At 36.7% G+C, this 120,724-nt stretch overlaps 3 protein-coding genes across 9 annotated transcripts; 1 reads left to right on the top strand and 2 right to left on the bottom strand.

Annotated features, from left to right (window-relative positions):
- Window positions 1–2,397: 2,397 nt before the first annotated feature.
- Window positions 2,398–9,454, bottom strand: zpax2 (zona pellucida protein AX 2). 3 transcript variants are annotated; one of them, XM_043219362.1, is made up of 21 exons: window positions 9,305–9,454; window positions 9,172–9,224; window positions 9,003–9,092; window positions 8,796–8,920; window positions 8,485–8,625; window positions 8,321–8,374; window positions 7,199–7,366; window positions 7,026–7,122; window positions 6,732–6,949; window positions 6,514–6,664; window positions 6,219–6,427; window positions 6,018–6,135; window positions 5,541–5,743; window positions 5,116–5,230; window positions 4,866–5,035; window positions 4,694–4,785; window positions 3,612–3,742; window positions 3,258–3,447; window positions 3,028–3,190; window positions 2,807–2,909; window positions 2,398–2,747 (listed from the first exon to the last, which is right to left on the bottom strand). In XM_043219362.1, the coding sequence occupies exons 1-21, from the start codon at window positions 9,322–9,324 to the stop codon at window positions 2,677–2,679; spliced, it is 2,682 nt and encodes an 893-aa protein (XP_043075297.1). In that variant the 5' UTR covers window positions 9,325–9,454; the 3' UTR covers window positions 2,398–2,676. The 3 variants fall into 3 exon arrangements, 2 of the variants coding, with proteins under 2 accessions (XP_043075297.1, XP_043075296.1); XM_043219361.1 differs by having other exon boundaries at window positions 9,003–9,095; XR_006247217.1 differs by lacking the exons at window positions 2,398–2,747; window positions 3,258–3,447 and having other exon boundaries at window positions 9,003–9,095.
- A 14-nt stretch (window positions 9,455–9,468) lies between these two features.
- Window positions 9,469–13,925, top strand: kcns3b (potassium voltage-gated channel, delayed-rectifier, subfamily S, member 3b). 3 transcript variants are annotated; one of them, XM_043219365.1, is made up of 2 exons: window positions 9,469–9,604; window positions 11,266–13,925. In XM_043219365.1, exon 2 carries the CDS (start codon window positions 11,323–11,325, stop codon window positions 12,601–12,603), a length of 1,281 nt encoding a protein of 426 aa, XP_043075300.1. In that variant the 5' UTR covers window positions 9,469–9,604; window positions 11,266–11,322; the 3' UTR covers window positions 12,604–13,925. The 3 variants fall into 3 exon arrangements, with proteins under 3 accessions (XP_043075300.1, XP_043075299.1, XP_043075298.1); XM_043219364.1 differs by having other exon boundaries at window positions 9,473–9,632; window positions 11,269–13,925; XM_043219363.1 differs by having other exon boundaries at window positions 9,474–9,632.
- LOC122324731 (disks large-associated protein 2-like) lies at window positions 12,829–109,340 on the bottom strand. 3 transcript variants are annotated; one of them, XM_043219357.1, is made up of 13 exons: window positions 106,974–109,340; window positions 68,451–69,604; window positions 58,378–58,592; window positions 52,669–52,825; window positions 50,662–50,881; window positions 38,003–38,038; window positions 31,696–31,755; window positions 26,504–26,862; window positions 24,462–24,547; window positions 23,927–24,330; window positions 23,471–23,562; window positions 21,647–21,799; window positions 12,829–21,035 (listed from the first exon to the last, which is right to left on the bottom strand). In XM_043219357.1, exons 2-13 carry the CDS (start codon window positions 69,531–69,533, stop codon window positions 20,820–20,822), a joined length of 3,081 nt encoding a protein of 1,026 aa, XP_043075292.1. In that variant the 5' UTR covers window positions 69,534–69,604; window positions 106,974–109,340; the 3' UTR covers window positions 12,829–20,819. The 3 variants fall into 3 exon arrangements, with proteins under 3 accessions (XP_043075292.1, XP_043075295.1, XP_043075294.1); XM_043219360.1 differs by lacking the exons at window positions 38,003–38,038; window positions 50,662–50,881 and adding an exon at window positions 50,882–50,954; XM_043219359.1 differs by lacking the exon at window positions 38,003–38,038 and having other exon boundaries at window positions 106,974–109,339.
- Between the last annotated feature and the right edge of the window lie 11,384 nt (window positions 109,341–120,724).

The following is a 120,724-nucleotide window of genomic DNA, read 5'->3' on the forward strand; positions in this document are numbered from 1 at the left end:
TATATATATATATATATATATATATATAGTATATAAAATATGGCGCCGTATTTAAAAGGTAAAAAATGAAATAAGTATAAAATATAAAATATAAAGTGGCTGTGTGAATGTCCAATGTAAAGTGACTAGTGCAATTTTGTCGAGTGTAAATGTCCAATTGTAAGTTGGTATCTGGGGAACATGGGAATCCCGGTGATTAGGTACTGGGTGTTTTCTGGTTCAGACTCCAAATGCCCTGCGGGAAGAAGCTCCTCCTCATTCTCTCTGTGTTTGCCTTCAGGGAACGAAAGCGCTTTCCCGAACGCAACAGAGAAAAGAGTCCATTGTTGGGATGGCTGAGGTCTTTCACGATCTTCCTGGCCCTGGTACAGCACCGCTTGTTGTAGATGTGCTGCAGCACAGGGAGCTCAGTGCGGATGGTGCGCTCAGCTGACCGCACCACCTTCTGAAGAGCTCGCCTGTCCTGCATGGTGCTGTTCCCGAACCAGGAGGTGATGTTTCCTGTCAGGACACTCTCGATGGTGCAGGTGTAAAAGTTCATGAGTACCTGAGATGGGAGTCTGAAGTCCCTTAAGCGCCTCAGATGGTATAGACGCTGCCGGGCCTTCTTCACCAGGGTGTTGATGTGACAGGACCAAGACAGGTCCACTCTCTCCACTGGGGTCCCATTGATCATGATGGGATGGTAAGAGCGCACCTGCTTCGTGCTGAAGTCCACTATTAACTCCTTTGTTTTGCTGACGTTCAGGAGCAGATTGTTCTCCTGACACCATCTCTCCAGGTTGTTGATCTCCTGAAGGTAGGCCATCTCATCGTTGTTGGAGATCAGGCCCACCACGACAGTGTCGTCAGCAAATTTAATGATGGTGGTGGAGTTTGTAGTGGCCACACAGTCATGTGTGTACAGCGAGTACAGCAGGGGTCTCAGAACACAACCCTGAGGGGCTCCAGTGCTGAGAGTGAGGGAGGATGAGGTGTGTTTTCCCATCCGTACGGCTTGTGGGCTTGTGCACTGGCTCATTCAGTGAGGTAAACATCTGCACTAAACATCTCAGTAATCACTTTTAGTGCCGTGAACTCTCTTAAACCATCTGAACAGTTGCCGTGATTTTTGCCAAGTAAATCATGACCCAGGATCAACATTACTGTCCAAAAATTTTGACTTATCTCAATCCCATCCCCTAAAACTAAGCCTACCCTAAATGTATTCCTAAAATAAGTGGGAAATGATAGCTGATTAAGAAGGGTGTAGAAACACCTAACCCTGATTAGAAACCTAAAACAAGAATGTTTACCCAGGAACATCTTGTACTTGGTGAAAACACGCTGACCGTTATGATCACATGACGTATTGTGTTTAATAGGATTCTGTATAAAAAAGCTAACTAATGAAAGATCTAATTTTGCCATAACTATGAGTTTAAACACCATTAATTGTCTGACTGATTTTGATCTCTTCCAAGAGCATCAAGGTCTGGCTGGTTCAAATAGTGCAGTTTGTGAGGGTGATTAGCAACATTAAATAGAATTAAATAATTATAAAACATATACTTTATATTACTTACACAAGACTATTTTTTTTCTTTTACTGCAATTATTGATTTCCACCATCCCGGTCTAGTAAATAATCAGAAAGCACGTTTTGTTCAGCTGGTACTTTGCTAAGCAACACTTCATAAACCAAACATTTTATTTTTTATTTTTTAAGGAAACCAAATATTCAATACAAAACATGCATTTATATATTTACATACAAATTTTGTAAAGAACCAGTTTGGCCAAAGCTTGTTAACATGGTAATAATCTTTCTATTGAGTAGGATATGTTCGCTATTATAACATTTCACAAGAGTCATCTATTGTCTTCATGCAGAAAGATCATACGCAGGCCCCACATACGTACAGTATACAGGGTTCATATCTATACTGTCCAGTTTGGTTCTAAAGTATTTATGGCAGTTTCCTCTTCCACAGTATCAGTTTGGAATTTCCTGAACCTTACATTACAAATGACTTAATACATTATTTTGTATTACACACACTCACACAAATAATACATTGAAAAAATAATTTAAGGCAACCAGCTTCAGAATTTTTCTTGTTTTAAGTTTATATAACAAAAGTGGAGAAAACTCTTGCCTTAATTTTAAGTTGGCTTAACATTTTTGTGTTTTTCCATTTCCAAATTTTTATTGAGAAAGCTTAATCTGAATTCATCCAAAGATATGGGGAATTAAACTGATGTGTTTTTTTTTACCATTTCTTTTACGCCATCTGTTCTGAAATAAATGTTTCAGGAAAAAAAAAGGTGTATACACATAATTCCCATAGCTGCATTCTTTTGTGTTATGTGGCACTGTATGTTCTTCAACATAAAATTTCACTCAGTTTATTTGGGTTGAAAAGCTTTATTGCACTTGAGATGCCACCTTGTGAACAAATCACAACATGTACATTAAGTATTTATAATGGGAGAGTGTCTGATACAGACATCTATTTGTGGTAATTCCACAAGACTGGTGTTTTTCGATACAGAACGTCCACCTTCACATTATCTGCATCAGATATGGCATCATTCAAGATCCATGTTGCACCAAGTGGTGTACAAAACCAGACGTCTCCTTGTGTTGATGCCTTCAGAATTACTCAAGTACATTTCCTGAGAAATCTTAGAGGTTCATATCAACAGAATGGGGCCTATAGACACACGCTGCAGGGCTTCCTCTGAAAAGCCTGAACTTCTGTGAACTGTAGAACAGTCAGAAATGATAAAATGCACTTTCACCCGACTGAATAGCAATAGTTACCTCTTTTTGAACTTCTTCCATCCGGATTCTGAACTGTCGGACACTCTTTGTAGCAATGTCTATCCTCAACATGACAAATAATGACTTCACAATGGACAAAAACCTACATTTGCGAAGTAAATGAACTGTTAAACGATTATCAGTTCAATCCACAATACATGAAAATAGCAATTTTATGAAGAATTTGTATCACTATAAATTCTGGAAACTTTTTAACTTACCCTACTGGCCAAGGTGTCAGCTTCACTTTTAGAACTCTCATCAGTCTCTTTGAAAGCAAATGTTTTAACTTCAAATCTTTTGAAGTGATCTGGGATTTCCACTCTGTCATCTGTGTTTACAGGATGGAACATGGTCTGTTCAGGGTCTTTAGGATTGGCACATCTGGTTAGAAAGAGAGATTTAGAACCTGTGTCAAGTTCCACAAATGCAAACAATGTTTCAAACATACCCATCAACTATTAAATTCCATCTAGGTTTAGAATCTTTGTCCTTGGATAGTGTTGCCCAGCAATTTTCCAGGACTACTGCTATCTTGGAGTCCCTGGAGTGATCCATTCCAACCTCAAAATATAGAGGTTGTTTCAGAAACTTCAAAACAGGGTAGTCACCATCAAGATAGAAGAGCTGGTAAACCATATCTAGAGAGGGAGTAATAGCATGCATTGCTCAGACTGACAGGCATTTATTTTAATCTAGTTTGCATCTAGTGGCAAAAAGCTGCTGCACTCTGACTTATCAATTAAAAGAAGTGATTACATGTTATTCCAAAAAACAAAGAATGGGACAAAAGTAGTTTGCATACCCTTAGAAAGCCTCATGCTGACTTTGTGATCACCCTTCTCGACATCTGCGTACGGCTGTTTAAAGTGCGAAACAGCATGAAAGATCATGCTTTGGGTGGCGTTTGCGATATAAACGCAGGATACCGTAAACCTGTTTGAGAGGAGCAGACATTTTAGTCATTGTACTATATTATACAATTGCTTAATGTTAACTTGAAGTACTGTGGTAACAATATAAGTCATTACTGATACAACAATAAAGGAAATTCTTTAAAAAAAACATTTATGCCCATTGAATGTTATAAAGGGTTAGTTCACCCCAAAATGAAAATAATTCTGTCATTAATTGCTCACCCTCATGTCATTCCAAACCTGTAGCACCTTCGTTCATCTTCATAAAAAAAAAATACTAATGTGTTTTCTGACATCGGAGAGCAATCTGACCCTCCATAGGCAGCAATTCAACTGAAATGATTCAGCCCAGAAACAGTAAATTTTGTGAATTACTGAATGCTAACCTACCAGGCTTTGGGCATCAGACATTTTGTTGTGCACATTTATTAAAACTAGACTTAATCTTTTATTTATTTATTTTTCTAAGTAGATTTATTTGGTTTTGGCTGCGTTCAAAATGGCATACTTGCTTACTGCCCAGTACACAGTGCATACTGCCTATTATTTAAGAAGAGTATGTGAAACAGTATACAATAAGAGTATTATGCTTAATTCTCACATGACACAAACATTAATTCAGCACAGCTTTTTACAAAAGCTTCAAAAGTAGTGAACAATGCAATATTGCCCAACTGAACAAATTTCATATTTGATAACTTGGACAGAACTGAATCAACACGGAGCTGTCTTTAACGGAACAATTATATTTTGGGCAGTTACACTAATTGGAAATGATCATTTCTGTTTACACTAATATGTCAGATTTTTCTTTAGCAACAATTTATAAATATAGTAGTTCATTCTTGGTATTCCAAGCACACAGACAATTTGGATAGTGCAGAAATAGTAAGAATAGTACGATACTACATCCTTGTTTTGATTAAGCTTTGTGAGGCATTGTTTAAAAAATAAAATACGAAACCCTAACCTGTAATCCTGCTCCGTGAGTGCAGTCTCTGGCAAAAGTACATCTCTCTTCCATGTGACTTCATTCTCGTATATCATGGTATCTTTAACAAACTAAACAAGCTAAAGAGAGTTAATTGAATCACTTTATTACATAAATGTTGAGTAAATATTTGATGCAAGCACCATTGTACCTTTCGCGTGGTTCCACAAGTGGTAACACCAAAGTTAAAATAAGCATAGTAGTCTTGACTATAGGTGGGTTTGCAGGACGGGTCTCTCAGAGTGAGTTCACCAGGAATAAGATTTGGCATCAAATCCAGTTTGGGAAACACCACAGTCATTGTTCCATTAGGAAAACACTCTGGCACAACGACAAAAACTCACAATCATAAAAACAGCAAAAAGACATCATCATGACAGTGAGGTAAAAGACAAACCAACCTGACAATATTACAAAAAAGGGGCAGGCAAGAGAGAAGTTTCTTATAGCCCAGTTATTCAAAGAATCGTAAATTTCCACATCAATTCTTCCCATGATTCCAGCCATCTGAACGGACTTAAAAAAATTAAAATACAAGTCAGGGGAATTAAAAAGGTGGTAGTAAATGGTCTACAGAGATTAGAAAACCTCTACACTGTAAAAAAAGAAATTGTTGAGAAAATGTTTCTGTTGCTTGTAAAGGAACATTTTTATCATGTAATCAAAATTTGCTTATGAATGACAATTTATGGACAAGTTAGTTTGTAAGTAGACAAGATTGTCTTGGACTCTCTCTTTGTGTAAGTGTGGGCATCACTTATGACTGGTGAACTGCTGTTGTAAGCATCAGAAATCACTATTGCAACCCAGGACATATCAAGTATACCTCAAAAACCACAACTGGATCTAGTAATGGCACAACGATTTCAAAATGGGTTTCGTTTGAGTGATGTTCATAGTGCTGCAACATCATATTATTCAGCTCCAAATGTCCCAGATGGATCTTTATGTTGGAACTCTGGGTGCTCCCATATTTGACATAAATGCTAAAGCTGTCCTCATTGCAACTTCCCTCTACTTGTGGAATGACTGCATAAAAAAAGGACACAAAAAAAGGTAAATATCAGCACAGCCCAGTTATGCACAATTTTGCTCCTAGAGATCTCCGAAGTTCAGTTCAATAGTTAAAAATTAACCACCAGAAAACGCTAATTGGAACCATAATAAGGCACTATTGTCACAATGATGCATTTATACCTAGATCACACAAGCAAACCTAAACTTGCCCCCTTGGCACAAAGGGAGATCTCCAGGAGCAGGAACTCTTTTCTTAAAAAGTCTTTTTTCAGTCTAAAGGTCTTACCAACTTCAGCGGAAGATGCTTCTACTACAACAGAGTGTGAAAATGCTGTATGTTCAGGCAAGATGACGAAACCAAAGACCAAATCAAGTACGTAGGTTCTTACATCAGGGCGAAGTGTCTGCATTACAGATGAAGCCATTTTAGGACAAGGCAAATCACACAAGCTGGAATAACAGCTGCATAGACAAGTGAAATTTGTACCTTTATTTGGACATAAGGTTCAGAGAAGGGAACCCGGAGAGCAAAGGCTTTGGTGTCATTCAGAAAGCTATGCTCTTGCAGGTAAATGCCTTTAATAATTATATCTGAGACCACAAGCAATTCAGAGCCAAAGGTGATATTCAGCAGCTCCACATCAGGTAGGAAGTAACCCAACATTACATCAAACACCTTCTGCTCCAGTTGTGTGGCTGATCACATAAAAACAGTTCTCTTGGAATCTCTCTCTCTACAGCATCTCTCAAATTTACCTTTCTGCCCTAATTTTAACACTCACAGTGTGTAACTTGGGGTGGCCATGGTGTCAGAGGGGTGGTGATGGGGAACAAGACCTTATACGTGGTCTTATCCTGGCCCTCCTTCCACAGCAGCTCAAGCATGGGTTCTATGGTGTAACTGATATGGTACTGGTTCTCAAGAATGTGACTCTGCAATTAACAAAAAAGGTCTTAGTCATTACCTTAAAGTTAAAGGGAAAACAGTTGACAACTCAACCTTGTAGTATCCATCCGCAGCCCCAATAGGAATCGTAACAACTACATGGGACTCTTTGAAGGTCACGGCATAGTTACGGCTCTCCATCTCTTCAGGTGTGAGCCTTCGTCCATTGACACCCATGTGCACCTCCAAGATTTCAACTTGCAAAGACACCACAGGAGTTATGAGCAGAGGAACTTTCCAATAAATCATTTGACCGATAACTGAAGCTCCATCTGTAGTCAAATCAGAGCACAATGAGCTACAGAGCACAAAATTGGAAAACAAAAAACGTTGTGAAGGAAATCTCACTGATTGGACAGGCGGCTGCCGACTCGACTATAGTCATCATCCAGCGGTCACGAAACAAGACCATTGATTTAAACACCACCATATCAACACCGTCAACCTAACAAGGAAAAATAATTTAGGCACTACAGAGAAATTAATGTGTAGTATATTGAAGCAGACAGATGAGTTTGTACCTTTTGGACAAAGGTTTTGACCATGTTGTATGGTGTTCGCATGACTAGTCGTGTTGGAGAATTCTGAATATTGTAGCCCATCGCATGTAGGGTCTCTTTATCAAAAGACTTCTCTTCAGGCGTGTACAGTAGGATTTTCCAGAGTTGCAAGTTAGGTATAACTGTGGGCTGTAAAAAGAAGAAATTCTGTATCATGACATTATCTATGAAGAATGTGAAAATGTAGAACCACCTACCGTATCTAATGATGATCATAATAATAGTAAATAATAATAATAATAATAATAATAATAATAATAATAAACAAAATAAAATGGTACTTGCACATTCAATGCTAGGGTAGTTGCAAGGATATCTATCTAGATGGTTGAGAATTTTAATTATAGACCTATTTATTGAGGAATATATCTAAATGTTTTAAATAATTTTTAGTTTGGTTAATTTTTCATTTTGTTTCACTAGGCTACACAATCATCGGGAAGACTCCAGAAGACAATCACTGACACCCTCCACAAACATTCATTGGCAAAGAAGCTGTATCCAAGCATGTTAACAGGAATCTGAAAACGAGGAAAAACGTGTGGAAGAAAAAGATGCACAACCAACCGAAAGAACCGCAGCCTTATGAGGATTGTCAAGCAAAATTGATTCAAGAATTTGAGTGAACTTCACAAGCAATGGACTGAGGCTGGAGTCAAGGCATCAAAAGATACCACACACAGACCTGTCAAAGAATTTGGCTGTAGTTGTTATATTCCTCAACTATATATTAAAAAAAAACCAAAAAAAAAAAAACAAGCAAGCCTGGGCCAGTTGAGAAAAAGGAATGCAAAAGTATTACTCCCCATAAAACTAAGTGATGCAATTATTTAATGTTTTAGAGAGTAACAATGTTTGTAAACACTGTATTCTGTATTGTTGGTAAGGATACAGTTTTAGATTCAACTAGCCTATGAGACTGACCCTTATTAAAACTTATTTTATTTTCTAGGCACAAATCTTCCAGTGTGGTTACTTACCATCGTAACAGCACACACTCCATAAAATTTTAGACATCATTCATGTACTATAAACGCTGTGGGACACCAGCAGCTTCACCACCAAAAAGATTGTTATACATACCAGCTGTTGTACCGGTGCTGTCTGGATTTCTGGTATCGCATTTCTTACGGATACCTGACAGAACATAAGCATGAACAGGCAGGTAGCAATAACACAAGTACTGCATTTCCATTTTAGTCCAAGTAGACAAACCCCTCAAAATTTAGTAGCCATCTGTCACTTGCCTCCATGAAGTTTGTCTCGCACAAAATCTCACGTGAAGTCATGGTGTGACGACAGAACTTGAAGACTTCATGGACTTTCTTAGATTCTGTGGCCAATTCATACGGTTTAAACTGCATGGCTACTCTAAATTCCTTGTCATCCTATTAAAAAAGTAGTTGTAAGGTCATTGAAAAAAAAAAGTGGGTAATTTCCATCTTAAACATCCATTCCCACACTTCAACTTTCATATTTTCTTAATTATTTACACGACAAACTATATGTCCAGAACCAGAGCTGCTTAAAGAAATGCTTTATTTATTAAGACACAAACCTTGGTCTCTGTATAACAACTCTGTAGGGAAGCTGATACTATCGTATTCCCCCAAGGATCAGATTTCTGTGTATAGCCGCATTGAGCCGCCAGGTGAGGTGTGAGAAGGACTGTCTGTGTGTCATCTGAAACGCCCAGAGAAGGTCTGAATTGATTCCTGGGTGTATTAAACTCACTGGCACACGAACAAAGAGATAATTAACTTACTGACTGCATAAAGCTCTAAAGGACTTCCTGCACTCAAAGAACCAGGGAGGATAAACTGTACCCTATTTCCAAGACATTCAGCTTGGATTCCTTCTGCAATCAAGAAACGTGTCCATTAAGTAATGAATTACATGACTTGACACAAAATAGTGAGCAAAGCACGGCTTACCTGCAGAGGCGTCTGCATGAATGCTTATTATAGTGACCATAAGCCATAAAGCCCTGCAATATTCATAAACAGGCTAAATACACACATGTCGTGATGGAATCAAACACGCACACTCCAATATCCCAAAACATACCATATTCCAAAGTATGCCATTATTTGAAATCTTTGATATCGCGCGCTCGACCTCAGCAGTCTCGTGCGCGTCGCGTCTGATTGCACAGTATTGCGCGCACGTGAGGAACTCAAACAGCTTTACAGGACGGGACTCTCCGCCCAGCTAGGTGTGGACCTTTAAAGATTTAAAGATAATTTAAAGATTAACGGGAAACCGCCGGCTGTTCGTGCCTATAGCGATCGTGTATTATTGATAAAGTGACTGTGTAGAATTTTGAGCCAGTGCGGGCGGAAAGGCGCGTGAGTTAAAGCCGCGTGGGTATGTGATCTTCAGTTTTATATTCTGGGTAAGATTTGTGTCTTTTAGCGTTTTATTTATTATTAGTATTATTATTTTTTTGATGTCTGACTGTACTTGTGACTCATGGGAGACTCTGGGTTCAGATGTCACATTGTCGATATCAAAGTAACTTTAAGGTTTAAAATGAGTCTTTCTTAATAACATAATGTTTAGAGCTTGGTTTCTCTAGCAGTAAGTTTGAATGTTTCAAACGTCTAAGAGTATTAGGACAATTCATAATCATCGTCATAATTCATCAATCATAATTTAATGAAAAATAATCAAATGAGAGAACAGTAATTCCATAATATAAAATATTCAGGCAAGACTCAATATGTATGTATGTATGTATGTATGTATGTATGTATACACCTACTTCTAATTAACTAGGATTGACTACTTTATTAATTTTACAAATCTTAATAGAAAAACATATGATACTCTAAGCAATTGTGGGCTTCTAATTTTGTACCGACAGATAAGAAAGGACCCTTTTCTATTATAATATGACAATCCATCAGTGAATAAGACAAGGTTCTGTTCTAAAGAAGGGGCTACTTTCTGTACTTTTTGTCCTTATAGTTTAGCCCATGTACAAACGTTGGCGTTTGATTGTGTATTTGGCTCAAATTCTGCATTTAAAGTCACACCAGAAGTGTTCGGCTGGGATTGGGACTTATTTGACTTTCTGTAGACCAGTTCTTCCACACTGCCCAAACTAATGGAACCTTGCTTTATATACAGATGTCTAAAGTGTCCTGTTCAAACTGCTGCTTAAAAAATAGAATCACACAATTCCAAAACACACACACATATAATAATAGAAAAACACAATAGAATATCATTAGACTACTGTTGGAATTTACTGCTCAAACCTGATTATTAGACAGGGGTGTGCGTGTATGTGTGCGCCTAATCATTAAAGGTTTCTTTATTTATTTAGCATTTATTTCATATTTACCTCAAATCAGTGTTAGTAAAACCCAGAATATTTATTATAAGCAGTGCATGTTTTGTCATGTATATCTGTCAAATGCAGTGTTGTGTTCTTTTTGAGTAATACAACTCTTTATTTATTCTATAACTAGTTAACATAAGGTCACATTTTTAATCTGTAATTGTAGTAGGGTCAGACGATATATACACTCTGATGCTGTTAAGTTTCAGTCTAAGTTGTCTGGGAGGATCCGTTTACAGCTGTTTACAACAGTGACAGTATAGTTTAAGCTAAAGAAGCCATCAATCTGAACACTGTTGTATAATTCAAATAATTCTGATATATCATCCCCTATAATAATTTATTTCATTTGAAAAGATTACTGTTGAATTTACAAGAATCCATCAATCACAGAAAGTCAATCCGAAGTTGAACCTGTCAGTCATTACACAACTTTTTATTAATGTTAATGAGTATATGTAAAAATATGTATTATTTTATTTGTGTGGTTTTTAATATTTCACATTTTGATGAATTGGTGGCTAATTTGTATCTCATTGTATTTGGTGATATGATGTGCTTTGTCTCACTGGTCCTGTTACGTGACATATAGTCTAAATTACCATGAATTCAATTTATTTAATTTAATTAGTAGTTTTCTGTGTTGTTGATGTAGCTAACATTCAAATTTCTGTTGTTTTAGTAGAAAATGCAAGTATATCACTGGCAAGACTACCAGATTCGATGAATCAGTACCAACATGATGTATGGGCAAGTTCTCCACCATCAAGGCAGGGAGGAAGACCTTGTTAATCTCAACGTTGGAGGCACCCAGCACAAGGTGGAGCGTCGCGTTCTCCTCCGGTTCCCCAACACTCGTGTGGGTCAGTTAATGCAGTGCTGCAGCGATGCCGCAATCCTGGAACTCTGTGACGACTACAGTCCCGCTGAGCAAGAATACTACTTTGACAGGAGTCCGCAAGTCTTTCACTGCGTTCTGAACTTCTACCGTACCGGACACTTTCATGCTCTGGAGGAGCTTTGTGTGTTTTACTTCTGTCAGGAGATCGAATACTGGGGTATTGGCGAGCTGGATCTGGAAGCCTGCTGTCTCGAATGGTTCCTTGAGCGCAAAGATGAGCGGGAGCAGAATGCGTCCGGCCGGTCTAGTAATGCATCATCGTCTGGAGATATCTCAGTTGTGGGCAGTGACCAATGGAGGTTTGAGGGCTTGTGGTGTTCAGATGTGCGCAAGTTCATGTGGCAAACTCTTGAAGATCCCAATCACTCCAAGTGTTCCAAAAGCATAGCTGCGGTTTCCGTCCTGATCATTTTGACCTCGATTGTGGCCATGTGTATTCACAGTATGCCCGAATTCAGGTATGCAGCTGATAGTGAACATTCCGTCCTGGACTTTCTGGAGCTCATCTGTATCATTTTCTTCTCGGTGGAGTTTGTCCTGCGGGTCGTAGCAGCTCCTCAGCCATGGAGGTTTTTGGGAAACCCTCTGAACATGATTGACATGGCTTCTATCTTGCCTTTCTATGTGACGCTGGCCTTTGAAAGTTTGGATGAAGAGGACGGGGAGGAAAACCAACATCTGGTCAACATGGGGAAGGTGGTTCAGGTTCTCCGGTTAATGAGGGCCTTCAGGGTGCTAAAGCTTGCTCGACATTCAGAAGGAGTGAGAGCTTTTGGAGAAACTCTAAAGAACTGCCAAAGCGAGGTGGGTCTGCTTGTTCTTTTCCTTACTGTTGGAGTATCGTTCTTCTCTACGTTTATCTACTACACTGAAAAGGAAGATGCTTCATCCAAACTCTCGTCTATTCCTGTTTGTTGGTGGTGGGCCATTATTTCGATGACTACGGTGGGCTATGGGGATGTATATCCACAGACAGTTGCTGGGAGAATTGTAGCTACACTTTGCATTCTCTGTGGATTGCTCGTGGTTTCTTTACCCATCACCATAATCATGAACACCTTTTCTAAGTACTTTGATAAAAATACACCCAAGAGGCGCCTTTCAGAAACTAGAACATAGAAAAATGGCAATGGTTTCTCTGTGGATTAAAATGTTGGCTTGCTTTTGCCTTCCGAAACATTTTTGTGGATCTTTCAAAAACAAAAAGTATTTTGACATTTAATAAAAAAAATAATGCCACCTTACATCTTAGTGTTAAATACATTGCCTGATGTTTGGAAAAAATGAAAGACCTAGCACTTCAAAGTCAAGTCAGAACAAATAAAAACGAGCAGCACAACATTCTTTCTTTTCTTCAAAAAAGTTTAATAGTAGTTCTATGTACAACAAATGATCATACTTAATATTCAGTTATTCAAAGAGGCAGATTGATCAAATCTGAAATTAGGCAAAATACCGAAGCAAAACTAAAGCAGAGAAGGACCAAACCCTTCATAAAATCCTCATCTGCAAAAAACCCAACATTTCATATTTAGATATGTGAATATGACTCAATAAATTAGAAATAAAAAAGCAAATTATTCTTACAAATACCAAACTATTTGTAAAATGCCAAAACAACTAACAGCAATGAAACATCAAATCATACATTCAGTTTTTTTTTCTTTTACGATCCTGCATGCTGTCATAGCTCTATAAAATAATCTTGACAAAGTTCAAATAAACATGGGTTAGAGCAAAAAAAAAAAAAAAAAGAATTAAATTAAGCATATATTTATTTAACAATATATGTATTTTTCTTTAAATAAATAATGTATATTTGGCATTAGATTCATCCTTATTATTGATATATTTAATGATTCAAAACGTGTTTGAAGCCAAACCATTCTCAAAAACTCACTGTTAATAGCCCATTTATGAGAGGTCTCAAACCACATTACATCAGATGTGCTGGAAAACAAAACAAAAACAAGAAAATCCCTCCCCCTTGACGAATTAGTCATGAGAAACTAAGACCAAAATATTTTCATACTGGGGTTATGGTTAACCTTTGAGACCAAAAACTGCCCTGAATCCCACTTCGCGCTCTGAAAAGTCAACGGAGCATCACAGACAGACCTCAACATCCTAAAGAATCATTATTTTTTTCCACCAACGAAAGGATGTGAAATTTTGTCTGTGCCATGATCAATAAAACCCTTCAGGTTATTGCTGAACAGGCAGCGAAACATCTGTACTAAATTCTACAGCTGAAGACTGATTCAACTGCCTATAATACTGTGGTTTCTTTGCAGAGAAGCCTTGAATAGGTGGACAACTGACAAATGAAAGGGAGCATGGAGTACAACAACTGATAGGGTATATGAAGGGTATAATCTTAAATTTTTTTTTATAATTATATATATATATATATATATATATATATATATATATATATATCTCTTAAAAAGATAATCGCGGGCAGACAGTGATGCCTATACACTACTGAACATATTGTTTCTGTATGAGTGTGAGTATATGCATGTTGATTGTCCTGGTAAAACCAATCTGTGCCTATATGAATCCAACACACCTCTTCGACAAAAGCACCAGTTTTAACCTCTCAAATGTCTCCGTGTGTTTTTAAACAGTTGTTTACATTGTTTCACATTTTCAGTAAAAGAAATAACAGCATTGTTCATAGAACAATAGCCGTCTTTGCATTATGGAGGAGCTGACCCTCAAAGAGGAGAATCGGAAACTAACAAAACCGATTAAAGGGCTTCCCTGCAGTACGTCAGTAAACTGAAAGTGGCAGCGCAGTTTGTTTGTTTTTGTTTTTTCGTAATGCAATGCAATGCGTTCGTGATGTGGCTTTACTGTATATCTGTGCACACACTGGCCACAACTTTATAACATGTTTTTATAGGCAAGAAATATATTCAGGGAAAGTAGTGAATAAATAAACTGCAACCATGTTAAAAAAATAAAATAAAGCGTTGCTGGTCACCAGCATGTTATAAGTGTCCTTTATAACTAGCTTAACCATTAGAATTGACATATAGCTGTAAATATAGTAACTACAGCAACTGATAGAAATTTACTTTAAATAATATATTTTTTTGAGTCTGAGGATACCTGAGCCAAATTGTATAAACGTCCAGATTTACAGTCTAAATAGTTTTTTTTTTAGGAAATAAAAAGGTTGTTCATGCGTTTTGCCTTTGTTGGCCAACCTACATCAACCAGCTTCACTAGACAGATCACACTAGTATTTATTTATTTATTTTTCCTGGTGAACAGCAAAGCTATGCTGGTCCACCAGCTAGACCAGCATCATACCAGCTCGAAATCGTCTTTTCAGCAGGGTTGCAAGGCATTCTTTGCTATTCCTCAATAAAATCTATTCACAAAAAATGGGTAAAACATGTAGTTTCCGTGAATATGCGTCTCTTCTGAAACTCAGAAAGTCAGACTAGAGTTGCTGCATAGTAGAAAGGCATGACAAATCGCTCTGTTTGCCTTGAACTGATTGCAGAGAGACTCAGCACTAGTAGAGAGACTTTGCTAGCACTAGTGTAGTGTCCTGCCATTAATACCACACACTAAGAGGTAATGACACCATGTGCCTGCCATGTATTTATACACTATTGCACATTCTGGCAAGTCTGGTAGAGTGTGTAAGCATGTGAGAGGTGGACACTGGCATTTAGTCTGATACTGTGTATTGATTTGTAGAGATGAACAATGCGAAGCCCTCATGTGTCCGTCATAACAGAGGACAGATATAGATCAAAACTGAAGTTACCTGCATTTAACACTTTCCTCAGTCTCAAGGTGCGGCCACACTACGGTGCAATGAATATGAGCAACGGGATATAATGTCACATAGCAATAAATAAATAATTTATCATAAATAACATGTCATCAAGCCGGGCTTATTGGAAAACTGTTCCTGAAAATGTCTATTAAGTGGCACAAAATGGTTAGTTCTCTGTCACAGTAAGACATTACTACAACCAATGCAAAAGCGAACATGAGATACATTTTTTATAGAATATTTTTTGTTCAATTATCCACTTTTGGCTTGTCTTTTACAGAACTTGTCTTAAGAAATCCGTATTCATAACATGAAATGCTATACCGGGTACGCTACCGAGGACATTTACTACCTAAGAAAAGCCGTAAAAAGCTGGTTATGCGATGGAATCATCAAAATGTGTACCGATAATCATAATTTTTGTGAAAAGGGGGAAAACGTTGTTAATTTTGATTAGAAACTATACTGCAATACTGAGGCCTCCATTGATAGAAATCTGAAATATTTAATCAGGGCCCTTGAAATAGTCATAACCGTTTCCCCATTACTGCGCCCCAATATTTTTAGAGTTTAGCAAAAATGTAAATAGGCACATTTTTCCAAAAAGCATAATCTTCTTAAAATGTTAAACGAGGTATTCTATATATTCAGTCTACTCCACCTTCATAGCACTAGAAACCATGTAGCTTTGAGGTCTATATTCTATTTGAATTTGCAGGTCCAAGTTTACCATCTTTACAACTTCACATGTGAATAGTTGTTGAATTTGAATGTGACCGCACCTTTAGACTTCCATATTGATAAAACACTATAAATATTGGGTATTAATATACTAAACACAACACTATCACACAGTCCTGATGAAGTACAGAACCCAACTTTGCGCACGATAATCCAAGATAATGTTCTAAGCAAAAAATCTTCATCAAAATATCAATGATCCCACCAATCATGCATCTGTTTTAACATTTTCGAGCCCCTACGTGATCAGATGACCAGAAATGCATGACAAAAAATAATATTCTGCAGGGTTTCGCCAGTCTTTGACCATAAGCGACATTTCCTCTGCATAAGTCGTATCTCATGCAAATCATTTTAAGTCTCCAACACTGATTATAAGGCACCTATGGATGTTTCCACCTTTTATAATCACCAATATCTAGATCTCTACTTTAAAAAAAAAAAAAAAAAGACAGACACATGGCATGTGTCAGCTGATGGCACTCTACAACTATTTACATTTACACAAGCAGCGATACATCTAGCCACAACTTGTCAGCACTGCCTGAACACATTATTTTATGACAATATCTTTTTAAACAGGGCTGGAAGATTCTCTGAAAAAGGGACCTAGTTGTAAAGTACTCTTAAGTTGGACTCAAATATGCAAATCATTGAGAAAGACACCGTCCTGTGGGCTGTTATATTTTCATATAAAATGTGCAAGATGATAACTGTACCTCGGTGTACATATTTAGCAGCAGTTGGTAGCATGTCAATATCTTCCCACTGACTTACAGTTGCCGTGAAAAGAAACACAACAGCCGTGAAGAAGAACCTCAAGCAAATATATATATATATTTTTTTTAAAATCTGTATTAACCGGTTATATATGTTTAGATAACTTCCTCTTAAACTATTTGGACTAATTGTAAAGCGCTGATTATTTGTTTCTGTATGTAGTGCTTTCAGTACACTGAGACAAGAACTGAGACAGCAATACTGAGCCATTACTGCATGTAAAAACACAGCATTACACACTCAACGTATCTTACTTCTTCAAGGGATAGCTCACCCTAAAATGCAATAATTTACTACATAATACGATGTTTTACAGACTTCTTTTGACCTTGCATTGAGTTATCATGACCCAGCCTTAAGTCCTACCATCTGTTTTTTTATGCATTGATTTTAAAGGAACAGTTCCCCCAAAAATGCAAATTACCCCATATTTTACTTGCCCCAAAGCCATCGAAAGTTATATATGACTTTCTTATTTAGACGAACACAGTCAGAGTTTTTTTTTTTAAATGTATCCTGGCTCTTCCAAGCTTGGTAATAGCGGCCATGATTTTGAAGCTAAGTAAATCAGATATATCCGCCAAATACTGTGATGTTAAATTAACCTTTATGCCTAAATTAACCTTTAACCTCACATGTCCTCTGAAGCACATCGATGGGTTTTGGTAGCTAAAAAATATTTCTTGTTTTAAAATTATAACATTAATAACTGACTGAGTGCCGATTTCCGGCTTCTTGGCTGACTTCTGACTTGACGTACGACAGACATATTTTTGTTACAAAAACCCATCGATCTGCTTCAAAGGATAATCCCCCCCAAGGCCTATAGGTTATATCCGATTAACAGAGCTTCAAAACAATGGCCGCTATCCACCAGCATTGAACAATCTGACTGTGTTCGTCTGAAAGAAGAAAGTCATATATATATATATATATATATATATATATATATATATATATATATATATATATATATATATCTTGGATGGATTCGGGTGAGTAAAATATGGAGTAATTTTCACTTTTGGTGAACTATTCCATTAAATCTTGCCAGTAATTGGCACCATTTTCCACTTTGTAAAAATAAGCTGCCTGGATATTCGCTAAAGAGCTCCTTTTGTGCTCAATATGAGAATTAACCAATGGAGATCAAGATAAGGAGACGATGGTAAATAATTTTAGGTTGAACTATCCCTTTCTTGTATTAAAACTAATCATTACGCAATTGACTTTTTCCTGTATGAGATGGATTTTACTTTTAAAACGAGCTGATACATTTATTGACAATTCCTTCTATTCTTCTGTTTCTTCTTTCATTTTTTTCCCTTTTATTTTATTTTTTAAACATTTTTCTTTCTTTTTTTTGCAAGAGCAGGGCAGTACATTCACAATGCTTTTTGCTTAAGATGCTGTAAGGCTGCCAGGTAAAGGAAATAGCTAAAAAGCCAAGGACTTATATGCCGCTATCTAACGCCTTATGAATATAAGCAGCGGTTATGCTAAAAGGACAGACAGTACTGCCATCTCTGGATAGTTATGCCTGGAACCAGGGGGAAAAAATCCCGGAATCACAGTTGTAAAATTCATCATTGTGCCAGTAAAAATAAACAGTAACTGCTGTTTAATAGCTGTTGTTGTATTTACAAATATAAGGTACTGAATCTAATGCTGCTGTTGGTTATTATTTAGTCCACAATTAAGGTAATAAAGAACCTAAAGCCAAATGAAAAGTAAAAAGCAGAGTTGTTGCCACCCAACTTAAAATATGGTATTTGAATTCAACAATACATTATAGTGACCCCTATTGCACACCCGGGTTTGTGTGACAAAGTGACAAGGCAGATGGGCACATTGTTGTGCAAATGCTGGACTGTGATATTGTGATATATATAAAAGCATAACTGTCTAACCTAAAATACATGAATTTCTTTTCAACAAACCAGTGACCATAAATGTGATAATCCGAGATGCATTTAGACACCGTGTTAAACCTCCCTTTAAAAAGTCCACAGGTGGTTTATAGTGCTGTGCAGAAAGGAGAGGAGGGGCTTCTACATTTTAGAGTATAAAGCAGCACCATTTACAGTAATATTATTAAAGTTTCTTTTGCACCTTTATATGTCACAGACTACCTTGAGTGGTGAACATTGAGGAAGATTGGTGTTATAAATACTTCTCTGTAAATGTTTTTGTGTAAAACCGGCGGTCAGTCAATGAAAGTCAAGCTGTGACTGAATGATATCAAGGCCTTTTTGGGCTGAATGAACTTTAAACCCTAGCAGTTGAATAAAAGTATTGTATTTTTTTAAGTCCAGAACTAGATTTAATCTCTGTCAACCCTGAAGCTAAAACTAAATTGAAGTCTAGAAGCAAAACCTTCATGCAAATCCCCAACTGCGACAACATAACGAGGATCGAGATCAACATTTCCGTTGGAAATACAAATGTGGATCATTTAAGAAGTACAACTGCTTCGTCCAACCTTTTAAGCAGCAAAGACTTTGCAATCCTAAAGAGATTGCGATCTTAAATTCGCTTATTTAAATCTAAACTCCATACTAAGTCAAGTGTAGAGTCATTTTATTTTTGTGTGTGTGGGAATGATGCCGTGGATGACCATGTTGTGACATTAGTTTTGTGCCAGTGCTATAGAATACATTTTCTGAAAGGAGTGTTAACTGTGCCTATGCTGAGGGCTAGACTTTGGCTTTGTTCAGACAGGCAGTAAAATTCCGATTTATTTTTATTTATTTATTTTTGGAATCCAGTGTTTCCATTTGAAAATCTATTATAATTCGTCTGAAGACACGGATTCAATTACAGAAAGATGTTTTTGGTCATTCGAGAAGTCACATTCTTTGTCTTTTTTCTTTTATTTTTACTTTTATATTCAATTATATGACATTCGCCAGACATGGAAATAAAAATTATATTTCTTGGCAAAAAATAAAACATTGCCTTCCCCTCAGAAAAGCATTTAAATATAGTCACCTGAATAAAAAAAATTTATCAGGGGAACACCAAATTTTTGTGCAAGAACGCAAACATATAGTGAGAAAAAAAGCAACATTACTAGGAGTGCAAACTTTTTTTCTTTTTTTTTGATAAAATGCAACGTTTTTCAGGGCAATGCCAAAGTTTTGTGAGAGAATGCGGTGAAAAAAAGCAACATTTCTTAGGTGAAAACAAAAGTTTTGTGGGAAGTACAAATGTTTTGCACAAAAAAAAAACTAAACTTTTTTTCGAGAGATGCAATGTTTCTCAGGGGAGCGCAAAAGTTCTTTGAGTAAATAAATGCAACGCTCCTCGGGGGAATGCAAAAGTTTAACGCAGATTTTCTCAGGGGAACGCAAACATTTTCTGAGAACAGTTTTGTGAGAAAATGCAAAGTCCCTAAGGAAGCTAATTTTTTTGCAAGGGAAGTTTTGGAGAAAGAACATAAAAGCACTGAAATATAATTTTTCCTTCACCATGTCCCTATGGCTCCATAACATTCATGTCATTGATAGTAAGTGATTTCAGGCACAGCATATGCATGAATGTTAATATAAGAATTGCTAATACGAGCTAATCACTCGCACGCTTCTTATGAGTTCAGCACCGTGGCAAGATGTCATGATAACTGTCCTCTTTGCATCAAGCTGATGCTTATATCACTACTATTGCAACTGCCTCCTAACTGTGTGCTAAACCTGGGATGTAAAAACCAAATTGGATTCGTGTGCAGTGTGAACAAAGCCTTAGTTTTGGCCTCTGAATGTACTAAAACTGATATACAAACTGGTTTGCAGTAGCTGCAGGTCTTGGAGCGCGCAGACTGCCATGACCTTTTTGCATTGAGCTCTGTTTGAGGCATATATAAACTCACCACTATTCTCAGCTCGGAGTAGATGATGAGCAGAGGAAGAGTACTTGTAACAGATGGGAGAATGTGAACGGGTGCAGCGGCGACATGGAGCAGAATGGATGTACCCTGTTGGTGAAGCGCACTGGTGAGGCATAGTATATGTGTGTTTCATAAACGGGTTTGGGCTTCAGGGATGTAGATCTCTATGCTGTCGGCCCGCTCTGTAACGGAGCTCTGGCGGAAAGAAGCAGCCCGTTTTGCAGCCAGGAGCCTGCGGCGGGCCTCTTGCCTCTGTCGGTCCTGCAGATCCAGGGATCGCTCACGCATCATAGCTCCACGACCTTTAGGAGGCCTCTTTGTAATGGGAGGCGGCCATTTTCTTTCCTGAGGTAAAGAAGAGTTCATTATCATTTGCTTGGTGTATTAGCAATACAACACGTGAATGACCATTTAATCCATTTGACAGGCATCAGTATCAGTATTAGTAATTATATATATGTATATATATATATATATATATATATATATATATATATATATGTGTGTGTGTGTGTGTGTGTGTGTGTGTGTGTATAAACATTATTTTATAAAAGTTCTGTTTTTGAAAAAAGTGAACTGAATAAGCCTCAGGCTGAAGGAAATATGAAAAAGCTCAAACTAATCTTTCAAATGTGCTGTCATTCTGGATTCCAAATGAAGAATGGGACAATTTTTCTTCTCAATCACAAAAAAAAGGTTCAATAAATATGGATTAAATAGGTAATAGTCTGTTTTTATTTATTCATATCAGCTGAAATGAGCTGCTATTCTAAAGTGACTCATGTAAAGCCACTTCAAAACAAGATTTCGATCTACTTCAAATGTTGACTAGTGTATACATACACGTATACACATATACATATACATCTGCATATTTTATATATAATATATACACATGCATATATGTATATGTATGTATACACACACACACACACAGCCTGTGATGCTCAGTGTACCTTCTTCTCTGGACTCTCCACTATCCTCCACTCATTACTCTTGATTTGCTGCAGCTCATCAAACTTGGCAGTGACATCATCGATGGAGAGCTGCAGGAGATCCCAGAAGCCAGCCAGGTCCTGAGCCGTGGGGCGGGGCATAGCGCTGGGGTCCTGCACACAAACATCACACACTTCACACACTTCTCAAAGAACAAGAAGTTACAAAGTCGCAGCTGTACTCATAAGTTTACACACCCCTTGGAGCATCTCAAAGATCTTTTTTTAAAAGTATCTGTATAATCAATTCAAAAAAAATTTTTATTTAGTTCTGCGTTAATGACGGTATTTGACGTACTTGCATATATTTGCACCTGTGTACAGTCCCTTGGTTTTAGTATCATATGTTGCCTATGTGTTGCCTGTCGTATGGTGATAGTTGTGTGTGAGTCCTCTGGTTTTGTCCTGAGCAGTGAAGCTGCCCGCTGTTCTTGACAAAAATCCTCTGGGTACAGAAATTGCTTTGGATTCTCAACACGTGCTGGACGTTTGCGCTCTTTTCTCAGTGGTGCAGTGAAATCGAGATCCAGCTTTGCCGCTCAGGACCACTGATCCGCTATCGATTATCACAAAAGCCAGTGAGAAACAGAAAGCAATGCAGAGATGTTATTTTTTTTAAAGTGAATCATTTGTTTACTTTTGTCTTGGGTCACGGAGCTTTTTCAGGGCCTTACAAAATAGCATTCTAATAATAATAATAATAAAAAAAGTATGAGAAAGAAGTACATACTTATGACCTTTAAAATAAGGATCCTGATCACTATTTAAGCACCACTGCGCCAAGTGCCACGATTGAATAAATTATCCTGAAAAATCACTAGAGGTCACTGTGGTCCAGCTTCACTTTCATCATCTAGTATCCAAACAATGACCATGTCATGTCCACTGATCACATTAATATCAAAATAGCACAATAAAATATGAATATATTTTAAAAAGACATATGTGTGATGAGCTGTTAACTGACAACGTTCTGTATGTACTGATCATAATGGGAGTACAGAGAATAGTTCGTTTTCTGTAAAAAGAAAAACAAATATTGAACCATTTTTTTCCCGTTACAAGTGTAGTAGCTGTTCTTAATTCAGGTTATATCTTCTCTTCTTTTTTCCCAATGCTAAGCTAAACTGTTCAGTCTCGTGGAAGCTCACACTGGAGAGGACAAGCTGGTGTCTGCCTGTCCGTGCGAATGTATTACAACATCCATCATTTCACAATCTCTAGAGAGAGAGACAGACAGAAGCAATCACTGACCACTAAACAAACCCTTTAAAGTGTCATTCAACCCACAAAGTACCAATTAATGTCAGGATCTTTTACTTTCACACAGCCTGAAACCGGTTAAAGCTCCTTTCAGCCTGAAATTATATTTAGATGAGATGACATTGCAGCTAATCAATGTGTAATTCAGTCAACTGAACAGAGTAAACATACTTGTTAAATTAATATATATACGTTACATTTAGTTGATAGGTAAAACTGCACAATATATGTAGACCTATTATAAATATATATATATATATATATATATATATATATATATATATATATATATATAAATTTATTTATTTATTTTATACAACCATATAAGATGCTGAAAAGCTGATATTAAATGCTAAATATTTTTGACGAAACACACTTCTTGCTGAAATACATCATGATGAACTGCCTGTCAAAGAGGCAAACTGAATCATTTATGACAGAACTGGTGCATGGTTGATGTATTTTACGATGAAAAAGGAGCATTAATGTATATCTCATGGGGATCGTAGAAATGCCACATACCAGATTTTGCTGACACAACCAGTAAAATTGCTGGAATTTCTGGGACATGAGGAGGTGAGCACTGCCCACAGCACTCCGGATCTTCCCAAGAACTGTAAGACATTATTAGATAGAAATGTATGCATTATTAAATAGAAATATTTACATATACATCATTTTCTTTGGAATTGCTTTAACAAAAGTGTGTGTATATGTATATATATGTATGTGTATATGTGTATATATATATATATATATACACACACACACACACACACTCACAGCCTGAAACTGGTGCATACTTTTAAATATTACATTCAGAATTTAGTAAGAACTGATTATATGTTAAAACATCATATATCATATAATATTAAATTGTATTCATATGAATAAGTCACCAATATATAAAATAGTTACAAACTGAGACTGTGGTGGTTCAAAGTCAGCATCTGTTTCTTTGGTGTCCCGAATACTCACTCTCCTCCGACAGGTCGTGCTCCTCCGCCTCACGCTCCATGTCTTTGCACCATCCCTCCAACCGTTTAGTCTCGCTGTGGAGAAGCTGCATGAACCAGCTTCCGTCGCGGCGGAGAGGCGACACGCGGCCGGACTCGGCTGCTTCGTGAACGGGCTCCACCAGCCAGGGCTCGGGCTGCGGACTGGGCGGACCGCTGGAGGGCCTGTAATCCTCACGGTAGCTAAAAAGGCCCTGTGTGCGCACGGTCCGAACCACGTTGTACTGTGTGGGAGTACTGGGCTCAGAATGCCTCTGAAATCCTCCAAACTGCAGACTTTTGTCTTCGGTCGAAGGAAACCCCTCCAGCTCCAAATCGGCCTGAACTGCCGTCGTCACACTGTTGGACCGTTTAAAGCGGCCAAGTCTGAAAATGAACATAAGTGTGACAATATTAAAGAGAGCAGTTTATGTGCTTACACTCAGAAAAGATTCGGGATACTCTATAGTTCTACAGATAAATCTATAATCTACAGACAAAATGTCCTGTAAATTTACCTCTTCTCATCCTCCACCTGGATACCCACAGACTGATACTGTGGGAGACCTTTACTATCTGTCTCAGAATCTGTGGCCGCTTCCACCTGAAGAATAAGAAAAATTTGCACAGAATGAAGCAATGGTATCTGTATCCGAGGAGAAGTAAGAACATATTGCTGCAAGCTGCAATTATAGGGACAAGGGCATCGCAGAGATTATGTACACTGCATTAAGCATGATCCAAAGAAAAAAAGCACAACGACTTTTATGTCAATTACCGCAAAGTTTGCAGTTTTAACCATTATACGTTTTGACAAGTAATTCTGCCCCCAAGCTTCTATGGTATCTCCAAGCGTGCGTTTTCATGTTAAAGGGACAGCTCACCCAAAAATGTAAATTCTGTTTTTGATGAAATCCAAGGGCTCTCTGACCGCATAGACAGCAACACAACTGAAATGTTGCCAGACCCAGAAACAGTTAATAAATAGTTGATAAAATAATCCATGTGACATCAGTGGTTCAACCTTAATTTTAATGTTAACCTTAATGTTTAAAGAAAACAAAAATACCTTTATTCAACGGTTCTTTTCCAAATGACATATTTCGCCATGAATCAGCACCAAAAGGTACAAATGCTGTCACTGGGGCGGTACCTTTTCAAAAGGTGCACTTTTGTACCTATTAGGTTCCTTTAAGTTCCAATTTCAACACGCCAGGAACTGAATTCGATACCCCTGCGTTAAATTGTCTGAGACTCCAAATTTGCCATGATGTAAGTTGAGATACGAACAGATACAAAAAGTGTGTTTCGCACATTCGGCGAGTAATAACGTAAGTGTCAAAGCAATACTTACAGTACAACATAATATAATATTTCTACAGTAATACAATGTCCTGTGGGTGGAATGAAGACATTAGCACCGGCCCAGAAGAGAAAACAACAGCTTCGAGGCACACATATGAGACTTCACTTAAAGAGCGGTCGTTTCACAGACACTTTGTTATCTAAGGCAGTTTATAGCACAGTTGCATTAAGGACAGTCCTCTAAAGCAGTCTGACCAAGAGCCCAATTGTAATCAGATTACTTTTTTTCAAGTAACTTACGTAACATATTCCTTTTTCACTTACAAGAAAATATCAGAGTTGATTTTTTAAATGAAAGAAACACCAGTCACTTTGTTTCCCATTTTATGAACCGGTTTACAATTAAACATAATATTGTAATGACGCTGGCAACATCAAGGTATTGGATACGAATACCAGGGAATGTAAAAACTGATAGCAAAATATGTCAAATTTGATTTCAATACAGGTGGTAACACTTTAGAATAGGAAATATACTTATTCGCTGTTACCTTTTTTCTCAATCATTTCCTAATTTGCTGCTTATTAATAGTTAATAAGGTAAGTTAAGGTATTGGATAGGATTAGGGATGTAGAATAAAGTAAAGGCATTCATATGTGGCTAATAAATGGCTAATATTCTAGTAATCTTCATGCGACTAAGTTTATTTTAGACCCTAAAATAAAGTGTTACCAAAGCATCTAGTTGTGCTTTTGGACGGTATTGGAATAAAAAAAAAGCGGCTCAACAGAACAAGAATCAAATGTAGAGCCTTGTTCGTATTTGTTAGTTCCCGCAGCGGCAGGTTTAACGGTCGGCCGATCTGAGTTCCGGATTTAGCTAAAGAAGTCATTCCAGACTTGGTGGATTTGGTTGTTAATGATCCATAGCTTTATAGGTGTAATATTTTCTTCATCTCAACAGCTGCGTGCTGCGGTGGACTGTTGGTCCTGTGTAGGAACAAGCCCACAGAGAGAAGAAGCATCATTAATCTTTGTTGTTCAGGGTCAATCTGCGATCGCATCTTCTCCTCCACAGAATCTGGCTATATGAGGAGTCTTTGTGTGCACTTTCTGGGTGGGTGAGTCACTGTCTGAATGCTGCCAGCTATTTTTGGATTTGAGGCGAGACACAAAGCCATTGGGTTTACAAAGAGGCAGTGACCAACTGAGTCGATTATAATGACACAGACCCAAAGCCTTGAGGGAGGTTTACCTGTATCCCGATGGAAGAGCGGGGAGTCTTGAGGTATTCCTCTGCTTTGGACACCAGGATGGCCTTATCGCAGGTCTGAACGGAGCTGTAGCTCCCGGCAGAAGCCAGGCGCTTGGATGCGGTTTCCATCGCCAGGGTCACCGCTTTTGCGCTATCCAGACTGTCGGTGGAGTTATAGATAACCCGGCCGAGGCTATCCGGCGCCCCGAGCCCTCCCCGCGACGGCCGACCCTCGTGGTACGCGTCCTGCGTCGACTCCGTGCTGCTCTGGGCCGTTACAGAAATCAGCGGCTTAGTGGTGGAACGAGGAGGAACAGGTGGAGGGGTCTTCTTGTAGTCAGGTGTATATGTCACTACCGCTACAACGAAACAGAGGAACAAAAGGTTAGATTAAAGAGGAAAAAGCTTTTTTAGGAGTTGGATGTTGGTAGTTTTTAACCAAAAAGTTGCATACTTTAAGTTTATTTAAGTTTACTTCAATACCTAAGTAAGGTTCAAGTATACTTTATGTAAATATACAAAGATTTGAGTATGTGTAATGTTGGACTAAATTGGCCAACTTTCTAGTATACATAGGAGTACACTTTTAAGAACACAACTACATCAATGTTTTTAGCTTGCACTATAGATCTACTAAAAGTAAACTACTAAATACTTATAATACAGTATACTGCAAGTATACTCTTAGGTTTTCTTTAAGTGAACTTTACTTTATAATTTAAGTATACTACTATGTCCCTATTTAGGTATTAAACTGTGTATATTTTATTTAATGTATGTAATGTATCTGAACATGCAAAACATCAAAAGAAAAAGGTAAACAAACACATTTTATTCTAGCTTCATGCATTTTCTTAAACACTAGAATGTGGATAAGTTTCATGAATAAAACGGAAAAAAATTTAAATAAGAAATAAACTACATTTTGAATAAAAAGATGAAAAAAAAGAGTATGAATTGGATTCAGAATGATATAATAAAACATGGACAGAGTCCATCAATGATTAGTAATGTGCATTTCCTAAGAACTTCATTTGAACAACATTAAAGATGATTTTTTTGCACAATCAGATTCCAGATGATCAAATATTTTAGCCAAGTATTATCAACAAACCATAACATCAATGAAAGCTTATTTATTCAGGTTTCTGATGATGTGTAAGTCTCAATTTTATTTTATTTATGGATGTGATCTAAACACAAATCAGAAAAGTGTTTCGCATGAAATTCATCTTGACAACTATAAAATACTCTGTGTACAATAATGTGTAAAGTGAGTAAATTGGACACTCCAGAGCTTGAAGTGAGCTGGTACTCTGCAATTCTGTGCTCTTGTGTTCACAGTATCTGTATTATTCATGCATCCCAGCAGCTCTTATGAACTGCAGATATTCTCTTTTGTTCCTGTTTGACAATGCAGACTCACTAGACAAAGACAGTTTGTCTTGAAAGCCAATGTTTTGACTATCCACATTAAATCTGATGCATGCTGTATCTTAATCTGGCAAAGAGTAGTTCATTCTGATTTAATTTTAAGGGATGTTCAGAGTGGGGCAAAACACAGTGCATTAAAGGTATTAGTTTGGCAAACGGTTCTCATTTGCTTGCAACTACCGTTATCTTCCATGAACTAAATTCCTGAATATGTTTAAAATATTTAACGTCACTAAAAGACAACTGTTTCTCCTCAACTAGCAAACAGGTTACACATTAAACACTGTACTAACTTTGCAGCTACATGTCAACTGACTCTCATTAGAACATTAGTAGACTGTCAGGTCATGATTAGTAGAATAATTTACTCATACATAGTTGCTAAAGTGGACTGTGTTTTGCCACAGTTTCAAACACAGGTTCAATATGTGAACCCTGGCACGTTCTTTTATTACATTGATGTATGTATGTATTGCGGTGGTTCAGAATTGAAATATACTGCTGCTAAAAGTTAAGGCTCTATCATGTTGGAAATATGCCCTACAACAGATCCAAATCAGATAGTGTTAGCAAGTGCAAAACTGATATAAAAAACTCAACCTCATAGATATGAAGCTGGATATGTATTATAAGAATATAAATGTATATGCATGTAAACATTTCCAAAATATATGCTGTATGTGTACATTATAAATATACATAGTACACACACATATGTTATGTACAGAAAAAAGTTTATTTTGGATGTGTCTTTTATTATTTGGATGTCATTGTTTGACAGCACTAATATATATATCATATACTGCAACATACTATAGTAATAGTCCACTTAGTACAATGTTTAAAGTGGCCTATGGAAATGATTAGATCCAGATTATTTTCCTGAATATATTTACTTTGATCACACTGCATAATCAGATTTCTCTGAGACTGACAAGCCTTAGCCAATCAGTAGATCGTAAGGTGCTTTCTGCCTGTCAATCATCTCACACATTCACCGAGCAGTCACAGCGTGCGAACCATTCAAGTTTAATGGCATATAAAATTTGATAACAGTTTGTCTGTTTTGCTACAGCTGACAGCAGATGACGTGCTGCTGCTCTCCCGCTCGTGAATGGTGCTAATCCATCTCGATTCTTTGAATGCAATGAAGCCTTGGAAAAAAATCAAGCTGCCCTGACCTAACAGGATAAATGCTTAATAAAAAAACCAAAAGAAGGAAATTCAGACCTACTTTGCTGCACCTGCAGGGTGCTTGTATTTGCCAACATGACAAAATACCTCAGTGTGGTTAAATGAAGCAGTCTACATATGATGTGCCAATCAAAACCACGGGCTGCAAATAGCACACTATTATAAAACTGCTGAATGAGTCACAGACTGAAGGGAAAAATGTGGGAGAGAGAGAGACGTGTGATTCATACAGAGGAGTAAAACACTTCCAAAAATAGAATGTAGGGTTGTATAAGAAAGGAACACAATAATCCATTCATGACCTGTTGTGTTGATGCTCTGTGTCATAATTCATTCTGTCATCAGTATGTCGAACTCTTCATCAGCTGTGATTAAATATAAAAACTCCCAGAGCAACAGAATATGACTCATCTCTGCAACCACTCTCTGGAAGAGTGGAAGATTTGGGATGTTAAAGTTATTTATTCAATCGCGTCTATATGCAGAGACGACCACACTAACATGCAAAGTAACACAAAAAAGTAAAAAAAAAAAAAAAAAAATATATATATATATATATATATATATATATATATATATATATATATATATATATATATATATATATATATATATATTTTTTTTTTTTTTTTTTTTTCATTTGGAAAGTACAGCACTTCAGTTTAGCAAAATAATCCAGAATAATATTAAAATAACAATATATGATTAGAACATTATCAACATAAATCATGCCATATGTATTTGTTACATGTAAAAAAAAATCCATTTAGATTTTCTTTAAAATAAAGGAGTGTAAGTATGACCCTCTTTAAGAAAATAAACGTTTTGTGAAAAATAAAACAACACCCCGGGCTCTTCACATTATTTAAACACAAAATAGTTTTAACTGACATTTACTTGTAGATATTTGACGTCTACTAAGGTGAGGTTATCACATAGCTAAATTTTGCAAGCCAAAAAAAAGTAGCGATGTATAAATCACATTTACGTGTAACCGAAAAGATTTTATGAAATGCAATTTCCCGCTGAAATTTGGATATCGTCTTTGAACATGGTACTTGTGGCCACGTCAATAAATGGCTGTAAAAATATGGGCTTGCATGTATAGCTTACGAATGCGCTTTTACGCATACGTGTTATTTTTTCTTAGATCTCCGAGAAAGCAGTGTCTTGTTAGCTTGTAAAAACACATCTAGAATGGCCCAGTTTTTTCTCCCCGAAAGGGCTTGCTGAATGATTTGGTGTCTTGGCAACGGTTATCAGGAGAGTATCAAACGCCACACAGGTGCTAAACACAGAAACAAAGATAGCAGGCGTGATCGAAACCATGAATCAGTGAAGATTAGAGTTTGTGCTCTAAACACAGATATGTCTTGATACATTTAATGCACACTGTATGCATACAATATGCGGTATTCTATTTATTAACCGATCTGCTATTTTTTTTACAGGCCCACATGATCTAAAGAAACACGAATGCAGTTTTGTAAAACAATCATTCGCTTACATTAGGTCAGGTGCATGTGTATTCTTCATTACAAACCTGCACGCTGGGAAAACACACTTCTGTTGCTTAAAGCCTCGGGCTGCATCCTGAGATTTCAGCCTACTTTGACTTCCCTGAACTAATTACAACACTAATTACTTATTAACATATTTGATGCTATGGCAGTGTTAAGTTGTTGCGTGTTTTACCTACACGTGTGCATAAGCACATTAGGTTGTGAACTAAATCTTGAACTGTTTATCGGTGCATGTGTTAAGCGCCGCGTTCTGCATTTTAATGCCGGCTTGAATGAGTTATAAAACTTTCAGTGTGACTGTTTAATCAACAACAGATGTTCGGTCTCCGCTAAAATCAGCTATTCAGCGCATGCGGTGCACGATAACAGACAGTAAAACAGCAGCCCGGTGATATAAGAGGAGATATTCTAATAATGTGCGCACAGAGCCTTATCAGCATTAGTGACAAAATTTCCCTAGAAACAAGCTGAAATATGCTGTTGTTGGTTGTTTGTTTTGATGTTTTTACCTTGGTTTGCTTTTGCTATGTTTTGTTGCTCATTTTTTTGTTTTGCTTTTTTACTGTTTTTTTTGGTTCACCTTGCCTTGTTTTGTTAGTTGTTTTGTCTTGTCTTGCTTTCGCCTTTTTGATTTGCCTTTCCTTGCATCGTTATGATTTGTTGCCTTGTTTTTTGTTTTTGGTCTTGCTTTTTTGTTGCGTTTTGTCATGCCTTTGATTTACTTCCATTGTTTTTTCTTCTTTTTTTTGTCTTACTTTTAGTTTTTTCTTTGGCCTGCTTTGATTTGCTGTTTGTTCGTTGTCTTATTTTGACTTACGTTGTTCTATTTTGTTTCACTATTTTGCCTGACCGCTTGTTTTGGTCTTATTTTAATGTTTTGCTTTTGTTTGCCTTGTTTCGTTTTCCCAGTCCAGACTTTAAATCAGCATGCATCTTCACTGCGTGGCATAGACTAGCTTTGAGGTCTTATGAGTTTGGCACAACATGAAAATCTGAGAGGGTCTGGATACGGTATGGCTTCATTGGGATGTGTGGCTTTACCTGGCGTGGGGGTTTCTGTTCGATCCACACTACAGGCAGTAGGGAGACGAAACTGGATCCCTGTAAAGAACAAAAGTCATTAGTAGAGCTAATGACACAAATGTATTGTGTTCAGACAAAGTCACCGTACCCTGTCCCTCAACATTTCATATTCATTCAAATCCGTAAGACATTTTAAACAGTCAGCAATATTATTCAATCTGACACCAGGTCTTTGAATCTCCAGATGTATTTTAGTAATTAATAAGTAATTAATTTTAAAGTTAAATGTTTACAAATTGTAAATTAAGCTATAATTGGTGGTGTCAGATTGTTGGAAATGAACAAAGATACATACATTTGCAAAAAATCACATCTATTTCACAAACAGGCCAGAACATTTATTTATTGGCTTGGTGCTTGGTAGAATGTTTGTCCAAAAGATGTTCTGGCACGTTACTAAGCATTTATTCTTTATGATTTTCTCACCATAATCTTTAATTAAGCTTATAGTGCAAGTATTAGTTCAATTTTACCCTTGTGAAAAAGATGTGTACTTTATGGAAATTATATATTATATATAAAAAAAATTAAACATGCTGAATTTTATTAACCTGTTTAGTGGTTTAGTATGTTCAGTAACTGGAATTAATGACATTGTATTATAGTGTACATTTATATCAAATGCAATATACTTACGTGTTTTTGACTCACTTAAGTAGAACTTACATAATTACTCATTATTGTCTCTGAAGCTATAATCAACTATGGCTAATATGCTCTTCCACATGTACTGACAAACATTTAATGTCAGACCAAAATAAGCTTGAATGTTAGGAAAATTATAACAAAGCATTTTACGTGTGCTTTAGAATGTTAGTCAACACATCAGAACTGATGCACTTCTTTAGCGCATGACAAATAATGAAAAAATATGATTTAAAATGTCCAAAGGGCACTTTTTGGTAACATTTTATTTTGATGGTTTATTTTTATAATAATTAATAATGTACCTATACGTCTGTTATACCTATTAGTCTGTTTGCTTAAAGGGATAGTTCACCCAAAAATGAAAATTCTGTTACTCACCCTGAAACTGTAAGACCTGTAAGACCTTCGATCATCTTCGGTACACAAATTAAGATATTTTTGATGAAATCCGAGAGCTCTCTGACCCTCCATAGACAGCAACGCAAGTACCACATTCAAGGTCCAGAAAGGTACCATGAGTATCGACAAAATAGTCCACGTGACATTAGTGGTTCAAATGAAGAGTATGAGGTGTGTGCTTCGATCTGCACGTATCAAAAAAACCCAAAACAGAAAATTGCCATCCAATACATGGATGAAAATCCAATACATGGATGTACTGTACCTTGTTTACGTTCAGAGGAAAGCACAACCATAACTCGTGATATTTGATAAAATGGCACTAGAGTGAGCAATTAATTTGAATTTTTTCTGGTGAACTATCCCTTTAATAACTCTTTACTGTTATGCTCCCCAATTAATAGTCTACTGACTATAAGTAAAACAAATGTCAACTTAATAGGACCATTAAAAAAAGCGAACCCACTTTTTAAATGCAAAACATAATCATGATAATTACCTCTGAAAGTATACTTAAATGGCATTTTATTTATTTGACATTACATTACTTTATTATTTTAGAGGTACTACTACAATTAAGCACACTTCTTTTTCACAAGGGTATTGTCTCCTGTATGCCAATTAAAATGGTGCTTAAAATCAGTTCATATAAACATTATCATATATAATCCAGCAATTGTAGTTGTGTCTAAAAGGAAAAAGCTGCAGTGTATGGCGCTTGGTCATTTGCCAGCTTGGTAAGAAAACCATTGAAAGCCAAACTATTATAACATACACTTTTATACACAATTTCATTTGATTACACATTTTAGATTTTAAATGGTATTTAAAACCAATGCAAGTTCAGAAAGTAAAATTGTAAAAAGTAAAAAAGTAAAATGAACAATGCAGGCAAAAAGCAAAAAAAAAAAAAAAATGTAAAAACCAAAAACTATTCAAACATTCAAAAGTAAAGATGAAACGCATAAACAAAAAAAGTGAATCACTAGCGAACTAAATGATATTCTTCTTATCTGTATGATTTTTGCCTATAGTCTATAAATTAAAATGTAAAAAATCTAAAAAGTATATGACTCATATATGACTACATTTAGACAAAAACAACAGTCTAAATGAATTACACAATCATTCAGGGGTATTGGATCAGTATCAGATTTCAGTTCCAGTGCTTCCATAACTGGAAAAGGGGTTAAAATTCACCATTGTTCCAGGTCAATGACTGAAGTTTCCAGTAAGAGCGTTGCTTGATCCTGAGCGTTTCGTCTGGGTCGTCCTTATCATGTGTGCATGGACTCTGACAGTGTGGAAGGTGATATGCTTAATAACTATGATGACATGGATGAAGGATGATATGAGACACAAGAACAAAGGTAGGCCTACATCAAGACATTCGCACCAGAATATTACAGCCTGGTTCGGCAATTATAAACATACATTTACTTACTGGAGTATCACGTGACCAAAATTAAATATTGGTATTTTATATTTAATATCTGGTTTCTTCTAGTTATTTTTAGTTTGTCCAATCAAGTAACAAGTCACCCAATGGTTGATAAACTTCCCAGTCAATGCACACTGCATTATGGGATACAGTCCCACCCATGATGTGCTCTGTTCAAAGCTACATACATCAATGAATGGACAGTAGTAGGTCATCTAGATATTCCATGCATATAGAAATTCTGCATACTGTGCAAAGTACATGCTATAGTACGAGCAGTAGACAGTGAACAGAGGGCATCACAGGTTCAGCCATGATTCCATTTCAAAGGGCTAAAGGACTGTAAATGAACTGTTCTACATTGAATACATTAGATTACTAAAAGATAATTCTTGTTCTTAAATGTAATTGGATGAGTAATTTTAGTATACTTTTTATAGTAACATTTTTTCTGTATAGTAACACTGCAAAAAATGCTTTTCTAGCCTCATTTTCCAGCCAAAATATCTTAAATCAAGAAGGATTTTTATAGACAAGAAAAGATTTCTTGCTAATTCCAATAGACTTGTTTGGTGAATTAGACATGGTGAATGAATTAATGATTGATTAGATGTAGGTGAATGGAGAGAGGGATGTCATTTGTCCATCAGAACTGTAGAGGTGGAGGACAAGTTCAAACACCTCACCTCTGGGTGGAGATCTGAGGTTAGAGCCTGATGACCTTTTTTCTCAACATACATACATACATACAGTGGCAATGCCCCCATGAATGCAGAGTGGATGTCATCATAGTATAACACTCCAGTTACTAATGCAATCTTGGTTAACTGAAATAATGGGAACAATCATTGCATTTATGCTTGTTTGAAACTCTGTTTTCCTCCAAATACTGACGCCTGATTTGTGCATTTACACAAGCCTATGCCGTTTCAGCACACCGAAATATGGGGCAGAGTCAACTATGTAAGTTGACACTGAATGACACTGCATCACATGAGGGCCCTTTAGAAAAATAGGCTAATTAGTGAGATTCAGGCCACCAGTTGGAGCACTCATTCAAGACTAAACCACTTACTTGGGGTTCAAAATATTAAGAGGACAAGATCCATGCCTGTAGTGGAGGGATTTTCATGTTAGAAAACTTGGCAACAACTGGACAAAGCCCATGAGGAGTCCATACTCCTAGTGAAGTGGGCCCTCACTCTAAGAGGGCAGTCATATCCATTAAGCCAGGCCAACTGAAAGGTATTCAGTGGAATAATCTCTGCTTCATAACTGCCAGCTCTTTAGAGGGGTCTTTACAGCACACAAAGAGCTGACTGCCAAAACTGGTTAAAGAGCTACAAATAATGCCCATACTGGGCAAATTAATTTTACAGACGCTAAAGTTAGCTAGTTGCAGGGGCTGTACGTTGGCCATTTGGAATGGTTTAAAAAGGTCCTTAAATGTCTCTGAGGACTGTAGATGAAGGTTTCTGGCAAGCTTTCTGGTTCCCAATTTGACAACCAAGCAATTTGTTCTTACTGACTGGCTAGCCAAGGCATGGTTTTGTTGGGATAGCCACCATATAAACCTCTGACCTCCACTATAGTGTTGGCTACATTCACAAGGAGCTGCAAAGGTTCTTGTATAGGGTCCACAAATTTAGAGTCTACATCTTTGGTTGGGGATGCCACAATTAACCCCTCGCTTACGAGAGGAGGGTTTTGCTCAACAGAATCAAACAGAGAGCTGTCGATGACAGGTGAATTAGATCGGGAAACCACGGCTAGTTTTACCAGAGTGGAGACATCAGTAGAACTGAGCATCTGGTCCATCTGATGACCTAAGAGAGCAGAGTGACTGAGGGACTAGACCAAGGCCAATCCTTCCATACTGCCTGTGACATTATGTCTGACCCCTGGTTCTGTCTACCTGGATTGTGCACCACCCTCAATGAGCCCAGGTTGCACTGAGCCCAAAGAAGCTCTCAATTATTAAGAGCCCAGAAAACCTGAATAATTTCAAGACAAATGTGTAGCCTTTTCTCTAGCCTAGACCAGGAGCTGAATGCTGGGTTGTCCTCGCACAGCCTCAATTTGAGTTGAAGGTATCTGAAGTAACAACATTCCTTCTTGAGGTCAGTCCCAATCGGACACCTGTCTGATACAGATGAAAGACCTTTTAAGAGGCCACAGATGAGACACATCAATGGTCCACTTTGAGGCAAAAGTATCCTAGATGGACCACAGGCTTTTAGGGTGGAGCAGGCCAAGCAGTATCACAAGGGATGTGAGCCATGACTACATTTAGGTTGAGTCAATAATGGCCCCCAAAAATGCCTGTTTAGGAGACAGACATTCTTGATTCTGAGCCCAAAAACTTAGGCTTAAACTAACCAGTCATCCAGTTAATACTTAACATGGATTTCAGTTTGCCTCAGATGAAAAAAAATTGTGCCAAGTGCATGGAGCAAAGAACAATGTTTTCAACAGCTTCTCATATCCCTTTTGCTCAGCACCATCGGTGGAGGTCAGTTGAGCAAATATGGGAGACGCCACAACTTGGTTAGCTCGTTATGAACTTTAGCAAATAATGGTCCTGGTCTCTGACAGAAGCCTTGCTGCCAGCACCCTGGTAGATACCATTCATGCAGACACCTGCAGATGTGCTCTTCTGGGGCCGATCAATACAAGCTGAGCTCTTCAAAGGCCTTTGTGCGGATGAGCTAACCAAACTTGGCCGTACAATGTAGCACATTTGTGGAGTGGCATTTTAAAACAAATGCCACAGTAATTAGCTTGTTTAGAAGAGAAAATTTGCTCTGAGGTGTTACTAGATGGAAACAGGTGACGAGTGACAGTGTTACACATCTGCAAGGGCTCTTCTACAGCGAGTTGCAGGTTTGTTCATTCTTTGTCTTCAGAGCTCAGCGAGGAGATGAACTTCATGTAGAAGGAGAACATTTCTAATGAAATGGCAATTAGTACCAACTTATACATGCAGTTGGTTCTGGCCATTTTGGTGGGCTGAAATGCTATAGCTTAGTGTGGCCGCACAAATGTTAACAAATCAGGCTTCAGCATGAGTTTCCCCCAAAAGACATAAACACAATGTGAGAGACCATTTTAACAGGGAACTACAATCAGCTAAAATCATTCCACACAACATTCTAGTGAAAATTCAGTAAATCATTTTTTTTTTTAGTTTATATAATTTATATTTATAAATTTAAAGCAGTACATTCCCAAATACAACTAACCTGTCCTACTGTAATTAGTGACTGTAGCTGGTGTCACTTGGATTTTGAAGTAACATACGATTTTAAATTATTACAGTATTACATATCCCACTTTATTTTAACATTTTTATTTAAATATTGTATTGTTTCAATTAAACATTAAATTATATACATCTAAAAAAGTCTTTTTAAATAACGTTCTCATTGGCTCAGTGTGCTTATTAAATATGTTAAGACTTTTTCTTAGGACTACAGTTATATCACATGCTTATTAAACGTAATCATGCACGATCCCCTGTGAATTCAAATAACAAATCAAACACTTTACACAAAAAATCAAGAGTAATAATAATAGCAATAAAAATGTGTTTAAAAACAAACAAAGAAATCCTTCTAAGATTAAAAAAAAGCTGAAATTATATATTATATATTATTATATATAAGTACTTTTTTTTGGATAAAGATAATGTGTCTCTAGATATTATGAAAATAGACAAAACAATGATGTGAAATGAAGTACAACAGGAATATTACAAAAGAGCCCTGTCAGACCTACCGTACATTCTACGCCCCCCAGCTAAGCTACGGGCCCCTAAAATGAAAAACAAAAAGGGATATCTTAGTAAGTAAAAATAAATAAAATAATAAAAAACAAAACAAAACATTGGGCCAAATAATTCAACACTATATAACATGAACACCTAAGCACTATCCCTGACTCATGCATTGTGTCATGCGCTCTCTGCAGTGATGATATGTACGTGTCTTTAATTGTAATTAACAAAGAAACAACAAACAAACACAATTAGGCGAATTCACAAAGAATTTCGTGCAGGTGCTTTTAGTATACTAAACTACAAGAAGCTAGAATACAGTATTTGGCAGAAAAATAAATGAAATAAAAATGTTACATAACAACCTTACAGTAATTAATTTATAAACAATGACATAAGTGATATGTTATATATAAATGAAAAGTTTTTTTAACATAAAGTAAATAAAATTGCATGTTAATTTACTCACCATTAATTACTATGAGTAATATTTATATGCTTTTTATTTTTTGAGAATTGCATGCTAACAATAGAAAATGATTCGACTGTTTTAATCATATTTGAATAATTTTGGCAAATCGAGTGTTGGATCTGTCATCATGCATCTAGCAAGTTACTTTTATTCTGTGAAATTCTGCCTAAACATGTATAAAACGCACAAATTTAACAAGAAAAAAAACAATTCTAACAAAAAGTGAACACTGAAATTGATAAATTCTTCATTTTGGGTGCACTTTTTTAAAGGGACAGCATTTAATTGATGTACTGGAGTGGTGTGGATTACTGTGATGTTTTTATAAGCTGTTTGGACTCATTCCGACGGCACCCATTCACCACAATTGAACCATTGGCGAGCAAGTGATGCAATGCTGCATTTATTGGTATCTGCTCTGGTTTAAAAAAACAACAACTACTACTATTCTTGGATGACCTGAGGGTAAGTACATTTTCAAGTAAAATTTTTAGTCAGTATATTTGAAGTAAGTCTGCAATTTATACTTTGTTTTATAGCAAAATCCTGCTTTCTGCCACAAATTTATTAATTCATTCATTTTTTGAGAATTTCACAGGATTTCACAGAAGTATGCATAAAAATGATAGCATATCGTCATTGCTTTTATTAATTCTAAAATGCCGAGCTAACGCTGATGTCCATGTTTGCAAGCGACTTAAATAATTGTCAATTAAAGGGTCCGAGAGGTGTATGCATTTGTAATCTCCTTTTTTATTTGTTTTTTTCCTCCTATTACGTTAATACGTTCGCTTATAGAAGAAACATACTTTCAAAATGGTTGACTTTTCTAATTTCAGACACTTCTTTGAGCACAGCAGTGTAGCTATGATCCCACATGAAATTCTGATGTCAAATGATTGAAAACACCTGCACAATCCACGTCATATCTGATAATCGTTTCATCGTTTTATATTTATCTCTGAAAAGAAAAAAAAAAAAGTACATAAGGCATGTATACACTGAGAAAAAAATAAATAAATCACAGTTAATCTGGAAAGAGAAGCACGTGTAACAAGTTTTGAAACATTAAAGGACTTAAAAGAACGAAGAAAAAAAAAGTCATCGTTGACTCACTCTCGAATTCATTCAAAACCCTTGAGGGGAACGCCAAAGTCAAACGGGTTTGGAGCGAGACGAGAGTGAATAAATGATGACGAAATCTTTACTTTGGGGTGAAAATTAAATGTAATCATCCTTGATATCCATATTGGTACAACTCCACTCATATAAATAACATAGCATCTGTTAATAGAGGGGAAGTGTGAATTCATAATAGAGTATTTTTGCATTAAATTATAAGCAAGCTACATTTTTAAAATGTATTTTTGGTTTTTGGTGATCCCGTTAAATTCCATTACCCCAATAAATCGTCTACATTTCCCAGCTACAGAGGACACGTTGCCTTATTACTTTATAATCGTACTTTACATAATTTTCTTTACTTACTGCATTGACGATGGTTAAAAATGTAGCTGCTACTTAGAAACGGTATGAATTAGCATAACAAACAAATGCAAATACTTATAACAACGGTATAGTAACAGCAACAAAAGAGGCAAAGGGTTACAATAAATGCCTGAGATTCATGCAAGGTTTGTCCAAAAAAAAAAAGAAAGAAAGGGCTTCATTGTCGTGGCCCTTTAAGTGCTGTTTAAAATGAAATCGACACATGCCAGTGACAGGTACAGATAAACACAGGACTTGCATAGAATGAATGAAGATCGTGAGAACATCTGCGATATCTTCAGCACCTTTAAAAAACATCTTTCTTTTCCCTGAACATGTCTCTTAGCGATTCAAAAACAAACGAAAACTGTCTATTGCACCTCTGAGGGAATACAACATTATTTTGCTTAGTATGGATCAATTGGTTTATAGTATGAGCTCTTGACGATGCAATATACAGAAAACATATAAAAATATAATGCATCGGATCACTTCTTTAACATCAGGTGGTTACCTATTAGCTGTTTTCTTATGCCTGAACCACTTCCTTAGATGAAGCTCATCGTAATATAGCATACCACAGATTTCCGAAACAAGGACATTTTGAATATAATAACACAATATCACTTCATACATTTAAAATCCATACATTTTTCCCCGGACATCGTGTCACTTCTGTTTTCAACGTGAATCTCTTATTTCGGACAGAATAAAAAGATGAGGCAAAATATTCTATAAACACGAAGCAAGTTGAGAGGCCCAAACAATATCATTTACGGGATAGCTTACCCAAACGTGAAAATTCTGTCATTGTTTGTTCAGCATGTACGTGTTTCTTTCATTCCAAAAAGCTGTTCGGATCTGACTTTCGCCATAGCGTCTATTTAAAAAATAGATAAATACAATAAAAAAGAAAGTAATGAAGGTATGAGATAACAGAATCTTCAGGTGTGGGCGCTATCCCTCCAATGTCGTTATGCACTGATAAAACAGTATTACTATTTGAAGGCTAGCAATCACGTCTTTGTCAGATCAGTTCAACTCTATAAATAAATATCTCCCACGTGCAACAGGACACACATCAGCAAGAGATTGATGAGTTCGGGATGACATCACTAGTGATGACGGTGTCGGTACATTCAAAGCGTGCCAGGAGCGAGGGCAGTCGACGATCACTGGCTAGTCTTAGAGTTCGTGGATTTAAGATGCTTTCAGTGGATAGCCGTTTTAACGGATGCTTGACGTTGGTTTTTTTATTTGGTATTTTTAAAGTAAACTAAAAAATAGAAAATATATCGCTCAAGGGAAATGAAGATATTCCTTACTGCTTGACTATTCGTGAAATGAGAGTTAATGAAAATATATGTCTAATATGCCTAAATTTTATTGTAATGTTGCATATTAAACCGAGGTAATACCGATATATTTGTACTGACGTAATGGTTTATCACGCTCTAAATTGGTGTATGGTTTTATAAAAAGACCATTTTTTTAAAAAGCTGTCCTGCAACAAAAAAAATAATAATTTTTTTTAAGAATCCTTTGACCAGCTTTTCTTAAAATCGCACTAGTGAATTTTATTCCTCTTCTCTTCAGTGGCTTAAAATGAACTTATAGACAAATATTGCCTTAAACTTTGGCATGATGATATTTATTTTCAGTAAACAAAATAGTTTCATATAGCCTCTTTTCTAAATAAACTACTTAAACCTAGTACATAAAAATATATTGTGTTAAGGAATGTTATATCTTTTAACATAATATCTATTTTTTTTTCTAAATGTAATTTGTAAGTGTCACAGTGTCTCATTTATTTTTTTTTATAATGGTGGCACATGAAGATTGAATGTCCTGAAAGAAAACCACAAATAAAAAAATAAACAAACAAATAGATAGATAGATAGATAGACAGACAGATAAATAGATAGATAGATAGATAGATAGATAGATAGATAGATAGATAGATAGATAGATAGATAGATAGATAGATAGATTTAATTACATGAATTCATTAAAATACTTGAATAATTTTTTTTGTTTATGCACATTTTGTACATATAGGTTCCACATGCTGTGTGTGTCCTGTGGAGACAAATTCAGATGGTCCCTTAAATATAGAACAAGTGACTTGAAATGGAAAACGTTGAAAGCAGAATTAATATCCAGATCGTTGGACATGATGATTTACGACAAATCCCCAAAAAATCAAACATAATGAAAAGGGAGATTCAGCATCCGTTTTGCATTTTAGATCCTTGATTTAAATAAATAAATCAATACATTTGTGTGGGAGTCAGTGTCACAGATATAAAACATTTAGGAGAAAAACTGCGCGGGAATTACAGGAGCAGTCATTTTCTGAAGCTACTTAGAAAATGCAAAACTACAGTAGTGCTGAGCGATGGAATTCAGTTTGCAATTGTTGAATAAATGCCTAAGTAGCAAAAACTGTATGCGTTGGGAAATTTATCTTTATAAACAAATATTGTCTTTAATACATAACATATACATTTTATATTTAATTAATAGTGCAGAGGAGCAGCGGAAAGATAGTATCAAATGCAGTGAATTATTGAAATAAAATGATTGTATTTCCAGTATGCAATAATGCTTTTTATGCAATCACGAAACATAAGTTGTAGTGCACTAATTAAAATAAAATAATATAAATCCGACATAATCTAAAACTAAATTCATAGATTCAGTAAAGCACCTAACAACGCTATTTTTTGTCATTACCTGATTTGATATTTAATAGTAAATAACAGTCAGTCAAATCATATAAAATTGGTCAATAATTTTAGTTAAGTATTGTAATTGAGAATTGTACGGTTATTTATTATTATTATTTTTTCATAAAAGCAAGTTTTAGATATTTTAAGGATACAAAATGCGTTTTTACTGAGCAGAGGAGAGTTGTGTTAATCAAGTCATATTCTGGAAATTATAAAATTATTTGTGTGTTATGTGGGTCTTTAAACATTATTTTTCCCCACAATCGCATTTACGTAAGGGACATTATATTTATAGACTGTGAATTAATTACAATCTTAATCAGATGTACTTTTAAAGAGATATGTTACTGGTTATGATTTATGATACAAGGCACAACAAATGTTTACTCAGTCATCTACTATAATGTGTTCAAATAATAATGTTTTAGCTTCTGTAATGATTAACTACTGATACTTTGCACAGCTTTAATTATGGTTATATTTATATATATATATATATATATATATATATATATATATATATATATATATAGGTTTTTTTAATTGAGTGGGGCACCCATTTTTGTATTGTTCAGTGAAATAAATGGCTTCCTTTTCTATCCTTGATTAAAGTATTTCAATAATAAAAAGATGTACCACTCAGCACTACTTTGTAAATAGTCCACAGATGCTTTCTGTATATGCTAGCTAGTGATTACACCGCGGATGTGGAGTTACAGTAAATATGGTGTGTCCTTATTCTTGAGTTAAAATACCATTTGAATTTCTTTACATTTCTTGACTTCTTTAAATACATTTGTAAGCGACTCTCCTGGGAAACTGAGAACTTAAATCTCCTCATGATTGCTGTGCTTGATCCATCATATACATTTGGCATGAAAAGCAAAAAGCGTTGCGTGACAGCTATAGAGCTGTTCGGTTTGCTGTTCAGATCAATGCAAAAGGGTTCCTCTAAAAGGCTTTGGAATGTATGATTTTTTTGTCAAAGAAGGTCAAATATGTTGTTCTGCAACCTAAATTGCAGGGTCATGATTCAAATGTGAATTTTTAAACTTTGAAAAGTTGCTACCTAACAACATAAATGGTGGTCCATTACGCACTGTCAGGAAAAATGCACAAAAACAGCTTGTCACCGAGGCAGTAGAATTAAAGGGACACCTTTCCACCTTCTTCGCTTTCTAAATGGTGCATATTAGTACCTCAGAGTAACAAAATGTACCCCTGAGGTAATAATATGTACTTTTATGGTACTAAGGTAAAGAAACGGTAAAGAGGGCTCCTTTTTAAGTTACTGGCCCAGTGACAAGCTCTTTTTTTTACACAAATGCACTATTTGTGTTTACGTTGTGTTGCAAAACTATTTAGATGCTATTATGTAACTGTAGCAGTTACAGTGTTACAACTGTGTAATTACAGATGTAATTACATGCAGGTATTTTCAATGTAATTGAAAATGCATTGTATAAAATTATAAATTCAGTAAATGTTACTGCATATCATGTACACAGACCTTTGATATAGTTCTCAAGTAGCAACTTGATAGCAAGTACACAATGGTTTCAAAGTTCACATTAGATTTGACCATTTATGCGGTAGCACAATCGTTAATAGTAACCATAGAAGTTATTATACTCAAATAAAACTCGATAAGAAATGTATAAAAATTCAAATTAGCCTTTCATGTTGGCCTACAAACTGAAATCATGCCAGCAGACTGCAAGTCAATGGTATTCTGTTTTTTTACCCGTCACAAAAAAAAGTTAAAACAACTAACTTAAAAACAATACAAAGAAGTATATTGAAAGAATTTGCCGAATTTAAACTATTTAGATTTATTTGATAAACATTAAAGGTATAAGCCAAAAAATGTGCATCTTTCAACTATATTCATAACCTCTTTTGGTCAGACTGAGCGGTAAGATAATTCACCACTGTCACAAAAACTGCTTTAGCCATGGACAAAACATTGACGTGACAGTCAGACAAATTGCGACATTCCTTACAATGCGAATGACATTCATGATTCATTTCTGTGGTGATGTAAACAGATTTTATGATCCGGCACAGCAAATGGTTCCATCTAGAATAGCTACACTATCCCCGTCGTGCCGAAAAACAGCACCTTCTCCTTTCGGCATTTGAGCCAAGCTCTTCTCTGGATGCAGGTGTAATGTGTTGATTCAGAAACAAAGTCAATGTCTGTTCCAGTGATGAGAATGATCAGAAGGACAGAGATAAGTAGGACATTGGTCCACTAGTGTACTTTCTGCACCAGAGTTCAAGGCTGGCGCTTCTTTGACCGTCCGCTCGACTGCAGTTCTTCTTCTTCTTGCCAGTGTCCAGTTTGGACCGTCCCAAAGGCTTGGACATTGGATGGCCGGTTGTGGGTCTGTCTGGACTGGCAGGACTGGTTGGGCTGTTGGTGGCCGTGGTTCCTTCAGGGGTTCCCTCTGTGATCTCGATGCGAGGAGGCTCCATCAGGTCAAAAATGTTGAAGGCAGCCGGTTCTGGCTGGCACATTACTGAGGCGTCTGCAGTATTTTGTCTCACCAGACCATTAGCGCCGGTCTGGACGCCAACGGACACCCTCTCGCTGGTGCCGGAACTGGTGCCGGAACTGGTGCCAGTGGCAGCTTCCCGGCACATGGTCCACATGTTATAGCACTGGGTGAAATTAAAGAAGTTGCTGTTGAAAGTCTTGAGCTCTCCACAGACATCCCTACGCAGCTCCGCTAGCTCGTAGCGCATCGCCGAAATCTCCTCCTTCCACTGCATGTTGAAGGCGGCCACCATGTTTGCGGACTCCTTAAAAGCCTGAATAGCCTGCTGGGACGGGAGGGTCCGGTGGGGGCTGAGACGGGGGTGGACAAGGGACTCGGTAGGCATGCGTGGAGGTAGGAGGAACGGAGATAGCTGTGACCGTGGAACTGGTGCTGTGTTGACTACGTGCAGCGTTTTCTCTCTCAAACCGCTCGATTTCCTGATAAGCCGAGGAGCTGGCACCATCGTCGTCCTCAATCATATCCTCATTTAGCAATGAGGTGCCCTCCATTGCATCATACCCTTCTGGAAGACAAATTTGAATATGGAGATAGGAAGATTCAAAGGGATGAACAGCTGTGGAATGTGGCGAAGCCTCTCACGTATGTCAACACATGAGTCTCTTATTAGCAGTATGTGAGTAAATGCCTTACACACCCAATTTTCAATTGTGCAATACATTTGTTTCTGGGAGTAAATTCAGGAACTTTCATATCATGTCAAGTATACTCCCTGAAAAAATAGCATTGCCAAAATTGTACCTTTAGGGGTACAGCAGCTTGTCACTAGAGCAGTACACTTAAAGAGACACCCTTGTACCTTCTTTAACCCTGAACAGTTCATAATAGTACCATAAGAGTACATCTTTCTAAGGGTACAGATTATTACTCTAAGGTACTACTATGCACCCTTTAGGGGTAAAGAAAGTAAAATGTGTCATTTGAGGGTCCCTGTTGTACCCCTAAAGGTATACATTTTCAATATTTTTTTCTGCCAGTGAGACTGAAGAACTGAGCTTATACATTAGATTGGTGAGGAAGCAATTCCAATTAATACTTAATTGCCAGCTAGTGAATTTTTCTGTTTGATTTTCGAAGGAAGCAAGCAAATATTCCAACCGGTTTAACGCAGGGGCGTCGCTAGACTTTTTTTATACAAGGCATGAGACCAAGTTAAAAATACCACTATGCCCAAATAAAACATTACTGATTAATTTTAATGTGTTAATGGGATTGATGTATATCAACTTCATTTTCACTAATAATATTTCAGAAATCAATGTGTTTCAAGTCAGCTGTTTAAATTTAGATATGCTAATGTGTTTTGAACCAACTTGTCAAACGCATTTGCAAAAAAGTCTAAAATTGTAAACGATTAACCCAGGCACACTGAAAATACATGTACCTACCTAAGTCTATACGCATGAATCTCTGCACTTTCCAGTTTTTTCTCTTACAATTTTTATTGCTTTTCAGATTAAGTATGATTTACAGGGCCAGAGTTTCAATAAAGAAAGCATCATTTTCGTATAGTTCCTTGCGCAATATTATGTTTTGACTTTAACCATTTTAACATGCTATCTAGTAGGTTTAGGGTTGGGTTTGGTGTAGGGTGTATATTAAATAGCGCATTAACTTTACTAGAGTAATAAATATGCTGTAATAAAAACATTGTCATGATGTCATAAACATGCCTTTTAGCTCAACTCCATTGAACATTTCACTTTTAAAACTACTGCAAAACATGCAATGAGTTATGTACTGTAATGGTGCTGCGAACATGTATTTTCAATAAGCCTGGGTTGGTTGGTCACACCAAAATAATAGCGGAATCAGTGGCGAAACTACGAATTCTGGCCCCTTGCACAAATTTTCAGTTTCGAGTCCAATAATATTCATGTTATTTATTTATTTTTTTTTCCGGTGCCTGAGAGAACATTGTTCTGGGCCCTTTTCAATCTCTGGGCCCTATGCACTAGATGTTGATATTTATCTCCACCTTAAGAACCTAAATTTAAAAAAAGAATAATTTTTTGACAACAAAGCGGATCTTTACTGCATCTGAAACTTGTGAATGACATTGTGCTGCAGGGAAAGACCATTTTTATCCATTTATATCCAAAAAAGATAAAAGACTAGAAGCGCCCCTGGTTTAATGAAAGTGTTCGTGTTAAAAATGGACTAAATGAAACACATTGCAGATTGTGTTGTCAGGGTCTTTCACTTTCTTTTACTCACATACATTTAGCTTTCAGATATGTGTTTACACTGCCTTCTCACTCACGTCAAAAACATCTCATCTGTTCAGCCTTTCCATCTCTTCACAGCATAACCAATAAAAAACAATATTTCAATGCTACAAAAGCGAACCACCTTTTATTATTTTATCAAATAACAGAGCATTGTGGCAAATGTGGAGGCTAATATTTAAGGATTGTCTTGTTTTTGTGCAACAGAAAAGATGAAAAGGCAATAAAATGTCACGCAATCATTCAGGCAAGGAGATATGAACCCTATTGAATATGTTAAAAAGCCCATCTATCAAGCTGATTGGACCATGTGGAGATTATAGGGGCGGCATTAAGAAGAAACACGATCCAATAAAGTCCTTTGTGAGGGCTGCACCAGGCAGAGGCTGCAATCCCACTGTCCATCACAGCTGAAATCTTCCACACCAGCTCTTACTTCCAACCGCATTTTGCTGGCCACGTTTGTCCTCCAAGGATGCCAAGGTTGGTATAAAAATTAAGACAAATGTTAAGAGACCCAACCATTTTAACATACTTACAAAAAAAGAGAAATAAAAATTCATAAGAACTGTCTGTGACATGATGTCAATTACCACAGCATTTAAACTAAAAATAAACAAACAATGCATTTACAGCTACATTATTTACACTTACAATGAATTTCTATGGGGCAAGGCATTGCAGCAGTTTCAATAAAAAGTATTGCAAAAATATCATCACAACATTTAACATTCCACGTCAACAGGACACTGGTGTTATACTAGCATTGAAAATTTTAGTCTTCACAATTTTAAACTCTACAGAATGCCTTGCCGCATAGACTGTCACTGTAAGTATTTTTTTAAGTTTTTAAAAAAAAAATTCTGTGGTAATCAACAACATTTAATTTTGAAAATAAAATAAAATAGTTTTGAAATGCCTTTTATAGAAAAGCATTGCTACTTTGGCAACTGAACACTGGATCTGACCTTTAGTGATGTGTCTTTCAAAGGTCAAATCCTGATTTAGTTGAGAAGGCAGTGCAAAAACACACATATCCATTGAAAGATGTATGCGTGTTGACATTATAATACCTGTGACAGGCATCTCTCCAGCTGCTTTTTTCCCCTGGATCTCCTTCCTGTGATGGCCAACGATGGGCCATGATGCCCACCCTCCCCCTCCACCATCACAGAACACCCAACACCTTACTCAATGATTTTAGTGGCAACTAAATTTAGCTTCAACTACTCATGAATTTTTGGGATATGCTTGATAACATTATTCAGATTGGTCGGAGCATCTGTACCAGAGCTCAAGCAATTATCTGAACTTTCTTAAAAGTCTTTAAAGGAAGAAAGCATCTAATTTAGGATCTACACATACACAAATTATGGTTCTCTTTGGAAATCCAAAGTAGTACAGGACTGCTGAAACAAGAAGTCCTCCAGGGTGAAACAGAGTGGGTGAAATCCTTTTGAGAAAATGGTTTTGTCCTACAGCCGGTTGACTTGAGCTGACAGGGATTGCATACAGAGCCATATGTGGTGAAAGCACTTCAGCAGAGTGAGACGGTGGGATTGAAGAGCTCTCCTTTCTCCTTAAGAGTCCTCGGTGTGTTGTCAGTATGAGTTTTTGACAGTATGAAGGTCCAATCAAATCAAACTCCAGTTTGAATAACAAACACAAAGAAGCCCACATTAAATGAAAGAAACAAAGTTTGACTGGAGCGACCAAACAAATCATACAAAACAAATTAGCATTTTGGTTTTCAAATGTAAACAGCTGAAGAAAATAAGTCTTTTTAGTGTCATTTGACATCAATTTGTGGCATTTCAATAGGGTTCATAGCTTTACTCCATGTGTACACCAAACACAGCAGGGGTGTTGGGGACAGGGTGCGGAGGTGGCATTCTGCTTGCACAAAGAAACTGTGACACGTAATGCACACTTTCTCATAAGTATGTGCTGCACAAAACCTCCACACTTGCTCTGTCAGGTCTTCCTAAACCCATTTAGGATGTGAAAATTACTCATTAGTTAGGATTAATGTTAAAACTGGATTAGGATAATAGGATTTGTTTTACCTCCAAATTTTGAATTCATATAGAGATTATTAAATCATAATTCAATTAGCGCATTAACAAAACCAAACAAAATCTTACCCCAGTTACAGCAAAATTCCTTACATGCAATATTACGGTAAAACTTTTTATACTTTTTTTTCTGTGTGCAAATATTCTACTAAAACAGACGTTTATATAATTCAATATAATTAAAACAATAAACCAATCCCTTATGTGGTTAACAGACATTTCTTTATTCTAAAATAAACTACAAAATATAGCTTAACCATGTGGAGAGGTCGGTTCAGCATACAGAAGTAACTATATATAAACTCATCTAAAATAAAGCAATCTAATACTCACTAAATATTATGCCTTGAATGCATAATAAAAATTAATAATAAAAAGTTAGCATTTAGTTTTTAAAATTTAATTCTGACAGAACTCATTGCTGTAATTCGTTTTGGTGGAAAACTTTAATTTCACTACTGTTTAAAGTAAATATCTTGACGTCTAAAGCATTGCGACGTTTTATGCAACACATAATATCAAATAAACCTGATTGTGTAGTTCACAGTCATTGCTTTGTGCATTCAGGACTGAAACAGCATTTATATTTTACCAAACCAAACCAAAATCTGCTTTTTTTAACTTTTTTAAAGGATTGTGAACGCGTCTAAAGCCGGCCTTCCTGCCCAACCTTAACCTGACTTTCTGTGCTGTGTGACAACACTTGCCCGTGGCGTGTGGCATGCTCTGAACAGCTGTGCTAGTTAAAAGCATGCTGAGTTGTGTCTGTACCTAAGTCCCTCTGACCCCTAGTCTTGCCTGTCGTTATGGCCGGACCCAATCGATCAGAAGCCCAGAAAAGGACGCATGACTCGTGCAAAGGGAATTGCAGGCAACTGTCTCTCAACACTCGGGGAGCACAGACGCAGATAAGCAAACACACACAACAGACAGGAGCCGACGGAAACGACATTCAAGTCAGTCATCTCTCAAGCACAAGGGATCCCACTGTACATATGTAGGTATGCCAGAGTATGTAGTCCAGCATGTGCTGAATGTATGGCGGGTATGTGCTCTAAGCCTTTTCTCTCTCTCTCAGGTGGCATTTGAGGCATACGGTTACCTGTTGTGGATCTGAGAGTTGAAGTGACAGTAGAAGATGTCATTGAAGGCAAGCAGTCGTCATCTTGGGAATACCCAGCCTGAATTGCACGCAGGTAACTGTGGCTTCGAGTGCGGAAAGAGCCGGGCAGGTCCAAGGCCTCCACGGCCTGGGATTCTACTTCGCTAAAAACGGACTCGCAAACTGACTCAAACTGGCCATTGACCTCAGTCTCACTCACCTGAGAGACAAAAACAGGAATAGCAGTCCTTAATTTTTCCTCTTCCTTTCTCTTTCTCACTTTGATTCTTCCCCTTTGCACAGTAAATATGAAGGAGTGTTAGCAGGAGGAATATACCACTGGCAATTTCCAACCTTGAGCGTCTCAGTAGAGTTATGTCAAAAAGCAACAAGATAAGAGAAAACATTTCAGACTGGAATATAATCTCATAATGGGTAAATGAAGAAAAGCAGATAGTTTGAAGAACTTTCGAAGGGAAAATTACACAAACAGACAACAGCAGCAGACAGCAAGAAAACAGTCATTTTCATGAACCGAGCATAAGAAGACGACGGCTAACTTTTCTAAAGAAACCTCAAAATTAAGATCAAAGATATATCATCTATGTAACTGTTAAATTACAGATTCTAAGTCTTTCTAGAACTGCAACACAAATTTAAACACATTCCCTACCTTAATCAAAACATTTTTCAATGTACTTTAACCTTTTGCATGTACTGTGAAACATCAAGTATAACCTACTTCATCAATAAAATCCTGGAAAAAGCCACCTACCTAAAGCCCACATAAACTAACATACCACAGCTCAATAGACCTTATCTTTAACTTTCTGTCAACCAGTTTTAACAATTGCTTGTATGAACAAAAATTTGTCAGCTGGTATTTCTTTTGGGCAATCACCTAAATCAAGCTCAAAATGTTTCCCACTAGCTTAACCAAGATGGTCTACCATCTTTTAAATGGCAAGTACTAGATCTCACTGGCCCTTTCAGTTGGTTGTATGGGGGACCAACCGCCTAAACTACCTAAATCAAGCTGTGTTTTTGAAAATAATTAATGAACTTAACATAAGTGTCCCCCACTTGCTTAGCCAAGCAGGTCTACCAATTGCAATCCAGTTGACTAAGATGACCTCCCAAGTTGTCCTTGGTCCAGTCCACCCTGCTGGTAGTTCTGCTGGTTATCTATCCAAACCAAGTTGAAAGTAGTTTATCAGCTTAATATCTCTAAATGTCTAGCAACTCGTAAAGTCTTTCTCTGCCAGACCAGCTGGTGGTTGGTCAACCACTGAAGCCAACTAAATCAAACCAGGCTTTGGAACATAGTTAATCAGCCCAACCTATTCTGCACCAGTTTAGCCTAGGTCATCCATCAATTCTAAACAGGCTGGCCAAGACAAACTAGCAGATTGTACAAGACCAAAGAAGAAGTATTCTGAAGTAACTGTTCCACCTAAACCAGCTTGGACAAACTTGAATCCTCTGTAACACTTTATTTCGATGGTCCCTTCTGAATATTCTGTTGACTATAAGTAACTCTGCACCTACATGTCAACTAACTAAATGGAGCATTAGTAGACTGTTTAATATCTGTTAACTTTTATTGTGATGATCTCCCAAAAGACATTCTACTGACTATAAGTAACTTTGCACGTCACCTTATTCTAACCCTAACCCTACCAGTCTACTAATACTCTACTAACACTATAGTTAGAGTTAAGAGATGTGTATCTGCAATGTTACTTATAGTCAACAGAATGTGTTAAAGGGACCAATAAAATAAAGTCAAATCGAATCCTCTAATGATCAGTCAACACCCCTTAATGACTCAAGGTAGCACAAAGTCAAAAGTCTATTCTCCAAATCAGCTCAAGACGCAATCTAAGAAAACAGCAGAGCATCTCTGACATCTACAGTCCTCTGTTTGAAACCACTTACTGTACGTAGATAGTCCTCGCTTGTACCTGTGTGTCAGTGCCATGTGGTGTTGCGAGTGGTTGGACTCACCTGGCTGACACAGCTTGCCTGACTGAAGGTACTGACTGCACGCATGTAGCTCTGGTTTCTGGAGCGAAACTGTGGAGGGTTGAAGTTGGTTGCTGGGTCCAGAGACACGCTGGGGTGAGGGCGCATATCTCTTGTTGTTTGCAAGTGGTAGCCAGAGCTAAATGGAGGGAACAACCAAAAACTAATGTAGCCAAAAGGTAACCTATTCAGAATTAGATTGAAGGGTCACTCTGCAAGAACCACTACTTTTGGCAAACTCGAGGATATGATTTAAGATAAAGTCACTTGGTTAATAGCTTTGCCGTCATGAACCCAAATGTAAGACATTTTCAGTTTGTAAGCTTATAAGCCACATATGAATACAGCTATACACCACAATAAAGATGCAGCAAGCAAACCAATATCATACATTATAGTTGTTTTTGGACACTACTGAGCATCAACCATCTTATTTTTACTATTTTTCCAAACTCAGAATTTGTTATGGTATTATAGCCCAACAAAGAGCAACCATCATGGGAAAAATCATGAGGCCTAAGAACACACATTATCAGTGCTTCTAGTCTAAATCCAAAACCATAGACAGCAACTATCTGTCTGCAGGAAATACCAGGCAACCATATGGATAAGAGAGAAAGTGTGTAGAGAGCGAAAGAGAAATCGGATGACATTTCTGAAGCCTCTAACACTTCCTCACTGCCAAGACATCTCAAACATTGACAGCGTTCCCTTCATCCTCAGATAATGTGTGAATTCTCAACTACTTTCACATAAACATGACAATAAAAATAATAACCTTGGTTTTTTATCCTTTAAAGTTAAGTGTGATTTCTGAGACATAATTATAAAAAATAACCACTGTTTTCAAACTGTCATTGCCATTAATTAGCAAACAGATAAAATACCATTGATACCCAAACTAACACCACTGATTGAGCCAGTGTTGCTGTGTCTGAGATGTCAACTTTTAAATGGTTAACAAAAGGCCACTGCAAATCAAGGCATTCAGAACATTATACACTTCACCAACATAATCTCAATCTATGTCTCACTATGTTTTATCAGCACACACAGCATCCAAGACTTGTACCTCTCATTTACATTTTTATGAAATATCCTGTGAATTTATGCCTGTGAGCTACTATCCTTAAATCAATGAATGAAAAAAGGAAGGGATTTGATTAACTTGATGGTGTTTCCTGTTTAATGCAAACTCATCTCAGCCATCATAATATAACCCAATTTAACTACATTAACCTAGAGTCACTCAGTCCACTCATTGCGTAAGTTATTCTAAGATATCAGAATTATGAAGGAAAGAAAACTGGACATGTAGGTTAGAAAATGGGTAATGTTCGAAATCAGCTGTTTTTGTTATCTTTCTGAATGTAAGCAAAGGTCTTGAAAATAATATTAAAAAATGCAGTGAATGAAATCGTGTGGGTGCATGCCCTAGTATAATAATGTGTACTGAAGGGAGATCATGGTACTTTAAGTCTGTAATTATCTGTAATAATAGACATTAATTCCCTAGTTGTTAGCTGATTAATTAGACTGAAATTACTGAAAAAGAGAAGGTAACATGATGTTGGTGCTTTACTTTCATGCACCTAAATGACAAAATGAGGAAATAAAAAAGTCAATGGTTAATCCTAGGGTTAGTGTGGCCTGTGAACTGGAAAGGTACTAAGACCCCTTTTTCCTGCTGCCCTTGAGGAAGACCAGGCTTTTCTAAGATGTCCATTCACCAACATAGGTACTATAGATGTAAAACCTCTGCTAAATGACACATAACTAAATTAATATATCTGATGATTTCAATTATCTTCCCTAATGAATATTAAGTATATCAAATTTGGACATTTTATCATTTCCTACTTACTCACAAGACCAATCATTACTTACTAAAGTGCCCCTATTATGGGTTATGAGTCCCAAACAACCGGTTGACATGAACTCAAGGTCAAAAAACATGTTCAATTTTATTTTAATGTGCATTTATTTTTACCTTATTTCTTCAAGGCCTCCTAAACAATTAGTATTGCATTTTCATTCTGACCAACACCAAAAGATCAACACAAAAGCACCAACAAGTGGGCGGGCAATATGCCAATGTTCAATTTTGACATAAAAAATAAACAGCTTGGGATTCAATTTTAAAATGACTCGTTTCAGATGATTCAGATTTGACTCTTTCTTTTGAAAGACCATAACTTCATACACATTTAAAACCTTGCAGGATGATTTCTTTCACTTAGAGCTGTGTTACACACTGCATGAAAGCTCATTTTCAAAACTCCACAATAGGGGCTCTATAGGAGCACTTTAAAACTATTGTAATACAGAACAAAAAAGTTCATTAAAAGTCAAATATGTTTGGAACCACATGACAGAGAGAAACTATTAACTATTTGTTTAAAAGATTGTTTAAATTACCTGCTGTACATAAAAGACTAGGTTTATACAATCAGCATAATTTTTAGTTCAAAAAAACACAGCATAGAATTGTGGGTAAGTCAGAATGGGTAATTGACAACTGATATCTTCTATTGCCAAGAAAGCGCTCGCTCAGAACACAAATGAATGTATTTTACTGTGTCATCAGCTGCTATATGAACCCGGCTCAGGGGTTTCTGAGTGTGCAGGATTTGTAGGCACCAAAGTCACACACAGAGCAACTATTTTGGGAAATACAGAGTTTGATGGTGTCTCTGGAGCAACCTAGACACCTTGTGCCTCATGTTGTTTTCCATTTTCAGCAATGTCGCCTCGCACCCAAACAGATGCCCTTCTTATCATCAGTTTGACAGCAAATAAAAATGACTGTCTGGACAATATCTCAACAAAATCCAAACTTTGCGCTGTAGGCTAGCACTGGGAAAGTTACTTGAAATAGTCAATTGCCAATAACTTTTTTTTTCCTGCATTACTTGATGACCTTATTAATAAGGCTGCTCTATCTTTACTATTTTATGTGCTCATGTTGCAATATCAAGCGACAGATTTATTATTATGATTGATTGATTTATTTTGATTGCAAGTATTGCCATTCAAGACAAAAATAAAAATGTAATTACATTTAATTATTAAAATAAATTAAATCTGATATTACACATTTTAATCTTTCAGAAATGTAGATAAAATATATTACTGTGGTATGTTTTATTTATGTCTTTATATGACCACTGCACAATTTCAATCACTTCACAATTTTACATTTAACTCAACTTTGCTGCTTCTTTGAAATGAATTGTAAATCTTTTTCTCTCAGTGAACCAGAAAAAGAATATTCTGATTACAGTGCGTATTTTATAATATGCAACCACAAGCCTGTTTTATTGTCAGTGTTTATAAATCCAGGGAGACAACACTGATATGGCATTCACCAAAACACAATCAACAAACTCTGATTGGATCATGTGCTTCTTAATATTCTTATGTGGATTGCACCATTTAAATATTTTAGCTTTGTAATATTTGACACGCTCCTAGCATCAAAGTCCAATAATCTCTTCTGCAGACTAGAGAGAATTTCATACCAGCAATTGCATTATAAGAAGAGTCGACGAAAGCTAAGCCTTGAGATGTCTTAATGAAGCGCCCCTATTGTTATTAAGCAGCGTCTCTTGTCCATAACATTTCATAGTGCACTTATTATAGACGCAGTCTCCGGGGCAGTGTCTTTCAGGAGGCTGATGAATCATGATCTCAGCAGCTCTCCAGCTCCTGGAACACACCTGTATGTGGCCAATTTCTGCATCAGCGCTATGGTCAGGAGTCACGGCTTTAAACAAAATGCTGTTGTTCGTGAATACTGATGTGGCACGAGTGAGTTCTGTCACTTTTCTAGTTCGAAAGTGCCCCGGATTCGTGGCTGATGTATATTTGAAAAGCAAAGCTGTGAATGACAGCTGCTCTGTGAAGCTCTCTGGAAAACCCAGAGAAGATGTTGTTTGATGTTTGTGTTTTTGGGTGGTTGCCCAAAGTCCTCGCAATGTTTTTCTCCAGCTGAAACTACTGTTTAAAAAAAACCACGCATTTTAATTATCATTGTGTGTGTACGTGCTCATTTTATAATAGAAATGTAATACTAATAATAATTTATAAATAATATGGATAATCGTATAGCTATAAAAACTATATAATCTAACACAGGAAGAAATATTGTGTTGAAATTATTTATATATTTCTTTATTAATTTTGTATTATTCTGCTGTAATTCATGCATTTACATTTTGGATAGTGCTCTTGTGTATTACTTTTAGAAATAGTAATTTATTGAAAGTGTGGTTCCAGGGCCAAAAGTAGGCAATAATAAAATTCACTCAAATATGCTGATGACAACACAGTAAATTCTGTCATTTATTGCACATCATACCTACTTTCTTTTAACACCTGAAAAGAAGTAGGTATAACGTGCAATAAATTACAGGATTCAACTATTTAAAAAAAAAAAAAAATATATATATATATATATATATATATATATATATATATATATATATATATATATATATATATATATATATCCCATCACAAAATATTTCACTTCATATTCCAGACCATCCAGAGCCTACACTGCTCAGCAAGAGCCACAATTTCTATAATTTATATAATATACTACTCTCCCTTCTCTGGACATGACATGTAAAGTACTTCAGTAACTCTATTTCATTACGCTACCATTTTTATATAATTTGCACTTCACTCAAGTACTCTTCAAACTGAATCTTTTTACTCTATTCAGTTACATTTATATAGAGTAAGAGTGAAAATATGCACAATATGACTGTGTAATATAACCTCATAAAATTTTAACATTTTATGAATTGTTTGAGAAATAGAAATGATTTTAAATATAATTTATTAAATAGGAACTGTCAGCTCTTCAGTTTTTTTTTGTGATTAAACAGATTTCTTTGATTTTTTTATTATAATAGTAAGAATGTGCCTTTACCCTATTTTACTTAAAGGAATAGTTCACTCAAAAATGAATTTTACTCACCCTCAAGTACTTCCAAATCTGTATGAATTTCTTAGCTCTGCCGAACACAAAGGAAGATATTTGAAGAAATTGTGTAACCAGGCTGTTTTGGGTCACCATTGACTCGCATAGTATTTTGTTCCTACAATGGAAGTCAACGGTGACCCAAAACAGCCTGGTTACAAAATTTTTGTTTTGATTGCTTTTAATAGAAAATCTATCATGTACGTCCTTAAAGGAACAGTTTACCCAAAAATTACAATTATGTCCCCAGTTTATGTTCATACAATGAAAGTTAATGGAGAATAAAACAGCACTGGACCACACCGAATGTCATTGCGAGGACAAAAAATGTTTTTTTTTAAAAAGTATCTTGTTTTGTGAAAGAAAATCATACAGGGTCGGGATGACCTAAGGGTGAGTTATACTATAACTATAATTTCTCTTTTACACTATTTACAGTATGTTTTTACAACCCTGTGGCCCATCATCACGAGCTGCTGACTGCAACAAATATAATTTAAAGCATACAACGTAATTATTAAAAGAACATACAGTACGCAGTTACTCTGCGCATTAATATTGTCCCCAGCGACTCTGCAAGCCACTCAAACACCTTCACAACTACAGAAAACCAGCTCAGCCTTTTGAATCGAGAAGAAACGGTTTGATAACGAACATCTCGGCGTTGAAAACGAGAACGATAAAGATCTAACGAGACTTACCTTTGGGTGTCTATATGTGGCCTCTGCATGGCTGATTTAAGGACAAGGGCATCGGAACGCACAGTCTTCTGAGGCGACGTCTTGGGGCTGGTATCGGACTCACCGCTATCATCGTCTCCCATGGCTTTGACGTAACTACTGCTACGCATCCGACGGCACGGGATCTCCTCGTCCCTCTCAATCCCTGGATAACCCCCCCACTCATCCTGAGGCACCTGCAGAGATACAAACACGCAGCATCAAAGCCTGTTCCCGTACGTGAAGGGAGAGAATACTGCACCTTTCATCACACATCAAGTCAAGCTGTTTGCTAAACCTGCCATATGCAGCTAACATTCTGCCAGATACATCCATCTCAATTAGCCAGGAATTCCAGGAGCTCCTTGTGGCTTTATTATTAGCAAGTATAAAAATCGAAATAAACATGTGAATTGATAATGTCATTAAAATGTAACAACAAATTAAAAATAAGAGGATACATAAATAAATAGTGCTGTCAAACGATTAATTGCGATTAATCGCCCGCAAAATAAAGGTTTTTAATTACATAATATATCTGTGTGTACTGTTCGTATTTATTATGTACCGTGCTGCTCACTGATATTGGCAGCCTCTGTAAATATGATAAAGAAGGCTGCGAAGATTAATCTGCATTGTAAATCCTTTATTTTTTTTCATTGGATAACAAACATTGGGCACAGTTTTTATTCAATACGTTTTGAAACCTCCATTTGACAAGGGCTCTAGATTTTCTCCTATAACGTCTGAGGAGGTTAGAAAACAGACTCACTCCAGACCATTTAGATTCTCAGCTCCATGAGGATGCTTCTTCTCTTCCATTCACCTCAATTGTTTTCTACAGGGTACAGGTCAGAGGGCTGGAATGACCATTGCAGAAGCTTGGTGCTCAGTGACCCACTTTTTGTGTTGTTTTTGAGGGTTTTTTTTTTTTGTTTGGTTTATTGTCTGGTTTAAGATCCAAACATGGCCCATTATAAGATTTCTAACAGATGCAGTCACTTATAGATTTTTTATTTGTTGGTATTTGATAGAGTCCATGATACCATGTGTCTAAACAAGATGTCCAGGACCTCCAGCAGAAAGATAGGCCCACAACATCAAAAAATACAGCAGTATATTATATTGTACACGTGGGGTATATCCCTGTGTTCACCAAACCCATCTTTAGTGTTTCATCTGACCATAGAAGCCAGTCAAACTTGAAGGTCCAGTCATGTCTGACAACTGAATATATTGGAGTTTGTTTTTGGATGAGCAAGGATAATTTTTCTTGAAATCCTCTGACAGTTGTTTTTAAGGTTTTCTGGCCGCGAGACTCAACTATTTTCTGCAATTGTCCAGCTGTGGTCATTGAAGAGTCTTTGGTCACTCAAATTCTCCTTCTCACCGTGCATTAGGACGATATAGACATACATCCTCTTCCAGGCATATTCATAACATTTTAAGTTGATTGAAATTCATAATTATTGCCCTGATGATGGAAAGTTTTCCCCCATTTTAAATTCTTGTTATCCAATGAAAGGTTAGTCAAATGAGTTCAAAAGCAATTAAGAAGTTGTTCTTAGAATTACTCTATGTGTTTTATTGTTAAAAAAATTAAACATGACTAAAACAAAATAGTTATACAGTATCTTTTCATAAATCATCTTTTCATTAGTGTTACCAAAAGCAATAAAATAAAATCTAAACAAAATATTTAAAAAATAATTTAATACACACACTATAGACAGACAGAGAGATAGAGAGACAGACAGACAGATAGATAGATAGATAGATAGATAGATAGATAGATAGATAGATAGATAGATAGATAGATAGATAGATAAAAAAATAAACAATGATAAAAGCCATTTCATTTTAAGTGGAATTCATATTCCTCCAAAAACAGAGACCAATTAGCGAGAAGACATGAAGAGCTGAGTCAGAAAGCTTTGGACCCAAATCTGGATCAGATTGCCACAGAAAACCTGGATCACTTACAAGCTTATCTTTCAGTCTCTTGATAGTAATTATGTGGACTTATTTATTTATTAACATTTCAGTACATTGCGACTTACATATCCTACAGACATGACAATCAAATAGAGTTCGTGTACAGGGGCAGGCTGGGAAAAAATCTCATCCCATACACCCACAACAAATTGTGAAACCACGGACAGCAAAATTTTTAGTTTGGCCATCATCATCACATAAAAATTTAAATCCCTAAGCTGGGGCCATACAAAATAATTAAAGGTTATCACTTGAAGTTCATTGTTTGCTTTTAAGACATCTCCCCGTCCCTTATGTGTATAATTTACCTTTATTCACTCATTTTCTTGTACGTGTCTCTTTTTTATCGACATAACCTTGTTGCAAAACAACCACCTCATTATAATTTGTTTGCACACACTAATACATTCATTTTTAAAAAATATGCATTGCATTAAGGACAATGTGTTGTTTTATTTTGCCTAAATGTCAAAATTAGTACAACAATGCATATTGAATATATCTTCATTGAAAAATCTTAACTCTGAACATGTTTTTGCATTATCATGGGTCATGTTTTTAGAAAGCACGTTTCCGGCTCGGGAGCCCACCCTCCATTGTCCTAAATGCTTATTAACAATATAAAAAGTTGGTAATAAACTTGCTTTATTTCGATAGTCCACTTTAGAAATTCTAAATTAAGTAAGTGAGTCAACTACCAGTCAGTAGAGCATCGGTAGATTTTCTGCTTAATAATTTTAATTAACACTTTATTCTACTAACCTTAAACCCAGCCTAACACTCTACTCTGAGAGTTACTAGACTTGAAATTAATCAGAATTAGTTGACATGTAGTTACAAAGTTAGTAGTGGACTATCGGAATAAAGTGCAACCAAAAATTGATATGGAAATAATAAACTGAAAGAATATACTCGAGTGTGAGCTGAATGTAGCGTAGTGCAAAATGATTTTACATTTATATTAGCTGGACTTTAGAGCGCCTTCTTGCCTCATTAAGTACATATTCATATGTCTATGAAATATGGCTAAAATATTCTGCCGAATGCAGCTCATGGCTCTTTCTAAATGTCATATTCACTGTGCTCGAGCTTATTGGCAGTAAATCTGTAGTGAGGGAAAAAATGGGTCAGGCAACCTAAAGACCTCTTAACCTTAAAGATTCTCTTACATCTGAGCACAGCATTTGTTAACACCTCCAGTTTTGTTTTCAAGGGATAACGGTAGAAATTTGTGTAGGATGTAGCCATAGCAACCACACATGAATAAATATGAACACAGCATGCATATGCAACAGTGCGGCTAAGACTTCAGATGAGAAACTGATATTGTTTATACCGGGGGTAGTCAGACCGATTTATTATAAGGAAACAATTTTGCAAGAAATCCATAAAATGCCATTCAACGCAAAATGTATTTTCGCGTAATGTGTGCCACCGCTATTTACCGACCGTTTTATAAGCCATGCGACCGACTGGTGGACCAATGTCGTCCGTGATCTGCATACTATAATGCTATAAGGTGAAATCAAAACCATCATGTCCTAAACACAAAGGATTTATGCAAACATGTATACAAAGTAAATATTTCACATCGGGCACATCAGTAATTACATTATGCGTTATATTATTGTTTATATTTTTGAGCAACGTGATGTAGATTGCAACACATCGCATAAGACGCAAATACAAAACCGCAACAACATGACACAAAAAATTCATACGTATTATAAAACAGGCTTCTGGTTAGTCAGTAGAGGTTTCCAGCCATGCTGAAATATACGATAACCCGTGCACCCCCCTGGTTTCAGAGCCACACTGACACCGCATTTAATTTCATTCTTAAGCGTACCCTCTGCAGTTTCCATTGGGAAACATGTTTTTGTGGATGGTTGCCAAATAACCCATTTGCTACATTTGTGAGTACTGTGAACTCATACCTAACAACACCTTTTAGCCAATGATTACACAAGATTATTATTACCATATACAGTAGCAGACTCTATGTCCAGTAGAGCTCCATCTAATATGGCCCAATAAGAATCATTTACATTAAAATTGCATATCTGCATGAAATCACTTTTAAAAGTACACCTGCATCCTGTAAAAGTGCATTATAATTTCTGCATGTAAGCCAGCAGACACGTCAAGGGATGCTATCAAAATGCATAAATTCATTAAACAGATGTGAATCAATTTTCCATAATTTTCCAGCAGTGCCTCCAGCAGCAGATAAAGTGTAAAACAGTGGTGTTTCAGCGTGACTGTGAACACTGTATCTGCAAAATACCTGGTCTCATGAAAATTTGTACCTCTGTGCACTTTTTGTGCCATACTGTTTTTATGTGCCTTATTACGCGTTTTGCCTCAGTTTCAAAGTTTTTATTACGTTAAATATCTGTGGACTGTATCTAAAAGTTAATGCCCTATCATGTTGGAAATATGCTCTACACCAAAGCCAACCCTAAACCTACCTGATAGTGTTAGCAAATGCAAAACCGATATAAAAATGGCATCTGTTGAAGCAACCGTATCATTTCAACTTCCTTTTTAATTGAACTGTTTTGTTGAACCCCAGTAACAAGCTATTCGAACCAGAGCTCCTCGCCTCTCGAGTAAATCTCTGTACTCCATGAACTACAGAACAAACAACCCATAGATATAAAGCTGGATATATGTGATGCTAACTTTCAAAAGCATTCGTTTTCAAAAATCCCAGCACATTAATATTGTTTTAAAGTCACACGATATTCAAGTAATTGTGCAAAAAGTCTGCTTTGTTAATCGAAACTTATACATTTGTGTGTATTTGTACTGCCTCTAGTGTTCATTTCTTTTGGAAACTGCAGTGATATGTGCTTATGGGTACATACTAGGACACATTTTGTGTCTCGCTAAAAGGTGCACCATTTATGCCATGAGACCAGGTACATCATGAGAGTTTTTAACAGAAGATAACATGCTAAAATCGCATTAATTCTACTCTTAAATCTTCAAATGCTCAAAAAAAAAGGTCCAATTCAGTTTCATTACGAGTGACTAACCGTAACCTCAATTTTTTTGTTCTTCAAAACAAAAGCTGTATCAAAGGTTTGAACAGATGAGTCAAAATCATTTTTGTGGTAATCAACATAATGCCACAAATGCTGTCGACTGATATGAAACCCAGAATGCTCCTTTAATCAGAGTCAGACTAATTCAGTTGGCGGTTTAATGTTCTCTGTGTCTTGACTGGATTCTGAAGCACATCACTGTGATAAAATCAAAGACAATGTCTAGACAGCGTCATGAGAAAAGCACCAATTCATCTCTTCAGCGGAGCATGACAGACAACAGGTCTCTTGTCCTACCGCCAATTGTTTTATAATATCTGTTTTCATAAGTTCATTTCACATTCAACAGTCTCATATCGTACTTTTTATACTCTGTATTTTATCCATTTATAATATTAGATTCTTTTTATGTGTGCATGCTTTTTTTACCATTACAGTTTCCCACTACAGGTCAATTTTGGACAGCAATGTGCTGATGCATTTATGTCTGTGTCTGAAGTTCACAGTTGTGTTTGCAGTTTAGCTTCAATAAAGTAGGGAGGAAGTTCTGAAAATTAAAGGATATCATCATAAAACCTCAAGCTTTTCAATTTCACAACATGAACGAAAATTGGGTTCCTCATGATACGAGTCTTTTATATTTAAAACATTATACTTTTAACACAGAGCTACAAAGAAAGGGAATTAGTCGTGATCCACAGGGTTGCCATGGCTTGTGAAAATAAGTACAATTTAGCATGTATTATAAAAGAATATTTAGGGGTATTAAAGATGTAATACCTCAGAAATAATATACTTAATTATGACTTAAATATAATGTTTTTGGACACTTAATTGCATGTTATTTAAAATAAAATAAATTATAGTTTAAATTTATATAAGATAAGAGTGCTTTTCTGACCTACATCTTTATATGCATCTTTTGCTGCCTTTGTGCTAAAAGGTACTGACAAGCTCTTAAGGTGAATTAAAGGAACAGTCCACTATTTTCTATTTTTGAATCCATTCAGATGATCTCTGGGTCTGGCGGTAGCACTTTTATTTCCATCGGTCTTAGTGCACGATGTAACTACAGAAGAGTCAAGTTGAAAAAAATAAATGAATAAATAAACTATAAATAAGATGCTACCGGTCTAATCAGATTCATTGATCTATGCTATGCTGCAGCTAAAAGTACTACCTCCCAGACCCGGATCTCAGCTGAATGGATTCAAAAATAGTGAACCTCAACACTTTGACTCTAGGGGAGTTGGAATATGAGCCTTTTTTAAAAAAAAAAATAGTGAAGTGTCCCTTTAAAATATACTTTGATGTAATTTGTATTGAAACTTGTATGTCAAGCATTTAAATGTTTATAATTGAAATTTAGTCAAATATAGCATAACGTTTTTTTGTTTTAGTTAGGTAAACAGATCAAAATAGACAATTATTACAAAATGGAATTTTGGAATGGAAAATGGAATACGTAAGTAAATAAAGAAATAAATAAAAGCTATCCCTTTAAGTGGACTTTATTTCATGGACATAATATCACCTGCAAGTACTTTTTTAAGAACTGAAGTACAATATGTGCTCTTGTTTCATTTCATCCTTTAAACCTGCTTTGTTGAGTCATTTAGCAGAATCTCCCATTGCAAAAGCATAAAAGCTATCTATTCATCAGCGTTTCTTCGTTTGTCACACAAATCAACCTTAAATCTGGTAAAACAGGAACGAAATGGAACATCTCTAACTAGACATTTGGTGGTCTTCCAGATGAGTTTCAGTACATCATTCTAACACAAGGAGGCACTACAGACAACACACTCATGAACTGTAAATGAACATTTATTATTCCCTGACAGTGAGGAAGTGCAGATCGAGATATAACTCCACTCAAGAGCGGGATTAGAGGAATCTAAATGAGATAAAACCATCAGATGTTGAAACGATGACTACGGAATGCTTTTAGACGTTTCCACTCAGCGTGAGATTGCGTGCTATCGTTGCAAATTCAGATTGAGTTAAGCCCTTTCACGACATTTCGCTTCCTCTATTTGCTGGGAGATAGAAATGTATCCAGGGGTTAGAGTTGATAAGTGAGTTAAGATCTTCAAATGCAGCAAAATAAAGTTTTAAATGAACGAGAGCCACTTGGAAGTGGAAGTTTAGCCAAAGACATTTGAACTTTCTTAGTAAACCAAGAACACCAGCTCCACCAGTCGATCAGCATGGATTCAAGCCAGTCTGGTCTTTTCGGTACAGCTGAGAAGAAGGGCCTGGTAATCTTGAGCTTCAAAACAGATCTCAATAATGCCCCAAACTGTGCTCAGATTTTCCAAGACACCAAAATATGCAAAACTAATTAAATCAAACAGTATGCTTCCAAGATCAAACCAAACTGTTTTTAATGCTCCAAAAGCAGCACCTAGTGGTAAAGAATGAATTTGCATTTTCATTCAGACCGACATGAACAGATCAACAAGTGGGCGGCCAATATGCTAATGTTTCATGTTGACATCAAGGTCAACGTCTTGGGACTCTGGGTTTACCTTTCAGATTTAAAACTTTGCAGGATGTTTTCATTCATTGCGTTGCACACTGCATGAAAGGTAATTTTCAAAAATCCATAATAAGGGCAATAAAAATATGGTTGCCAGTTAATTTCTTTATTTAAAGCTACAGTTCGTAAGTTGTGCCTCTTTGCCGCCGTCTATGTTTGAAAACCTGGAATTCTGTATTTAGTATTCACAGATTCTAGACTACGTTTTGGAATATATGACACAAATAAGAATTTTTACTGTACATTGTCATATAATCAAGTGACAAGTCTGCCATGTCCTGACAAACTGAGGGAAAAAAGTATTACAATAAATAAATCAATGATGATTAAATCTAATGAGTGATCAGTTCATAACACATCAAACTGTGCAAACAATTACAGTTATTATTTTTATATTTTTATTGTCAATTTATTAATGTTAACAACATTAACATTGTGTGAGAAAAAGCTAGAAATAATTTGAAATAACTCAATATTTATGTTTGCAGACGTGATATAATGACGCCATGCTTAAATTTTCGGCAAAGCCTACCTGTATCATTTAAAATAAAAACCATTATTACAAGCTAACTAGTGAGTGAGGTTTTGAACACTGGCTGGATATGTACTTGCTCAAATATTGATTATGGATAATTTTTAACCAAAAACAAAAGTAGCTTTAATTAACCCCTTTGAAGTTTCAAATATTATCGATGTGTTCTGTTGACATAATAACGTTGATCATTAAATTAACTTAATACTGTGTGTAATTTAAACTACATTATTTTGTCACATAGCTTTCAGGTTATGGAATCATAAAATTGTGATTTTAACAGAAACTATACAATGACTAAAGGTGTATTAGTTGATGTACTAAGAAATGTCAACTTCAGTTCATACATTACTTAATGCTCTTTTTACATTTACAAATTTTGTGAAAAAATAGCTTACTTAGTCACTAACCCTAAACCACAATATTCCATGTTAACATATTAATTATTAATTTATAATCACACTCTGTAAAGGTCATACACTGCAAAAAAAAAAAAAAAAAAAAAAATAAATATATATATATATATATATATATATATATATATATATATATATATTTTTTTTTTTTTTTTTTTTTTTTTTTTTTTCACACAAACACATTAAATATTTAATATGTTAAAATTTGTATATAAGAAAATAATACAGGTAAATACATGTAAATATTTTCAAATACTGTAAATAAATACTGTGTGTCAGTCATAAATAAATTAAACAGTTAAGCCTTACTAATAAACTAAATATGTTTTAAAAACACAATATCCAGGTTTATATTAAGCATGGTATAAGCATTTATTTGATAGCTTATACATTTACTTAAACATTGTATATTTTATTTTAGAAGAAACATCTGAGACTGATCTTGCCTGGACATTTCTTACTCTTTAGCTTAATGCCTAACCTTTTCAGGTATGAAACTGTTACAAATCATGCATGTTAGACACATCTATCTGGTTAAGCACACTGGAACACACTTATAATGAAATCAAATTTGAAGTTCAGAGTTATCCCTGAATGGTTAATTAGTGAGCGTATCCACTTTAATGTCACATACAACCCAGCCAGGCTATCATTTCTCTTGGGCACTGACAGTCTCTAATAAGGTCAGCAAGAAGACAGGCTTCATTTTTTTCCTACGCAAACATGACAATGCTCTATGTGCTGATGATTTGCACAAAGTAGTCCTAGCTCCTCAGAACAAGGAGACCATTGGTACTTATTCCATAATTAACCTTCAAGGAGGAAGATGTCAGATATATGTCAGGAACTTATTAGTTGAATAACTGTGTAGCAGTCAGTACGACCTATGTGTGCTTCATTTCATAATTCAGAATGAAAATCAGAGGCAGTATACAACAAAGCACAATGTGTGAAATATTATATACTACAATGCAGTGGACTCAAATTGTCCTTGCATTTTGGTACTCATTTTATTCAGATCTGTTTTGACAGATATGTTAAATCTTCCAAATGAAATCAGTGGTGATCTAATATGATATTTTTGACTGACTGTTTTCCGTACTGTTAAAATAAAAGCTCCTACACTGTCAACAAAAGGGTCCCTTTTATGGCACTTACCAGCAAAACCGAAAAAATGTATATGCCAGTGCAGTTTATTATTTCCTCTGGCATTATGGCACAAATAAATATAAAATATCAAATAAAAGTGTATCACTACCACATGTTTTAACAGCAAAGTCTTACACTACATCATGGATCCTGTTTGTATTGATCCTTCCTTCTTAGGCATCAATGGTTCCCACAGGCCTTAAACAATAACACTAGATAATCAATTATCGGCTTCAATTGCATTTTGCGTCACATACATCTATTTCAGTAAAAGAAACTGGACAAAACAGACAGTTTTTCCTTAGAGATATTTAAAACCAATAGATTTATCTATTATCTATCTTATCTATCTTAAGAAAGCCATGACTCACCTGTAGGTAGTGTGAGGACCGGAATGATGGTTTAAGGTCCTGATGCATCATGGGCTTCTCTAGGTTTAGGGAGGACTTTCGGTAGGCCTCTTTGGCCTGGCTGACGGTAAGTGTTGACCAGGAGCTCCTCTTCATGAACTTCCCCTCAGGTGCCATGGACAGACCCTCGCAGGCCGAACACTTGACGTCATTGTTGCTTTTGGAGGTTTTGAGAGAGTGGTCTCCAAAGTGAGTGTGCATGGATTCTGGGAAACTGTGACCGACATGCTCATGGTGGTGGCGGCTCAAGGCGCTGGCCGTACGGTAGGTGCTGTCGCTGTCTAGGTTGTCATCCGAGCTCCACCAGCCCCCTGTCCCAGACCGGTGCCTACGCTCCTTGCTTTTACTGCGCTTGCTGCCATGCTTGGATGAGTGATGATTGCCATGGTGATGGTGATGGCTTCCCCCGCCTCCACTCTCACCTTTGGTGCCATTCATCTTAGACGATCCCTCCAGTGAGTGGGACTTGGTGAAGAGCTTCTGGACGGAGTGCACCAGGTGTCGGATGCGACCGGGGCTCTCGCTGCGCTGCTCCCCACCAGCGGCGGCAGATGTGCGTTGGTACTGGAGCGTGTGGAAGCCGTCACGATGAAGCGGAAGCTGTTTTTCGAACTGGTCCAGCAGGTTTGCGGGGATGCGGTTGCTCTTGCTGCTGACGTGGTGAGAGGCAGATGTTGCAGCAGCGACGGCAGCGGATGTGGCTGAGGTGGTGATGGCTGCACAGTCTTCCCGGGCAGCTGGGTCATAGTACTGCGAACTGTAGTGCATTCTGGGAAAGGTGCTGCTGGAGACGTGGTCGGCGGGGGCAGTGGAAGTGAGCGCCACGGGTGACATGATCATGCAATCGGAGTGAATGGAGCTGCGGGGGGAGAGCCGATGATGGAAGTCCATGGCGCAGGTCTCCGTGGGGCTGAGCAGGTAGGAGTGGCGCAGATCCGTCACGTGCATGCCATGCAGGTCATGAAGATGCTCGCACTCCGCCAGTCCACACGGGGGCAGTGTGGGAATCTGGTGCGGTGCACGACCACCTGATAAGCCCTTCATGTTCCTGGGTGGAGCGAGGCTACTATCCTCATTGAAATCTCGGGATGGTGACCAGGGCGAATACTGCTGGTCTGGAATAAAGATAAAGATTAAAGGTGATCAATTTTACTAGATCAATCTCAACTTTATTTCTATCATCACAACTCGTCTGGTAATAAGACAAAGTTCTATCTGCTGTGCTGCTGTTGCAAAGCAAGTACATGAACTTGCTAGTGCCAATGCATATGGAGTTGTGAGTATGTAAGACACACTGCTGCTGCACAAGTAGCATATATAATAACCTGTAGCAGATCTATACAGGTGGGGAAGGTAAAGGGTTTTGGAGGTCTAGTGCATGCTAACCAGCCATTCACTCATTCCCTGCCACTGACAAGATATCTCGTCATTTAAGAGATTAATTCCAACCCCCCAAGACAAGTTTTTATATCATTCCCTATTCTAGGTGTATTACAGTAAGGAAAGCCCTAGCGCATGTTCTGAATGCGTTATGGGACTTCTCGTGACTACCAGGCTCTGAAAAAATATGATTGTCATAAGCGGAAGGATCAGAGACAATACAGATCATAATGCAGATCATATGTTTAGATCCTGCATGTATATCATGTTTTGACCATTTTGAATCTGATTAGGATGAAATAGGCTAGTCAGACGGAGAAGCGTTTACAGGCACAGAAATAACTCTGGTTATGTTGTGGAAAGATCGATAATGTCGATCGGTAATATATATATATATATGTAGGTATGTTGACTAAATGTGTGAGTGCTGGTGCGCACATGTATAAATGTGTTTGTATACTGTATGTATTTGTGTGTGTTTGTGTATAAATGTGTGTGTATCTGTTTGTTAGTTATGTTTGTATTCATATAATATACACATATCCAAAATGCATTCAAGTGATGATAAAACATGAACACATGAAGACAAAATAAAATAGTTTTTTTTTAATTTAAAAGCAGAGGCTTGGTTCTTTATTTACATAATTATATAAATATAACTGTAAAATTTAAGTCAAAATCATCACATGTAATGCATAAGTTCAGCTTTTAAAATAAATGGAATTGCCACACTTTATAGAGCATTGGCTGCACTGCAGGTTTTAGGAATCCTTTATCCATGCTGAACATATTTGGGTTGAACTGTTCTGAAAAAGTACTGTAATACAACTTGATCACTGATTTCAAGTTATGTCCTCTTTTGGAAGCACAAATAAAGTAGTTTTACTTTTCACAAGAGTCTCCTGAACATGGCGCCCGCAACAACACTACAGCGACAATAATAGTTTTGCCTTCTTCATGATTTGAACCTTTATTAAGCCCTAGTTGCAAGATGAATTCTGTTACTAATTAAAAACATTGCGACACGTTTAGGAAGATTTTAAAATGTTGTTCATGTGAGAAGTACACAGTTTTCCAACAAATCATTTAAATGCAGTAGCTAGATTTAAATATACATGCTTCCCTTCTAGCAGTTGAAAATAGTATGTCAAAAGAATGTTATGCCTGAATGTAGTACCTGTAAATATTATTTTAAATTGAGATTTTGAAGTGCAAAAACATCATCTGGGTCCGTGAACAGAAGTAAAGTGACACTATTGACGCTAGCAAGTTACATGATAATGACAACAGGAAAAAGTGGTATATTCATAATGTACTAAACTCATTTATAATATATAGGTTCTGGTTTGTTCAGCTGGTTTAACACTGCAAATGTGAGCAATGCATATTTGTGCAAATGACAGCATCAAGCAGAAGTGTTGCATGAGCAGCATGAACAAAAAAATATGTGTGAAAAATGCAAAGAATAAGCTTGTCAAGTGTGTTTTAACAAGAAATGGAGTGTGTCAGAAAAGAAGAATCAAATTCTATAACGAAGTATGGCTGAAACGACTTGATTGGAGCTGTTTTCTTGGTTGTGTTCTACGTTAATGTGAATCCCCCTTTAACAAACTTTCAAGACTTCCAAGTTTATAAATGACCAACTTCTAACGTAATAAAGAACATATTTTATTATTTTCAAAAAAGAAGTACCTAGTCTGTTTTCTGGCATAGTCTCTCAGTTACTTTTTAGAACAAATCAGTTAAGTGAATCATTCAATGACTCACTCAGTCAGACAGTCACTTGACTCATTTCTGACTGAATCATTTGAATGAATGGTTCAGTCATCAAGCCATAAAGGAAATCACCTGTTTTGTTTTGTTTTTTACCAAACGAATGAATGAATAGTTCAATGACTCATTTAGCTCCTGCTTGAATTAGTGTTATTGAGCGAATCGCCACCACTGATGCACAAGCTGACAGTTCGTCTGGAACACAGACATGAGTAGTGATAAAAAATGTAAAACTGTTCAACCATTGCAAGGATCAGAACTGTTGTAATGTTATTATTCTAAGTCTATGTATTACATCCATGAATTATTACATTTTTAATCATTTAAAACTCAAATCTAACCTATTGTAGTTTGATCTACTTCAGTGTTTTTTCATATTCAAAACGTGATGGTGTACAAAGATTCCCAGAGGTCAGAAATATTGTGGTCTGGGACAAAAAAGTACTGGTTCACTGTATTGCATTAGCAGCTAACATAAGCGATTCAAGTTGTTACCCTAAGGCCTTTCTCGGTCTTAAGTGATCTGTCTACATACACCACAGAAAAGCAGAGAGAGCTGCTACTGCACACCACATGCATTTATCTCCCATGCTGAGGTACCCCACCACTTAAAATATCAGCCATACAACCAACTGATCAGGTCAGGTCTGAACGTCCAAAGAGCTCCAGACATCTTTATTTGCATTAAATTTTTAAGCCCTTGTAAAAAAAGTACACTTTAGCATACTTTCAAAAGGCTACCTATTACAGAATTATAATTTAAAAGAAAATACAATAGTGTGAAAACAAATAATGTTAATTGCATAAATCGTATTTACAACTAAATTAAACTGCTTTATAGTTATAGTGCTTTAAGTTATATTAAAGGGGGTCGTGACATGAGAAATCAAATTTGCCTTGTTCTAGATGTTTTGGTCTTTGTATCATTAAAACGTCATGCAGGTTTTATAGCTTAAAACATTCTTCTTATTAAAACAAAGCATTTATTTAATCAAGCTAGTTTTGGATCTGAGGTAAAAATATGACAACTCCCGGGCATAAACATTTGCATAAACACTGCAGAGCAAGACATCAGCGAACAGTCATCTTAGTACTTAGTGGTTTGACCCATCTAACTTGATTACAATGAATGTGTCACGTAGCATCAAAAGCAAATGGAAATGACAAACACAGCTGCTATCTTGTCTACACTGGATAAAGTTTGAAAATACATAAGTGCTTTCTGATACACTCCACATGCTTGAGTCTGTCATCAAGAAGACAAATGGGATGAAAGAAAGTTCACATTGATACAACATTAACACAAAAGAACACTTATTGATAATCCCAACTCAAAAAACAGACTGTAAATTTTAGGCCAAATCACCAAGATTAATTGTCAAAGACACAGCATGTCATGACTATCCCATGGGTAAAATAATTAAAGACTTTTTTGTATGGATCTTTCCTCCTCTCAGGATGATGACCAGGCTGAAATTCCTTAAAGAGACCTTTTAACCTCTGCTCTTCACAGAACTACAGAAATGGCACACTCCCGGTTAATAACTCCGCATCCCCAGCCAACGTCCAACCATTGGCTTCCCAAAACTGACTTCCTGCCAATCAGCAACCCCGTGAAGCAACTTCAGCAACGATGACCACAAAAAGGGAATCCCGTAACACTTGGTACAAACCTCCAGGTAAATTTAATATAAATTTGAACCTCTATAAAGAACTCAATGTAGGGCTAATTAAGTGATTGCTGGTTGTTTAGGTAACAATTGCATTTCCTGCAACTTGTATAGATGTGTGTGAATGCGTGTTTTTGTGTTAGATTAGTTTATGTCTTAGATTTACCTAATAAAGCCTTATCTATATTGAAAAGAGAAGTGTTACATGTCTTAATTAAGGATTTTGAGATCCAGAGTTAATGTTACATGGCTCATTCAGTAAATCACTGGCCGACTCAGTAATCAGCATTAAAACAGTGATTCAGTTCACATTAAATGATACTTGTTTTCACTATAATTCAATCAGCTTGTCTTTGTACAGATATTACAAGGATTACAACATAAGGAACAAGTGGATAGTTTATTTTTAATAGCATCCCGGATCATGTCCAAGGATTGTTTGGAGTATTTTGTTTCGTAAACGAGACACAGTTACATGGAGAGTTCTCAAAAAAGCATTAGTCGAAAGATGAAGTGGTACCAGATCTGAATGCAGATGCATCATAAAACTGTAAGTAAATAATTTCATAATGCTTTGTCTGGAATGTAGAGGGTTTTTCATTTTGAAGAGGCATGATAAAGGTAACTATATTAGCATCCACGCCAGCAAATGATACTGTCTAAGTGAAGGGGATCTCGATTCCAGTCATCACGTACCCCTGCTCTGCACATTTTGTATGCTTCTCTTATCACTTTCGAACTTTTGTTCTATTTTAATGTAAGTGCCCCGTGAAGTAGACATCGGGATAATTCCAGCTTGCGAGACGTGAATTTCAATTGTAGTTATTTACAGAGGTATGTGATGTCACAGTCGTCCGTGTGCAAAGTAAACTGTGAAGTAAACTTTAACGGATTTCCCCTGCTCAGGGAATAGGCTGCAATGAACACTGTGTAGGGACCATGTCGTTCGGCACACAGCTCATTTCTAAAGAGCTGATTACTGGAAGCAGGCGTGTTAACTAAAGAGAGACGTGCAAAAGCAGAGAAGAATAGGGGTACACGAGGACCGGGATTGAGAACCACTGGTGCACGTGTGTCTGCCGCTTTAAATTCTCAAGCTTGTTATAGCAGTATGGATTCTGATTGAATGTCAATGACTCTGCTATTCTTTAACATTGAGAACAATGTTTAGAATGTTATCTTTATCGTTATCTTTACAGTTATAGTCATTAGTGTTAACATGCCTTTTAAATCAAAAAGCATATTTATTAGGTTTTTTTGTAGCAAATTTTTAAACAGCAAATGCACTTGTGTGTGTTCAGGCACAACTGAATTATAAAGGCAATGGGAAATGAGACTCAATGGGTACAACCATTTTAGACAATGCGGCGACTATTTTTTTGCTAATCTAGCAAAAGTGGATGCATTAGCCCTGTAAGTGCACCTTCAATGCAAATATAAAGGTACAAAGTGTATTTAGAGGCTCAAAGTTCAAATTGTTAAAGGTTTGGGGGTGTACACTTTGGCAATCGGAATTGGGTGTAATTTTCCTGCAGATTTACATGAGATGAGACATGTATCCATACCTAAGTGCCCATGACCAAAATGCCTAATTAGCAAATGTACTTCTGGGACTGAATGCACCATCCAGGCAACTGACATGAAATCAATGGAAATGCTAATAGATAACTAACAGGAATTATAAAACCCTTCGCTTTATACTACTGCAAAACTATATCCAAATATATCACAATAAAAGGTAATAATATTTAACTGTCTGTCAGAAAGGCTCTCTTGTTCTGACTAATGGGAACCTGAAGGAAACTTCTCTCTCTCTCTCTCTTTTTCTCTCTCCCTTTGCAATAAATTCTATTTTATAAGCTTTGATTGTGAGTTAAACTAATGTTGACAGAAAAGGAATCTTCTTTCAATTCCTTCAAAAGAATTGTGACCACAAGAGAAAAAAGGGTTTGCATATTTATGATGTAACATTTGGGAAACCTGATAGAACTGAATTCAACATTAAAAAGAGATGCCTTGAACTCCCAGAGAATACAAATCTGTAGTTTAGTTACAAGTATGGATGCTTTTATCCAAAGCGACTTACAGCACGCACCTTGAAATTAACCTTGATCAACCAGAAGGTTAATTTGCTCGCAGAAAGAGCACAGTGGTGATAGCTAAGATGGATTCACATGGCTTATCACTAACAGTACAAGTTTAACCAACCACTAAGTTGGTCCGTTTCAGCTTCTTTTCAAAGGAAATATGTAGCATTGAAGTCTGCTTTAGGAGACTTCCAAAGACATATGAAAGTTTTATGTGAGGAGCAAAAAAAAGATACCCTGCATCATTATACTCTTATTTGTTACATACTGTTTTTGTTACAGGGGTCATGAACTGCCTTTTGTATTATTTTGGACTGTTCTATGAGATCTATTTATAATGTTATCAGGGTTTTTACGTAAAAAAAACATCATAATTGTAATTGTCTTTTCTGTCTTGTCTTTAACCTCCTCATTTTAAATGCTCCATTTGAAAAAGCATGGCAGACTGCAGACTCATAATGAAAGCCATTGTTAAAACTTGCTAACAATTGTGTATATTTAATAGCATGCTGTCTTTATAGATGATTTTGGTTAAAAAAATCATACATTCTCAGTACATACAAACAAAGCAATAGTGATTGCGTAATAAAAACAATTACTCACACAGTAAAATGAAGCAAAAAAAAGACTGAGAACTTATTGAAACTTATTGTCTGGAAATGGTGTTCTTCCACAACTTGGGACTGTACAGCATCTTGTTGTCTTTGGAGCATCTTTTTCTAAGAATCTTTACTCATTTGTATATCAACCTCCAATCCAGCACATATGCAAATTACCATGCTTAGAGACAAAGAGTCATAAAACTATCCCTCCAAAGTTCTAGACACTATTGGCTATTAGACCTTCAAGAAGTATGACCTCCACGGAGCTCAAAAAGGCCTCGGTCCTTGCAACCTTGACTTTCCAGTCAAACCAAGACTCTCGAATCTCAGCAGATCTCTTTCTCACCTCGTTTTTACTTTCTACCTGGGAAGAAACTCCCAATCATCAGAGTCAGGACATCTTTGGAATTCATCACTCTTCAAATCAAGAACTTCAAAACCTTAGAGCAATCAAGACTTTAATCCGAGACTACATCTGGACCTTCACCAATGATGCAACGCAAGTATTGTACATTTAACTAAATGAAACCGAGGTTTAACAATAGTTACAGACCCTGTTATAAATGGTTCACAGGTGTATAACCAACTCTTTTTCATAGCTTCATTCTCTGCTTTTCCTCATGGTTTACCATCAAGCCTTCTTTCCCACTTTCCCCATGTATGAATGTATTTATGCATATGTGTTCAATTATGTGAGTTAGCGTTTAGTTAATAAAATGATAGTTTATTAACAAACAGATTAGTTGATTCTGCTACAGTTACTACTGGTAGCTGATAGTAAATGAAATTACCCGTAATTCATTGTAGATACATTTCCTTCAATGTATTTGCTACACAGTTGATCTTCTGAGGCGCTGCTTATCCACACTCGGTACCCCCCACAATCTGTTGTTTTGGCAGACAGGCATTAATATTACTTGTGTTTAGACTAACGAAAAAATCTGGATATTTTATATTTCAAAAGATCAAGAGAAATATCATTTCTCATTCATGACCCCTTTAAATGCTCTTATTTGTTATATAAGTAACATCTTGATTTTACTGTAAGCAAAAGTTAAATTATTTATAAAGTGCATGAGTGATCACCAGTGTTGGGTGTAACTAGTTATTGTAATTAAATTACTTATCCACTGAAAAATTAAAGTAAGTGATTGCTGTTCATCATTAAGTCAAGTGATTGCTGTATATCATTAATTCATCATATAATATATATATATATATATATATATATATATATATATATATATATATATATATATATATATATATATATATATATATAAAATAATATCAAAACATAAAGATCTAAAGATAAAATTTAGTGCAGTCTTTAACCTTCTGTTCCCCAGAACATTCACTTTTAGTTTTTCCTGATTCACAAAGAAATCATACAGACTAATATCAGTTGAATCTAGAAATAGTCTATTGAAGAAAAATAGGACATAATATGTATATATATATATATATATATATATATATATATATATATATATATATATATATATATATATATATATATAAAATTCTCAAATAGCGAGGTATCAGATATGTGAAAACTATCGTCTACTTTTAAATGAACACATTTAAATCGAAAACAAATATTATCTGATGTAATCCATATGAAAGCAATGTACAGTCTTTAATTAGCAAAGTAATTTAAATACAATACTGATGATGTAATTAGTAACTGTAATTAATTATGTTTTGAAAGTAACTTACCCAACACTGGTACCCACCAACTTTTTCAGTGGGGCTGGTTCCATAAGAATCTTTTCCATTCATATTTACCCAATAGGGTTTATATAAAGTCTTGTTAAACCGTTATGGGCCATGAACCAACCAAATCATCTACAAGGAGAATCACAACTTTTATTTAACGCAATAAAATGTATTTCAATATCAAATCCATTACAGACAAATTTGCTTTTAGACAAACTCAACAATATTAAAATGCATTTAAAATATGTTATTTTTTCTTTTTTTTCAGTGTGTAAAAGCCAATCTGCCAGTCTAATGTAGCATGTGTTCTCATCGTCTGGGATAACAGCTTAATATCAGTAAATGACAAATTAAAGCGAAGATGCTAATGTGCCAGAGGAGAAATCAGAGCAGGAAACACCTTTAGCACTAAATCTCCTCTTACATAATGCAGAGAGCCCATAATCCATTGCAGTATATCAAAGAGAATGAGATATAACACAGAGTTGTCATGGTAACCATTGCTGAGAACTCTGACCATGAAAAGCAGATTTTAGAGTTTGTTACACAGGGATGACAGTAATTCACAGCAGGACTGCTGTTCGCAGCCGTCACCGGATTTCAACCAAGAATTATTACAATTTATACATCTGTATACTTCAGATCTGAATGCCTGATGTCTGCGTGATAAAGAGCTCATAAGCGCAAAGACTTCAGGGTACAGTAAATGGCTCTCGCTGTAAAATTATTATTGAGCCTCCCAGTCAAAGCAGCCCACCTGAATCTACAAAATGAACCCAGCGAGGTTTAAATATGCAACATTCCCAATATTTCCTCTCCTGTTTCTCTATTTTTACAACACATCGCCACAGAAAATGATAAAGAACATGTGGTTGCCTTGGCAACTAAATGAGTCAAAGAAAGATAACCATGTGGTCTCACGTTTAGCATCTTCCTGACACACAATGACGCACGAGGACACGTTTAAGGCCACTACCTGAGCAACCGGAGAGATTTTGAATCCCGAGATTCTAGGAAACAAAAAGATATGTGTCACTGACGTCACAGAACGTGGCATTTGAGAAGAAATTTTAGCACACTGACACACTAATACAGGCTGTTATACAATCCAAAGTCTTCTAGGTACACTTCTCTCTTTCTGTGATTTATGTCCGTATTAAATGAGATTACGCTGGGAAGGTTACTTTAGAAATGTAATTACAGGTTACAAATGAATGTTTTGAACTTTTAATCATTTGGAAACATTGACAAGGCAGTAGTTTACAGTAGTACTCGATGCTGATTGCTGTATGGCTTTCCAAATCCTTGAATTAAGATTATAATCATTTCATTTTAAAGCACGGCAAAAATCAGGCTTTTACTCTGAGCTTAAATACAGATTTCAAAAAACTGGTTCATGTTAAAAAAATAAAGCATATACATAAACGCAAACAGGAAACTAAAAAGTTATGTGTCCTATTCTATGTCCTACTGTTGAAACTTTGGTGCCTCATATTTGAAAGAATCAGTGCCATTTGAAAAAAGAAATCAATCAAATTTGTATGTGTGTGAAAATATTCAGATGTTTGTAATCATAAAACGTTTCGTACGCAACTGTAATTTAATTTCACGTTTTCTCTGTAATTAATACAATTATATTTAATTTGTAATTGAATTAAATAATTCTGTTAAATGTATCCAATGTAAAATGATACAATGTATACAATTAATAAAGTGCCTGAGCAGAAAAATACCATATTATAATGATTCTTCAAATTGCAACGCAATCGTTTAAATTCTACGGAAGTTACAGAGTTCAAAAGGCACTAAATAACAGGGATGACCCAGGAGAACCCAGCAATTCACCGAAGAGCCCTACAGATGAGACAGAAATTGAACTGCATTTACTTAAGGAAAGCTGCACTTGTATCTCCTCCAATGCCAGTTGCATAACTCGGCATGATCGAGTCTTTCCACCTCCACACCAAATCTGAAGCGAAACAAAAGATCACTGAAGACGAGAGCAGAGTAACAGGTATCAATCCATCTCGCGCTGCTAAAAATATCACAGAAAGGAGGGGTTCAGCTTCCCGTAAGGGGTAACCGAGGTCCCTCGAAATCACCTGCCATTAGTGTAAATATTGGTGTTGCACTGTGCTATTGGCAAACAGCTAATGGAGTAAGTGCAAGAGAGCTCGACTCTAACCTTCAACAAGATAGACAAGAGGTTTCAGGCACTGAGCTCCTCTTCACGAAATGACGGTAATCTAACCGAACACCTTAAAGAGAAAAGACAGCTGGCTTTCGCTTGCATTCAGACGAATCAACGTCTGAGAGAGAATTAAGTCAGTTCTTTGTGTTTGGTCGCAGTAAACTGTTACGTAAAGCTGAAGGCAGCGAGAGCCAGAGAAAAGAGTTGCGCTGGATCTCACCTTTGATTCAGTCTCCCACTCACACCCACTGCTGCCCTCGCGCTCTGATGGCAAGACCCATCAGCCCCTGCTAGCCAACGCCTCACCCAATAAACAGACAGAGAGGAGACAAAAGAAAAATGACCGACCTGCTCTTATAAAAATACGTATCTCAGTGCAATCTTTGTACAACGCCATTTTTACGTACCTTACAGCGCGTTTCGCCGCAGTTTCAAAGAAAATTTTTAAAAAGTGGCGCTAAAACACAGGTTCGATATGTTAACCCTGGTGACTTTTTATCACGTTGATATAGGTACATATTTTGACGGTTCAGAATTTAAATATCCGGGGACTGTTGCTAAAAGTTCATGTTGGAAATATGGGCAATAGGGCATATTTCCAACATGAACTTTTAGGGTTGGATTTGGTGTAGGGCCTACACCAAATCCAACCCTACACCTATATACAAATGCAAAACTGATATAAAAAGACACTTGTTGATGCAATCGTGACATTTGAACTTCATTTAACTGAGATTTAAACTGTTTTGTCGAACCGTAGTTACACAGGATTGAACCGGAGCTCAAAATGAATATCCATAGATATGAAGGTGGATATGTGCGATGCTAATGTTCAAAAGCACCGATCTTCAAATCTCCCGGGAATACTGTTTTGAAGTAATAACATGATGTTCTTCAAGTATATCGTGCGAAAATGATGCTTTATTAAGCGAAACTCTGTACTGTACTGTCGAAACTCTCGCTGTCATTAAGAACGTATTTTATATTGTGCAAATTCAGTCTGAATGAGCAACCGTTTTCTTGGCTGTACCAACCTTGAGTGAAAAAAAACTATTCAAATGTGTGATAATTACTCATTATAAACGGAACACTTTCCATTATATAACTAAATAGATATCGGTTTCGGAAAAAAAAAACGAACAATACATTTTAAGAGCTACAGATATACAGTACACAAGGGCCAAAACAGACACTTGTTGAGTAAGTAAAATTTGGTTTTAACCAGTAAATAAAAATGAGCTATAGGCCATTCAGCTGCCATATATTACACAAAGATATTCTAATCATTTTTACCTCATAATTTACCATCGTCAAGTTTGTCTAGGAACTTGAATTATTATACACATCAAGTCATAATTGTGTTTTTTACGTGACATACATTTTCACTACATGCTAAAATGTGACAAAACAATGGCTAAATAATGATGATAGCATCACAAAAACAAAAATATCTATTTATTAAGCACTGGGACTGTAATCAATCAATCAATCAATAAATATGTCAAGTGTAATTTAACTATAGATACATGTTTTATGTTAAACAGGTTGTTACATGAAATAACAATATTTTGCCTTTTCTGAAACACAACAACTATTTTTGTTGTGTTGATAGTAAATAACATAACCTTAAAACTGTGAGAAAATCTACAATTTTTAAAGTTATGTTTATTCATAATTTTCTTTTCTTTTCTGTTTTGTGACAGACATTCACATTTAAAATTTGTAAATTGTTTTAACATTTTAAATGGAAATGAAGAAAAGGAATAACTGACAAAAAAGATACAGAATAATAAATACAAATAAGGTTGTGACTGAAGATTTCAGATGTCTTTTTCAAGTTATAAACGAACATGACATTATATCACCATGGAAACTGCCGCATATTGCCATAAAGCTAAATGTTAAATGTAAATATTCATAATTACTAGAAGAAAAAAATGAATGCATCTTCTCTAATGCCAGGCAAACCCTGTTTCTGGAGAACGTGATGCAAAAGAAGTATATCAGATAATAGTAGACGAAATCTTCGGGGAGTTCAGGATAACAGCTGCTGCTACTGGGCTAAATTAACCTTTGAATATGTGGAGATTTTACACACACGAGTAAACAAAATAACGAACACATTGATTGAATAAAAAAAATGAGATAAATGTTAACTGAAGATGTTTCTGTCTTTTCCTGCAAGGTTCACTCAGTCCATCAGATTAGTAATACTGAGAGTATTTAAAGAATATTGTTTCTATGGGAACTATAAAATCTCGTTTTTTCTTCTTCTAAACCGTTCAAAGAGGGTAATCTGTGAATCACACATCAAAAACACCAAGTATAACAATTTTTAAATATGAAAGGATATTAAAAACACAATAAGCATGAGATGAGTATTTGGAGTCATTACTGTATTTTGGGAGGGGGCAATGGTGAAACGGAAGTCAATGGTGACCGAAAACAGCCTGATTACAAACTTTCAAAACATCTTTGTGTGGCGGAAAAAAAAAATGTATACAGGTTTAGAACTACTCGAGGGTAAAAACTGTTTAATTTTTGGGTGAACTATTCCTTTAAAGGCGAAGTGTCTTTCACACTGCAAGTTGGTCCCAGAAAATTGCAGGGAAAAAAAAAACTAAAATAAATAAAAATGTGCACAAACTGGACTGCAGCGGAGACCACAGTGCTCCTCAGCATCTGCAAGAAACCTTAACTAAAGTTTAATGAACGTAATATGCCACAAAAGTGTAGCGCCATAACTGCAACTGTAATAGTTCTTAATCCTCTCTATATTCTGGCATATATTTGAGTGCAATGACTTCTTGAACAATAAAAAATGTACAGGGCTTTATTTTTGTCCGTTAAGAGTTGATTGATTGTCCTTTGCTAATTTCTGTAGACACTGCAATACTTAATAATATACAAAAGTAGTCGATTTCCTAGTGGCATAAGGTCTAGTCATGATACTGAGCATTTCTCTCAGGCTGAATGAAGTTCTGTGAGTAAGCAGGACAGTCCCAATAATACAATAACACTGAGATCCCAGCAGCACTTTATGTGCTTCACACATATGGCACACTGTGAAAAATTCACAATGTCTAGTCAGTTAATGCTCTCCATTGTCCTCTGTTTAGAGGTCATTCTGTGAAACTAGTGTGTTTTCCTGTAAGCAAGGGTTATTTTTAAAGTACATTTTAAAATATTTCAATGTTCTCAATGTTCTTCACCGAGCATATGAAGCTAAACTATTTACTGATCCATGGAAACGAACGTTTGTTTTACTGTAAGAGTGACTGCATGTCGAATAACTCTCAGAGTAGGTTTCGTAGTTGACATACTTGTACATTTTCTCATAGTAGGTTGTGCATCCGTCTAAATAAAGCGCACCAAAAAGTGGCACTCCGACCACATGAAAGTATAAGCATCTTTTAGTCACTTTAGGTGCGTTACGAGCGTCAGCTTAATACTGTCGAAGTCGGTTTAATATAATTGACGTTGAAATAACTGGAGCTCGTAGTACAGCGCTCAACCTGTGGTTTGCAGCATAAGATTCTAGTTATTAAAGTGTTACTCCGCCTCAGAATTCAAATTTTGTCATTAATCACATACCCCCGTGTCGTTTACAAACCCATGAAAGCTAAGTTTGTCCTCGGGAACACAATTTAACACACTTTGGACGAAATCCGGGCTTGAGACTGTCCCGTTGACTGCCAAACAATTGCCACTGTCAAGGTGCATAAAAGTGAATCAGTCTAAATCAGACTTTAATCAGTTACATTGCAGATGTTATAGCGCCACGGCATGCATGTGATTTCATTACAACGGCCCTATATTGTTCAAGTATTGTGGTTGAAATTATGCAGATGTGGCGGTGTTCAGGAAAACAGTTGTGACTAGCTGGTTCATCTCCACAACAATGCATCGTACCACGGTGGTTAAAGGCACAATATGGTAGAGGTCGCATTTTCAAGACGAATACAGAGGTGAAGCTCTATGACGCAATGACAGAGCATCGAACGCTGGGAGATGAGGCTTTTACAAATCATGCTCAAAGAAGCGAAAACTCATTAATATCTATTTCATCACCTAATCACGTGTACATTGCTCTCTCCATTTTAGAACGCCACACCGATATTTATTCTACTTATATTTCTGTGTTTCTTCCAATAGGCTACCTTCTTGTCTAAGTCGGTGTATGTCTACTTTTTTGGGGGATTTTCCAAAATTTGCATAGTGTAATCGAGATCCATTATTAATGGATAGCGTGGATATTGATCATTGATATGTGACAATGACCAGGGACGGGTCATTATTTAAATCTGGAATTTCTTTGAATTTACAAATCCTAGAGAACTTTTGGGATAAGTGCACAACTGCATAAAAATAAAAAAAATACAAAAAGCTTACATATTGTGCCTTTAATAGTCTAGTTTGTTTAAGAATCACTGCGTCCAGTGCATCAATGATTTCCACGAGGCAAAAAAAAAGAGTAGGGCTGTACACTTTAAGTTATGATATGGTCTAGTGTCTATGAATATGAAAAGACTCTCAGTGAATGAGCAGCACAGGTCCGTGACTGTTAGTAACACATGCTCTACAAGTGATGCTCATGATGTTTTCAGGGTCTGTTGTCACTACATGAGGACACTTCATGTGAACTTCATCTCCAGAGCTTTTCTGAGAGCCATTGCACAAGCATGTCATCATTGGGGATGCCCACATCAATTCTACATTTTGAAATTGATACTCTCATGCTACTTATTTGATATGAGTTGCTTTAATATGTTGGTATGTTGTTTCTATTAAGTTAATTAAATAATTGCCTTTGTGTAATGATCTACTTATTTTTTTCTTTATTATGAGCATTATTCTTACATGCATTCAAGAAATAATCAGTACTGATATCTGCATCACACTAAATGATTAATTTTCTTCATATGTAGTTTGGAAAATTTCAATTCATCCCAGTGAATCTGTCCTACGTAGCTTTGAAAAGTATGATTCATTCCAGTGAATCAGTTTATCCATCAGGTCTTTTTGAACTTGTCAAATATGCTGAAAAGTAAAAACACACCGGCCGTCATTCAATTAAAACAGCTCTGCACCTGAATGAATGGGTTATGAAAGGACTAACTGCAGAGAAAACAGCTCATACATAAACACTTTCAGCCACGTACGAAAAAAAAACACATTTGAAAGGCTTCTTTAGCTCATGCAGTAGCAAATGGTGCTATTAACACAAAGGTCATGGTTTGAACCCAATATAGGGAATGCATAAACTCATATGTAGGCTACACCTTGAATATGTATGTATGTGGCTTTAAAACATTTGCCACAATAATAAATGACTTAAAACGATGGTGTTCAGCAAGCCATGAACTAGTAAATGCCTAGTAAATTAATGCAGTTTTTTGCATATTTACTCACCTATTATGCAATTCTAGGACTTTGACTTTTGGGCACAACCTTTATGGGAGGAGACTATTAAAATGAATCACGCTACATGATTTAAACCCATCAAATTACTCATATTTGGGGCATTATTTAACGCCCCCCTAATTTTTTTTAAAGCGGTGGTAATTTGGTGGTCATTAGTATGATTTATGATTCAACATGGTAGGTCTTGTATGATTTAGCAAAAATCCTATGAATTTGTACAAGTGAGGTCACATGATATAATATGTACTAACTGCTGTAAGATCCGGCTGATCACACGCAGGCCTGATTAATCACTTCCTTAATCCCTTCCCATCGCTGGTTTTATAGAAATGTTTTCTAGCGTTAATTTGACCTATTTAGTAAATCTGGCCTCAAAACCGAAACGATTAAGCCTTAGGCTGAAGGAAACACTTTCCCGCAATATATGTATTAAAACAAAACAAAACCAAAAAAAGTAATTTTTACTTTTTAGTATGAACTGGATCATCAAAAAGAGATTGGTTAATATAATTAGATTAAATAAATAAAGCATATGTTTTATTTAAAGGTGCAGTATGTAAGGTTGACAACTAGAGGTTGAAATGGGTACTGCAAAAACAAAGAGGGCACATTTCACAGTAGAATTACTGGCTATAGCATTATTTTTTTTAGAGGAACAGCTATTTATACTTAACGTGATTCTTAACGTAAACTTAACATAACTTTTAAAACAGCTGAAAATGGACAGGATCACACAGATTAAAGGTGTAGCATATAATAAAAATGGGTACTGCATGGGTACTGCAACCAAAACTGCAATTAGTGCGTTAATTTACTCACATTACTCGTAAAGCATCACCCCCAACACGTCTAATTTCAACAAGCCACTTTAACATGCAGCCGCTGTAACATCCGAATAATTTACCCAGACCTACGCCCTATTATGTGTGATGGCTTAGGTCTGCAACATCATGAAATGAACTCAACTATTTACCCATTTAAATGAACGTGTGCCTTATTTCCCCCGAGTTCACTTGAGTCCTGAGAAACAGATATGATCTCGTGGAGGCAGCACTGCAAAGAGACTCTTCGACTCTAATGGCCCAGAGTGCTTCTCTCTTCTGCCTCCCGCAGGGCAATGTTCTTCTGATGATATGAAACTGACATTTTCTTATCAAGCAACAGATACGGTTTCGGGAAAATGAGACTCCACCCCTGAGATCTGAAAAGCAGCTTCGTGCAGTTCGTTAGGATGTTCCGTCATGTTCAGTTCCACCTGTGAGGCCAAGACGGCTCGAAACAGCTGAATGCTTTCCACAGACTGTCATTCCGACGAGAGCAGCGCACAGGTTTGAGTTCAGATGAGACCACTCGACATTTTAAGCACAGAAACATTGACAATGATGGATTTTAAGAACATTCGCGCTGACCGATTACCCCAAATAGTCCAAAAGCATAGTGCAACTGCAGCTGCAGTGCGGAAGGTTGGCATCTTTTTATTATTATTAGTAGCAGTATTATTATTATTATTAAGAACAATGACATTTTATCTTTCTAAAAACTCAAGGTCAGTTGCAAGCATTATCATCATCATCATTTGTCAATTGACCTTGAGTAATAATAATAATGATATAACAACAATAATATACATAATAATAATGATAATAAGTATTATTATTATTATTATTATTACTGCTAGCATTGTATATTTTTTTAATTATTATGATAATTAAAAATAAAAACATAGCTAACTTTTAAGTGTTATTTATATAAGGCATTTCTTATATAAATAAGAAAAATTATTAGTATTATTATTACTATTATTTGTATTATTATTACTACTAATTTTGCTATTAATATTACTAACAACAATACTGTTAATACTACTACTACTACTACTACTAATAATAATAATAATAATAAATTATTTTGAAAAAAATAATAATAATAATAATATATATATATATATTTTGAGAAAGATATATAGAGAGAGAGAGAGAAGAGAGAGACAAAAAAATCTTTAATTAAAATCCACAGAATATATGCAGAGGTGAATTATACTGTTAAAGAGAATCAAACACATACACATTGGAAATGTGTGGACCTTTGTTTTCCGACTTTCTGACTGAATATATTACAGAAATTCACTCCATGGTCAACAATTCTGGGGAAAAACAAACTAAAAGTGGCAATGCTAATAACAAGATTTTTCAGCAGCATGACAGTAGCTCAGTGGTTTTCTTTCCCGTAACAAGCTAATTAGTGATACAGCATCACAAATGGCCACTTCCCTATTTTTTCCCTCACACTGTATTGCAATGGCAGTTTTATAGACAACAGTCAAGTACATTTCTAGAATATCCTTTCTCATATTTTGAAGTCCAGTGTTTTTTAGCACGCTGGTTCATTAAGGCAACCGACTTCAATAAATATTGTCAAAAATATTTACATTTATGATTAAAAAACTGTCCGTTACGTACAGATTATATTACAAGCATGAGTTATAGGAAAATGCTTAAAAGCCGTGAACTCCTGACTCTGCCTACAGGGAAAGAGCAGTCGACGAACATTAGAGATGAATAACATAACAATACTAAATATAGTCTAATCTCCCTGGATTTCTTTATTTCAGGTTTTGAGAACTTTGCATTGAGGAAGCCAGGCTGTGGGGGCTTTTTTGTTTTCTTGGTTTTTTTATACAGAGGTTCTCGAATTTCATGGGATTGATGTTTGTGAAAATAATAGGCATCTGGCAACGATAACAATAATTAATGAAGGATTATGTTACCAATAGCGCTGAACGGTAAGACAATCCACATGACTATATGATCTATAGAGTGGACACTGCTGCAACATCTGTGAGCCGAGTATATTGAATGACCTTGAGATACTCGCCAAGCATCAAACACACACACACACACACACACACACAATATTACTGTACACCTTATACCATTATCTGTTGTCTTTTGGTCACCTTCACTGAAATGGAAGCGGCACATTACATCTGCTGCAACATTATGTAACTCTGAATTATCAGGGATTGCGAGTCATAATAATATGGCCGTGTAACAGTGATTACAGAATCTGGCCGTCATGCTGTCTTTTCTTATATTAAAAGTGACATTTATTGTAATCAATCTGATTTGATATCGTTTAAAAACCAGCCTGTGTGTTGTAAACCGCATTATTATATATCTCAATTAACTGTATGGGTAGTAAAACAATGCAAACGCAAACCGGGCGAAAAAATCGTTTTAAATTTAGATATGTTTTAAGCCTCCGTCTCTTGACTCACGGTGCTTTGGTCCACTGCCTGCTTTCCCCCCTTTTACCTCACCTACACACACAAGTCCAGTGGGAAAGAACAAAGTTCTTCGGTAGCTGTGGAACTGCAGTAAGTAGGCTGTCAAGGCCATTTTATTTACTTCAAACATCGAATGAAGTGATTCTTTTCTCTTTATCGCAGACGGTGCTGAGTCATTAATACAGTAAATTAGTCACCGCTAAAAAAAAACATAACCGGTGCATTTTCCATGAGTCCGTGATTTTAAAATCACCCATGTAGCTTGTTTGGTACCAAAGCTTTTTGGATAGTAAGTCACCCGCTACAACTAACACAGCGATAAGCCTCAGCCCATCCGATATTTAAATGAGTTTGTTTCATGGCCATGGCAGATCCTCTGCAGTGAATGGGTGCCATCAAAAGCCAAACAGCTATAGTCCACAATCCATTAAAATGCTTAAAAACCATCCCCCGTTGTCCTGTCACACCAAAATCCAACAACGTATTATTTTAGATATGTTTTGGAATGATTTTCATTGTAAACAATGCTCTTCGGAAAAGACTGAAAAGCTATTATTACGACAAAAACGCCTTCACAGAATTTCACTTCACAAGACATTTATTGATGGGCTATAGATTATTGTTTTTAATCAGCGGTTTGGACTCTCGTTTCCGACGGCACCCATTCACTTGATGGATCGATTCACATCTTGGATGACTTGAGGGTAAGTACATTTCCAGCAAATCCTCATTTAGAGTTGAGGTATTCTACGTGCTAGCAGAAGCTGACAAAACTGAGTCTTATTCCTGAAACAGGGCAGGAGGATATCAATGATGTTATAATAATATCAATGGTATAAAATGAAATCTAGAATTTTTTATCCAATAAAATGCACTCTAGAATGTAACATTCATAATTCATGGACGTAAACTAAAATCGGTTGGATAATTAAAATACAAATAATTAAAATCTGAATTATCTTAAATGTTTTGTCCTGAAAATATGCACACAAAAAAAAAGCTATTTTATGTTTTTCAAGACTGAAGTCACGCGCTGTAACTGACTTGATTATTCAACTTTAAATAAGAGATGGCCATAACTGTTATAAAAACGAAACATTTGTTTAGATATTCTACGGACGTGCCGCAGGATCTCTACGTAATGTGAACGCAATTATGTTGCAAATGGCCTGTACCTGTGAGTCATAAAAATAACTATCACATTTTCGGTTTAAAAACCCCACAGCTGAGGGATCATTACTCGGGCTGTGAACGTGAAGGACAACTGTGAAAATGAGGCATAAAGTAGTTGGAGATTAACTACAAATGCATAAATTAAGGAGAGTACACAACGGCATCCAAGTGCTGAGATGTCCCATTGGGCACGATTTGTTCAATTATCAGGAATTGGAAGTTACTTCAAGGTACATGGATAGCGCCTAGAAAAGGCTTTCGCTCAAAACTCTCAGTGGGAGCATAAGAGAGAAGCCAGTGATCACTTTGAAGGAGTTACAGAGAGGAGTTTTTGAGAATGGATTAAAGGCGCGCCACTCAACCATATTGCGACTGAACAACATGCAAAGCTGGTACATAACAATCCCGAAAGGCCTAAAGTTGGCATTACACCATCTTTATGTATCTATCCAAAGTGCAGTTCATATATGCGATGTCTTAAATACACCTCTTTCATCACAGAGGACGTTAAGTAAATGATGTCATTGTGATGCAACTTGCAAAGCAGTGAAGAATAGTAGTCAAAAAAAACCGTAGTAAGGTAAAGGTCTTAAAAGAAAGCCTTTAGTAGTTCAGCATAATCTTATAATTATTTATTTGAGGAAAAAAAATATTTCAAAAATCATATTTTTACAACATTTTCGCTCAGAATTAAAGACATGCGGTGCAACCAATAAAAAAAAAAAAAAAAAAAAAAAAAACATTAAACAAGATGTTATGCTAATATTGGCTAATATCACATAATTTAAACTTCTTATGACTTGGTAAGATTACTTTAGGTTGTAAAACTGTCACGTGGTGCGACTCAATTATAGTTATGATTTTTTTTTTAATTATCTTTTTTCCTATAAATTTAATTAAACTATTTTATTTATTTATTTATTTCTCTTTCTATCTTTAGTTAGTTACTCTTCTTACTTGATGGTTACATCACTTGAAATTTCATTTTCAAAGTTAATTTATTTAAACTTCTTCAAATAGTTGTTTTTTTTTTTATTCTTATTTCATGATAAGAAAATGACACGAATTTCAACAGTAAATTAAGAACTGTGATTTTTTATTAATACATTTTTTACACCTATTACAATCCTATGAACATAATTATGTCATTGACATTTTAAACAGAATGACATTAAATATATAATAATTAGACAAGGACCTGTGTATGTCTACTTTAAAAAAAAAAAAACATGACCGTATAAAACTAACAAAAATGCAAAGAGATTTCCAAAACGCTTTTTCTTTTTACTTTATTGTAGCCAGTTGAGTATCATTCACCCTTCGAACAGAATTACAATTAAAATGTTTTACGAACGATTTTAAAAAACAGAATCCGACAAGGGCCCCGAAACCTTTGCAAGGACGTCTCTGCATGAATGCGAGTAATCGGCAATATATCAAGAATATCACACACCTAATTTACTGTTAATTTCCTCTCATCCTCTTTCAGATCAAATCAAATTCTGTTTACTTGCCAAATGTTCCCCATCAAGGGTCAAAGAACACAACAAGCTCAGCGAATGTGAAATCCAGCGAGCCGTAGACGTGCACAGCATGGAGCCGGCCGTGACTGTGGATAGTCAATGGGTGTGTTGTGAAGCACATATTGATCGGAGCGACTCAAATAGCGATTTATCTCGATTAGCGAGGCGCCCCGGGAGCAGCGCGGCATCGAGCGTCAACAATGAGACGCGACCCATTTTTAATTGATCGGGCTCATCATACTCGGGTTGAATATAACAGTCTAACAGGATTGAGCCGAGCAGAATCGCAGCATGCGCTCGCATTCGAGCATTACCACCAACACTTGGCTTGTGTACGACCGTACAAGAGATTTCTCAAGGGGCTGTGCTTTGGAACGACGCCAGGGTGCTATCAGTTTGATCTAATTAGAGAAGCTTTTAATCATAGAGCCACAGGAGCCGAATGTTTGCTGAGGTACGATTCGGCGAGCTTAAAGAGTTTCAGAGAAGCACAAGAACAGTTACGCTTCGAAGGGTAAGCGAACTTCGGTGAAATCCCCTTCGCTAACTATAACTATCTTTGCTAGCGGTGTCGGTCTCAGCAGACGACGCTGTTCCCTGTAACGACAACTGAAGGGTGCAAAAGAAATTTGGCATGCAATACAAATATCAGAACTAGAGTGATTAAGAGCAAACTTGTTATGAAAGAAGTTACTTGTCATTCGATTACATTTAATTTTATTTGATAAGAAATAGAGAAAAATAGTAATACTGAGAAATATTATTGCTATATTTAAAATATCTCTTTTCTGTTGTAATATGACAAAGTGGGATGTTTAGCATCTTTACTCCAGTCACGTGATCCTTCAGATATCGTTCTTATATTCTGATTTGATGCTTGAGGAACGTTTCTTCTGACTGTAATGATTGATAATAGTTGTGCTGCTTAATATTTTTGGTGACACTTTTTTTAATCTTTGATGAACAGAAAGAGCAGCAAAAAAAACATTCGAAACATAAATCTAAAGTGTTTTATTTAAAAAAAAAATACTTTTCAATAAATTTCAATCCTATCCCGAACAGTATTTATAAAGTAATTTAATTTATTTTATATGAATAAATGTAAACAAATTTCCACATAATTAAACAATGACGTATATGTAACAACATATATTATTAAACATCATTAAATATGCTTTGCTAAATATTATGCAAATCATGTAGATAATATTGCTCCTTTTCTTACCATATTGATAGGGGCTTGTTTGTTTATTTGAAATATTATAATTCATAATTCTTTTTTTTTACTAATTAAAATACAATTTTAATAACACCATCAAACAATTTCAAATAGCATGATTAGGCATTAAAACAATAGCAGTAGTGATTTACAGTCAAAAGCTCAAGTGATAAATAACATTTAAAATAATAATATATAATATATAAATATATATATATATATTATATAGTGTTATAGCAACCATTATTTTGAAGCTCCATAAATTGCATATATCCATCGTAAGACTGACCTATACAGCTGTACGGGGGTTAACACATGTCTTCTGAAGCAGATCGATTGGTTTTTGTAGCTAAAATATTTCTAGTTTTAAATATTTCTAGCTTCTTGGCTGACTTCTGACTCAACGTATGCCGGGTCATAGGTCAGCCAAGAAGCCAGAACTCTGCGTTCTCACTGAAAGCATCGGTCAGTTATTTACATTACAATTTCAAAGCGAGAACATTTTTTGTAACAAAAAAAACCACAGATCTGCTTCAGAGGACATGTGATAACCCTCGAAGGCGTACAGGTTAGTTTTACGTTGCAATACATGCAGATATATCCTTTTTACGGAGCTTCAAAGTAACGTCCGCTATCATTACCAAGCTAGAAAGAGTCAGGATGCATTTTTAAAAAACACTGACCGTGTTCATCTGAAAGAAGAAAGTCTAGGATACCTAGGATAGCTTCGGGTTTGAGTAAAATAATGGGTCATTTTCATTTTTGCACAGTCTGTTCCTTTAAACGCCATTTTGTCGTATATTTTAATGTAGTGCAGCTATTTTTTTGAAATCAGTAGTTCGTTGGGACATAATATTGAGCATGTTAAAAAGCAAAATCAAATATTTTCTGTGCTTGAAGTTTTTAACAATAAATTCTATTTGAAATATTTAAAGCTCCCTCAGATGTGGTTCGGTCAGATCAGGGGATTCTTGAAGATGCGCCCATTTATCTTTACTAATAGACGTTTCGGTGATGTAACCTCAGTCCCACGAGAGGCCTTGAATCTGCCCCTCCCACACGAGGACCACAATGGAGCCAAAGCGTTCGGTCCGCGAGGACGGAGAGAGAAGCCTTGATCAGCGTGTATAATACATGCTGCATGTAAACACCCACAGAGGGAGATCAAGGAACCGCTCTCACTGTGTCTTTTTTTGGACATGGGGATCCTTCCTCTAAGAGCTGTAACCGGTTGCTAAGCAACACACAGGATCTGGTACTGTAAGTCAGTGGCATTGTAGCTTTGATTTACAGTAGGACTCCTAACAACTATAGTTTCTCATTACAGAACAGAGAGGTGTTGAAATGAGCTGGGAACTTGGGTATTCTCTCATGTTTCTCGGTAATCTGAAACCAAATATGTAATGATGCAACTTTTTGTTATACACAGAATTAAAAATTGTGTCGAGCAGTACTTGAGCGATCTGCATCTCTAATGCAGCGTCTACCGGGTGAGCTTACAAGCAGGTTTACGTGATGATAAAATCAAAATGTATTTGTTTGCAAATCACGTAAAAGTGTTCTGAGATCGTAACGGCACTGCGAAAGGTTAACAAAGTCATCTCCGAGGACGCTCGGGCTCGAAACAGAAGTGCGGGACTGGAGGCCTGTGTCAGCACACCGCAGCTTTATATGCCCTGTGGCTGCACCAGGAAGATGTGTGTGTCTACTGAGTGTCTCTCAGTGGTCCTGCTTTCTCTCAGGCCAGCTGCCGGGGAGCACTGAAGACGTTATCATGCCTGTCTGCTCCACACACACACACACGCGCGCGCACGCACACACCAGCTGGGTCTATCCCCGGATTTCACACTTTGGAAATGAGGCTCCAGCGTTTTCAGGTTATGTCACATCTGTGCTGCATTTCAGTGGATGCAAGCTTTGTATAACTAGATATTAACTACAAAATATATCCTTTTATGGGTGACAAAAGTAGGAGTGTAAAAAGTATAGAAATATTTTTGATTTGATTTGATTGTATAATTTTGTATTTATTCATTTATTCATTTATTTAATATATTTAAAAATGTATTCCTGTGATGCAAAGTTTTTTCCCCGTCATTGCTCCACGATCATTCAGAAATCATTTTAATATTCTGATTCGCTGCTCAAGAAACATTTCTTTGTTCTATCAATGTTTTTGCCATTTAATTTATGTTAATTGTGACAAACAACTCAAATCTTACCCCAAACTTATCACTTTTATCACATTGTCCACAAAAATATTTAGCAACACAACTCTATTCAACTTTGATAATCACAATAATTATTTATTGAGCGGCAAAGTGCATTTACTTACACACCACTGCTCAGACACCCATCATTAAACGCACTGACTCTGTTTTGGCTGATGATATTATGATATCTGTTCTGGTGACTTATTGAACAGTGAAACATTTCTTTACAAAGATGAATGACCAAACAGATTTAAAAAGAAGAAGTTTAGCATTACGTCTGTTTCTCACCAATGGAACCTCTACAGTGAATGGGTGCCGTCAGAATGACAGTCTAAAGAAGAAGAAACTATGGCTTATGGATTTATTACAAACATGCAGTTTTTCACATCAAAAGACATTAACTGATGGACTGGAGTGGTGTGGATTACTTGTTATACACATTTATCAAAATCTGCTCTGATAAAGAAACAGACTCATCCAGAGGAGGGGGTTGATTATTATTTTCCATATCTATCTATCTATCTATCTATCTATCTATCTATCTATCTATACATACATACATACATACATACATAAATATATATATATATATATATATGCCCACACACACTTTTTTTTTTACAATTTGTAAATTATTTTGTTAATGTAGACATGTATATTACAGTTATTACAGTAAATAACTTCTGTGAGTTTCTATACTATAAATGAAGCTAGTTTGTAATGTGCTATGGTAAACTTTAATGAAAGGGTTTGTTCACCCAATGAAACGTAGCCGTGGGGTAGTTGCTTAGCTACAAAAGCCAGAGATTGTCAGAGTGCTATGATAGTTTTGACAGAGTGCCAAAAGCGTCAAAGTATGCAGTCATCATCAAACTAGCGGATTTACACGGTTAGTTCACCCAAAAATGCAAATTATGTATGTGACTATGTATATGACTTTCTTCTTTCAGATGCATCCAATTAAAGTTACATAAAAAACTGTGGTGACACTGTAAAATCCAATAGTTTACCTTACTTCAGTTGCTATACTTACTAGGATTTATTAAGTTACAGTTCATTTTAGGCAAGTAAAATTACTTAGATTAGTTTATATATGTCTTAATTTGTGTTCAGAAATAAATGTAAAAGCGGAGTAAATAATGGCATGCAATGGTGAACTAATGAAACAACATGAAACGGCATTACTAATATTGTTTTCATTTTGTTTTATACAGATGTCTGATGTTGACGTAGTCTGAGCACTAGCGTCTGTTGGGGTTTTCACTTTCACTGAAGATTACGTACTTCTCCAGATCTTCTCTGCCTTGACCCTACTGTACGCCTTCTGTCGACCATTGGCTCACGGACTGTTTTGTGCTACGTTTGGATTATTGCTACGTTTGGATTACCCAATACAGTGGAGTACGTACTTATTGTGTTCATTTTGTATTGCGGAACACTTCTGCTGCTATTGAGGTGGGGTTGGGCACAGGTTTGGTGATGTGGGTAGGTTTAAGGGTTGGGTTCAGGTGTAAGGGACGGGTCAACGATGCAAATCTAAATGTAATTACAGAAATGAATTACAGATGTCACTACGTACATGTATTAAAGCATCCACGTATTGGTTAAGGGCCACCTAATATAAAGTGGGACCAAAATGATCCCTGCTCTTCCAAGCTTTAGAAGGGCTGGGTGTTTTTAGTAAGTGAAGTGAAGTGACATGTGGCCAAGCATGGTGTCACATACTCAGAATCTGAGCTCTGCGTTTAAGCCATCCAAGTGCACACACAGTAGTGAACACACTGTTTTTATTCTTCAACAGTCCAAACAAAGTCAAATAAAGCGAATCCGTACACCAGCGTTTCGTGTTACTGTCATTCGTCCGCGAATATATGTCACCTCCTGGATCAACTTCCTCCTATAATAGTTAGCGGAAGTGCAATAAAAGGGTTTATAATGTTTTAATACGGATATTTTTTATACGAAAAAGCATTGATTAGCACCAGGAGGCCCTTATTTAGCCCCACACCCGAGTGGGGCGCATTTTATTATGAATGCACAAGCTTTATTTGACTTATTTTGGACCACTGAAAAAAACAAGAACAAGATTTTTTAATGTAACTCTGACTGGATTCGTCTGAAAGAAGAAAGTCACATACACATATGATCCCTTGAGGATGTTTAAATGATTGGGACGTTTTCATTGTTGGGTGAACTAACCCTGTAAGTCCACTAGATGATAACGACGACTGAAAACTGAGAAAAACTTTTGGCATTCTGTCAAAACTATTATAGCACTGTGGTAATCTCTTGCGTTTCTAGCTAAGCATCTACCCAACGCGACGCATACCAAATCTCAATTGCAACTTTCTAGATGTAAACTTTCTGAGAGACAAAACAAGCACCTCAATATGTTTTTTGTTTGTTTTTTTCTTTTTATAAAAAAAAGCAACATTTTATAAAAGACAGACTGCCTCGATGTGACCAAACTGTTGTTCTGTTAAAAAAAGCCATCATTCTAAGAGCTCTAAGATGAATTACAATCATCTGAGTCACTCGCGTCTTCTGTGGCTGAAGCTTATTCTCTGATCTCTGGCCCAAAACATGAGAGAAACAGGACATGAAAGTGCACATCAGCCTACTTACTGGTCGAAGTAAATCATAAAAACTGTTTTTGTGTTTAATGCTTACAATAAAAGTATTAATAATAAACAGAATGTCAGACGCAACATGACATCAAATGTCAAACACATTAAAGCTAATCACATACAGTAGAGAGACAGTATTGTTGCTGTAGTTTGCTAAGAATCCACCTTAAAATCTAAGATTGTTAATAAAGAGAGTTTCGAAGTACGTACGGACTCTGTTTGTAGTATTCGTGTCGTTTGAAATGGCTGTATGTACAACATGCAAAAATGTTCTCCTTTACAATATAGCTAATATTCCCCATGAGCTGAAATATAGCGTATTTATACAAGGGAATGAATTGTAGTGTCTCACTACAAAAAAAAAAAACTAAGCCAGCACTCCTGGGATTCCACCCGTGCGAGCAAGGTAATGAAGTTGTCACATTAAGATCGAGAGACTTTGCAGCTCGAGTTTGAGCGAAACATGGAGGCCTCTAGCAAAGCCCGGTGCTACGTGAATTACAGCTTTGGTACAAATGTATAAATGTGAAAAATCGTTGTGTTTTTCATCTCTGGAGCCTATAACGTTGGGAAAACAGCGGGACGGTTCACTCCAGAAATGCTGGTAAAAAGGTCTCTAGTGTCGCACGATCTGAAAATGACAATATCTGTAGCGGGGCGATGGAACACAGATAAACATCCTTGAAGAAGCAACAGGAGTCTAATAAGTGTCTGGCACTGAAGACGTTTCTAACTGCTCTTTTGAGGTCAGTGTCGTGGGTTTATGGGTACATTCATCTGAAACCGGTTTCAAAGCTCGCAAATCATTTAATCTTCCTTTTACTATTCTATAGCTTCAGCATCATCGAGCAGAAAAATCCCAAAGAAAACATCAAAAACACCTTGTCCTGTATTTTATCCCAATCCAGGAACAAGAACTTTAAGATCCATCTAAAATCTAGTAAACCTGTACAAACAGTATAATAATAATAATCATATATAATGACGATAGAAATGCATGTAATTGTTTTTTATGCTGCTTTTTTTGACAGATGCTCCCATTTTTATCACTTTAACTATGTTTTCCAGGTGCGACAGACAGACTCATTTTTAAATAGCGTGGCTTTTCCAATAACAAGCTATTTTTTCCAACAACGAGCAGCGTAGCGTGACAAACAGCTATTGTTATTTTTAATGTTACACTGTATTGCACACACAGCTTTAAACCAAGCAACAGAAGCAATAATCAAACACCCTCTCTTAGTACACTCTCTGCATTGAACATCTGAATCGGTTTGTTTGGACAGTTCATTTCAAAATGAAAGAAAGAAAGAGATAACCTACAATCATCCCATTTAAGGCTTATTCATTGATAGCGTTTGTGCTGCGCTGAAAACAATTTACCTGCTTGTAAATATTGTTGTAATGCTATATTATCACAGTATCTGCACATTATTTGGGTTTTTATAGATATTTTTGGCAATGCTGACTCAAGAACTGAGGTGTATAAGAAAAACTAAACATAAGTCGGTAAAAAGATCCAATATTTTGCAATAAACTGCAGAGAAAATTTATACTGTATGAGTAATGTCAGGACGTTTTTATTTAAATGTGATAAAATGAATTAGCATTAACTATATATATATATACTAGATAAATAAACTATAAATTAATGACCTATTTTTTGGATAGATGAGGGAACAGTTAAACTTTTTTCAACCACATTTTTCAGGGAAAAAAGGACATTTCTGGAAAATATATTTCTGCATAAATATTAGACTGATCTTTTTGACAACATGCTTAAAGACTCCAAAGATTCAATGAAATCAATAATTAAGATGAACGCTGAAAATGTCTCAAGAAAGAGTAAACAAGCTCTACCATCTGCTGCCTGCTTGACATTTGACTGCTCACAGTCCTGTTCAGCTAACGGTCCTCTCTCGTATGGTCGCTTCCTGGCCGAATCTTGTCTTCCCGCATGAACGTGACACGCAGCCTATTGAAAACTGGCAGGGCACTTGGCAAAAGAGCAGGAAATGGAGGGGACTCTTCAGTCTGTAGCCAAAGGACAGACAAGCACAGGCCTGTTTTAACCCACATGAAACTGTCGTTCAACTCCACCAATAAAAATTTGAAGCGATTCAAAAGGTCCAAAAATGGAGGAAGAAAAAAATCTGTCATCATTTGTGCAACATTACTTAACTCCAAGCCTATATGACTTTTCTCCTAAGTGAGCTTTTCTTTCCATACGGTGGAACTGAATGGAAACGGTGGCTTTTAAAACTCCAAAATTAGAAAAAAAACACCATTCAACCATCCTGTTAAGCCCTATTATTTTTAGCCAGTTTTTACTGAAAAAATAGCAGCTTGGACATTTTGCTAAATAACTTCTTTCTGTTCCACAAAAGAAAAGCTAGTCTTATAGGAATGATGAGGGTGAGTAAATGAAGACATAATTGGCATTTTTGAGTGAACCACTATATCTTTATAAAATCTGACAACGTTTCAATCTGAAATCAACAAGTCCAACCAAGGAAGTGTTTATACATTAAATTCTGACTCTTATATCCGTTCAAACTGCACTTTTTAGTTTTGTTACAATGTAATAACATTGTTACAAATATGTTATTACTACATCCGTGCAGCTCTGAAGCTGGATATTTGTGAGCTAACAATTGAACTTCTATTTTAAAGGGAGTATTATAGGACATTTTCTGAATAAGTAAGGGATGATGTGCTGTCAGGCAGTCAAAGACTTTGCTAAACCCTATTTAGAGTGGCTTCTGCCTCGACTTTGATCTCAGCCCCCCTAAAAATCAGCAATTAACTCAGTTGTAAGCAAAATCTGCGATTATGTAATCTCTATTCATGTCTGCTGAAAACAGCAGCTGCAGTAACTAACCTCAAATCTGAGGTTATTTTATTCTGAAACCTCCCGTTAAAAGCTGTTAACCAGTATTAAAGTTCATTGCATGAAGTATTATCCTTCTCTAAACGGTGGACACAGTCACTGATGATGGGCATGAAGTGCTGCCCTGCACACAGCTGTCAGATGCACTCAATCTCATCTAAACACTTTCCTTTCAAGTGAAGCAACACAATAAAAGGCTACCAAATATGTACCTTTATTAATACACATCTGCTGAGAGACAGCCAGGTTATTTTAGTTTTTCGTGTTAACCATATTTAATCAATCATAAATGCTTACATGTCGCTACATCCCCAAATTAAATGTATCTTTAGAGTTTGGTTAATCTTTAAAAAATATGAATATCACTACAGGGTGTTTATTTCATATAATTTTCATATAAAGCCAAAAATATTCCTTAAAAACATGAAAAAATAAATAAATAAACACAAATATTAGAATAAGTAAGCACTACGGGCAAAAAGAGGGTTTTTTTTGTTTTTATTTTTTTCATGGACTGTTAAATTTTGGTCTATTTATAATTTGTTGCTTCCGACCAGAGGAAAGCAAACATCCAAAATAATCAAGGTGTTTATTTAAAGCACTTGCGGATTTCAAGGACCACTTCAGTCACATTTATATACAGCATATTTTACCATTATATTCCTATCTATATTCTGATATTTCTACATAGCGTTTCCTTTAATACATCATTTGCCTGGTTTTATGCGTATACATTTAGCAAATGCTATTTTTAAAGCGACCAAAGGAAAATGTACAATAATCGATTGCCCATTATACAGCTTTCCACTTACTGAACAAAAACATCTCTACGGAGAGCTCTTTTGTCTTGAATTTTTTATCGGTTTTGTGGTTTAGACCTTGTAATTTACATGAAACTTTGGATTGCGTTATTGTAGCTCGAACAGCAGAACGTGACACTAGTAACACTAAGGTCATAGGTTCAGTTCCCATGGAATGAACCGACTACTGCATTTAGCAAATGCTTCTATGCAAAGCAGCTTACAATAGAGGAACAAAAACAATTCGACACAGAAAAATGACCTTTACCAATAATTAAATGTACACTTTGAACATTTCATTCTTTCTAAATACGATAATCAATAGTCTGTTTATACAGCTTTCCCCTTATTATTCTCTCCTGTCTTGAATTCGTGATCAGTTTCCTGTCATCCTTATAGCATGAAGCTACTGTATGTTGAGATTTTGTATAACTGTAGCAGATTTGTCATTCGCCCGATCGGGCAACTGCAGCGCTGTCACGAAATTTTATAATTTGCACATGTTAACTAAAGCTTTGTTCATTTAAATTAAAAAAAAAAAAAAAAAAACATTCAAAAGCGCTCGCTCGCTGCAAATACAAAAGTATGCGGAAATATTACGTTACTATTACAATTGTTCTGTAAACGGCCGTTAACAGAGGCCAGAAATGCTGAAGATGGACGCAAAGAGGAAACAAATACTGTAGCATCAGATCAAGATCACAAGTTGCACAAAATATAGGGAGAAAACCTAAATATTGAATCTTATATTGCAACTAAGAGTGAAGAATATGCAAATGTTATTTAACCTAATATGTGATTTTTCAGTCTGCACATTGTCTCCTCAAGGGACAATACTAAAGAAATGTAGAGTAGGCTCTAGATATGACTATTTAGAGTAGTCAGTGTGAAATTTGTATAGCAGTGAAGATTTACTGTCTCTGAAAATAACTCAACATGTAGCTATTATTGTCCAAAAAACCTGGCAACGAAAGTGCTTATTTCTGGCCAATGATTTTTGCTGTGGCATCGAAATTGAAATAAAGACTTGTAAAATGTATTTGATTTTCTGAATGAAAATGTTGGCAAAAATTTAAACCTCTGGCCCAGTAGAAAGATTTCTTAGCGTCGATCCGAGTAGACTGTGACTAGCAACGCTAAGGTTTCCCAGGGAATGAAATGACTACATTTATATTTATATACAATAGAGGAACAAAAGCAATTTGTTAACAGTTTGTTACAATGTAAAAAAATATATAAATGTTTACATGATTTATTGTTTGATACATTAAAAAACTGTTAATTATACAGCTTTACAGTTTTTTATTACAGGATTATTGTAGAAATAGTACAGCGTGACACCAGTAATGCTAAGGTCGTGGGTTCAATTCCCCAGAAATGAACTGACTATATCCTTTTAGCAAATGCTTTTGCCCATAGTGCATCACAACAGTCACAAATGGGAATATTTATCTAAATATTTATTTCATTTCATTCTTTTTTATTACGATAATCAACATTAATGCAATAATGCATTTAACCTTGAAGCATGACGCTAGAATGTTTTGTATTATTTTACCTCAAATAGTAGAAAGTCATAAGTTCTGTTCCCATGGAATGAACCGACTATTTATGCATTTAGCAAATTCTTTTATGCAAAGCAACTAAAGGAACAGAAACAATTCAACACAGGAAAAAGTAACTACACCATTATCTAAATGTACAACTGAAGCATTTCTTTCTTTTAAATAATACAATAATCAATAGTGCATTCATAAAGCTTTCAATTTATACCAAAACAACTCTCCTGTCTTGAATTTGATTTGTGATCAGATTTCTGTAAGACCTTGTAGAATAAAGCTACTGTAGATTGAAATTGTGTATTATTGTAGCTCAAGTGGTAGACTGTGACCCTAGCAACGCTAAGGTCATGGGTTCTACTCCCATGGAATAAAAAAATGCTTTTGACCACAACAGTCACAAATGCGACTACACCAATATCTAAATATTTATTTCATTTCCTTCCTTTTTTAATACAATAATTAATGGGCAAGTCCATATGTACAGCTTCCCGCTTATTATCTAAAAACATTTTTAGGAAGATTTCTCACTTCTACAATTTGTCATTGACAGGAATTATTGTAAATACGAGTTTCCAATCAGAAATTGGCCACATAAGGCCTCTCTGAGGTCGTTCATGTCTAATTTCTGACTAGAAAGCACATATTTACGATCATTTGGATAGCATGATAGCATTTTAATGTTAAGTCCATGGGTTCGATTCCCAAGGAATAGACAGACTGTATTTGTATTTATCTGGAGCGACTCACAGAGGAACAAAAGCAATTTCTCACCGACTTATACCAATATCCAAATGTTCACTTTCTTTCTTCTTTGATACTGATCAATAGTCCATTTTATGAATGCTGTAATTCATTTATAAGAATAAAATATTTCAAAAAGATGTGTAATACCGCTAACTTTACAATGCCTGCTGGCGGCTGAAGAATCTTCGTACTTCTTTTCAGCTCAATCTGACACAATCGAAGCAGCTACACTGACCCTTCTTGGTAATTATCTGCTGAGTCATTAAGAAGAGCCGGGGTAAGGGCAGATGTCACGATCTATGGCCCGATGTGTCATCAGGCTTTTGTGAATCTAAATATAAATTCACAAAGAGGAGTGAACAGCCTGCATCATCTGCTTCATTACGGTGGAGATTCACAGTATTACAGAGGATTGGAGTGGAGCGGAGCTGGTCGCCACCCACTCCTGTTAGCTGCCACCCACCCACCTACACACAAAATCACACACACACACACACACACACACACACACACACACACACACACACACTCATAGGCTTAATTATTGGCAGTTAATCACAATTCCATCAAATGGCAAACAGGCTGCTGAAGTGACTGTACACACTGTAAAAACCTCCACACACACATTCATAGTCCATGATCGTTCCTGAATCCCAGAAACACCAACACCATTCTGAGGAATGTGCTGAACGAAAAGGGAAACACATGCGCATATGCACCCTCGCACGCGCGCGCACGGTTTCCATGGAAACAAGCGGGAGAGCGGCCCGTCCCACTCTCTTCTGTGGACCGATAGAGGAGGATGAGAAAGAGAGAGGAAGAATGAAAGAGATGTAAAACACAGAGCGAGAACAACGGAGACAGAAATAAAGCAGAGAAACAGGGAAGAGCTGCAACGCACTTTAGAACGAATAATGCATGAAATCAGGCTCAGGTTCTGTTACAGACAGTATCAGCGCATGTTTCAGCGTGTGTGTGTGTGTGTGTGTTTGTTTGACTGGTATCCCCGATCAGAAGTCAAAGCCAAACGCTGCCTTGACACCCAACAGCTGAAACGGTGGGAAACACTGCACTGCACCACAGCACTAATGTATACAGCATCCAGGAAACCCCCTCTTGTGTGCACTGAATACTAATACCACAATATGATTGGCTAGCACTGATGTACGACCCGTGTTCTCAAGCAAAACCGTGTCATGTATATGGCTTGGATGCTCTTATGAAGTTTCCTAGAAAGGAGAATCGAGCGGCCTCTTGTACAGTAGAAAAGAGTCAAGAGGAAGTACCATGGTACAGTGAGGTAATCAGAAGGTAATATTTTAAATGATAGTATCTGATGGCTTTATTAATATATGGTATTTGCAAAGTACACCAACCTATATCCAAGAATACTATGTCATTGTACTCTTTTCTCGTTTCTAGCATTATAAGTCTACAGTTTGAGTTACATACTCATAAGAAAAAACACTTAAACTACAGATGAATTACCATTAAAACAAAACAGGTTATTTGACAATCCTCTAACCAAAAGTAGTTTATAAACATTAACCATTTAACATGATTTAATTTATAATATTATAGATATTGAAAAATAAAACTAAAAATACATATATATCCTATGGTGTAACATAGCAATGTAGAAAAACGTTATATAAACGATATATAAAAATATATACCTTCATTCTTAAATGTATGAGGTTAAAGAGGTCTTTTTTCCATTCCAGTCACACCATTTAGGACACTTTAATTTGTCACAATTATTTGTAAAGTTGAATCAATCAATCAAATTAATAAGTTATTCAATCAATCAATCAATTTTAAAAGCATATCAATTACAAAAACCAAACTCACTAACTGATGCAAATTCACACACATTATGTAATAATCAAAGAGTGATGAAGGCTGTGAATCATTTTGTCCCACTACTCTTTGATATAAGCAGTTGTTTCTTAAAAGCTGAGATGTTTCTTGAGTCGATACGAAAGTAATAACAGCTGTTACAGTCTCTGTGGAGAGATTTCACATCTCAACACCGAATTGTAAATTTAAAAAAGAAAGATGAAAAAAAATCAGCCAAAAGCGAAATTCAGCATTTTCCATTTATTGTAACACTAACACCAAGGTCATGGGTTTTATTCCCAGGGTATGAACTGAAATGTTTATAATTTTGCATGTAGCAAGCACTTTTATCCAAAACGGCTCACAACGGAAGAACTAAAGCAATTGTATATTCAAATGTTTACTTCAGTGGTTGAAGATATTTTGAAAAACATGTCACTAGCATATTTGTCCAATGTAAAAATGATTGCCAGTAAGGTCTAGATCTATTTGGACTGCACAGACTTTGAACAGCATGAGGATCAGTCACTGATGAAGAATTTACATGTCCAAAACATGGTGTTACTGTGGTAAATGTAACTGACTGTATCATGGTATATGTTAAAAAAATAAATAAATGTAAGTACATTGCACTATCACAGCGAAAGTCCAACATTAACATGGTATTATATAGTACATACCCAAAAGAGAGAAAATATATTTTTTATTATTATTACCAGGGTAACATTACTTTTCACCCTTGGCAGCCTACTTAATTTCTGTACAGTTCCCCTATGCACACATTTTTGTATATATTGTATGACTTTTTTTATTTTGATTTACTTTTCATTTCCAGCTTCACACATTAGGATCCATGCAGGTGAGAACATTGTGTTTCCGGCTGGTCTGAGTCGTGATCGAGTGTGTGCTTCAGATTCTGAGCACTATCTGTTAAAAAAGCACGGGTCGAGCACAACACACACACACAGACTTCGATCTACAAACGCCTCTCGTGCGAGTTACGCAATGACAGAGGTAGAGCGGCAATATTTACCCAGCCTTGCTCACTTGGACACATAATCTCATTCACACTATCACACACGGTCTAACACACACACGCACACGCAAGTGTGTGAGAGGTGCTGATGGCTGTCAAGATGCTCGGCCCCTGCAGTGTGGAGAGTTTCGAGTGAGCTGCAGACGCAGCAGACGTTTGACTCAATGTGTAACAGGGCAACCGAAGAAGAACGACGGAGCGAGAAACCATGAATGTTCATCAGCGAACCCCAGCGACAGGGTTCCACACCGCTTCACGTACCAGCCGTCCTGGACAGAGGACCGTAGACTACCTCAAGTCCGCCTCCCACCGTGCCACACGCAAACGCACGGGTACTCAATGTGCTCCGTGTGGCTGCTGGCATGTCCTCGCGTGAAGGATGCCCCGCCGTCAGGCAGCAGAGCATAAAATCACATATCTCCACATGGAGAAGGTTGCAATATTGCTAGGCAACGCTCCTGGCCTCTCCTGGCCTCTTTAAAAACAGAGGTACAACCTGTGCCCGCCACACTTGAGCAGATGTTAATGTCTCCATCGAATTAGAAGATCATGTCACGGACACCTGTACCTAAATCCACACACGAGAAACAGCGGTTCACACGGCAAACTGAAAAACGACGTTCTGGATTAAGTCCCAAGCACACCACCAACTCCTCAACCTATCTTCATTCATTTCTCAGAGCAACTGGTTCTTCAGGGATACCGACTTGTTTTGATTGGACTTACCTCTGTGCAGGAAGCATCACATACAAGTCTTCTTCAAACCATCCCGGAAAACCAGAAGACAGTTATGAGAGAGAGAGAGTCAGGAAAATTCACACACACGGGCAGATAGTCCGAGCAGCCTGGAAAAAACAAAAAAAAACCTAGCTACTCTATCTTTTCCCGTTTTTCTGGTTGTTCCCCTCTCTCTCTCTCTCTCTCTCTCTCTCTCTCTCTCTCTACTGTCTCTCTTTCCCGTCGCCTCCCCAAGAGCAGAGGAGTGGAGAGGAGAGGAGAGCCGATCTCCCCAGCGCTGGTGTTAAGCTGTGCGTTTAGAGCTCCTCTGCAGCGATCTCGGCATCTTCCACGGACTCCACTGGCACACGGCAAAACATGGAGCCGGATGCCGGATTCAGGATTCTCGACTGCCACTGGCCCCTGCTCGCTCTGGAATACTAATCTGTATTCCTCTTATTTCATCTCTATCATCTATTCTGCTCTCACTGTAAATGTCAAAACCATGCCTCACATCCAGTCGAGGGGAAAAATCGATCCTGTTAAAAAAGGAATCCTCTTTCTTGTATGACCATGATGATGGTGATGATGTCACTGTTTCGTTTTTTTTTTTTTTCATTTCTGCATCATTGTCACCACAGATGGAAGAGGACACAACCTGAGATGGCCACATTAGGAAGCCCATAATTTCCATTTGGGAAACACATTAGCGCACAGGAGAGATGCTAATCACTAGGTTGTTAACAATTACAATGTGTGTTGGAGAAAAAAAAGAACAGAATGTCTTGACAAGCTTATTGTGGGATCTAATTTTAAAACAGAATACTGCTGATTACAGTGTCTGGTGTTAATATGAGAGCAGATTCCCATCTAACTGTTAGCTTAGCATTACACTTCTGCACTTTCTTCAATTACACTGGCAATTATACTTCAATTATATTACAATGTGCTTCTATTCTTACTTCACAAAATATTTTGGTAATGCTGGGAGAGACAGAAATTCTGCAAGTTCTTTTTAGTCTTTTTAACACAAAGTATGATTTACAGGGTCAAAGTTTTGATGAAATAAGCCTTGAGGTCATTGCAAACTGAAATTTTCCCACGTTCAAGAAAAAATACAACCTCCAGTTGTGTCCTTCACGCGTCCAAAACTTTCATCCATCATAAAAAAAATCCTTAGAATGCATTTTGTAGGGGGTTTGTTATTTTCCAATACAAAAGAGCATTAGCCTATTAGCGACACTCCCCGGACATTTGAATTCTGAACCACCACAATACATGCCTGAAGAAACATAATAAAAACACTGCAAGATGTCTCTGTCCCAATGGAGGGAAAATTTGGCTACATGTTTCAGCGCCACTTACCAGATATTTAATCTTTAAAAACCCCAGCAAAACGTAGAGTATGTACAAAATTTACAAATGTTTCACTGCTTAAATGGTTCATTTTAGCTGGAAAGTGTATGTATAGACCACTTCCGAGATGCACACGCATCATGGTTGCAGAAAACCCAGGAGAGTTAGCGTCAGCAAGAGAATTACACAGATATGGTACTAAATAGCTGTGATAGACAGAAAAATTATAAAAATAGGTTTTCTATTTCTGTGTGGATAATTTCGTGGCATCACCAAAACTTCCGGAATAGATTATTTGTTGTGTTACCCAAAATGCCAGGACAATCGGCTCAATTTAATTACATTTTATGCCTGATACATATTGAAATAGATGCTGATACTGATGTTGATGCTGCGGGTTGGTGAATTCATATCTGTGTGAAGCGCAATGCTGAGAACGAGTCTGCGTTTTTCTATACTTCCATTTATTCCAATGTACACTATATTGCCATCAGTATTGAGTCACCCCCTCTGATCAACAGACGTGACTACTTTAGTAATTTCCATGAGTGCAAACCATAATATTTATGCATATAACGATACTCTAGGGAATTGTGTGCTTCTAACAGGACACTTTTTCTATTCTAACATGACAATGCTAGAAAGCAAGATTTAAAAAGAAATGATTGACTGAGTCAGTGTGGAAGAACTTGACAAGATGGTTCTCAAGATGAACACCTGCAACATTTTTACAAGTAATTTTTATAAAAGCTGCTTAAATACCTTAATTTAACAACAGAATGTATTGTCTGATGTATTTCAAACGTTCCAAGACAAAATGTCATGAACAGTTTTCCTTTCTCCTTTTCCAAACTGACGGCTACTGTACATCAGTCTCTTGGCATTGTTCTTGGCTTTTGCCATTACTATGGCAACCTATGTAGATATACTAGATGTTGACTGCAATGTCTGAACAAATGGACTTGATTCATCACTTCCAAAATGACAGTGTGGGCAATCAGTCCCGACCGATCAGATTTAAAAACAAATTGCAATGGGATGCAGTGTGACCAAAGAGTCAAAAGAGATTGAAAAGTAAGCATCCATTCGACACATAAGTGGGATTCCATTCTATGGAAAAAACTGTTAATAGGTTAACAGTAAGTTCCCGTACTATATACAGGAAAAACTGTAAAACATCTAACCATACAATTCTATGTAATTTTACAGTAAAATGCTGTTGTACAGTTTTTAAAAGTATAAATGTACAAAACTGATTTTAATAGCAGTCTGTTGAACTTGGTGCATATGTTGAACTTGATCTTCGTTCAAATTGTGTTACAATGTGTTTACAGTTTATCTGTATTTTTACAAAATTATTTTACAGTGTATAAACAATAGAAATAAATGAGAAGTGCAAAATTGTTTGTGACCTTCACTTGTAAAACCTATTTTTTCAGTGTAAACCCTAAAAATAGGTAAATCCAAAACAAATGTTTAATGGCAAACAAGTTGAAGATTAGCCAAAGGACTGTCAAATCATTAAATGATAAGCTTGTTTTCTCACAAAAGCAGTTTAGGCAGCGCATTAAAGCCTATTCTCTATTGATATCCATCCAAAAAAGGCTTTTTCTTGCTACATGAGCCGAATTTATTTCGTAAATAACACTAAAACAATTTCAACTGCACTTGAGTACAGCTGCAAGTCAGTTTCATAGAACGTTCCTTTAAAGTTTGGTAAAATATTTGGAGCTTTGTCACATTGCTGAGAGGTGTTTTTGGTTCACTGGATGCTAGGTTACCTCGCTGTCATATAAGACAGTGTGTACAAGACAGCACTGGCCTTTTGAATGCCCATTGCAGCCAAACCTTCCACAACAAAATCGACCGCCTGTCAGCTATCTGTTCCTTGGCTAAAGCTCATAGAATAAACTGACTGTTACAGCAACTGGAGTTCTAGGCTCTGCTGTTTGTTTTGAAGGAACAAAAGCGCGAGCATGAACCGAGAAGGCTGTCATAACACCCAAGGTTCAGACTCATTAGCATCATTAGCATCAGGGTGTGTTTACACTCCCACGGTGACAAACGTACCATTAACACAACCTGTGAAGATCACATTCACATTCACAGGCAGCAAAAGGTGCATCAGAAATGTTAAAACGCCCTAAAGGTGTCGCTTTTCCTTTGCTTTTCGATTTAAAATGAATAAACCGTTTTGACTGGTAGGGTGCGTGCGAGTGCTTGAGACGTCTCATGACAGCCTCCCCTTCGATGTGATTCGCTTCATTTATTCGGAGGGCAGATCTATCGGGTTGCTCGTTATTTTATTGCTGAATCCCATTTGAATAAGGTGAAGCTTAATCACAGCAGAGGGCAAAAAGAGGGCTTTTTGGGTAACTACTTGCTGTTCCCATACACAGCCCAAGGACAAAGCCATTATTGGACTGATCATCTAGCTTTAGTGGAATTCCAGTGGACTAATTAAAATAATTATTTTGTTTCTCTTCGGAACACTTGATTCTGATTGGTCAATTACAGCATATTGCATTCAGATACATCAGGGCTGCGTGTTTAATCAAAGTCGAACCCGAAATTGCGATATGGGTTAGTGTGCGTATCAAATCGCTGAGCTGAGAACAGTATCTTTCAGACATGTCTGAAATGTGAACTTCCGAGGGCTTGAAGCGAGCAGCTGAGATAAATTTGGAGGAAAATTAAAGTCTCTTTATGGTTTCTCGTGATTTATGTAAAGGGTTGCTTAAGGCTAGTTTAATCACTATAAGGTTGTAATAGTTAACTGAAACTAAAAGCATTTAAAAAAAAACATTTGTAAAATATATGCATTTCTTATTTTCATTTAGTTTTACTTAAATAACTGAACTGTATTGAAACCTATATCACCTACATAACTGCTTAAAAGAAACAAAAACTAATAAAAATCAAAAAATCTAGCAAAATTGATTAATCTCACATTGAAATTAACATTAAAGCAAAAAACTAAATCTATTTCAAAATGTTATCAAAAACCATTATCATATGTAGCGTTACTAAAATAACACTGGTACAGCAAACCGGGCTCTTTTTAAAATTGTATTTTGTTTTACACTTTGAAAACCTTTACATATTGTAACCTTAAAATGGGTGTAAATATCATCGCTTTTAGATATTTATTACATATTGGTTGAAGCCTGCGATTGGCTGATTTGTTGAGATGCAGCACACGAAGATGATGTATTATAAAAGCACTGTGAATTTACATCAGGCGAAATGTACGATTCGCCACCCACGGTTCGGTGCAAGCTGCTTCCGTGTCATCCTGAGACTTTTCTTGTTGTTTATGGAGCCTAGGGATTTTACAGAGACAGGTGTGATTTCGCAAGACGCCTATTTCAGTGATAACTGACAGTTAATAGGGACGCATTAAGCGAAGGCTGTTTTCACTCTGTGCCTTTTCATTAACAGAAACTCAAAGTGGGGGCAAAAAATAATAATTAATGGAAAGAAGCGTATGTGGAAGGGGTCAGGAAAAATCACAAGCTTTTTTGCTCCGAATTTAAACACAGATCATCCAAACAAAAATACGTTATGACAGCAAGGTTGATCGTTTTTGTTGCTTCTACCAACTAGGTATCTACCACAGGGCAAATTGCTGCCCCTAATAACAATATATGAATATATTCTAAATTAAAACCACTTTCCAACACTTACACCTCTAAATAACATGTGGACTCAACATGGTCAACATTTTGCCACAGTTTCAAAGAGAAATGTCCACTGAGTGACGCTAAAGCACAGGTTCAATATGTGAACCCTGGCACGTTTTTTTTTTTTTTTTTTTATTACGCTGATATAGGTATTTATTGCGACGGTTCAGAATTGAAATATCCTTGGACTGTCGCTGAAAGTTAATTATCATGTTGGAAATATGTCCTACACCAAACCCAACCCTAAACCCACCTGTTAACAAGTGGAAAAATTAAATGAAAACACGTTTGTTGATGCGACAGTATCATTTCAACTTCCTTTTTCCGCAGATTTGTACTGTTTTGTCGAAACTTAGTCACATGGGATTTGACCCAGAGCTCCATCTCTGTACTCTTAGCTACCGAACGACTGAACCGTCTATGAAAAAAATAGATATGAAGCTGGATATGTGTGATGCTAACGTTCAAAAGTATCATTTTTCAAATATCCCAGCATATCAAGTCATAACATGATAGCTTTCAAGTAACTGTGTGAAAATTACTTTATTTATCAAAATGTGTGAAAATGTAGAGTTTCTACATCAAATGAACACTGCCTCTAGTGTTCATTTCTAGTGGAAGCTGCAGTGATATGTACTTGTTGGCACTTATTTCATGTCTCACGGGTACGTTCATGCCATGAGCGCTTAGTATTTCGTTTCAATATCAAAAATGCCACTGGAGTCGGTCATTTGATTCATTTACATTTTAATGACTGATAATGAATCAGATTCGTAATGAATTATTTACATCATCTCAAAAATGGTCACGTTCTTCATGTGGCATTTCGATATTAAGATGTTTCCAGTTGTTTAGTACAATATTTAATTGTGTTTGTTTAATGAAAAACAAAGCGGGAAAATGCTTTGATTATTCTTAACTGGATTTTTAATGTGTTTTTGGTTTTAATGAAACATTTACTTGCTTAATCGAAATGACGGTTATCAATAGTGTTAGTACATTTTTAAATAATTATAAAGAATTAACAAGCAACACTTTGAGTTAAGAAAGACAAAATTATATTTTCTTGTAAAAAAAACCCCAAAAAACATGCATTAATCTTTTCAGTTTTCAAAATGGAATATATTTGCTATATTGCCCAGTGCTAGTATGGACAGAATGGAGTCGAGCCAAATATCAGCGTGCAGCACCATATGACCATTAGTTAGCCATTAATAGCACCTGACCGACCTCTGGAAGACAGCCGGGAAATAACATAAGGAGGGACACCAAAACGTGACCAGTTTATTTTTATCTCAAAGGAGGAAACACATTCTGCTTTTTATTAAAGCTACATCAAATTTACCGAATCAGATTCATTTGCCTTGGCCTAGCTCTGCCTCCTTTCAGTGCTGAGCTCGTCGCCTTCTAAATTCCCTTTTGTATTTCACACAGGTAACAAATTTATGAATGAACTGCTCATTCAAAAAATCAGGTTACGGTATAATGCATTTCTGAAAAACCCTGAAAAAGCAAAAACGACAGCGGTTGGTCGTGTACGCTGCAGAAAAAGCTGCAGACTTTATCCCATTAGTTTAATGTCTGGCTGCGCATCTAATTCATCCTCAACTGAACACTGATGACTTCACCCGCTTCCGGTTGCTAAGATCACAGCGTATTTGTCCTCCAAAGCCCACTGACCTACGGCTCACAGGTATCCCCAGAGGAAGGTTCAGGAATCCCCCTCACACCAGCCGTCTACTGTCACCATGGGAACAGCTGAAAGATCCACTACAGGTGGCTCTTCGTCCCTGAACCCATTTAGTCCAGCCAATTGAATCTCTTGAATTGCCTGACATGAGCCTTTTTAGGGCTGGCATTCACACTGAGCATAGAGCAATTTTGTTTGCTCCAGGGGAAGCCCGGTGCTTTCCTCTTTATCACTCTCTGTGTAAGGATATTATACGGGGAAAACACCATTAGTTTTTATCAAATTGTTTAGTTGAAACCTTATATTTTGATTCAATATTAATAATAAAAAAATCCCCAAAGATTCATATTTATTACAAAGACTATATCAGCAATTAATACGTTTAATCAGATGTTTTCACTGTATTTGATTTAAGACAAACTGAACAAAACGTAAAGCACAACTTTTTATTGGACAGATGAAAATACACTTTAAATAACCGCAGTTATTTAGTTTTTTTCAGTGCAGGATGTAAAACTAAATAAGACTACAGGTCATTTTACACATTTTAGCACATTAAAACATTTATATGACGTCATGTTCTGTCAATCATGTTTACATACTGTCTCCAAAATTTCTAAAGAATTTAGATTAGCTTTGATTTTATGCATCTGTAGCAATCATTTTGCTATTTAAAGTGTTAGGTTAATTTAATTTATACTTATACTTTTTCAGTATTAGAAGGGCCTGATTGTTTGTTTTTAATATAAGAAGCTCTGTTTATGGCGAATGTAAAAGCCCGGTCACACCAAAAAAATTATCAGACTGAAGAAAAAAAATAAGTCATGTCTGCACAGTAGAATATATTCAATACTCTTCAGTGATTAAAAAATAATGAAGCACATTCTTTTGTTAATTTATCTAAAGTCATTTTTACTGATTAGTATGGTTAAACTGGATCATCAAAGGGCAGCAGCAAAGACTTTGGTAAATAAAACAGGATTATTATTATATTTTATTAATTGTTACAGGTTAGCATAATTTTTGCCATTTCCCTGTTTCAGTTAATTTTGATGAATGCTAAATCAGTTTTTTTTTTTTTTTTTTTAATTAATGCACATTTCATATAGTCTAAAACTACAATGTATTCACACACAATGCCTCTGACCTTCTGATTTCTCCCAACATGGGGACAGGAAACCTTTCGGTCCATAAATAGGAAAACAAAGTAACTAGCAATGCTTTTTTGAAAAAAGTAATTTTACTAGTTACTACTTTTGCATTATTTTTGTGCTGGAAAATTCAGTCAACTGATGACAAATTTCTGATGACATCGGTTTGACGGCTTGGGCATGAGCATGACATCATTAGCCACGCCCCCTCCAACTGTGAGCGTTCTCTCTGAATGAAACGCCTACTTCACCTCCAATCAATTCGCAGAAGAGAAACAAGCCACACCCTTTATTTTCCTCATCCAATAATCCATTTCTCTTCTAAGTATGTCACAATACGGAAGCAAAATTGCAAACTTCCAGTTCACGCGGACTTTAAGACAGTGCACAAAATTACGATATCGTATACAACATTTGTAAATATGGTCTTTTTAACTTCTGTTATACAATCAGGCGAAGTCTGCTTGAGGCATGACTTTTTGATGTGCGAAACAGCCATGAAGTATTTTCATTGGATACAAAAAAATCCTCAGACTATTGCACTTTTTACGCAATATTCCCAAAACAAGCATGCTAATATTCCAAAACAACAACGGCAGTTCTAAAATAGAACAGAATGGAATACCTGCAGCATGTACTGCTGTATGTCTCCCTCTGGTGGCACCATGAAAACATAATCAGTGTGAAACGTCCACCTACAAAGTTTTAATGTATCTTGAGAAATCACTGGAAGTACATAACCAACGGATGCTGCCAGATTCGCTTCATGAGCATAACTCTTTTCATCCTATCACCGGACTCACTTGAGACTCGTTCCTGGCAATTTCGCGTCGCCTTCTCTCCGCTGCCAATTAAAACGAATTGCGTTCCAGCTAAACGCTTTCCTCGTCCCGTAGCTCCCTCGTTGACGTCCCATCCTCCTGATGAAGTTTCTCCACCTACAAGGGCCCTGTAGCGACCGAACAACTGCCACTGAGATGAATGAGACGAGTCACGATATCTGTAAAGTGCGCCATCTACCGACACAATAACAAACCGTCAAAATCACGAACGCCTGAAAAACCATTCAAGAGCGAACCCGAACCAGATGAGTTAGCAAAATGACGAAGCAGCTCTGTGCTTTTCTTTCATGCGCTGAACTTAAATTGTTAAACAACATGGATTCGACGACCTGGTGAGGCGAATGTGGATTTGAAATGTCCTTAGAGACAAACAGCATTAACATGCGCTGCCCGGCCGTGACCTCGGAAAACGCTGAGCCATGATGAATGAATTAAAAAAAGGTGAACCGTCTCATTCTGGGATATGCTCTGCACTCCTCTTCGTGAATGAACTGATTAAAGAGCGCTGTTAGAAATCAGCCTGAAAGCTTTCACAAAGGATTGTTTGCTGGATCTGGTTTATGAATACTGATGGTTTGTATACCGCTGAACGCATAATCAGCATCAGATACCGGCTCCGACAAACGGATCTGAGCATGTTCAGGATAACCTCCAATGACATCAGCCTCCCTCGTCTCCATAGAAACAGCGGCAGGGCTCTCAAAATATTCACTGAAGTAAACTATAGCCGTGCAGGACACTGTGGGCTTATACGCAGTCGGAAGGACAGCTCGCCATCGGTCGAGTGCGGGCTTAAGGATGTCGAAGACTGCACCAGAGGATTCATCGGCAACCTCGAGGGTCTTCGAACCCTCACAGAGAGGGGTAGGTTAACACAGGGCATCCCGAGAGCTGACAGAAGTTGCGCCTTGATATTCTTTCAGATCCAGAAAGTACATACGTCTTTCCAGCAATGTGCAAACGCACTAGAAAGTCCAGTTTGATGTTTCCGATGCAGCACAAATCATGCACAAGTTCATTATAATGGACATAAGACGTTCACTGCCAAACACAAGACAATCATCACAGCTCAACTTCATGACGGACAATTAAGTAAATGGCATGGAAAGGAACTAGGAACACTACAGTTAAAGATATAAATAAATAAAAAATGTGACTTCTCTAAGTTTAGGTTAAGTTTAAACTAACTCAACATAGAATACATTTAAAGGAAGAGTTCACCCAAACATTCAAATTCTACTTTCATGCCTTAATTGAGTCAACTGTGAATCACAAGAAGCTGTTCAGAAGTCTGAGATCTGTAAGTTATTTATTTATTAAGTTGATTATGCTCAGGATGCATTTATTTTGTGAATATAACTGGAATTTAAACTATTTGTCGTGCTGTTTGGGGCAAGTTGTAATATTTTTACAGAAGTCTTGATACGTCACTTTCAGGATTCCCTGATGAATGCAGAATTTAAAAGAACAGCATTTATTTGAAACTGAAATCTTTTGTAACACTATGACTTTCATTTTTTGCAAATCTACTGAATTACAGCTCATTCATTGATTTTACTTTATTTTTTAAACGTATATGTACTTTCATCATGTAACTGTATTTACCACTAAATGTTCAATCGGTTATTTCGGGAAAAGTTGCACAGAGTCCTTTTTTTTTTTTATTTTTGCTTGAGAGCTTCACTCTGTCATCGTCCGCTCGAACAAACACCTTCTTCAAAACACTTCCTTTTGCGTTCCACACACACCTCAAGAAATACGGGCGAGCGAGCGATCGAACTTCTCATCTCTGCGGTGAACTATCCCTTTAAATTCACAAACCGCCGCACATCCCTCTCGGTCTGTAGTAAAGTCGGGGGGAAAGGCCCTAAATGTCCCGTCCTGTCTCTTACCTGGACTCTTGTCAAGGAAGAGGCAGCAATGTGTCTGCAGTATCCATGGTAACACCTGTGGCAGATGGAGAAATGAAGATGGAAATAGTACAGTGGAGTAAATTTCACACACAGAGAGAACGAGACGGTCGGTGAATGGAGGGAAGAGGATGAAGAGAGAGACTAGATAAACCATCTCCTCGAGACAGGGGCCACGCTAACTCAAGTTAATGGACTCATCGACCTCCTGACTTTGCATGCGGGGGAAAAAAATCACTTCTCCACCGTCCACAGCCTACTGCTTCACCCTCGACGAGCACATAAACACTATTCGGCGCTTACTCTGGTAAAAAAAAAAAAAAAAAAAAAAATTGCTCATTGACGGAGACGCGCGTGACGTCATCACTTAAAGCATTAATTAAAGACTGCTCGTGACATCCGAGCTCTTCAGTCAAACGCTGTCGGCGAGAGGCGAGCCGCTAACATTGACGACTGTCGCGACCGGCTGCGATACCTTTTTCAGAGCGGACATCCTCCGGAGGCTCGCGGCATCGCTTCAGTCCTCGACGCGAATGCGGGCTGCGGGGGACGGCCAGGTGAGTATCAGCAGCCCATGGCTTTAAAGCGCGCACGTGCGTTCAGCCGCAGCGCGCTCGCGTCGCCAGGAGCCCCGCAGACCCTCCGCATGACGCGCCGGACGCTGCCGCAACGCGACGCTGCCTTCTTCGCGCGCCGCCTCGTCACAACCGTTTCCTGACCGAAGCGACGAAACGAAGAACGAACGGACGTGGTGGAGCACGTAAAGAGTCACCGCGATAAACAACTCGACAACTTTCGAGGCGCTCCGTCCACGAGGGGGGAGCCGTGCGTAACAAAACGTTTCTTCAGAGAAGCTTTAATCGTTTTAATAATTATCTGGTGTCCGCTAAACGTTCTTCTAACATTTGTTCAGTGTTATTACTTCAAACAGACATGAAATCGTGATTATAAGTTGTTTTGGGGGGTGTTTTGTGTGTTATTTTAAGAAATATTCTCAATGTCTTCTGCACTTGACAGTAGCCAGCGACTTCCACCAGAAATGCTATGGAAGTTGTCGGGGACTTACGGTGAATTGATGAATGAAGACCAGGAGACATAGATCTACTCAAAAGGAGAAAACAATACTCAAGAAAGTAGTTTAATCTGCAGAACTCAGTTCAGGCTCGATACAGCAGTAATTATAGGCCTGCTTTAACAAAGGTCGCTACGCCTTTAGCCTCCTAAAGACCCCAGAGAAAAATAGTTGGGTTTTTTTCATGTCAGTACACTGTTCATAGCATAAAAAATACATATAATTCATTCATTAGTTATGCTATGTCCTCGGTAGATGACTTTGACTTTGACAACATGAATGAACATGCAAAATTTGTATACACACGATTCTTAACTGTGTTATAACAAAATAATTTTGTCCTTCTGCAAAATCGGTCTAAAAAGCCATAAACATTATATACAATGTAACAAAATTTTGATGTTTTTAGGGCAACAAATGATGAAACAAATAAGGATTTTCATAATAACATAATATTTCATGGAACATTGGAATGTAATTTCTTTCCCCATTCATTTGTTGTGTCTCTGTAGTAATGTGTAATAAACGCTCTTTCAGTCCCGGTGTCCTCGTATGAGGGCGTGCATGAAATCAACGTCCTGTTTCGTAACAGAAATGTTTTTGATTCGAAACCCCGGTAACATTTTCCTGAGACGTTGATTTACGACCCGGTTAAAAATGAGACAGATTCAAACGATAATCGCAAAATATGATCGTATTTCCGTAAGATTGTCACTAAATATCAAACATTTCTGATGGCCAAAGAGAAGGAGTAGGCTAGTCTTGGTGAAACATCCAAACATTTAGTAAAGCCCTAAATGTGCTTTCTTTTAGTCTCAAAGAAAAACACTAAAATATAATGTCCTCATATGAGGACGCAGGTCTCAGGATGTTAGGTTAAAGGGCTCTAGTTGTTTGATATAAAGAGATTTAAATCTCCACACACGGACCTGTAGTTCAAAGCATATCTCTGATGATTATTTTGGTGACATCTGAGATCCCGTTTTAGGCGTGAAGTGGCCCACCAAAGACATACATGTATTCACCTCCAGCATCAGTCAAATAAAATCAAACAGGTTAAATACTGATTGACAACTTGATTAACAAAGGACACACATGGAAGTGTCCATGGATCCAGGATTACACTACTTCAGTCCGCCCTTTTAGACCAATGTGGCGTCCGATACCCTGCGTCTGGTCTATCTAGTGAGGCCGCTAAGGAAGGCATGCTCCCCTGCTGGGACACATTTGTCTCTTCTCACATGGCAGGGGCTCTGCCACCATCCACTCACAACGGGCCATTGGTGTAGTCCCCCAGACACATATCCTCCTCCGCCAGGAAAATAACAACGAAGCATCCAAATGCTGAAACATAATAGGACCTAAACACCCCCCAAAAGCATACGATGCCACGCAAATCATGACTGCGTCTTCAAATCGAGCAAGAAAATCAACCCAAGCTTCCTCTACAAGTTCTTCGACAGAACCTTTGGTATTTGAGCTCTGCGTTTAACCCATCCAAAGCGATGACCCTACTGTTGATGCAAACGTCCAGCTTCCTGCAGCTTTCAGTAGCATACTAGTCTGTGCTACCTTTCATTTCATAACATTCATTTACCAAAAGTTGGCTTGAAGTGCAGTTCCCAAAACTCTTGCACTGACGGAACACCACCTTAAAAATGGTTGAAACCTTTTCTCCGTATCAAACCACTCATTGCCTAGATCCACAGAAATCTTTTTCCCTAATGGCAGTAATCTGTAAACACAAGTGTAACGTGTTCACATGCATCCAAGCAGTAACACAGACGGCTGATGAGGCCGCTATGGCAATTACTCGCAAGATATTACTCTATTCTGAAAGTTGATTCACTTATCAATAGATGAATTCAAATTTGGCGTTTTTAAGTCATTGCGTATCATTTCTCAGCTCATGCATGTGCCAAACCATGATACAAAGACTTTCATTTAGCTTGGCCAGACAGCAGCAACCCCTTAAAAGCGCTCATTAAACTTCCTCAGTAGCTCACACAATTAAATCCATTGTACAGTTTCATCTGCATCATCAGCTGCATAGTTC

Source organism: Puntigrus tetrazona, chromosome 20 (assembly GCF_018831695.1).
Source record: "Puntigrus tetrazona isolate hp1 chromosome 20, ASM1883169v1, whole genome shotgun sequence".
In the NCBI taxonomy this organism is placed as follows: Eukaryota; Metazoa; Chordata; class Actinopteri; order Cypriniformes; family Cyprinidae; genus Puntigrus; species Puntigrus tetrazona.

Bases quoted from the DNA above. Each gene is read 5' to 3' on its own strand.
- zpax2 (XM_043219361.1), bottom strand. From the start codon at position 9,324: ATGGCATACTTTGGAATATG. The intron at 6,665-6,731 runs GTTGAGTTGTCA...TGTTAATTGCAG, and splicing joins CTGCGGATGGATACTACAAG to AGTCACATTCTTGAGAACCA. The intron at 5,231-5,540 runs GTATACTTGATA...AATTTTTTTAAG, and splicing joins ATCCAGTTGTGGTTTTTGAG to TCCGTTCAGATGGCTGGAAT.
- kcns3b (XM_043219365.1), top strand. From the start codon at position 11,323: ATGATGTATGGGCAAGTTCTCCACCATCAAGGCAGGGAGGAAGACCTT.
- LOC122324731 (XM_043219357.1), bottom strand. From the start codon at position 69,533: ATGAAGGGCTTATCAGGTGGTCGTGCACCGCACCAGATTCCCACACTG. The intron at 24,548-26,503 runs GTAAACCTCCCT...CTTATTCTTCAG, and splicing joins GCTCTTCCATCGGGATACAG to GTGGAAGCGGCCACAGATTC. The intron at 23,563-23,926 runs GTGAGTATTCGG...AATGTCTTACAG, and splicing joins GCACGACCTGTCGGAGGAGA to TTCTTGGGAAGATCCGGAGT.